The 121896-nt window shown below is 32.3% G+C and overlaps 4 protein-coding genes across 4 annotated transcripts; 2 read left to right on the top strand and 2 right to left on the bottom strand.

Annotated features, from left to right (window-relative positions):
- Positions 1-1013: 1013 nt before the first annotated feature.
- LOC129959414 (uncharacterized) lies at positions 1014-8042 on the top strand. The gene is made up of 3 exons (XM_056072236.1): positions 1014-2205; positions 2275-3868; positions 7976-8042. Exons 1-3 carry the CDS (start codon positions 1014-1016, stop codon positions 8040-8042), a joined length of 2853 nt encoding a protein of 950 aa, XP_055928211.1.
- An 8138-nt stretch (positions 8043-16180) lies between these two features.
- On the bottom strand, positions 16181-51791 carry LOC129959413 (uncharacterized). Its single transcript, XM_056072235.1, has 6 exons — positions 51454-51791; positions 51038-51138; positions 49602-50343; positions 47769-49547; positions 16956-17001; positions 16181-16329 (listed from the first exon to the last, which is right to left on the bottom strand). The coding sequence occupies exons 1-6, from the start codon at positions 51607-51609 to the stop codon at positions 16181-16183; spliced, it is 2973 nt and encodes a 990-aa protein (XP_055928210.1). The 5' UTR covers positions 51610-51791.
- LOC129959412 (uncharacterized protein K02A2.6-like) lies at positions 51715-55910 on the bottom strand. The gene is made up of 4 exons (XM_056072233.1): positions 54720-55910; positions 54066-54596; positions 51823-53937; positions 51715-51741 (listed from the first exon to the last, which is right to left on the bottom strand). The coding sequence occupies exons 1-4, from the start codon at positions 55818-55820 to the stop codon at positions 51715-51717; spliced, it is 3774 nt and encodes a 1257-aa protein (XP_055928208.1). The 5' UTR covers positions 55821-55910.
- Positions 55911-75946: 20036 nt separating this feature from the next.
- LOC129959411 (uncharacterized) lies at positions 75947-76576 on the top strand. Its single transcript, XM_056072232.1, has one exon. It carries the CDS (start codon positions 75947-75949, stop codon positions 76574-76576), a length of 630 nt encoding a protein of 209 aa, XP_055928207.1.
- Positions 76577-121896: the final 45320 nt, after the last annotated feature.

Genomic DNA, 121896 nt, shown 5'->3' with positions numbered 1-121896 from the left:
CAAAAGTTGTTAAAAGTTAATTTGTGTTACATTATAAAAAGTGCATAAACCATTTTATGTTTAATATTTTAAGAAATGTTTTCAAATAAAACAGAAATTGTTTGGAACATGTACTTGCATTTTAGATTGTTAAAGTAAGTTTTATGAATTTAAAAATTATCAAGATTAAATTGTTAGCAATTATTATTATTTTACTTTATTTTCATTTGAGTATTTTTTTTTCAATATTGTAAAGAGTATCTCCGCAGTAACAGAATTCTTGTTGCGCGTTTTTAAAACAACAACAAAAAAGTATTTGTATAATTTAAAAGAAACAGGGTAAATTTCTATTTTCGGGTCAGAATTATTATTTAATAATGGCGTTTTTGGCAAAGGGTATCAAGTGTGATCTTACAGTGTTGGCAACTGAAATGGGGGAGGAACCGAAATCGGATATGACAGTATATGGGCTAAAAACATTAATTACTGGCAGTCAGGTATATGAAGAAGAATTTGTCAAAACCTTACTAGAAACAATCATCTCTACAAGAAAGGAACAAGAATTGAAATTGCAGATGGAAGCAACAAAGAAAGAGAATGAGTTGAAATGGCAGATGGAAGCAACAGAGAAAGAGAATGAGTTGAAATTGCAGATGGAAGCAACAAAGAAAGAGAATGAGTTGAAATTGCAGATGGAGATGGACGCAAGAAAGCGAGAGATGGAATTTGAATTGGAAAAGAAAAAAAATAGAAGCAGGAATGGCTGCATCTATTGCTAGTTCAGCTAGTGGTGGACAATTTCATATCAATCCGCAGATTGAAATTTCCAAGTTCATGCCAAAATTCGACGAAAAAGAATGTGACATTGTCTTATATATGTCATTGTTTGAGAGACAAGTCAAGAGGTGTAAAATTGATGAGGAAAACTGGGTGTCATGTTTAATACCTCTTATGCCTGCAGAGATAGTGGAACTGATCGCAAGAATTCCAGAAGAAGAATTTTTTTTAATTTTGAACATGTGAAGGAAATCTTGATGAAGAAGTTTAAATTGAATGCTGAAGGTTTTCGACAGAAATTTGTTCAGCACCAAAGAAATCCAGAGAAAAGTTGGAAAGATTTCATTTATGAAGTTACAAATAACTTTCAAGGCTGGATAAGTGCTTTGAATGTCACAAATTTGGAGGGACTGAAAGATTTGATCATTACGGATCAAGTAAAGAAGAGAGTTCCAGAAGAGGTGCGTGACCATTTTGTTGACGTATGGGGGACATTAGTCAAACCCCCAGATTTAGCAGACAAGCTAGACGAGTACGAGTGTATTCGAAAAACTTATCGGAGACCGTCGAATCCAAATTCCAAGGCACATCAACAAGTAAATGTTAGAAATAACGCCTTTAGCCGTGATAACAGAGACTATAATAATAGTCCTAAACAGATGAAGCAAGATAAAGGTTTCACACGGAATAGATACGAACCGAAAAACCGTCCTAAGTTTACCTGCTATTTCTGTGGAGTGGATGGTCACGTAAAGAAGTTCTGTCCCAAACTTTTAAAGACGAACTCATATCAAGATAGTAGAAGAAAGGCAAATGTTCGCAGAACTGTCGTGGACCCAGAACCGGTAACTAAGGAAACGGCAGTAGTGACTAAAGTGATGTCTCACAGACGACCTTCTCTTGATAAAGGTCTTTGTAATCTAGAAAAGATACGTATAAGTGTGAATGGAAAGCCTGCATCAGCTTTAATTGCTTCTGGCACTGAAATAACTGTAGTCAGAAGAGATATACTGACTGATTTTCCTGTTGAAGATAAGGCTTCAATTTATATAATAGGCATTTTTGGTAAAGCAGAGAAATGTTCTCTTGTCAATATTCCAATGGGTGTCATCGTTGGCAAAGACGGGAACAAGATTCACCAAGAAGTGCTGTGTGCAGTTGCTCCTACTCTGGTGGATGATGTACTGTTGCCCCCAGAAATAAGGGACAAGTTGCAGGGTGTTCAAGAAAATTATTTCGTTGATATTTCCGAAAAGAACTCGGAACCGAAGACAATTAAAGATAGAGAAATCGTCGATGAAACAAGTGATGACAACCCAGTCTTGGGAAGTGAAGAAATAAGGGCATTATCTGTGGAAAATTCAGAAAAGAATGCTAAAGAACTATCAAGGTCGGACGAATTTCTTAAAGATAAAGTGGATTGTCCAGATTTGGAATATGCTAGAAAATGTGCAAATGAAAAGTCCGGAGGATATTATTTCCATAATAAATTTTTGTTTCACAAAGAAAAAGTTTTAGGGGAGTCCGTTGCTCAGCTAGTTTTGCCTAAGAAGCGTAGACTTGAAGTTCTAAATTTAGCTCACTGTTCGGTATTTGGAGGTCACATGGGCGCAAGAAAAACTGCTGAAAGAATAAGGTATTCTTTTTACCGGCATGTAATATCCAAAGATGTCAGAGCTTTTTGTCAACAGTGCAAAGAGTGTCAGTTGACAAGGCGAATAAATCAAAAGGACAGAGTACCAATTACGAATGTGGCAAGACCAGAATTGCCGTTCCAAGTTGTAAACATCGACATCATTGGACCTATAGATCCGCCGAGTGCAAAAGGTCACAGATTTATATTATGTCTAGTTGATCAACACACTAGATGGGCTGAGGCAGTACCACTGACCAGTTTAACTGCCAAAGCTACATGTGAAGCACTGTTAACCATCTTCATGCGGACAAGTGTGCCTAATATAATAGCATCAGACAATGGGACTAATTTCAATGCTAGTTTGACACAAGAGTTTGAAAAAAGAATGGGATTCAATCCAAGATTTTCGACACCATTGCATCCAGAGTCGAATGGGCTGGTAGAAATATTTAATCAGACGTTAAAGCACATGCTACATCATGTCATTTTGGAAGAGCCACGTACATGGCATACAAAAATACCATTCATTTTGTGGGCCTATCGAGAAGTCCCCAACAGCACGACCGGCGTAGCACCTTTTCAGTTCTTATATGGACGAAAACCAGAAGGACCCTTATCTATTCTGAGGAACACTTGGGTGGCAGATGAAGAGGGTTTGAAGTTGGATACTACTCCAGTACCTCTTTACATGGAAAAGCTTAAGAAGCAGCTAGAAGACGCAGCTGAGAAAGCAAAATTGATTTCAACAGTACAGCAAGAAAGAATGGCTCGTTATTACAATTTGAGATCTATGAAGAAAGTCTTTAATCCAGGAGACAAGGTAATTGTTCTATTACCTGATTCTAGAAACAAGCGTTTAGCTAGATGGCAAGGTCCATGTACCATCGAATCACGAAAGAATGAACATTCATTTTTAGTGAAGATGCCTGATGGTAGTCTGAGGCATGTGCATCAAAATAAAATGAGAGAATTTATTGCTAGCTCCGGAAGTGTGAACGTCATATTTGAAGGGGAAGAAGAATTTGGTGACATCGAAAATACTCCATTGAAAGAAGACTCCTTTTGGCAGGAAGTAAAATCCGTAGCCTCGCCTGACTTATCAACTACGCAGCAAGCAGAATTGGAGACATTATTAAAAGAATTTGAACCCTTATTCAAAAGACCAGTGCAACCAGTTGCAATCCTGGAGCACGTGATTGAACTTTTGCCCAATATTACTAGACGGAAACCGCATTCCTACAGTGTTCCAATGTCTTATAGAGCAGAGGTGGACAGACAAGTGAAAGAACTGTTGGACTTACACTTGATTGAACCTTCGAATGCAGACATTACATATCCTATAGTATGTGTGGCAAAGAAGGACGCATCCATTCGAATGCGTATTGACATTAGAGCCCTTAATGCTGTAACAAAAGTTCCTTATTACCCCATGAAAGATACACAAGAATTAGTTTTTACTGCGGGGATGGCTCAATGGTTATCTTGTCTAGATTTGCTAAAGGGATATTACCAAATTAAAATGAATGATGAGAACAAAATTTTAACAGCTTTTTCCACTCATAACGGAGTATATCAGTGGAAGGTTATGCCTTTTGGTCTATCGGGAGCATCGGGTACATTCCAAAAATAATGAATAGTGTTCTTCGAAACCATTCTAGTTATGCTCAAGCTTAGATTGACGATATAATAGTGTACTCCAAAACATGGAGCGAACATTTAATTCATCTGAGAAAGGTATTGCAGGAATTAGAAAAGACAGGGTTTTCTGTAAAATTTAAAAAATGCACTTTCGCGGCCCGAGAACTACAATATTTAGGCCATAAGATAGGAGGAGGTAAGCATGCACCAGACGAGGAAAAAATTGCGGCAATAAAACGACTAGAAAGGCCAAAGACCAAAAAGGAAGTAAGATCTGTGTTAGGACTAATGGGTTTTTATCGATCATATATTCCTAATTATGCGGAAATTGCAACTCCTCTAACTGAACTCACCAAAGGGAAAAAATCAGGAGATGTAAATAGGGGAAAAGGCGAAGAAGAATCGTTTTTTAGATTAAAGAAAGCTTTATGTGAGGCGACAGCGTTAAATGCCCCTGATTTTGGTAAACCTTTCGAAATTCACTCAGACGCTTCTGACTATGCAGTTGGTTGTTGTCTAACCCAAAAAGATGGAAAGGGAAATTATAAACCCATCGCATTTGTAAGCCAAAAATTTAACAAAACTCAAAAAAATTGGTCAACCATTAAAAAGGAAGCTTATGCCATTTTGTTTGTATTTAAAAAATTTGATAAATGGTTGCATGGAACTACGGTAGAAATCGTAACTGATCATAATCCATTAAAATACTTAATTGAAAAAACTCCAAAACGCCCTAAATTAACTAGGTGGGCATTGGCTTTGCAACGATGGAGTTACAAAATTACTCATCGTCCTGGAATCTTAAACAAAGACGCTGATGCTTTATCTCGTCTACAAACTAAACATTAGTTCTTTTTCTTGTTAAAATTAGTTCTCAATATCCATTGTGTTAATGTATGTTTTGTTCAGTTTTTATTTCAACATATGTACGCTATATTCTTATTGTGTTTAATTATTCTCAATATATGTATTCATTTTTATTTAATATATGTATGCTATGTTCATATTTCGTTTAATTATTTTTCATATATATATATTCGGAGCTTTCATTGTTATTTCAATATGTGGATGAGATGTTCTTATTTCGTTTAGTTATTTTTCCTTATATGTTATTAACTTTGTCCAAAGGAATCAGAGAAAAGCTTTTGCCGTTTGAAGACCAGTTTTTCTCTTAGTGGCGGCGTGTGAGGGCGCTGCGGATGATTAGAACCAGAAAACGAACTGAAGGGAAGAGTGTGGAGAAGTAGTACCGCGGGAAAGACGGTGCCGAGAGAAGAGAAAAGATGGATTTTCGGAGCTCTATGAGGTTCACGTACTAAATTTTGTAATAGTGTTCTTGTGTGTTATGTTTCTTCCTACGTCAATTAAATGTTGTCAAAAAATTTAAATTTGGTGCCATACCAATTATTTTCGTTTACATTTACTTACTAAAAGGGTAGTCTCTGCCTTATTAATTTTTCTGATGAGAAGTAAAAAAGCTCGGCACCGCCGACAGTGGTCTTTACGACTTTTTTATTTTCTAGATACATGTATTTTAGAAGATGGTTATTTTCTTAATTTCTGAATGAAAGCATTTGCGGTATTTAATTTGTTATTCAATTGCAATGTAGATTAAATATGTATTTTTTAATTATCTATGTAATGCTCGATTATTGTAATTCCGTGCTTGTTCCAAATAATATATAATCAAAACTCATATATTTAAAAAAATCATTTTGCTATTTTTTATAACTTTTAAATGTAAGAAGCTAAATCACTAACTTAATAAGTTTGAAGAATATAAATTATACAAATCCAAAAATAGTTCAAGTTTCATCAAAAAGGAGGGGGGGGCGAGTATTATGCGAATTATATTTTTTGAAAGGGGGTGTAGCTCAGGGTATCTGCCCTGAGTGTCATTTGATGCAGTTACGACGGAAATTTCTTGCCTGCAAATTCTTCCTTTTCATTTAACAAAAGTATTGCTACTATACATTATCATACATTCTCCCAATAATAAAACATCAAAAGGAACAAATTTAAAGGAGTATTTTTAATAACAGTGAATCCTAATATTCTGATGTTATTAATCGATCAATGCTATGTAAATAAACGTTTCTTAATTATTCTAACCACAAATTCTATTATGCATCAAAATTGTAAGGTTCATATTCAAATTGACTTCATGTGGCTTTAAAACATGAAAAAATATTAAACTAAACCAGACTTCTATTAATCTTAATTTATTGTTGAAGTATTAAGACACTAATTCTATGTTTGTAGTAATTCAAGACAGTTACACTAATTTCAAATAGTTCTTTTTCCTTGTAAACGATGGAGAGAAAATTTTAATTTAATACAGAAGAAAGCTTAAAATTTTGTTTGTATAGACAATAATTGCCCTATATGACTTCCTTCTGTCACTTGAATGACATCCGTATAGTAATCTATTTACGCTATGGCATAGCTGAGGTGGTGCAGGCAGGGCAAGTGCCCTGTGCATCATTACCAAGGCAAGCAAAACTGTTTAATAAATTAATCAAATTTAAGAAAAGGTGACTTTCTTTGCTCTTATTTCTCAAAATTAAAGTTTTTTTATTATTATTAATAATAAGCAAAAAGCAGATGAATCACCACAATTTAAACGAATCATGGAAGTAGTATTTGATAAAATAACTTAATGTAAAATCAAGTTTAGTATAAATAAGCTCAGAAAGTTGTATTTCAATTCACGAAAAACTATGAATCAGCAAAATAGCGATTAGTGTGTTGAAATAGCTAGGTTGTGGTAATATAACAATGTTTAAAATTGCTATAAATATTTCACTGAATCAGATATAAATACCATTAATAATAAAAGTGACTTAGTGTAAAAATTATCAGCAGCAAGTTCTTGGCTGTGATGAAAGGTGACATGGATCGAATAATGAATTATTAATCTGATATTTTTCCTATTTTTGAAGCTGGAATGAACATATTTTGTTGTAAATTCGTCTTGCTGAAAACGGACAATAACATAGCATTGCACTTGAAAATGAATTGTATCCTGGAGTTACAGCTCTGTTCAGTTTGAGAAACTCACAGAGCCAATAATAATTTAATTGCTGTAACGTATTTTGTATTGAATAGTTAAGCAAACTACTTCTGAACATAATCTCACTGAACTTCAGAGCAGAATTATGTTTAAAACTGTACGGTAGCGTTATATATATAATATTATATAACGCTAACGCATTTGGCTCAGAAATCGCTCTTATTAGTTATTGTCGAATGGCAATGTGCAAATATAAACAAATTCTCTTCCCATGGAATACCAGATATCTTGTAGTCGGATAACGATCCACAGTATAGATCACAAGCTTTTCATAAATTTGTACGCGAGTGGAAAATCAAGCGTCAAGCCCCCCCCCCCCCCCCTTATCTTAAATCAAATGGATTAGCTGGACGCTACGTACAAATAGTCAAATTGATTTTAAAACGATATAAGATCTAAAGAACTGATCTCAGAATGGCTCTTCTCAATTGGCTAAATACTCCACGTAAAGAATTACCTTTTCCATTTCAACGACTTTTTGGACGTTCTACTCGTACCTTAATTTCTCTACACTCATCCCAACGCGTATCTAGAATGTCATCAACTTGATCTTTACGAAAAATAACAATCGAGTTACAAGATCTTTTCAAACAAAAATTCTTCATTATTTGTAAAAACTTGACGTCATTAAACTATTAACAGCTCGTCAAAACTGGATTCCTGTTGATGTTTTTTCTACATTAGCTGCTCTCCACTCTTATTTTGTCTCTACATCTGATGGCGAAATTCAGAAGTTATCCACAGTACCAAAGCTGATTCCCCGCCCCCGATTGTGAATGTGTTGTTCATCCTGCCAAAGCCTGTTCTACTCAGAATCCTGCTAAGACTCCCTTGCAACAATTTAACTATCCTAATGATTCTTCTCCTTCCAGTTTTGTTGTAAATTCCTACCAAAATGCTTTGTCTCCTAATGCGATAACAACCCATTTCTGCACATGAGATTCCCACGCCAGAAAGACTAAAATATAACTATTTTTTATTCTTTCTTTATTTTAAATGCTTTTTTATTATTTAAAGTTTTATTCATTAAATTTTTAAAAGAGAATATGTAATAATATTTAAAATGAACTATGAGCCCTGCTATATACTTAACAGCATTTTATATCTATGTAAGTACATCTCGCAACAGCCATTTAGTTGCGTCTTTAATAATAAGAAAAAAAGTTAGTTCCTGATTGACATCTAACCTTATTTACCTTGCATTTAATCTTATGAAGTTATTGCATCTGAGAAGTAAGATTAACCAATGGTCTTTGAAGGTTGCATTTCTCTCTTTGAGATTTGTGAAGTGTGAAGTATTCTCATCAGAGAAAGAAGATCAGTCCGTGTTTATTGAAGTCAGAAATAATCATTGATGTACATAGATAAAAAAGAATTCTGGCAAAGCTTGAAAGGCATCATCTGGTCCTGTGGCCAACAAATTTTTGAACTCTACAGATATGCATTCTCCTCTTTGGAGACTTTTTTTTAAAAATGTGTGTATAGTAAATAAGTCAATAGTCAGGATTTAAATTATTCATATATTCTTATTGAATATGGTTGGCTGTAAATAAATATCCTAAAAGAAAAAATTTTGTTGAAGCTCATTTAAAATTGCTCAATCACGAATCACGGCGAACTTGGTCTTGACATTACAGTATTATCGTATTTATAATTGGTGGCAGAGGAAAGGACGAGTATCCATTATCTGTCCTGCATTCAGAAAATTGAATTTTAACTCGACTCATCAAAGGAACACCTTGACCCTTGAATTTAGAACACTGTTTTATCTTCATCCAAAAGTGACTTTGAATTTTCTCCAGATGAGCTTAATCTAGACGCAGCTCAATTTTATGCCCTCGATATCTAGTATCCGACATCCAGATAAAGTGGGATGCAACAACGTTTTAATTTAAATGCTAGTGGAAGTACAAGCTTCGAAAATGTGTGCGTTCAGAGGTGTTTGTGTGCGTAAATATGCACTTTAAACATGAAACTCTCCAGATTGCGCAAAAATCATTTGCAGTATTATGCTACAGTAAGTTTAATTTTTCTTTCTCTGGAGGTGTATTTTTGCATAATATTGAGTATACATTTTGAAATTTTGAATGTGTGCCAAATTAAATTGGATTTAAGCTTAAACACTTGAAGTATTTCTATAAACAGACATAATTTTGAAAATAATTGAGTTAAAGAATTCTATTTACCTTGCATAAATTTTAGAATAATATATTTCTCTGTATAAAAATTTCAAAGTTCGTGAGGCTAAAAATATCAATGGTATTTATTGCATCTGTTTGATGCTTATATGTTAAGCATTCAAATAGAAATTTATTTATTTTAGAATTTGGCATCAGTGCAATTTAAGTAAAAAGTTATTTTCTAATTTACTGATTTTTTATTGAGTATTTTTGCATTTTTGAAATCAGTTTCAAGTTTATTGCGTAGTTTGAATTACAGATTTATTGGCTAGAAACCATAAGGTAAATTTTTTAATGGCGTTAGCCTATGAAATGAAGAATGAAATTAGATTTACCGATAGTAGTAGACATTTGTAAAAAGTATTCAGGAATCCTCAGATTTTGAAGAGGAGTTGCTCGGAGTAACTTAGAGGTCGGCATTCAACAATGCGACACGGCATTCGCTGAATTAAAAGCACAGAATTAAAGCTGAATTAAAGTTATTAACATTATAACGAGAAGCTCGCGCTCTGAAAGAAAAGCGAGAGTATGAGATAGAATAGATGAAAATCGCGAGTGCTGTAGAATCTAGTAACGTAGGTTCGCCGTGGAACGAAATTGTGGGAAGTGCTGGCAGATCCCGTATCCTGTATGGCGCCATGTTGCGTCACGTCATTAATCACGTGATTCTTTCCCGCCATTATTGGCAGACGAGAGTTGGGCAGTGAGACTGCAAGACGTGCAGCTCACGCTCATGTATCTTTTATGTTCTATGTAGTAATGTTTTATCTTTTCTCCTTTAATCTTAATAAATATATCTCACATATTAATGCTGGTCGTTGCCTTTTCCCACATTTTTGGGGGCTCAGCCTTTCTCGTGAATACCCCTAGCAAATCCCGCCAAATTGTTGAAAAAGCTGTGGACGTTTGTACAATTTAAGACGTTAAATTGATGCTAAAAATTTTGATAAGAGTGGATTTTTGCCGTGGATATTTTACTGGACTGGTGAATGGACGTTAGTGCACGTTTTTGATGGATATGATTCAAGTGAAAACGTTAAAGGTTCAATTACTTCGTGTTCTTGCGCAACTGTGCTGACATATACTGGCTGCTTTAAAAAAAAGGAACATTTAAGAGTGAATAATTCGACTGCTCCCAACCAGGTAGGAGCAATTTTTTCCCAAATTTGTAATTTATAGTACGTTACTTTATTTCATTCTCCCTTTAAATTTTAATCCCGAGTGAATGTGCATTAGTTCTGTTTTAATTCATTACAATGTCTTTAAAACTAGGCGATATTCAATTAATCGCTAACTCCCTTAAATATGCAAAAACTAATTCAGTAAAATTGCTTAACTCTGTGTTAGGTTACAGTAATTTTGACCATTCTTCTCGAAAAAGAATGAGAAATTTTGAAAGATTTGAAAATTTAGATGTAGAAAAACATAAACAAGAGTTGTTGAATAATTTTTCTTTATCTGATTTTATCTCCGTTTCTGATTTATTACATTTAGAAGTAAACGAAAGTAACAAAGATGATTTGTGTGAAAATATTTTTAAAGCCCTAACAAATTTAAATGAATTTCAGAACTCGCTAGATACTTGTTTTTTATCGGAAACAGAAGAAAAACCTTTGTCTCCTCAAAAAGTTTCTAAAACCGAAAGTTCATCTAGTAATAACAGCTCTATGAGTAATACGGGTAATAATTCTTCCTTCCCCATCCCCGTAACTTCAGACGAAACATTAATAAATAACGGTCAGGCATTAATTACTGGCGCCAAAAGGGAATCACTCGAAAATGATCCCTCGAATAACCAAACGATGAATGAAATAAACCTTCAGTTTTGTTTTTTATTACGCGATCTCTGTGGTAGTTGTAGAAACTTCACAGGCAATGATTCCTATTCGATTAAAAGTTTTTTTTGCGATGTTGAAGAGAATTTTTCGCTTTTTCCTTCTTTAAGCGAACAACAAAAATTAATCTTTGTAAAGAGGTTAGTTTCCGGCGCAGCTAAATCTTTTTTATTCTCTCAAAGAAATCTAAATTCCTATCATGCTTTTAAAAGTGCATTAATTAATGAATTTTCCGATAAAGTAACTTCTATTGAAATACATAAACAACTAGAAAGACGTAACATGCGCTCGAATGAAACTTTTATGCAATATTTTATTGCCATGCGTGAAATTGCGAATCAGTCTGAAACCCTTATTGATGAATGTTCTGTTATTCAATACACAATAAATGGGATACAGGGTTCCCCTTCTGATAAAATTATTCTTTACGGTGCAAAATGTTATTCTGAGTTTAAAGAAAAATTACGAATTTTCGAAACTATCGTAAGTGCAATGAACGCAAATAATTCAAAGATGTCGTATTCTAGATATGCTAATGACGGCCAAAGATGTGATACAATACATAAAATCCCTGTCCAACAAAGAGAATCAAAATCGAATCTTAGTAATCCGACTAACAGTAACATGCGTTGTTTTAACTGTAACGATTTTGGACATATCGCAAAGTCTTGCCCTAATCGTAATCGTGGTCCTAAATGTCTTTCTTGTAATCTTTTCGGACATAAATCTTCCGATTGTCATCGTACTACTCGGAATGACAGTTCTACCCCACGTGATAATGTCAACACTTTACATTTATTGCATTCTCCGTCGAATATGCATAAAGAGGTTGTTATTCTTAATAATACACTTTCCGGATTAGTCGATACTGGTAGTTTTTCGACACTTCTCAAACATTCTGCATGGATTAAACTAGGATCGCCGCCGTTGACGAATAACAAGATAACACTAACTGGATTCGGTTTTTCCCAAACTAAAATAATAGGTTCCTTTGAATCTGAAATTATTATTGACAAACAAAGTTTTCCTGTTTTTATTTCTGTGGTACCTAATAATTGTACTACTTATGATCTAATAATAGGTTGCGACGTAATAAATCAGGCAAATTTGACAATTAAACCTGACAGTGTTGTATTTTCCAAAATTTCTAAATCTGATGATCCTGTTGAAACTGACAGTTTTATAATGCCTATTTCTGCCGAAACTCCCACGTTTGATATAGGTCCGAATATTTCTAAACAAACTCGCAATGAGGTTGAACAGATTTTGTTAGCCTATAAACCTAACAAAACTAAAACCGCGAACATCGCACTTGATATAACGCTTACTGACGATGAGCCAATTTTCCACACTCCTCGACGTTTACCCTTTGCCGAACGTCATATAGTAAATGCGCAGATAGACGAGTGGTTAAAAAATGGAATTATAGAACCATGTTCTTCACCCTATGCTAGTCAAGTTGTCGTAGTTCGTAAGAAAGATGGAAAACATAGAGTCTGTATAGATAATAGAAAATTAAGTCGTAAATTAGTTAAAGACCATTATCCACTACCATTAATTGATGACATTTTAGATCGTCTTCAAAATGCTAAAATTTTCAGTACTCTCGATTTGCGTAACGGATTTTTTCATGTGCCGGTAAAAGAAAAAAGTCGTTGTTACACCAGTTTCGTCACAAATACAGGTCAATTTCAATTCCGTTATATGCCATTTGGTTAAAGTTCATGTCCTCCTGTCTTTATGCGATACATAAATGCCGTTTTTCGTGATCTTATTGCAAAAGGCATTGTCCTCCCGTATATGGATGACATCGTCATTCCCGCAAATAATGAATCTGAGGTTCTCGAACGCCTTAACACTGTTCTAAAAGTAGCTCGCGATTATGGACTAGATATAAACTTTAAAAAATGTCAATTTTTGTATAGTCAGATTGAATGTTTGGGTCACGTAGTAGAACACGGCAAATTGCTCCCTTCACCCTCCAAAACTAAAGCCGTTCTTAATTATCCTGAGTTAAAAAATGCAAAAGATGTACAACGTTTTCTAGGTCTTACGGGATACTTTAGAAAATTTATCCCCTTATACTCTACTATAGCAAAACCACTTAGTGATCTTCTTCGTAAGGACAGCCCCTTTCTATTTCAAGCTCAGCAAAAAACTGCGTTTTTACGTTTAAAACAGTTACTTTCTGATAAACCCGTTTTAACTATTTTTAATCAAGGCAGTCCCATTGAAATTCATACAGACGCGTCAATTGACGGCTTGGGGGCAGTCATACTACAAAAATCGAGAGATGATAACATATTCCATCCAGTATATTATATGTCCAAGAAAACGTCTGACAACGAAAGAAAATACACCAGCTATGAGCTGGAGGTACTCGCCATTGTAGAAGCTCTTAAAAAATTTCGAATTTACATCCTCGGATCACACTTTAAAATTATCACTGACTGTAATACATTCGTCAAAACGTGAAATAAAAAAGAAATGAATACCCGCATTTCGCGATGGGCATTATACCTTCAGGATTTTGACTACGAAATAGAGCATCGAACCGGTTCAAAGATGACTCATGTCGACGCTCTTAGCCGAAGCCCATGCTGCATGATCATTCAAGACTGTGTCAATCTTCAAATTTTCAAAGCTCAACAGACAGATGAGCATATTACAGCTATAAACGCATTACTTCAAAATGCACCTTACGAGAACTACATAGTCAAGAACAACATTTTATATAAGAACTTAGACGGAATCGATTTATTTGTCGTACCTGATGATATGCAGGCCAACATTATTAAATTCTGTCATGAACGAGGCCATTTTGCAGTAAAACGCACGCAGGAAATGTTAAACAAAGAATTCTTTATTCCGAACTTGAAAGAGAAAATTGAACGATGTATACGCAACTGTGTAACATGCATTCTAAATAACAGTAAACGTGGCAAATTAGATGGCATTTTGCATCCACTTGACAAAGACGATACTCCCTTTCATACATACCATATTGATCATTTGGGTCCTCTTCCCAGCACTTCTAAGAAATATAAGCATATTCTGGCAATCATCGATTCCTTTACGAAGTTTGTGTGGCTTTACCCGACCAAGTCCACCGACACCGCTGAAGTTCTCAATAAGCTCGAATGCCAAAGATCAGTTTTCGGTAATCCTTCAAGGATTATTACGGACAGAGGTACCGCTTTCACATCTACGTCATTCAAAGAATATTGTGAACATCAGCATATCACCCATATTGCTATTACAGCTGGACTTCCTAGATCAAACGGTCAGGTAGGAAGACTTAATTCTACTATCATATCTGTACTCTCCAAGCTATCCATAGAAAACCCTGAGAAATGGTATAGCCATGTTGCTTCCGTTCAGCAAATTATTAATTCTACATTTCAACGAAGTATCAATTCTACTCCATTCGAAATTCTGTTTGGAACTAAAATGAAATCTGAGCATGATATAAAAATCCTCGAAATTGTCAACGAAGAGATCCAGTCTGCATTTCTCCAACAGCGTGATGAACTCCGTAAAGATGCAAAACAACAAATCCTCAAAATCCAAGAAGAAAATCGCCGCACCTACAATCTGCGTAGGAAACATGCTCAAAAATTTCAATTGAATGATCTCGTCGCAATCAAGCGCACTCAATTTGGCCCTGGTCTGAAATTGAAACAAAAATTTCTCGGACCATATAAAGTGATCAAAATTAAAGCAAACGACACATACGATGTTGAAAAGTGTGATTTCTTCGATGGGCCATCAAAAACTTCAACTTGTGCAGAATATTTGAAACCATGGTCCAGCAATATAGAACATATCACTTGAATTGTGTTTCAAAAGAAAACACTGAACACTACTTAAGGGGAAAAAGAACTATTTTCCTTCTTTTTGTGTGTGTATATTTGGACGATATAGACTTTGATTTTTATTCTATTTATTTTGTGTTATTGTATTTCTATATGCTGAACACTAATATTATTTTTATTTTTAGTTAGTTATTCGATATTTCCAGTGCACGCTATTGTATTGCTATATACTTATGCTGTCACGGATGGTATGACTATTTTATTTTTTTTATCTTGTGAATATTTCAATTTTACATATTATTATTTTCCTGTATTTGCTGTTTGTTTTATATATTTACTTCATTGTACTGTATACCATAAGGCGAGGTCGCCTATCCTGTCATGATGGCCGATGTGGGAAGTGCTGGATGATCCCGTATCCTGTATGGCGCCATGTTGGCCATGTTGCGTCACGTCATTAATCACGTGATTCTTTCCCGCCATTATTGGCAGATGAGAATTGGGCAGTGAGACTGCAAGACGTGCAGCTCACGCTCATGTATCTTTTATGTTCTATGTAGTAATGTTTTATCTTTTCTCCTTTAATCTTAATAAATATATTTTACATATTAATGCTGGTCGTTGCCTTTTCGCACAAAATTATTAGATTTCGACACTAACTTAATAAACATGATGCGATTATACGTCCACTTGGTTGAGTACGATGTTGAGTTGATAAATAACCAATCATTCTAAACCTTACCGCACATCGTAATACCATACTGAAATTTTAAAATAGGAAGTCAAACGCATGCTTGATTTGAAAATTAAAATGTTACTCAATCCGATTATGCCTTACCAATGATTTTAGTAGAAGCACTTGGTAAAGACTCACGACCCTGTATCGTTTACAGGCGACTGTATTCTGTCGTTAGCACAGAATATTTAGCTTTGCCAAACTTCTCAGGGGCACATCTTTTTTAGGTGTGACGGGCTTCTCGACCCCACCCCGAGGTACCCTAGTGATATGGTCTGCCCTCTAGATTCTCCTTCCCTCACTCTGCTGCTTTCTGCTGTCGTTCTTCCTTTTCTCGACGGCAAGCGAGGGAGCTCTCCATGAGAAGCTGTCGTCGTTCTGTTTGCTTCTTGCCTCCCATGGACAGCCATAAACCCCCACGTGTTGGCCGTGCTTGGCGACCCATTAGACGATAGTACACTGTGGTCCCCCGTGTATCAATCGGCTGATAGCCACCTGAGTGGTTGGTTTGCTAGGGATCAAGCATAGGGGTCATTGTCCCCAGGGGTGACTGAGCATATAGGTTCCGGTTAGCACTGAGGTAAACGCTGAGGTTGATAATATCCAGAGCCGGGGGATGCCTTCCCTTGTTGGACTTCGTGGTGGGTGATGCCGTCAAACCTGAATTATAAACAATGTCGTATGGGCAAACGTAAATCTGCTTCTTTAAGCGGGCTACAAATCGCATCTTTTACCCCTTCAGCAAAAGTAAATTTTCCAATCATTTTCTTTATTAAAAGATCTTCCACTACGAATGAAACATTTCATTCCGTATCGCCCTTTCTGGTTGAAAAAAACATTGCTAGCAATGTTGGCGAGGTGAAAAGTACTAAAAAACTGCGATCTGGTGATTTGCTGTCAAAAATACAATCTCGAAAACAATCGCAACAAATTGTGAAACTAAAATCTTTTGGAAACATACCAGTTAATGTCTCCCCTCATTCTTCACTGAATTCTTCCAAAGGAGTTATCTCTTGTGGAAAATTACTAAATGTTCCGTTAGAAGAAATTTCTAAAGAATTTCAAACGTAGTGAGTGAGCCATGTAAGTTGTATATCCATATGATGGGATGGCCACCCCATAAATACTAAGCATTTAATTCTAATCTTTGTTTCTCCAGTATTACCAGAATTTATTAAAGCGTGTTATATGCGCCTCTCTGTTAGACCATATATCCCCAATCCGCTTCGTGGTTTTAAATGTTAACATTTTGGGCATTCGGAAACGACTTGCCGCGGGATATATACCTGCGGCCTTTTTGCTGAAGTTGGTCATAAAAGTCTGAATGTACCTCTACAGAAAGATGCGTGAATTGTGAAGGAGAACACACGTCATTTTCTAGGAATTATTTAGCTTGGCAGTTTGAAAAAGGAGTAATTAGTGACAAAATAAAAGAAATAAAAAAAACAGCTGTTGTTTTGGTCCACGATAGCTCAGTTTTTTAGAAAACTCAATCACATATAAATGAAACACAAACTCTTGGACTGTATCTCTATTGCTTTTTTCTCAACACTCACAACACACACTGAAAGGTTATATCATTTCACCACTTGTTGGCACTACAAAATTAGTAGGTGAAGCGTTCTGCTGACTTATTAGCGCCAACAGCCGTCTTATACCGAAGCCCCGAAACTGATTAAATCCCAAACTCTCCTGCAAGCATTTCTGTCGCTCAAACTAATGTTAAACAACCAAACTCTACAAGCATACCAAAAGATATTACTATTTTAGAAAAACCTCTTACGAGCTCTAAAATACACACTTTTTCTAATTTGTCTGAACCATTGGAAACTCAAATTAAACAGACGCCTGTCTGAGTTTGTGGTGATGCTATAACTTCACATATTCGCCTGATTTTCAAGTTCTTAGAAAGAAAAAGAAATCCAAAAAGTGATCTAATTCTGTAACTGAACACCAGAGTCAAAGAGCAGACGTCTAAATTTTATGTAGCCTCGCCTTTACATGTTGCAATTTCGGCTGATATGAAGATTAATAAATCTTCTACAAATACGTTAAATCAACACCAACATACATGAAATCAGTTGGGCCCCAGTTTCTGTTGTTTCCAAACATGTACCAGTAGATGATTGTTCTAATGATATTGATAATGATATCGGGTCATCTATAGCGGAATATGTCATAGATTATGATCCGAATGAAACCATCGAAGACACCACAACGGTTGAACAGTAAAAGCCACCACCTCTGGCCTTTGCAAACCCCATATTTGTTGATAAACGTACCCTTAAGAAAAAATTAAAAGAGTCCAGTTCGATGGATTAATTTTAAAGCGTTTTATCCCACATTAAATACTCCTGTCCATGACAGATATTTAAAAAAGCATTATGTGAAAAGGTTGCAATAATTTTCTTATCCCTTTTATCTTTTCACATTATTTTTTCATTTGCATTTTGGACTTTTTAATGTTTTAAACCTTTGTTCGTTTATCTCATTCTTATTTTAACTACCTTGTAGTTGTCTAGAGATTTGACATCATGTCATTTATGATTGATATTAAATTTAAATATTTAAAATACATTGCAGTTTTACCATTTGATTGGCGGCGCAGTTTTGCCAAACCTGGCTGTTGCACCATTAAATCTCAACCAACCATTTATCCTTGCCAAACGGTGAAGAATGAGTCTTAGCTGCTAAATTTATCGCCACGGTTGATCTCATAAAAAGATGCCACTAAGTAAATGAGCACAGCGTTTAGCAGCAACTTGCCTTGGGACATATATCCCTTTTAAGAATGTCATTCAGGCTAGTCAATACCGTATTTTTTCAGCAAATTAATGGCCCAAGTCTTAGAAAACCGAGGATTACGCCATCCTCTATTTGGTCGATAAGGCCATTTACTCTAACAACTGAAATGATCATTTACAGCGCTATAGGGAATTTACTAAAAAGAATATTCAGGGTAAATTTAATTATCAAACACTGTAAGTTCAAAATTGTCCAGGATCACACAAAGTGTTTAGGGCACATTGGTCGTAGTAGAATAAGGACACTGCAGAAGTGAAATTCAAGACAGTAATAGATTTTCCTGACTCTATCACAAAGACCCAAATTAGAGCCTCCTTAGGTTCAGCAGGGTGTTATGGACATAACGTGAAAATATTTTGAAGTATCGCGGCTTCTTAAACAAACGTTTCAAAAAGAAAAATCATTCTATGCAGCAAATAATGCAACCAAGCATTCGTAGATCTAGAAAGGAAACTCAAAAGATTATGAACTGAACTCTGGCTAGTACTATCCAAATTATAAACTGAATTCATCATGCAGAAAGACACATCTGATATCGGAGTAGGAGTTGCAATGTCACGCCGCGATTCAAAGAATATAGAACATCTGATCCTTTACTTCGGTAAAATTTCTTGGAGACGGAACGAAAATACAGCACCACCGAAAGCGAGTGTGCATGTATAATCTGTGCTGTAAAAAAAAAAGTTGTAGTATTATTTAGAAGCTCAAAATTTCACAAGCGGGACTGACCATAATCCGTTAAAGTGGCTGAAAACAGATGCTGGACCCAATCCCCTGTTAATTAGATAGTCGTTCTCTCTTCAATCTTTGAAATATACGGTTGTCCACCTGGCAGAAAAGGATTATAAAAGTGTTGATTGCCTTTGCCGGTTTAAACTTTGAACAAATAGAACGATTCCTGCAGGGCTCAAGAGAAGCTTTCTCTTTCAATGTTTTTTCCTTGTCAATCTGTTCTATTAATAAAGATGAATATATGCGTGTGTTGGCACTCTATAGGCCAGACCATTTGACCTACAATTAAATCTGGCACATGTAAACCTTAGAAGGTAAAAATGTGTATCTCGGGGCGATTTTGAAATTTTCATTAAAAATTAAACAGAATTTCGGCGTTTCCCCCCGATAATTTCCGAAAATATTATTCCCCCAAAATAAGTTTTAAGCTGTTTTAAAATTTAAAATATTATTTTTTAACGATAACAATTTAATAATCGTGCCAATTCAGAATTTCAGCAATTTTTAAAAATATTTTCTTGCCTAATTTTCAACAATATATTTTATTTTTACCTTTCAATTCAAAAAGTTTCCATTGTTTCATCAAATACTTAATCACGCGATTTTCTTTCATTGTTGAAAGCTAAAGAAGAATTCCTTTGAATATTTGTATAATTTACACGACAAATTAAAAAAAAAAAGTTATATTACAATATCGCGAAATTTAGAAAATAAATGAATTAATATTTACGCTTTCAGTAGCATTGTAATGTTATGAAACTGTCTTCATTAGAAAAGTTCATGTACACGGTAAACAAAACTTAACTAAGACAATTTAAATAACACGAATTAAATGTTTGGCAAATTGGACTTAATCGTGAACATGGCATAATAATAAAAAAAATTATCTGAAGTCAAATATAACTAATATTCAGTGAATCAGCTGGTCATCGGAGGCAACTAGTATGACATGAAAATTCTCATCGCATGTAAATATTATCTGTGAACAAATATTTGTTCGTCTGTAGTTATTTCACGAAATTATGTTTTGCTGACTTATTTTATATGTTAGAAATATTTCCCTCTGCATGCAGTTTGTCTTGTGTATGAAAGGGAAAATTTTCCTTCTTTGCCTTCAGAAAAATTTGTTCCGAGGGAGTTGTTCCAAATTTGTTCCATTTGCCGGAGCTGTGATGAAATTATTCATTTCAGGAGCAGAAGGGAAAAAAATCCTTGACCAGCTTTGTTTCGAAACTTATGGTGTCCCGTTCAAAGACGGAGAAGCCCCGTTTTCAATTTTTTCAAAAGGGTAGATAGGCGATATCTTCTCGCTCCAGTGAGACCGAAACTCGTTCATGTCGGTGAAGCAATTTTTATCGTTGTTTTGCTGCCAAAATTTGTTAAAGAAAAATGGGATTTGAGGGGAGGAGAACACTTTGCCGTGATGGACGAATGTTTTTAAAAACATTTAGTCAGCGATCTTCCGTGGAAGGAATATTATAGATTTGTTTTATTTGCGTCATTGATTCTCGCGAAGGAAAGAAAGCCGGCCTGAGGTCTTGTTGAACCAAATTCTTCTGAGAAAGAATTACAACGGTTCTTCGGCTTGAATCCTCACCAGAGAAGTAAGACCATTCAGCAGTCTTTGAAGATAGCATTACACTCTTTGAAATTTGTGAAGTTTGAATTATTTTAAGCACAGAAAGATCAGTCAGTGATCATTGATGTCTGAAATTGTCAGTGTAGGTAGATAAAATCTAATTTTGGCAGAGTCATTATCCGATCATGTGACTTCAAATTTTTGAACTCTGCAAGTCTGCATTTTCTTTTGGAGACGTTTTCTCATCTGTATATTTTGTAAATAACAGTAGTGAAAATTTAAATTATTCTTGCAATGTTTTCTTTTAATCGGATATGATTATCTGAATATTTATTTTCAGCTAGACTATTTTTTTGTTCAAGCTGAATTAAACTGGGTCGTTATGTTACAGTTGCTTAATAGATTATTTCATTTTATATTTATTCCCTTTAATACATGCCGAAATTTTTCTCTTTAGCCCCAATTCTAGGTACTTTGTATCAGCTTCAGAAGTTACAGGAACATTTGTTTGTTTTCGTATGACGAGTCCTACCCTATAAAAGTTTATTCTGGGCATTCTCTACAAGCAAACACTGTAAGTGAGATTACCTTATTTTTCAATTCATAAAACTTAATCATCATACTACAGTGCATTTATTGCTGTTCATTGAAAATAAAATTTCTGGTATGTTTAAGCATGGTATGAATAATTTGGTGTGAGTTCACTTATTTCACTTTAATGCGATTGAACATGACGAATTTGAAGCTAACTAGACCGAAACAAAACAACATTGATTTATTGTCAGTATTATCAATTTTAATATAAATCAATAAATATCTAATAAGTGACTTGAATAAAGTAATAATTAGCCTTTAAAAATTTTAATAAATTTGATTCTTAATGAATAAACTGTTAAATGCAGTATTATAATGCAATAAAGATACAGTAAAATTTCAAAATAAATCGTATAATTAATATGTAACATGTTTTATTTTTTAAGAAAAGTTGGAAGATTTATTTATTATATACTATTGAATACATTTTACATTAGTGACGGCATTCAGTTACGATCGAGGACACAAGATGCTTTTGTGTGTAACGATTGAAAATAAGTTTTAACTTTGCCTTCATATTTACCGAAATAAAAATATAGAAACTATTTTAATATTAATAGATTTGGAGGCATTAGAGAAGAACATTCGAATTACCAAGGATGAAATTGTAATAATTGACTGAAAAAAGTTTTAACTTTGAAACTTAATTTGAAACAAGATGTATAATTTTTTAAATCCTTAGTAGAAAATTTCCCATTTTTAATAACAATTATGACATTAATATCTAACCATATAGGAATTGCAATAGTTCAATTCTAAAAAGACGAGACAGAAGAAAGAATTTAATGAAATTAAATTTCCTTAATGCTATATACAATGTCCACTAAAGTCATTCTATCCCACATTAACTTAAAAACGGCGACAACTATTGCCACACACTTAGTGTTTAGGTATTGTAAAGTGATCCGTGCTACATGATGATCAGTTGTAAGGCCAGATGTTGGGAAACATCAGAGTTAGCATTCCTATTTCAAAGACTGTATAAGATAGGAAGGGAAAAATTACAAATTATTTTGAGTCTTCATTTAGTACAAAAAAGCACATTGAACCCAATGTTATGAAAAAAAAAAAAAAAAAAACTTGTACAATGCACATTAATCTGTTTGATGTTTCCGACTCTCTTATGCCATTCAAGCAATAAAAATAAAATAGTATAATTGCTTATCGTGGGATACTTTTACCTTTGGTGTTCGTAATACTCTACTCCAGCGGATTGGTGTTTATTAATCAAAAGATTCTTTTCTCCTATTGTTACAAGTTTGGAAAATCACTGTCAAACAAATATGCATTTTACACAATTTGTTCTTAGAATTATTGTGCCAAAATGTCGTTTCATAAATTAAAGAAGCTTTGCAATTTTGTAATTGATTTTTTCCCCCACTTATCTTGTACCGTTTTCGAAATATTAACATTAACACCGTAGTTGGCCTCCAGGTGGCGCTGTAACCGCTCTCACTATGTAGGGCATGGTCATTTTACTATACCACAGAGTAATTAATACAGTAGAGTTTGTAGCAGTAGTTGCTGCCGTGCTCTACCTGATATGGGGTTGGTAGGTCTTTAATTGACAAGCTATAGATTTACCAATTATTTTCAAAAAATGCTTGAAATTTTTTCCCTTTCAAAAGTTGCGAAATTTTGGAGAAATGCCGCTTATGAAATCCATAATTATTGTTCATTTCAAAATCCTAATTTATACCATTTTTGGACGAGTAAGGTCATTTAATAGTGAATTAGAATAGCGCTTTTCAATTGTTCTTTGTTGGGCGTTTTTTACCTGCTGTTTTCTAAAATTGATTTTTTTTACATTGCATTATTTTGTTTCTTTAAAGTGTGTGTAATCTTAAAATAAATGAATCATTGTGACTAAATATGTTTCTGCTCCACATCTCCTTCTAAATAACTGGGCCGAATTTACTAACTGAGTGCATTTATTATTTTTTAGGACAAAATAAAGAATGTTGTCAACTTTTAAATGTTCTAAACTTAAATTGAACATTCATTTAATTAGAAACAAACTGAAACTTTGCCGTTTTTTGGCAGTACCTTTGGAACGAAGTATGTCTCAAGAAATATTTTTATGCTCCCTTGTAAAACTCAAATTTTCCCTTTCAATGATAATAATTCCATTTTCATGCATTCTTTTTTTTAAATAATTTTTTCAAAATTTTTGCATTTTGAATTTTTTTTTCAAAATTTAATGAATGCAGATGATTTTGAAATAGAGAAATTTATAAGTATTCTGCTATTGAGCAATGGCAAAATTGAACTATCTTTTATTTTTTCATGCTTTTTTTTATTTTTAGAAATATTTAACAATACTTTTTATTGATTTTAAAAAAAATTCTAAAGCTTATTTTATTTCATTTCATTTCATTAAAAAAATTACTTCCTTTCAACCTTCTGCTATCTTCTCTTGTGTCTTCTACAAAGTAATAAATAAATAAATAAGATTGTAATTGAGATAAATAAAATTAGTGACATGAAAGTATTTTATTCTTAAGTAATGTTGGTCATATCAGCTAGTTAATGTTTCTATTTGTTTCTTGGCAATACAAGAGTTCTTCTGTGTCACCCATTGCTGCTTTATTTGGATTAATCAAAACCGCCTGATGAATGGACAAAAGATCAGAGGTTTCTTTGTCTGGAAACAAATGGTATGGATGCTATATTGACACAATTTTTTTAGTCAGCTTAGTCACAATAACAATCAAAATTTCTTCCTAAATAGAGGGGCTAACTGAAGTTAAGAAATAACCTGTTGTGGGTTTAATCGTTTGAGTAACCAACTCTCCTCCTCTCCCCTCATAAATTTCAGACTTATCATAGCTAAATTTCTGTTAGTTTATGGGTTTCACATACTTGTAAAATGTCAAATTTTTGTGTTTATAAAATATTCCGTTCCCATGCTGCATAAATGAGAAAGAAGTAAATGATGGCAAGTTTGGTTTAAAAATTACATGGAAACTATATTTGTTGCAGAATTATTCTATCACAAACATATTCTATCAAAAATAAATTTTGATTAAATTTATTACTATATGAAGTTCAGAATTAGTGTAATTATATTAAATAATAGGGAGGATATATAAGCTCGTGACATCTATCTTACCAAAGCTCCTATTGGGTTACATATGCTTGTAAAATGACAATTTACTGTTTTATAGTCTTGATATTGCAATAATGACACGACATTGTATATTATTTGATTCATTACTAAATTTGATTTTGGTCCATAAATATTGTTACAATTCGGACGAATTCATGGATTGAATGGACTTCAATTAAGACGGCGCAGTTAGAAATTTATTTACAAATATTTACTGTTTATCTAACAAAATCAACCCAGTCTTCATTAAACTAGAACAGCAACGCACTAACTCATTCACAGAATCTGAGAAAAATTTGCGAATCTATGGTACAATCGACTTCGATTCTCAGCCAAAATCATCAGTTTCGTCGTAGTCAGAACATCGACAGTCACGCGCCAGTCTCCTCATTAAAAGCAGAATGCAACTTCTCAGCGATTGCTACAAAGTTTTTATATACCCTTGAAAGATTCACGAATCTTCTAAAAAAGATTAGAAATTTAACTACGTCAAATTAAATATGACTTGTGATCTGTCGCCAGATACTTACCAAGAAGCAAAAATGCTTTCACTTTAACGAATTGGCTACAATATTTATAATTGCATCCCTGTTAGAATGCATTTAAAACGAGATATATGTATTTGTGTTGACTTTCAGTAAACATGATAACTGTAGTGACTGCTGATATAATACATGTTACTATCACAAGTTGCTCATGACTGTGAATGTTACAGACTAGATTGTTTTGCTTTTTTTTTTTTAGTACAACCATGTTCAGCTGATTAAACAGGATCTTAAGTTTACATTAATTGAAAAAAGGGAAATACTTTTTATAGTATGTGTATTTTGAGAAATTATGAATGCCAATCAACTAACGGTGACATAAAAATTTTCTTCCTCTCATTTGATTTCTCTTCTATTATTTTTTCTATTTTGAAGAAAATTCTCCCCATATGGATAGCTTGCTAAACTGGCCCATAGCGAATGATCTACATTGGATCTTTGTTATGAGAAGTGCATAAGATGCTGCTTTTATCAGTTATTTATGAACATTATATAAGGGGAATGACTTCGTATACAATTTTTAATATTATTATAACTGTTTGAAAAGTTTTGTACGTTATAAGAATCTCAACTTCATTACATTTGAAATTGGAATCAGACGGAATAATGATTACCTCCACTTACATAATTAATTCAATATTAAAGAAATCTAATAAAAAAAATCCATAGATTTTAAATCTACAAGCATCTATTTCTTAACATCAGTAAATATCAATAGATAGCTTGACTGGTTGCCAAAGTTGAATTGTTTTAAGGCAGTTCTTCATCAGATGTTATCATGACAATTTTTTATTACAATCATTAAAAGCCATTTGTTTCCATTTATGGTAGTCATTCAAAAGGATGGACTTTTGATGAGTTTTTGAATGTGCTAAACATATATTAATCTTAAGTTTTAGTAATTGGAATTGCAACAAAAATTATAATCATTTCCTGATGAATCCTGTGTTGTTGTTGTTGTTTTAATAATTTCATATAATATTTTTAAAAATGATCTGAATTCATGAAATTTTGATAACCTCTTATATATGTTGATAAAATGGCAGAATCACAGATGTCTGACTGTGCATTTTATTCTTGATTTAGTGTATCTCATTTTTTTAACAGCGTGTTCGATTTCATCCAAACGGCGTTTACTTTGCATCTGCTTCTACTGATGGAAACGTGTTTCTTTTTAAAGTAACTGTTGACAGCTATCCTGTTCGAATGTTCCATAAACATAAAACTAGAGTGTATGCTCTCGCATTTTCGCCATGTGGAAGATGTCTAGCATCTACTGGTATGTATATATTTGTGTCTGTTTTAAAAACTTGTGTGGAAAAATTCAAGCCTTTTTTTACACTCTAATTTTATTATCATTTTAACATAAACTAGTACAAATAAGTGAATAACCTATATTGTGTTTCATAGGAAATAAAAATTATTATAACTTATGAAAATTTGAAGAGGTCAGTTTGGAACATTTGTCTGTTTTCCCTCCCCACTCTAAAATATTTGGGTAAAGTTGGATAAATAGGAAAACAATTTTAACAAAATTAAACTATTAAATGTTCAGTAATTGTCAATAATCAATATGCTTTTCTTGAAAATATGCTTTTTATATCCATCTTGATTTTTTTCAGGAAAATACTCCTAGAATGTGTACAAAATATATTTTTTTAAAGAAGGAACTAGAATAAATCTTACTGTTTTGATCATAAATATTTTTCTTTGATACTCGCTCTCTAGCATTCTCAAATTCAAATATCGATAGTGTTTTAGATATTTTTTTGTCAGTTTTTTCAATATATTATAGCAAGTGAATTTTACATTATGAGTATCAGAAAATAAATAAATGTACATTTTCTTTAATTTGAGTTATTTAACTACTAACAGTTAATCTCCCCCTTCCCAAACACACACACAATTTTCTTTATAAAAATTGGCCATATCAAATTCAACATTTTTTTTCATGTGAAATAATTTCAATTCACGGAACCGAATTCAGAAGCTGTAGTGATAAAAAAGATAAAACAAACATTGAAAGGAAATAAATATTAAACATTATTTTCTGCAAAATAGGTCTTTAAATTTGCATCCGCAAATCTAAAGGAACAAACAATATAGCTATTATATCGTTTTTTTATAACAAATAGAAATGTGGTCTAATCATTTTTTTTTAACTTTTTAATTGAGATCATAGTAATTTTATAGTGTTTTTTTTTTCCATTCCGAATTTTCATATAATAAAATCTAATACATAGAAAACTAAGTTTACTTGATCCTTGGTGATTTTTTCCATTTGGGAGACAGTTGATAATTGTTGATATCTTTCCTGTGTAACTTTTTGTTATATAGTGTCTTAAAGAAATATTCATTCCTGCCTGAAAAGCCACTGTAATGGTGTATAGGTGAATGGGTTTTGGACTTCTCAGTAAATTTTCCTATCAACTATATCAAAATCAAAATACACACAAAAGCAGCAAACCATTATTAAACTAGAACTCAGGTAGAGGTTGCTGCTCATCAAAACTACAAAGAGAAATTTTGCTCATATTAACTATTCACTCCCATATGTGCGTCTTTACTTATATATCTTCCATGACAGTATATGGAAGCTTCCGAAAATAACTTGTATCTTGGTTTCTAATCGTCATCACCAAAATTCAATCACTTTTGAGAGCCTTTATGTATGTCACAAAGGCTAGGATAGCTTTTAACTAGTATCCATTAAAATATTTATAAAACTTTGTTCTTTACTATGAGACTAAATAAGCAGGAAAGCAATATTACAGATTCATAACAATTTAAAATCATAATCTTGTGATTGTTTTTGAATTATATAATTATCAGATGCACGTCTGTCACATGACTTGATTACATTTTGGTAGCCTTTTTCTTAATATAAGTAGTTTGTTAAGTTCTGTGGGGAACTTCGTTCCTCCCTGTGAACTACCAAAAGTAGATAATTTAACTGGTTTTATTTATTACCTATATTAGCAGATTTTAAGTACGAAGAAACTAAAATAACAAAATATTTAATTGAAAATCATTTTTAAGAGGGTTGGTTTCCACATTTCACATCTAAAAAAATTCAGTGGTTTTACACAAAATGGTAAAAATAAAATTACAAAAACCTTTTTAACTCATTTCAAAAACATGAATACGAAGTTTTCCTAAGATATTGGTTTGTGAATCATTTTACAGACTGAAAAAAAATTTGAGGGGAAGGGGAAAAAAACTTTTGAAATATTTCTAAAATAATTTGGATATATTTGATTTTTTAAATCAAGTGAAAGCTAAATATTAGATTAGTCTGAAATTACAATAAAAATATCTCAAGGATCTGTAGCACTTACTAAAGCTATGGGGCCCTTAAGCAGTTTTATAAATGAATTTAATGTAACTATTTAATAAAATAAATTTAAAACGACTTCTGTAATAAATTTTTAAATTATAATAATTAGTTCAAAAATATTACATATTTATAATATTACCGCAGAATTGCTATTTTTGTGAATATATGTATTTTTCTAATGAGATTGCTTTTTTTAAAATATTGATGGCACTTTAATAACATGGGATATACTTAATTGTTCACCTTTCAAAATCATTTATTCAGGACAAGGAATTAGAGATATGTCCTATGATCTTAGTGGTAATTTCCTAATTGCCTTAATTTATTGTCAAGCTTGGAAGATATTCAACGTTGAAGGAGATGATAACAATTTAGTTTTTAAGTAAGCCATACATTCATTTCATTTTCTGTTGTATATTAAGCATATTTCCACTTCTGTTAAATAATTTATGCAATATAACTTAGAAATATAAGATTTTTTTCATTAAAAAAGCTTTAAAATTTGAACTGTTAATTTGCCTCTATGTTAAATTCATAAAAATATTCAGACATGTCTACATATATGTATTAATATATTGCATGATGGATTTTGCCTTGTTTAATTGTTTCGATTTCAAATTCATCAACAATTAATTTTGTGTTTTTTAGTATTTTGAATTTTTTTAGCATAGTATTAAAATATCATCAAAATTTGAAATTTCTTTTAGGTAATTCATAGTCAAAATTAAAAATTCTGAGAATTGTTTTCATTATTTAGATAAATTTTTACATTTCTACAGAAGTTTTATAGTACATTTTTTTCAAGATTTTCTATAATATTGATTTTTTTTACATTACTTTAAATGTAATTTTAATGACCTAATTATTATCACTTTATATGTTGTTTTTAATTGATTTATGTAGCTTGTTAAATATTAAAAATATTGACATTATCAGCTTAAAAATTTCATTAGCTCTTGCTCTCATTTTTAGGCCCGTTTTTACTTTCTATGTAATTGGAATTTTTATTTTTGCTTTAATTTACAACTTTCAATTATCCAGTTCCATTGTTCTTTTTTTATTTTGTACAAATTTGCGGTTTATGTTTTTCATATCAAAAACTTTCATTACTTATTTTAAGAAGAATTACTTATTTACTGCATGTTTTTTGATTGGTTAAAATTAATAGATTATTCAGAAGAAATTTTTATGTAGTATAAAATATTGACTTTACGTATAATTTAATGATTTTTTAAAAAGTAGTACCTTTTCTGTTATTTTGGAAATATGCTGTACATTCTGGGCTCATGTAGAATTTCAAGAATTTAGACTTGGCTGAATGATTTAGAATATCATCATTTTAGTTATAGAATAATAAAATGAGTCATTAAGAAACTTCATTCCGTTCAATTGTTCAAAAACCTGTTCCGATTCTTTGTTGTGAATTAGGGATGTGATTTTTTCGCGGATCAACGGTTTTCCGCTTTTTTGGATTTTTCATCTTTTTCTGCTTTTTTAACAATTTTTTCTTGCAGTTTATTATCCGGTAGAAATTTTCTACTGCGTAGAGGAAGTAGAAGTTCTTTGTTGCTTGCTGCAAGCCTCTCACACCCTGTCTTGCAAAACTTCCAAATTGCTAAGAAATATTTATCAGAAGAAATGAAGTCCCAGGTATCAAAATTTTTTTAATATGAAACTTCTACACAAAATGAAGCTACTTATTGTATTGATATGACTGATGTTCAAAAGCAAACTATGAAACATCAGTTGAGTCATGCCAATGAAAGACCTATAAAAAAATAAAAGGCCAGTAATATTTCCGAGATATGCCGCAAAGGTTCGTTGAGCATTAAAGAAATGTTTGCTAAAATATGCTAGTGGGACTTCATTTACAATAAAATATTGGCTTAACATTTATTAAGCAAAAGATTTTTGCACAAAAATTCACTGATAGGTGATGATATAATGCATGTCAAAACATTTACTATGCTTTATAAATGTCAAATTATAAACCCCTTCATTACATTCCCCTTTCATGTTTTATCGTGGAACCATATTTTCCTCATATGGTCGGTGTTAATCTGTCGGAATGTCAAAAACATGGTGTCAAATGCTTCCCCTCTAATCTGGTACAGATGCTGGCCTTTTGCGGTAGATATTGTACTTCTTGAAACCCCACCACTAAAAGTCGCAGGAGGTGATATCCGACAAATGAAGATGCCATGCTACTGGAAAATGATGGATGATCATCCGTAGATATGTGAAATGCTGGCTTAGCAATTGGTTTTTATGCCGATCAATGTGAGGAGGTGCGTTATCCTGATGGAAATGACGTCTTGAAGGCATCAACACTTGTCAGTTGTGGTATTTCAAAATCCCTCAGCATATGAAGTACCGTTGTCCTGTGACAAAAAAGGTTTGGATTCCATTTTCAGCAGATCTCTTTAAAAAAAAATACTGTCTAATGATAAAGGTAACCATAAAACCACACCATGCTATCACTTTTAAGCATACAAAGGTATTTCTATGCTTAAGGTAAAAGGTATACCATGTATACCAAACATGGCATACATTGTACACCTGGTATACCTAGTATACATGGTATACCTTAAAGGTATACCAAAGGTATTAAAGTTATACCATGAGAGTTTTCCACTGCCTTATTTGACAATTTTAGTATTCATTTACCCATTGAAGCAAAAATTGGGCTTTGTCACTCTGCAGAATGTTTCATGGCCAAGTGGCGTGAACCTCTATTCCAGTAAGAAACTGAAGTGCAAACGTTTTACGAACCCCGAATCTCCGTAGGTCTACAGACTTGATTTTGTAAGGACAAAAATTCAAAATTCATTGTAACTTATTTCTTGCTTAACCCTTACATTTAAATTAGTCCTGATAGTATGTTGTTTAAAGTTTCTTGGATAAAATTGTATACTGTTGATTTCTTACTTTCGTAAATATTTTCAAATGAATATAAAAATCAATTGGGCTGTAGTTTTGATAAATTTTTTTCTGTACATCAATTGTTTGATTCATACTTTTGCATGTTTTTCCTTAACACGTTGTTCTGTGTCACATTTTTCCATTTTCTCATTTTCGGCTTTTTGTTAATCATGCCCCTGATGAATTCCAGCATTCTGTAATCTATACTTATAATAAAGCTCAATGTGTGTGTGTGTGTGTGTGTGTGTGTTGGCGCTCTACAGGCCAGACCATTCAACCAACAGCTACCAAATTTGGCACGTGTATACCTTGGAGGCCGGGAATGTGCACCTGAGGGTTATTTTTTCGAATTTTTAATTAGAATTTTATTTATTTAAAAATTAAGCGAAATTTTGGCGTGTTTCTGCTATAACTTCTGAAAATATTACCGTACAAAAAAGATTTTTACATGACGTTAAAGATCAAAAATTTATCTTTTAAATGATACCAATGTTTTAACCTTAAAATTAAATTTCTATTTTTAATGAATTTTTAAATAAATATTTTAACTATATTTTTCAACAATTTTTTTCGTACAAAATAAAAATAAAATTTAAGCTGCACGAGCACGTTTCGCATTCATGGGAAAAAAATTAGCTTTTTTCAAAGTGTTGCCATCACATTGATTAAAGCTCCAATTAAAAATAAATTAAATCTTTTTGGAAATGAAATCTGCAAAAATATAATTTTCGGCACGTGTCTGTAGGAAATGAAACAAATATGAAATATTATTTTTTCTAAAAAATAAATTCATGAAAAATTATTTTATGATCTTTTACACTCTCTATATTATTAATCCAATAAATCAGCTTTATTTTAAGGCAAGTTTTGTTTAATATAAACAGGATATCCATTCAAATCAGGGCCACACAGCTAATTTATAAACCTTTAGTAAGACACAGATCTGCTAAAATGGTCTAAATGGAGAATGATTATATTTTATGTAACTTGATTCAATAAATGCTCTAATAAATAACGAATTTTTGATTTTACATAAAGCCTCTGTTGTGGAAATCACGATTAACAAAATGTTCTTGAAACACTAATATTTTAAATAAAAAGAGTTAATTTCCAATCAACTATATCAATCACCTAAACTGACTGATTTATGAAAGTTTGAATATCACTATTCAATAAAAAAAAGGATAATTTTAGACTTTCCATCGATCGTTTCAAAGAAAATACGCCAATCAGCGCGCAGATTTCTCAAGATTAATTGGCCTAAGATTATGAAAATGTTGAGTTTTTCTAAATTTTTAACATTCAAAACTTTATAAATAAGTCTTAGTTGATCGTAGAAAATAGAAACATTCATTCATTTATTTAAAATTTGGTGTTTCCAGAATATTTCTCAGAATATGATACCTTACTGCATTAAATTTAGACTTCATAATTTTTTAAATATATTTATAAGCCGGAACAAAATATTATTGATTTCATTTCAATCCTTTTGAAAGCAAAACTAAAAACTTAATTTTATGCTGAATCTGAGAAATTTTTGTTGAATTATTCTTTGAGATATTATATAAATTATGAAAAATATTTTGTAGTTCACATAAGACTTAAATAACGGGCAATTCTGTTTGCAATACTCATATTCAATAATAATAATAATAAATAAATAAAAATACAGATGATAAATAAAATAAAACGCTTGGTTTTATTAAAAAATATCTTTATAATAATTGCAATTTCATCATTTCCACTTTAAATTAAAGTTGAAGTTTTATCGGAAGTGACAACAAATTAGCAAAATATATATAGTAAATTGAACGAAACGATCTAAACAACAGTATAAGTTTGGTATGACTATCAAAATTTGAAGATTAAAAATGTTTTGTTTGAGAATCTATTAAGAGACCAGTTACTTAAAATATTTAATTGAAAATTGTAGCGAGCAGTAATACTGGCGAACCGGCTAGTCGCCAAAGGCGGCTAGTAATGAATAAATAAGAGGTATCTAAATCGAACTGTTTTCTGCATAGAATAGCTTTGGTCTTTCATTTGCCAAATTGCATAGAAAATGACTTCATGCACATTTCATTGGAAATGGTCTCGTGCACTTCAGATCCATTTTCTGAAGTTTCTTTTAATGAAAATAAAATACTATAAATTTTTTTAGAGTTGCTTTAATAATATAAAACTTTTTTTGCTGTTTTAAATATAAATATGGTTTATAAATTTGTTTCACTAATTTTTTTCATCCTCTCTAAGATTAAAAGAAATGATGTATTTTAATCTCTAATGTTAATTAATTTAAAACAATTTCCACTTAGATAGGTTTATTCTTTAAATGATTATGAGGATAACGTTCATATTTTTACTTTAATAAAGCACATTAGAAGTGAAAGATTTTGTATTTCTACAAATATTTTGAAGTGAAATGTTTCTGTTTATAAATAAATAAAATCTAAAAATTTATTTTAATGTAATTTAAATCTTAACTATTTATAGTTTAATGAACAAGCTGCAATTATTTAGAGTTGCATAATACCTGAAGAAATATTTTTGCTATTGTTATTTTTAAATATTTGTTTCAAATAATTGTTATTTCAAATACACTTTTGATAAATTATTATTATTAGTGATAAAAATTATTAATTGTAATTGATACTTAATTTATTAATTTAAGTAAAGTGCGATTGACTTTATTTATTTATTTAAGCTTAATTTAATTCTAATTTTTTATCAAAACCGTTTGTTTAATTTATTTATTGGAGTAAAATATTTTCTAAATAATTGATATAAAAAATATCATTTTATCTGAACTAAAAAGAAATATATAAATTTTCTTTTTAGTTATATATTCTATTGATAGACAGAACCTGTATAATGAATATACCAGTAAAAGGTCACTTCACCGGCATCTAAAAAATATCTTTCTGAGATACTGATATTGTCAATTATGTCGCGAGGGCGCCGATTTTGGAAAGTCAAGAAGTTACTAATACCATTAAGCAAACAGCGATTTCACATTTACATTTTTCTGTGAATAGACCCTATTACAGTGATATGCGGTTTCGAATGAATCCAATGTAATTCGAGTTCGAATCCAATGTAATTTGGATGATGCTGGAGGCATGGAAAATTATTGCATCATATGTAGAGAATCATTACTTTGATAAGACAATAGCTGTGCTCGCTACAAATTGATTTAACGATAATTCTGTATCTCATTGCCGAAGCATAACTAAGAATAAATGTCTTCAGGCAATTTTATTTTAAAAAATAATGCATTGTAAATAATTACATTATTATGAATTCGCATTTTTTTTTTGGAAGGAGCACATTTGTCTTATTATACATGGATTCCTAAGGAAAAAAAAAATGTTTCGCTTAACGTGTGTTTGGCATTAGGAATAAGATTCAGGAATGTATTATACTTGGTAAGCAAGATTTCGCAGTATATACATTTCCATAAATTCTTTTCATGTTTTTGTCTTTGGATTAGTTTTTGTATTTTTACTGTTACTAGACTCCTCCGATAATTGACTTTTTGCACTTCCTTTTTAATAGTATCAATTAGCTATGTAAGTCAGCATTGATGAACTAATAAGCAATGAGCAATCTAATTGATAAGCCTATGTTTGCAAAATGATGAAATTGATTGGCGAAATCAATCTAATTAATGTTGACACTGGGTTATTGCCTCATTTTGTGATTTTTCTTAAAAATGGAGGAAGGTGGGAAGTAAGTGACTATTGATCATGTATTAGCTTTAATTTCTACTAATAATAAAGATAAATGTGTATGTTAACACTTTATAGGCCAAGTCGCTTGACCTAGATCTACACAACTTGGCAGATATGTACTTTGTTGAGTAAAAATGTGTGCCTCGTTCCGATTTTTTTAAATTTCAATTAGAAAGTAAGCTGAATTTTGCCGTTTTTCCCACTGTAACTCCTCAATATAATACGTATCGAAAATTGATTTTCTCACTGTTTTAAGATTTAAAATATTGTCTTTTTATGGATACCATTTTACCAATTTTTTTTAAAAATTTTACTTGAATTTGATAATTTTTTAATCCAGTCATGGCCATTGACGAGATATCTCGTTCAAAGCCGCTGTAAATTTCTCTGGCTGTGAATGGGTTAAAATATCTTTCCTTTTTTCAAACATTAGATTACAATGTTGCCTTGAAATTCAAACCATTTTCATTGTTTCATTAAATATTAATCACGTGATTTTCTCCCATTATTGAAAGCCAAGGAAAAAGAATTTTGTTTAGTATCTATGTATTTTACATGAAGAATAAAAAAAAAAAAAAAATGGTTACAGTATTTCGAAAGCAAGGAGGTAAATGGACTAGACAGTTTTAACAGCATTATGATGTTATGGAAATGATTTTCATTGTACATAATGAACAGAACATATATAAGGCTATTAAAATAACATGGTTTTGATGTCTGATAATTTGAGGTTTTCTAGTAGCTTGTTGACAGAATAATGGCTGAGAGATTTAATTGAAATTAAATGTTAATATATAGCCAAGGAATCGGCTGGTCACCAAAGGTAACTAGTACGAAAAAAAAAAAAAAATGCCGAAATCGGACCACTGCTTGTAGCTGAAATACTGGTTATTTACTTTTGCTAATTACTTTAAATATATAGATATATTAACAAAAATTTGAAGCTTAAAATAAAAGTGTAAAAAAATGAATCTCTTATAGAAATTTACTTTAAATAATTTGGAATTCGAATGACGTTCATGACATTTTAAATTAATAGCGCTAAGACTCGTTTTTTTTTCTTAAGATATTCATTTTTTTTATTGTATTATTTTCGGCGCCTTGTATTTTTACGATTCTTATTTTGACTCTTTTAGATAAAAAAAATTACCTCCTTCGTAGTATTTAATAAAAGCATGTTCTTTGAAACTTTATTATTTCTATTTTTTAATCTCTTATTATATATAATAATACATTATTATTACGAAATTTTTGAATATATTTTTTTAATTCATTAACAAATGGCATTATTTGAAATCAAATCGTGATTTGTGATCTCTTTTGCCGATTTTAGCATATTTTTCAATTTATACTTAATGCATTTTTGTTTACTTTAATTTAGGGTCAAGACTCGTGGTGTTTTGAGATCCCTTCGTTTTTCAGCAGACAATACTATGTATATTATTCAGCATACTGAAACTCGTCCAGAACAATTTTCGAAAAAGGGCTTATTACAACAGTTGAATAGCAACAGGCGTAGTATAATGAAGAATCAATTGTTTTGTGAAGTTTTCTGTAATTACTTATTGTTTGTCATTTTCAAATTATAAAACGTTTTTAAATTGAACTTGTGAATAAATTGATTTTTTTTTTACTGTCCTTGTATTAATATATTATGTATGCAGTTCACTGAAAGGCATAGTTTTCTAAAAATATTTATGCATAATTGAATAATTAACTCAACTTTTGTTAATTCATATTGCTAATGAAATCAATTAAAATATGTTTTATGCAAAATTTATCCTGAAATTCGACTGAAAGTATGAGAAACATTTCAAATATGAAGATGTATCCTTTATTTATATATTTGTTTAGCAGGAAAAAAAAGAGATTATTTATACATATTTTTTTGTTTGTTTTACATTGCAATTATGAAAGGAACTTTTACTTGTTTAGATTATATTGTAAAAAATTAAACAAAAATGAATAGTCACAGAAAATGTAACTCAAGTATTCATTTATTATAGTAGAACGAGCACTGTTTTCCTCAAAACCAACACGGCCGGATTAAGTCTATAGCAACCCTTAGGTACGATATAAAAATTTAAAATTTGTTTGTCATTTTTTATAACTTTTTATGAAATATTTGAGGCATTTAAACTTGTATTTAATTGTAAAATCAAAAATTTATCAATTTATAAAGCAACATCTTTTTTTAGAATAATAAAAGTTATATAACTAGGAATATTTAATAATGTTGTCGAATTTAAATGAAAGGACAAAATGGAATTACTTTGAAAATACCGGAAAAGGTTCTAAAATATGGGGGGGGTGAGAATAGACTGTTGACTATTTAATAATACAGTCCTGACGAGAGGATAGTTTAGTTTTATTAACATCTCGTTTTTAAAGCAACACTTGGGCCTTTTGGAATGGACCTCGTAATTTTGAACCGCGATCAGATAACGAGTAAGACACGTCAGCTGACATGAATCAAAATTAAAATTATCATAAAAACTTTGAAAACAAATATTTTGATATTTTGTACAATTTATGACGATTATGTATGATAAAATAAAACACATTTGTTTTGGAAAAATGTTGAGAAACAAGCAATTTTAGATCACCTGTCTGTGATTAATAATTGCTTTCTATTACATATCTGGTTCCAGTTCATTAGGTAAATTTAGAACGAAATTTTGTATATATTTTATCCAGTAATTTATAGTTTTTAATAGCAGTTGTAATTATAGTTCTTATTTTTCATTATTATTTAACTATCTTAAAATTAAATTTTAGGATAATTCCCTTATTGTATGAGTGAACACCTATTTGATAAATAAGAATGATTAAACTTCTCATTCTTAAGATCTTTCGAGTTCAGGTACCTCAGAATAATGGAATGCCCAGTGTTTAAGAGCCTTAGCGCACTGGAATAAATATAAAGGACGAGCAAGCACAATCTTAATTTGCCCGCCAAAGTGGATGACGATCTCTCACAAAGTCAAAAATGCCCGTTGAAATATGTTCCTGGCAAATGAATCAATCATTTTCAATCGAATCGACGTCATCGCTGCAGCGGAAAATCGGATATAACCCGTCTCTTGAATTCAGATCTTAAACACACGCCAACCGCTATGTATGCAGAGCGGCGGCAGTGTTTTGCCGATTGAGAGGCAAGTGCAATTTCTGTAATTTGGCTTCAAAATAACTTATAATAATTAATTTTACATGTAATTAAAGAAAATTATTATTTAGCTTTTTATTCAGATGTTAGCCCTTTCTTTCATTGTTAAAAATTTACAAAGATATTTGTAAAAAAAATTTCTGAGTTTCTTTTTTACTGACCATCAAAAGCTTGTCAATGTTTGAGTCAATGACACTCTTGAGATTTAATTTATCTGAGATATATGTTTAGAAAAAACATGTTTCTATTTTATTCTAGATTGTAGTATATAAATAGAAACACAGATTGCGCGAGAATGGTGTGTCATACTAAATGAAAATCTGCATGATCTTATCATTTTTTATCAGAAGCTATATAAAATGAATGTTGAAACTAAATTCAAAAAGTTTTATAAAAAAAACTTTTTAAAAATCCAGAATAATTAAAAAAAATAACATTCCATATTTTCGCCAAAAGTCGATTTTTTAGCGTAGTTCCCTACCTAAAATAATTTTTAAATAAGGATTGAAACGAGTAGTAATTCTTATATATTTACGATTCCATACGATATATTTCGTATAAGTACACGTGATCAACAAAAATTTATTAGACTTCGGACGAACAATAGAGAATGCGGGAAAGATAGAATGATGTTGTTTCTTCAAAAGATTGAAGAAAATATCTTCTAAATATATGTACTATATTTTTTTTTCGTAAGATGTGAAAAATGGACTACTTAAACATTAGATTCCTCATTTATTTATCTTTCAGTGTATATTTAGGCTTAAAAAACAAATGCAATGCATTCTTCAAAAACCAATGGATGAAAAATTAGATTTTGAATATGAACTCTTCTATCTTCATTTTTAAGCACGCGTTCTTATGGTTACGTACTTTTTTTCCCCCTCTAAGCTATTGCAAGCTAATATTCCTCTCAAAAAGTGAATTTTATCCCCTTAGTTACATGCATTGGTTTTTCCTAACCTCTTCATATAATGGCGAGTCTGACTCGCGCATCGAATTGATAAATTTTTATTTTCTTGAAATTACCTCAAATGGCTTTGTAATATTCTAGTGATAAAAATAATAATAATTGTCCCAGATACATCTGCCATCTAATTAGGATGTTAAGTGAATTCGTATGTCAAGAAGTTAATATGTTATAAATATTCTTTGAAAGATTATTTTAATCATCCTTTTATCATGACATCTTTATCCAAAGTCTATTAAAAATTTAGAAGCACCAGTAATTATATATATTTTGCTCCAAAGATAATTGAAAGAAAAAGAATTAAAAAGAAAATTAAAAGATGCATTCCCCAATGACATTTACAATTCTGAATGCAGTATCTGAAGAATTTAAATAATAATTTATTTAATAAATTTTATGCATAAATTCTTTCATGTAATTGAAAAGCAACCACACCATACCTCACACACACACTCATATACAGGGTGTTGCCGAATTCGACAGACAAATTCAGAGGGGTGATAGTAGGCATCAAGAGGATAATCACCATATAACATGAAGTCCCAAACGTCGTTTAGGGGGTGAAAATCGCAAAAATATAGGGAGTCGGAGAACTGTTGGGAACTTTAAAAAATTAATAAAAAAATAACAAATGTTGTTTCAACTATGAATTTTTTTTAAGTGAAAGCACATTCTTAAAGGCTTTTTTTCATGTTAGTAACATGCCGATTTGATGAACCAGGGTGTCGTAAATTATTGAAAACGAAAAAAAGGTTTAGAACCCTTATCTGCAAAAATATTAAAACATTAAGAAAAATAAAAGCTTGAAAATATAAGGAATTTTATACTCTTTAATTTGATATAAGTCTGCAGTGTGAAAAATGAGGAGGTTTTAAGATATTCAAGAAAAACTAAAATGTTTGCCGAGAAACATCTCTGCAACATCGGCACCTATGTTTTCAGAGGGTGTTGCCAAATTCGAACGAAAAATTTAGAGAAGTGATAGTAGGCATTAAGGAGATGAAAAATTATCATAAAACATAGTGTAACAGGAGACGTTTATTCTGTGAAAATCACAAAAACAGATATCGAAGAAACAAATAGCTTGGCGAACAGAATGGCCCAATGAATGCGAGGATTTGGGACAAGGTAGTCGAGAAGAAGAAGCTTTCTCATATGTAAATTTTCCATGCGTTCTAGGAAGAAAAAGGCAGCGAGAATTGCAAAATTGATGGTTCGAGGAGTATAAAAGCAGCTTGTATTCATTAAGGAGCAGTGCAGAATTGATAGTCGATAAGTTTCATTCGCAAACACCATGTCAGATTTCATAAATGACGAATATGCGGATATACATTTAAGTTACGGCCGAGCGGATGGTAAAGGAAGCCTAGCACAAAGAATATACCAAGAGCAATATCCAAGTAGGCGTTGTCCACACCACAGAACCTTTGCACATATTGATTGACGGTTGCGGGAGACAGGATCCTTCAAAATAATTAGACTAAATGCTGGGCAAGAACGAAGTGTGCGAACACCTGAAACAGAAAACCGAGTTTTGCAGCGCTTTGCCGATATCCCATCAACAAGCACGCGATCATTTGAAGCTGAATTGGATATTCGGCACGAAATGGTGTGGAAAGGCATGCATGCTGAAAACATGTACTCCTTCCACTAGGTGGATTGGACGCGGCGAACCTGTTGATTGGCCTCCACGTTCCCCGGAGCTTAATCCCTTGGATTTCTTCTTCTGTGTCCACATGAAATCTCTTGTTTATCAGACACCTTTGGATACAATGGAAGACCTCGTAGCACGGATCGTCATCGCTGCTGGAGAAATCGCAGGTACACCTGGTATGTTTGAGCACGTCCGGCGGTCCTTTAAACATCGGTGTCGGTTGTGTAATGACCTTCGCGGCCGCAACACTGAGCAATTTTTATAAAAGTTTCTCATCGTCTCCTTTCTTATGTTAAAATGTCTGTGCTGTAAATGTATGCTGTATTTGTATTCCAGCAAATAAATTTTCATCGTCGTTTGCGACTTTATATTTCTTTGGAAATTCTTATCGCCTTGATGCTTACTATCACTCCTCAGAATTTTTCAGTAGAATTTTGCAATACCTTCTGTCAACATCGGTGCCGATATTACAGCAAACATTTTAGTTTTTTCTCTTTTTTTTAATATCTTATAACCTTCTCTGTTTTCACACTACAGACTTATATCAAATTAAAGAGTATAAAATCCCTTATATTTTCAAGCTTTTATTTTTCTTAAAGCTTTAATATTTTTGCAGATAAGGGTTCTAAGCTACTTTATCGTTTTCAATAATTTACGACACCCTGGTTCAACAAATTGGCATGTTACTTACATGAAAAATAGTCTTTCAAAATGTGCTTTCACTTAAAAAAAATTCATAGTTGAAACAACATCTGCTATTTTTTTATTAATTTTTTAGTTTCCAACAGTTCTCCGACTCCCTATATTTTTGCGATTTTCACCCCCCTAAACGACGCTTGGGACCCCATGTTGTATGGTGATTCTTTATCCTCTTGATGCCTACTATCACCCCTCTGAATTTGTCGGTCGAATTCGGCAACAACCTGTAATATATAAACTCTAATTTCAATTTAATTAGTTTCCAAGATTTTATCCTAATGTAGCCCATAGTAATTTCATTTTCTTATTTCATGATACAATTCCACTGTCTCTACTTAAATAATTCAAGAGAATCTTTATAAAATTGCTGAATCGACTAAACGCCGACGCTTTCACACGCTCAGCGCGAAGGAACAGAAAACTGTCCAGTAAGCACTTTCTTTTTAAAAGATCCCTGTGTTTCCTTACATGTGATTGACATGCGTCAGAAATCCCTATCAGAATCTTATTAATATATTAGCACTATGAAGAAATATTTTCCCTATCAAAATCTAAGGTTATAGAAGACGAGGGATAATTTATTTCTCTTTTTTCCCCCACTTCTGCTTTTTGTGTCGCGCTGTGGCGAACGCGCAATGTCCGCGTCTCTCCTTGTAAAATATTATGCTTTCCCGATGGATTAAAAAGAATTTAGAAATGAAATTTTTACCATCAATTGCACTCGGTAATATTTCTATAGTGTAATAATTGCAGCCTGATAAATTAGATTCCGAAAACAGATATTTTACTATCAAAGTAACTTAATTTGCAATTTTACAATTTACTTACTCCAGGAATTTAATGAATTCCCATAATTTGGCTACTGCAAAGTAACTCTTCTTAGCGTGCATATGCACAAGAGTATCGAAAGAAAAGAGGGCTTTATTAAATTTAGTTTAGACATTAACTGGATTTTAGTCAGATAATTCTCATTGTGAAATAAATAAAATAAATTTACCATTTCATTATCGAGGAGCTAAATATTAGATGAATAAGATGACGATTAATTTTAGAACTTGAATTTAAATGATAAGTTAAGAAAGCAACACTATCACCTTATTTATGTATAGTATAAAAGCTTTAATTTCTCTGATAATTCCATTGGCAAGTAAACGAAGTACTCGATGAAAACCATTCTTTTTTCTCCATAACCTATGATAACATCTTAGCTGAAAGATAAAAATTAGTTCGATAAAAATCCGATGTATTAATCACTTGCCAGTTTATTGATTATTCTCCTAAATATAGTATAAATTATAAGCTGAATGAATGACATTTAAATATGGTGACTGAAAATTTGCGGATTTAATGTCGTCGACATCCATCCCATTTAATTCTTAGTCGATGGATCAAAAATGTTAGGCAAAATACGACTTCTTATTCACATGTCTCCTTGTCGTTATGTTGTTAAAAGTAGAATAAATTAAATGCTTGATGAACAAATTTGAATCGCATGTCTGAGAATCTGTGGATATAGTATTTGACATTCATCGCATTGAGTTCATAGTCGGCTGTCCAAAAATTTTCGGCAGATTGCGACATCTTATTCACCTTGTCGGGTATATTACCAAAAGTAGTGCTAATTAAAAGCATTTCAATCAAATGTCTGAAAATCTGCAGGCTTAACATTTTCGGCACTCATCGCATTGAGTTTATAGTCGGCCGACCAAAATTTGTCCACAAAATAAGCCTATCACATTAACGATATCTTATTCATTTATTACCTTGTCGGTTATATTGCCAAAAGTAGCGCAAATTATAAGCTGAATGGACGACATTTGAATCAGATGCCTGAAAATCTGCGAACTTAATGTCTTCGACATCAGTTGCATTTAGTTCTTAGTCGGTCTATCAAAAATTGTTTGCAAAATGCTGCATCTTATTGACCTGGCATCCTATCGATTATTTTGCCGAATATGGTCAAAACGCTTTAACGTTACTTAGATATTTAGACAGTTTACAATATATTAACTTTAAGATGGTTTTTAAGTAATCATGTTCGGCTCTTTATAACCATCCTGAAGTGGTGAAGAATTTTGCCGATGAAAGTCAATCTTTCGCCGACGGGGAGGGGGGGGGGCAAGCAGTTGCCGACAAGGGGGGGCAATTGCCCCGTGATACCGCCGCCTATGTATGTATGGTCATTGTGAAAGAGTCAGTGATCCATCAAGACTTAATTGTATTAAAGGAAATTTATTTAAATGTATTTTTAAGCGATAAAGTTTGCAGCATTCATTTAGTTTCCGACAGTTATTACTTATTAAATTACAGTTGCCTTTTCTATTTTATATATATTTTTAGTATGTCATTTGAAAGAACTCATTCAGCTTTTTGAAACATGGCGGTTTCATTCCTGAACCTTTTATTTTATAGTTAAATATTTATGCAAGGTCGTTTCGTTTTTAATCCATTTATGAAGAAAGGACATTTTCAAAGCATGATCACTCCTGTGAACTACATTATAAAAGCATTTTGTATATTTCAGATACTTACTAAAAGAACAAATCCTCCATAAAGATACATCAGAAGAACGTGTTAATTGTGACACACACTCGAAAAAAAAATGTATTGAATAAATTTGCTGAATTTGTCAGGTATTTTTATACTTCTCACAAAAAATATTTCGTACTAAAGAGTAATTGAGAATAATATTTTGATACATATGAAAAAAAAAAATAGTTAAAAAATTAAAATTCTCTATTTTGTCATTATCCTAATAGCTTTATGTTATTTATTTAAATCTTAACTGTTAGGTTTGCTTCTAAAGGTTAAAAAAATTCATATTAAATAATGAAACTTTGATTAATTCGATACAATTAAAAACATTTTATATTATGTATTAGAAAACTAGAAAATATAGTGGTACTAAATATGTACCACTTCTTAAAAAGTAAAGCAAAAATGTTTTTGTCTAAATTTTAAATGTTGAAATTTGCTCTGAGTGTAAAAACAATGTTTTCGTCAAATGTAACAAATTTTTATTTGTGTCCAATGATGTCATTATTTTTGCATAAATTCTTATGTCTGAAGGAATTAACAAAGAAAAAGATGTTTGAGTAAAAATTCTAGCTGTATAATTCTTAAAAAATTATACAAATAAAAAAAAACAACAATTTTAACTACAAAAAGTGTAGATTATTCAGCCAACAAACTGAAACATATTACTGAACGTAAAAATTGTTTCAATAGTGTTACATATTTTTTTCAAACTACAAAGGTAACTATTAATTCAAAAATGCTAAAGATGAAAATGGTCTATTCCAAAGTTGTGTAAAGAAAAATATTGACACAATATAAAATATATTATCAAGGCATAAAACAAGAGAAAATAATATAAAAGATATAAATGAATGAGGTATGCTGTTTATTACAAAGAATCAACAACAATCTTCATTACATGTATTAACAGACACAAAAAAATAATAGACAAAGGATAACAGACATAAAATAAATACTGATTTTACAAACTAACATCTATTATCATATTTAATTAAAATGATATGAACACATATCTTCTTGTCATAGCATCAACACTATTGAAATAGGTATAGAATATCTTTCTAACAATTTTTTTCTTAAATGAGCTAGTATTTGATTTAAAATGTGGGAGAAAAAGTTGCAAACCAAAATCGTAAGTGAAAATAAAAGATCTACAAAAATGCGAAAGCACAAAAAAAAAAGAAAAAAAAAAGGAAAAATCGTTTAAGAAGCAGCAAAAAATAATCATAAAGACCCTTTCCTTTTAGGGTTAGTAGATTGAATATTGCTATCCTCATCTTTTGCGTCATCACGTCATCTCCGTCATATCATATGAAAAATTGCTCACCTGCATAATTTCCCCTTGTTTGAATTGCACCAAAGGTAACAACCAAAATTTTTCGTGAAGAAATTCAAGAAATTTCTTTGTGATATTCGGATGTCTCGGGCGCCGCCGTAGTTTCGTTGAAAGGGCGTTTGGGGCCTTTCAGTATTGATAAAATTAATATTTTAATAAAAAAATATTTGTAAATTGTTAATTTAATTTTGAATTATTAATTTCAGAAATTAATAATAAAATGCTTGCAGGATCGAGTTTTCAGGGTAATATGTTACCACACATGCTTCGCCGCTGACAAAGATACTTTACTAATATATAAACTATGCCAAAAGTTTTAAGGTTATTCACTGGTTATTGAACTTAAATATTTTAATAAGTGAATAGTTTAATTTCATCCCGAAGGTATATTACTAGTCTAATCCCGAACAAAATTTCCCAATCCGTGCTCTCAGCTTGTTTTTTCCATCCTCTCGTTTGCTATGACAAGTGATTGAAAAATAATCAGTTGCGACCTTGATATGGTATAACACTCTCCCCTCGCATCATTTACCTCTTTTTATTACCTTAGTGATTTTTTTATATGGTATGCATCACTATCTTTACTACACTCATGTCCAAAATTAAGGTCACAAAGATGTTTTTCAAAGTAATTCTAAATGGCTACTAGTAAAATTTAAACAAATTATATTTTATATATTGTGAAGGATGGCTAACACGATATTAACCTTTGTTGTGGGAAAAAAATGTTGTTTAGCATTAGTTTTTGGGGAGCTACTGAAATTAGACCGTTTAGGCATTTGGGATTTTTGCCTGTAATTTTGTGAATATTGCATTAAAACAAAAAATTGAACCTGTTTCCTGTAAGAATGAGTTCTCATAATCGTTTAGATTGAGATGGAGAACTGTTGTGCCTTGAGATGGAGAACTGTTGGCAAGCTTGAAGCTGGGCAGTCTCAAGCGGAGGTGGCTCGATGGTTACAAGTGGTCCCGAAAGTGGTATCCAGGTTGTGGAATCAATTCCAAACAAGTGGTACTGTAATCAGTGTCATGTATGCTAGGTAGACCGAGAGACGAGACGATTCGTTTTACATACACGCAAAGAACATTTATTAGTATTAAGATGCACAGGCACGAACGAGCATAACAACAACTACACCGAACAAGTACAAAACTAAGAACTACGGAACTCAAAAAGGCAAGAAAGCAGGCGCGCGTCACACAGCCTGGAAAGTTCTTTTATAATCTGGCTGTTGCCAGATACATAACAGTTCCTTTCTCTAATCTGGCTGTTGCCAGATACATAACAGTTCCTCCCCGACAAAATATAGAGTCACAGGACCAGTCCACGACCTCCGTAATACAAGGCCTCACAACTAGTTTGTGACGTCACACAATGAGGATGATTGCCTGCCGTGAGCAGAATCCTGCTTTCTTCCTTGATGTGTAGGTATATTTTAAATTCACTTAAAAATAACTTACTTTCCTAATATTAAGACATGAATCTTGCATAAAATTCAAGATTTATTTTTTCCCGTGTGAATAAAAGAAACGGCATGATAGAAAATCTTAAAAGTCCTCTATAGCGTATTGACCATTTTATAACATTCAAACTTTCGAAGATGTGAATTTATTAGATATATACATTGAGGTATTGTTAGTTTTCTTGTTTTAATAGTTTTATTTTATTAAAAGCTGTTAAAAATCGTTTTATTTTTTCCTTGAAAATATTTTTTAAAGCTTGAAATTAAATTAATCATTAAGACTTTTTAAAGCTTTTGATGATTTTTTTTATTGTAGTGACAGGTAATACATGTATTTTATAAACTAACATATAATTGTTTACTTCTCAAATTACTTATGAACTTTCAAATAAAACATTAATGTATTTAATATCAGATTTAAATTTTACACCAACTAATTCTGTTGATAAAAAAGAATTACTTTCACACCTTGTTTTTTCACATTAAGAATTGTTTTCATTTAATATATTAGTAATTCATACAATTTAATAAACTAGCTTTTATTACATCTGATTTCACATTTCAATGCACTTATACTTAATCTGAAGTAACAGTAAAGGACAACACAAAAAATCACACACTATTTGATTCATAACATTTTATTTTCAGAGACAATAACAAAATACATTTTGTTTCTTTATACTTTATTATAAATTTCACACAGACAAATGAAAATAATTATAATATTAAATAAAGTTAAAATACAAATTTATAAATAAAAGTTAATAACAATATTAAAAGAAACAATTGTGATAAAAGTCAATTAACAATTTATACTGATATTACTTGTTATGCTTGAAAATTTAATATTAAATATTTTTATCATCCCTCCTCTTTTTCAAGTTAGTAATTTTTAATTTTTTTCCTTTCTTTTTTCTGCTTTCTTTACAGCTAGGTTTTTTTTCTGAGCTAAAGCTTTAGCTAAATTATCATTTTTTTTCTTAACATAATTATTTAAAAATATATTTGTGGAGCACCAAACAACTTTCCAGATAATGGAATTAAACTGATGACCTTCATCACATGCTCCACTATCACAGAATTCATTTTCTTCAAGAATAGAATATGTAAGGCAAGAAACTATTTTTCTTTGATCGCGAAGTTTTAGGAATTCAGACTCATATTCGTCGCATATTTTTTTAAATACTGTAAAATTATAGAGCACTGCATTTAAAATATGTTCTTGCGGGAAAGAAAGTTTGCCCCTATCCAAATTTTTTAAATATTCATGTTCTGGGGATAATTCTATCTCTTTATCTAACTGATGTAAATATTTGCAGGCAGTACACTTAGATTTTTTTAAAACAGAAAAAATACAATACCCTGCAAGATACATCAAAACAGGAAGGCTTTCTTGCAAATTCAAAATGTCTGTTGGTTCTACTTTAAGGTCGATGAAAGCAATTGAAGAGCTTGGATCATAATCCGGAAAGATATCATCTGTTTCAAAATTTGTAATTTTAAAGGTGCCGAAAGATTTGCTGGGAACGGACAGTTTCAACAAAGACTGAATTCTTAATTTTTTTTCACATTCAAAGAGTTGCTGTGTTGAAATATTGTATTGGCAACCTGCTAATCTGCGATAACAGCCAAACCTACTTTCCAAGTCATCTGTTTGAAGCTTGCCAGGGAGAATATAACTCATTTTAAAATTATCTTTACAATAAGATGAAATTTCTATTAAAGCTTTGGTAGTTAAAACTAAAGCAGTCCTTGTTTCTTTTGTAAATGTCCCAGTATTAAATTTCATGTCTTCCCAATTATCAAGCCATTTTAAAAATTTCTCTAAAAATAATATCTTAATGTCCTTTTTATCAAAAGTGAATGGCTCCTGATACCTATTGTTTAAGCGTTTACCTTTATTCGGTGTTTTAACATTAACAATTTGCCACCATGTAATAATGATTTTTAAAAACTCAGACGTATCCTTAGAATAGATTAAATTTTTCCTTTCTCCTAATTCAACAAGAGCTTCTGCAACATGTTCATTAAAAATACTCAAAACCAACTGAACGTTTTGCCTTTCCATGTTTGATGGAGCAAGTGCTTTAAGACTTAATTTAAAACCATATTTAACTAAGCTATCCGATTCTAAGTTGTACAAATCTCTTATAGTTGAAAATCGAGCTGTTTTAAAGTTAGCTATATCTTTTACCTCAGGAACCAAATCAAAATTAGGATAGAAGAAACATTTCCCATCATTTTTTTGATTTAACCAATTGTTTCTCATACACTTGAACAAATGAACAGGGTCTACAACATAGAACAGTGGTCTTTGTTTATTAACTGGATGAGAATAACAATAAGATAATTCTGGCGGATCAATAAAAAGTCCAACAGCTTTCCTATTAACTGAATTATTGTCAGTAATAATACCAATAACTGTAAACCCAATACCTTCCAATCCAATAATGATTTTCTTAATAAATTCATGCAAAATTTCCCCTGATATGGAATGCACTGGCAGAACATGAACAACATCTTTATACTGGGATGCAATGCTTTTGACCATAAAAACTTGGGCACTAGAAGCAGAAGCTTCAGAATCACACGACATGCCCGTTACACAACCCCCTTTATACTCAAAATATTCTTTTATGTGAACTTCATCTAGCAATAAAGTCACAATTTTATCTTTCTCCTGCAAATATTTAAATTTCTGTTTTATGTACAACAAAAAATATGAATCTAGTTGTTCTAATTGTGGGCTTACATTATACTTTGAACACAGATGATTTATAGTATTTGGATGAGGCAGAACCAAATATCCACTTTGTCTTAGGAATTTATATGCAGATGGTGCTATAGTATACAGTAAAGATGAAAATATCATTATATCAGATGAATATCTGCGTGCATATTTATTATTTATAAGAAAAGAAACTTGCTCCATCAAAAAATTAATTGCTTGCGAGCTAACTTCAGAATTTTCCGAAAGGGCCTTTAATAAGTTGCATATTAACTGGACTGTATCTTTTACTTCAATTTTCCCTTTTAACTCATACATAAAATTTTCTAAATGATCTAGAATTTCTATAATTGTACCTGATTTACTTATGACTAATGGAAAAGAAAAATTGCCTAAACTTCTAACCTCATGATCTGCAACATATGCATGGGCTTCTAATTTGGAAGAAATTAATAAAGAATGACTTACCTTAGGAGCTTGAGAAGTGTCTAGACAAATAAAAATTATTTCGTTTGCTTTTTGAATTACACTCCATATATTTGATTCAAAGTTTTTAAATTTTAAAATTAAATCAGAAAAAGTGTTGATTTTTTCTAACTCCTCTTTTTTTGCTATGTCCTGGAGACTGCTATTTAAAGCTGCTTTTAAGTTCTCCATATCCTTACGTGTTGCCCTATCCATTGGAGTTTCTCTTCTTGCTTTTGATTCCGAGGAAAAATATGAGGGTAAATTAGGGAAAATGGAAGGTACAGCACCAGGTACAAGCCTAGAAAAAAAAAAGTGGAATTCATTAGATAAAAAAAAATTAGTAATTTTATAATGCATAAACTGAAAGCTAACGTATATTGGACAGTATTAAATAAAATCATACTATTAAATAATAAAATTTAAAATCAACAGAAACATTTATTCATCCAAAATAAATAGTTCAATATTGTGTTGGAATGTCTAAAATAATTATTTATTATTACTACCATTCAAGCAATACAATATTCTACATGAATTAATCAATTGATTTTACACAATATGAAAAATTGATTTAAAAACAGTTAACTTTTCATTACTTTTTTTAAAAAGTTTAAGATATTTTGTAAAAGTTGCATTCATTTATAATTAAAGATTGTATATAACTAATGATATTTAAAAATAATAAATATTAATTATTTTATATATAATCTGATGATTTATAGATAAACAAAAACTACATTTTCTAAACCTATATGAGCATGCAATTCATATTGTTTTACAACTATATCTAACTTTTTTACATAATATTTTAGAACAAAATATAAATTTAATTTGCTACAATCTATAGTCATGATATATATAATAAAAAATTAAGTTTTATTATTCATTAGAAGATTTTAAACTTTTTTTATAAGAGTATAATAACAGTAAATCACTTAAGTACTTTGTAAGATTTTGGTGATAATTATTACATATTTCTAAAAAAAACTTACCTTTTATACTCCATTGGTACTTGAATAAGTTCTCCTGTACTGGTATTAAACGCTTCTCTAACAGTTAAAAACTGATTTTCTGGAAAATGTTTAGCACAGACCTACATATATGAAACAAATATTAGGCTTAAGTCAAATTTTAAAAATATATATATGAAGTATAATTAAAAAGATACAGAAACAAAACATTTTAAATATTAAGAACAAATTAAAAAAAAAAGACTATGAGAAGTAACAATAAAACAAAGAAATTTTTTATTTAGCTCAAGCAAACAATACCAAAGTAATTGGAAGCATAAGCAACTAAATGTAGAGAAAACAAAATGACAGAAATGGAAGTTATACATAATTTTAAATGTTTCACAGTTCGAGAGAATTAATTAACTAAAAATTGTACAAAAAAGAATCAAACTTACCTTACTATATTTAGTTGGCACGAAATTGTCCCGCTTTATTGCAGAGATCCATGCTCTTCTAGTGTTTTCATCTTTTGGAAACGAAAATACTGAAATATTGGGGCTATTTTTCGTGTAATTACTTTTACAATTAGGAACACAGCACGCACTAGGCATCTTTATTACAATAAATTAAAATTAATATGAAAAAAAGATCAGAAAAGTTTTAAATAAAACCAGTAACACATTACCCGCACTTCGCTACGCCAACATCTACCGTGACTAACCGCACTCTTTTACACCAGCTGCCTTTAGAATTTTCCTGAAAATTCATCCTAACTCGTGACGTCACGGGCTGAACGCGTTGGGAGTTGTGAGGCCTTGTATTACGAAGGTCGTGACCAGTCTCTCTGGAGGTCTCCTGATTCGGTTTGAGCGTCGGAGTGGCACATCAGTTTTCGGCTTTCCGGAAGCATCTGGTACAGGCCCAGGTGGCATCTCATCACTTGGAGTGGCAGATACAGGTACATCCTTAGGTTCAGGGACAACTTCAGGTTCAGGTGCAGGCGGTTCCGATTCAGCAACATCATCGGATACTGGCTCATCTGGAAAATTCAATTCTTTATCGTAAATTGGAATTTCAGTATCAGCTTGGGATAATTCAATCGACTTCCCACATTTCCTTATTTGATCTACGTGTCTCTTCCAAATTTCATTTCCAACTTGTATGCTATAACTCAAAGTTCCATCTCGGTTTATAATTGTTCCAATTTTCCATTTGTTAGGTCCGGAATAATTTCTTACGGCTACTTTCTCCCCTTCCTGAAACTCACGCAAGATAGATTCTGTGTTAAGTCTCGAACTCTGTTTCTGAACAACTTTGTCTCTCAAATTTGGTTTAAAAAGATCAAGCCTAGTGCGAATACATCTCTTCAAAAACAAGGCACTCGGAGTTTCTCCCGTGAGTGAATGTGGAGTTATTCTATACTGTAATAAAAATCTTTGTAATTTCACATTTAGATCTCCAGAATCACCTCTACTGGATTTCAACGAAGCTTTGAACAACTGCACTATTCTTTCTGCCTGTCCGTTCGAAGCAGGATGGTAAGGTGCTGAAGTTATATGTTTAATATTATTCAGTTTCAAAAAATGTCGAAATTCGTAACTAGTAAAACTTGCGCCGTTATCACTAACCAAAGTTAAGGGAATTCCATAATGAGCAAAAAGAATACGAAGATGATGAATTGTAAAACTAGCTGTAATATTTTTCATCGGAATGACTTCTATCCACTTCGAATATGCATCAGAGACTACAAAAAACATTTTACCCATAAAAGGACCAGCGTAGTCAACGTGTATCCTTTGCCAAGGTCCATTTGGCCATTCCCACGGATGTCGATTTATCCTTGCTGGTTCGTTCCTCGTTGCGATACAAGCTGAACAGTTCTGAACAAAATTGGCTATACTGGCATCCATACCTTGCCAATAGCAGTAGCTTCTAGCTAAGGCCTTCATTTTGACAATTCCAGGATGTCCAACATGAAGTTCTTCCAAAACTTGATTCTGGTACTTTTCAGGAATGCATACTCTATGACCATACATTATGCAACCATTTTGCAATGAAAATTCAGATTCTCTACCTTTCCAAGGCACAGGTAATTCAGTTCCAGATTTTAAACTTTCATACAGTTCGAACAATTTCCTATCAGTTTTAGTAGCTCTAGCTATGTCGGTTGCTGTAACAGGCATTAATTCAACTTGCGAAATATTTGTCACGTCTGCTTCAGTCAAGTACTCACAGTCCTTGTCAACTGTTAGTGGTAACCGTGAAAGTGCATCGGCATTGCCATGATTCTTTGTGTTTCGATACTTGATTGTATAACTGAATGCTTGGAGAAAAAGTGCATAATGAACCATTCGTGTTGCTGATAGACATGGTAAACTACGATTAGGTGCGAAAATTGATACTAGGGGTTTATGATCGGTTACGAGATCAAAATGTCGACCAAATAAATATTGATAAAATCTCTTTACTCCCCATACGATACTCAATGCTTCCTTGTCTATCTGCGAATAATTACGTTCCGTTTTAGTCAATGACCTTGATGCAAACATTGCTGGTTTTTCTGAACCATCTGGCATAATGTGACTTAAAACTGCTCCTATTCCAACTGGTGATGCATCAGTTTGTAATACAAGAGGTAACTTAGGATCATAATGGCATAAAATTCGGTCTGAAGCAATTTCTTGTTTCAATGCCTTGAAAGCTTTTTCACATTCTGCAGTCCACAAAAATTTAGTATCTTTCTGCAGTAAATTATTGAAAGGAGCGACACGAGTAGATAAGTTGGGAATAAATTTTCCGTAGTAATTGACTAAACCCAAAAAACTCTTCAAATCAGATACAGTTTTTGGAACTGGTACCTTCGTAATTGCATAGATTTTTTCTTGTGTTTTGTGGAGGCCGAATTTATCAATTGTATGACCACAATAATTCACAGATTTCTTAAAAAATTCACTTTTCCGCTTATTTACTCTGAGATCATATTCTTCTAGTCTCTGTAGTACTAATTCTAACCTTTCAAAATGCTCTTGATCATTCTCCCCGTTACGGTAATATCGTCTAAAAATACGTGTACCCCCGCGATGCCTGATAAAACTTGTTCAATGGCTCTCTGCCACACTGCCGGAGCTAAGGCTATACCGTAATTCATTCTCTTGTAACGGAACAAACCCTTGTGAGTATTGATCGTCAATAGATGTCGGTCCCGCTCATCAACTAACATTTGAAGGTATGCCTCAGATAAGTCAATTTTAGTAAAGAACTCTCCTCCTGACAGTTCAGCAAAAATGTCCTCGATACGGGGTAAAGGATACTGCTCAATTTTTAGTCCCGGGGTGATAGTCACCTTATAATCACCACAGATTCGTAGGTTCCCATTCTGCTTGATAACAGGAACAATTGGTGTAGCCCACTCACTATATGTCACCGGCTCAATGATGTCTTCTGCAACTAACCTCTTAAGTTCAGCTTCTATTCTTTCTTTTAAAGCAAATGGTACTGGTCGAGGTTTAAAAAATACCGGTTTGTAATTAGGTTTCATTTGAAGACGGCAACAAAACTTTTCCAGTTTCCCGATACCCGGAGAAAAAATTTTCTCATACTTTTGAAGCAAGATATTTAATTTATTGGTTCGAGAATTACAATTTCCAACCCGAACTGCTTTAATTGAGCTCCAGTCTAATTGGAAATTTCTCAACCATTCACGACCAAAAACTGCATTTACTTTTGCATGTACCAAATAAATAGTTTCTGTATTAATTTGATCTTTGTATTGAATTTGCACCACTGCTTGGCCAGCTGCTGTTATCATAGAATTATCGAAATTCCTAAGCAATAATTTGGTAGGCTTAATGGCTACATCCGGACAAAGTTTCTTAAATTCATTCACATTCATACAACTAATAGCAGCACCAGTATCTAATTCAAATAAACACTTATTCCCTTCAACAAAAATTTCTAATAAAATCTTATCCCTTGCATGTTGTGGTGATTTAACGCTATTAACTGGTACAGTTTCAGAACAAGATTCTATTTGTTTAACTGTTTCGTTAAGTTTTGAGCGGCAGACTTTTGCCAAATGCCCGTTCTTTAAGCAATTCCTACACTGAGTGTTCTTGTGCTTACATTCGTGAGCTAAATGTTGAGTACTATCACATCTGTAACATTTCCGAGATTTATCAAACTTCTTTGTAGGTTCAGATTTCTTAAATTTAGAAAAATCTTTTTTGATAGTTTTATCTTGCGAACTATGTAATTTTTTTATCGATACCATTTGATTCTGAATTTCACACACATTTCTCTGAGCAGATTCCATTGCGAATGCAATGCTCTTAGCTTTTTCGTATGTTAACTTATCCTCTGCTAACAGCTTTTTCTGTATATTTTCGTTTTTGAGACCCATCACCAATTTATCACGAAGCATCGTACTTAAATTGTTCCCAAAGTTACAGTGTATCGACAGTTTTTGAAATTCGGCACAATAATTTGCAATGGACTCACCTTCAAATTGCTTCCTCTTGTAGAAACGAAACCGTTCTGTCATCTCCAGTGGTTTAGGATTCAAATGTTCCGAAAGTAATTTTACGATATCTTGATAAGTCAATTCAGAAGGAATGTTGGGAGTGGCTAGATTCTTTAACAATTTATACGTTGTTGCTCCCATAAGGCTTAAAATAGCAGGGACTTTCATTTTATCTTCGATCCCATTAACAACGAAGTAAGATTCTAAACGTTCCACATAACTGGACCAGTCTTCCACAGACGCATCATAAGATTCAAAACTAATGTTCGAAGATCCCATCCTCGTCGCCAACTCTTTTGTCATGTATGCTAGGTAGACCGAGAGACGATACGATTCGTTTTACATACACGCAAAGAACATTTATTAGTATTAAGATGCACAGGCACGAACGAGCATAACAACAACTACACCGAACAAGTACAAAACTAAGAACTACGGAACTCAAAAAGGCAAAAAAGCAGGCGCGCGTCACACAGCCTGGAAGGTTCTTTTATAATCTGGCTGTTGCCAGATACATAACAGTTCCTTTCTCTAATCTGGCTGTTGCCAGATACATAACAATCAGGAAGACCGGCCAAGGACGTCACAGAGCAATGACGCCTGCACAGGATCGCTATTTAGCATTAAGCGCACGATGGCATAGGCTGACAACGGCTCCTAAACATGCTCGTGACCTTGCTGCTGCGTCTGGGATAAGAATTTCCAGACAAAAAGTATACAGACGTCTAGCAGAGAGGGCTCTTTATGCCCGGCGATCAGTTGAGCGCGTCCCTTTGACTGCATCCAACAGAAAAGTCCGGCTGTTGTGGTGCCTAACATATCAGTCTTGGGCCCAGCAAGAATGGGGGCGTGTTTTTTTCAGTGACGAGTCGAGATTTACCACACAGAGTGACACTCGTCGAATCTTCATCTGGAGAGAGCGAGGAGCTCGTTATCATCCCTCCTACGTAAAAGAAATCGACCGATTTGGTGGCAGAGGAATCCTTATCTGGGGTGGCATAATGTTGGGCAGTCTCACACCACTGCACGTCTTCGATGCGGGTACTGTCAATGCACATCGCTATAGGGATGAGATCCTTGAAACCTATGTAGGTTGTTACGGGGTGCTTTTGGTCCAGACTTCATGTTTATAGATAAAAACGCGCTTCCACACAGAGCCCAGATCGTTGAGGATTTTCTTGAGGAAAAGGATATTCGACGTATGGACTGGCCCTCGAGGACTCCGGATCACAATCCTATTGAACATGTTTGGGATGGTCTCGGAAGAGCCATTGCACAGCGTAACCCCCCTCCTAATACCCTCCAAGAATTAAAAGCCGCGCTTTTGGAAGAATGGGCTTTGTTGCTGCAAGTATTTATTGACACCCTCATAAATTGTATGAAAGCTCGTTGTGAAGCCTGAATAGCAGTGCACGGTGGTCACATTCCATATTAGACAGGCTTTTTCCGAGATAAATGCTTTATCTCTGATTCATAATGTAACACTTTTTGATATATCCTGTTTCTTAATTCCCAATTAAAATCTTTTCCATGTTGTTATGTGTCTATGTTCTTTCTTCCATTGTAGTGTACCTCTGTGCTAAATTTTGGGGCAACACAGTGAATAGTTTTTCATTTTTCGCAGATTTTATGTTTGTGACCTTAATTTTGGACACGAGTGTAGTAATAAAGATGAAAGTGTATGCCTGTTGGCACTCTACAGGCCATACCATTAGACCTAGAGCTATCAAACTTGGCACATGTATATTTTGGGGGGTAAAAAAGTACCTCAGAGATTTTTAAAAAAATATTAGAATTTTAATTAATTAAATTAAAGGCTTTAAAATTAGACTATATGGTGAAATCAGAGATAAGAAATTAAATCTAAAAGATTTATATGAAATCAAATATGACCAATATTCTTGGCGAACTAGCAGGTCGCTTGAGGTGACTAGTCGATACTAATCTAAACAAACAATAAAGAAAAATGTGGATACGTGTTGGCGCTCTACAGACCAGATCGTTTGACCTACAGCTTCCAAATTTGGTTCATGTATACCTTGGAGAGTGGGAATGTGCACCTCGGATCGATTTTTTTAAAACTTTTATTACTTAAAAATTAAGCTGAATTTTGATATTTTTCTGCGATATTTTCCGAAAATATTACTGTACGAAAAGGAGTTTTATACCATTTTAAAATATAAAAAAAATTGTTTTTCATGATACCAATCTAATAATAGTGGGATTTAATAAGAATTCACTAGAAAAGGAAAGAGATTCTTATCAATATTCATAGTTGGGAAAACAATAAAAGCTGATGTGGTTTTTTTTAAAGCGTCATATTTAACGGAACTTCAAAAAGTTTTTCTTTTATTTCCTTATTGCTTTAAATTTATTTGATTTGTTTTGAAAAAGTAATTTATTTAAATCATAATTGTTATTTCATAGCGAACTTCGGAATTTGAAAAAGTTTTGACTTCTGGAGGTATTTAAATATTATATTTATTTAATTAATAGTGTTTAAATAATTCGTCGAAAGATAAACATAGGCCATATTTTAATTTATTTCTGTGCTTTTATTGGTTATTTATATATTTGCCTCCAAGATATTCAACACCCTGTGATGGACAAAGCAATCGATTGCACTTTTGCCGAGTTTTCTTTCTCTCATTAAAACTGGGATAAATATAAGATCAAGAATCATTTAAAGAAAGTAGAAAACCAAAATAAAGGAATTTTATTTAAAATATTTGCGGCCCGGAACTATGATCCAGAATTGTTTTTCAATATTTCTTTAAAAAAAATGGAACTGTTCAAGAATATTATCTATAACGAGTTTTGAGTAAATATTTTCAGGATTAGTATTTCTTTATTTCCTGTCGATTCACTTAATTATTTATTTTTTGTATCATTTTCGAATCTAGCAGCATAATTGAAAGTACGATAATTTATTTTACTCATACTTATTAAACAGGGTATGTGATTATTCTAAATATTGTTTTCTTTTGAGAAATACTGTGAGCTAGTTGCAACCTAGGAACAACAAGAGAAAATAAATAAAACTTCGTTTTTATTTTTATCAACCAAAACGAAAAAAAAAAAAATATATTTTCGAGTTTCGAATATTTAAAGCATTTCATTGTTATATTATGACGCTTATAAAGCTTTCAGATTTATAAAATGTTGGTTATTGTAACCTAAGAAATATCGAAAAACTGAAATATATCGCCATCCTCTTATTATTGTTGAAGGAAAGTCATTCTTTAACGATAGTAACTAGACTTAGGCATTTAAGAAATCCACTTGACATTAATTCATATATGAGCCGTTTATTTTGAAAGTGGGGCAAGTCCATTTTTGAAAAAAATGGAGATAATGGCAGTTATAGATAAAACTTGTTATAATCTTTTTATGTGTAAAAAATTTATAGTAAAAAAATATTTAGATTCTAGTATTTTGGAGATGGAATTTTATTCTCTTAACAGTATTGCAAATCTGTTTATTTTGAAAGTAGTGCAAATCCATCTTAGATTGAAATTATATTTGACCGAATATATTACGGCAAAATTTAACTCTGGTTGCTTTATGGTGAAGGAAATGTGGCCGCTTGACATCGTGTTTGAAATCTAAGGTGTTTCTATTTTATCTATTTTTAATATTGAAAATTGGTGATTGTACAGTATTTTATAAATAATAAAATGCGTATTTTAATTTTGTGTGTCGATAATAATGTTTACTTCCATCACCGATTATTCAGTCCAGTGAAAAGGAAATAAATATCATTGATCACAAATTTTGTATTGTCAGGACATTCATTTCTACCGAACGATCGTGATTTTGGAGTGGAACTATCCAGTAACTATTCAATCCAGAACCAGTTCCTTGCATATTCCCCAGGATTACTATAAAGTAATACAAAATTGTCGAAAACATAATAAATTTTTAGTACATGAAATTAAACATGGAAATTTATTTTCAACCCAACCTCTGAAAAAAGCGGTTTTAAAAAGAAAGAAAAATACCGATGGAGAAACCATGAATTGATTAACTATATGCTGGATCAGATTTACAAGGGATGCACCATACAAAATGTACGACAAAGAGAGAACGAGATTTTGAATTTAACATTATCGATTTGTCAACACAATGAGGAAGGTAAATAATTCCAAGTAATTTCAGATATATAAAATTAACTTTTATGTAAGAAAAAAAGGAGATTTATTACATCTGAAAAATACAAGGATATGATGGATTTATTACCATATATACCTCCCGTTCATCACGAATTTTTTAAAATGTTAAATCTTGAATAAAATTCAAATTGATTATACCTACGTATAAACTGAAATATATAATTTCATTGAAATTCTTAATAAAATTGAATTGTTTGTTGTTATGTTATATTTTCTACTATAATATTCTTGGTTTTGTTTTCATTTTTATCAAATGAATAAATATTTATAAAAATTTGAATAGTATTTTGTTTTTATTTTTAAAAAAAGACTGATGAAACTGAAATATTATTTCCCAATTAAATGAATGATTGCAATAATTCTTTAATTTTGAAAGTGAGGCAAGTTCATTTAGTTATAATGGAACTCTTTTTTTTTTTTTTTAGTCAGTACTGTAAACACAATTGGATTATAAACCTACATTATCTGGTACCACAAAATACAAAAAATATATCTATTAATACTTACCAATATTTTTAAGTTTATTGAAACGCAAATCTTTAAATAACTCGCAATAACAAAAAATGGATTTTCCCCATTTTCAAAATAAACGGCTCATATTCATTTAGTAGAGCAGAATTTTGCTATAAATTTTTTCTGTTTAAATAATATGGATTTGAATGTTTACGATCTTTAAATAAATATGGGATCCTGTGTTAGATATGATTTATGATGAATTTGGTGTGTCTCTAATGAATTCATGAATAATTTAAAATCCTGTAAAAGAAACATCTTGTTTAGAAAATGTGTTTTTTTAGTTCCCAACGTGCTTCTTAGTAATTTCTTTTATTAATTTTTTTTATCCAAGTTCTAGCACTTGAATTTATTGTGAAATAAAAAATAAAAATAGAAGCTAAATACAGTGTTTCCCAGAATGGAAAAATGAACTGAACTGAACTGATTGATTAACTGAATCTTTTTTCTGAATCTAGCTATTAGTAAATGTCCTAAATCTTACATTTTGGGAAATATTTCTTAAATAGTGCTGCAATATAGAGAAACAGTTAATCAATGATGTTCTAAAACTGGTGCTGTTTCATACTCATGCGGGAAAAAAAAAAAAAAAAAAAAAAAAAAATGAAAAATTTGTTCTCAAAATATTTTTCCCCCTAATACGCCAGCTTTATAGTTAGCATATGTTAGGAAATAAAATAATAATAATATTAATCAAATTAATTTTTTTTAAATATTTATTTTTTATTCCAGAAAATAATCGCAATATTATTAGTTAATATTTAGATGAAAATATATCTTAAAACAAAATTCGTTGAAATTATGTGTAAAGAAATTTTTATTTTTAGCATTGTATTATATATTATATGAGAAAATTTATTCTCACTGTTTTTCCGGCCCTAATCACTGTCTTAATTTTCATTTCATCATGCATTTAATTTTGAAGACTATTTTATTACAAAAACATAAGATAGTATGGTTAATCGTAAATAACGGATGCTTCCAGATCGTTTTTGATTTTAAATTAATCATGTACGTTCACATTTCCGTCTCTAAATAATCTAAAGTACATTAAAAATATTTAAACAACAATCATATTTGAAATTAATCGAAAAAAAAAATAAGTTCAAAGCAATTCTTCAGTTGTCAAAAAATAACGGACCTACCCATCTCGCTCTTAAGGATAGGCGTAATAAGCTAAAACTACTATTCTGAAGATTTTCCCCTTGCAACTTTTTCCCTTCATTTTCCCTCGGAGAAGCCCCTATAAGCTTCTATCCAACTTTTCTCTCATTTCATCGCCGGACGAGACGCAGTTAAAGCCAGAAACAGTTGGGTCAGAAATCAGCAGAATGGGACGCAGTTTCCCATTCTGCTTGGACCGTAGGTCGCCGCATGATTTGCGGTGGGTATTTCATTGAACCATCAACTGAACTCATGTAGATCGCTTGAAAGTAAAATGCTAGTCTTGATGTATCAGAATCTAAATGTGTTTGTCTTCCGTCTATTTTAGTGCTGTGTTTGTGTCGTAAAATAAACTGTAATTATTTTAAAACTGCAAACCTCCTCAGAAACCCTAATATAATTGATATCCTCTAATATAACCTCCCAGCCTCTAATATAATTGAGGTAATTCTTGACTCCTCCTTGCTCAAGAGCCACCAGTGAGGACCGAACCATCTTCTGGATGGTAATATTTTGAATTTTATTCTAAGTATTAATTTGAGGAACGAAACGTGACGAATGACCTAGGATGATTAGAAAAGAAACCTACTGCTGTATGTAGAAGAGCCACTACAGTTGTAAGCGTCATACCAGATGCAACTCAACTCCACTCCAGTGTAATTAATTCAGATTTCGTTTTCTCGATGAAAATATGCTTTCGAAACTTTCTATGTAAAGAATCGCAAATAAAGTGTTTTCTCATATCACATCCATAGTAATTATTAAAGATATTTTACAAATTGGCGTCAGTGACAGGACTATGGATTATCTAAAACGGGAGAGAACATAACTCAGGCGATTATTTACCAAATTTTTGAAAGAAGTTGAAAATGCTGTGAAAACGGAACTGGTAAGTAAAATTGAATTGATACCGGTATTGAATATTTTAAGTGCTAAAGCTGAAAGGTTATTTGAATTAGATGAAAAAAGTAGAGTAAAATGGTCCGAAATGGAAAATATTGAAGAAGAATAATTTTCTAATGACCTTGACATAGCGGAAAATTATCGCGATCAGTGGATTGCTATGAAAACGAAAGTCGATTATGTTTTGGCTACGAAAGAAGAAAATAGCGATACTTCCGGTGTATTAAATGAAACAAAACGAACTTTTCGCCTTCCCAAGTTGGAATTAAAACGTTTTGACGGCGATATAAAGAACTGGCTCGGATTTTGGGGACAATTCAAAAAAATTCACGATGATGATAGTATTGATTCGGATGATAAATTTCATTTTCTTTTGCAGGCGACGGAAATTGGGTCATCGGCAAGAAATTTAGTCGAAAGTTTTCCGCCGTCGGGCGCGAATTATAATAAAGCTATTGAACAATTGAAATCGCGTTTTTGCTAAAGATGAGTAGTTGATCCAAATTTATGTTCGTGAACTTTTGAATCTTGTTTTTTAATGCAAACAAAGAATGGAGAAAATTTCACTTTAAGTGCTCTTTATGATAAATTAGAAACCCAGTTAAGAGCATTAAAGACATTAGGAGTGACATCTGAAAAGTACGAAGCAATGCTGTATCCATTAGTAAAGTCAGCTCTTCTCTCTCCTGGAAGAGCTGACAGAAGGAGGAAAAGAGCGGTAACGAACGCTTAGCAGAGTTGAAAATAAAGTCAAGCCGAATATTTTGGGAAACTTGTTAGAATTTCTTCGATTGGAAGTCGAGAGTGATGAGAGATTACAACTTTCTCGATCCGGTTTTGCGAAGGATCAAGAGTTTCAAAGAATTAAATCGAAGCATAAATTTCCTGCGGCAGCTTGCATTGTATCTAGTGAAAAGAAAAGAGCTGAAAAAAATGACAAACAATGCATATTTTGTAATAAGACATTTCATAATACAACAGAATGCTTTAAAGCTCCTGATATGTCACTGGAAGAGAAAAAAGAAACATTAAAGAAGAAAGGAGCGTGCCTTATTTGTTTGAAACCAGGTCATAATTCAAAGATTTGCAGGGCCTACTTAAAGTGCATCATATTGAAGAAAAAAACATCATAGTATTATGTGTCCAAATATAAATCAAACAAAACAAATTCCAACACCTGAATTAGGTGCCAAGATTCTCTTGTCACCAAGGAATTCATCTACATTATTGTTAACGGTATTGGTGAAAATCAGAAATGAAGACAGACCTTTAATTATCCGAGGATTATTCGATACCGGTGCTCAAAGATCTTTCATAAAAAAGGATATTGTGGATAAACTAGGATTGGAACCAGTAGATCAAGAAACGTTAAGTCATGGACTTTTGGGGGCAGTGAAACTAAACAAAAGTCCCATAATGTGTATAAGATGACATTGCAAAGCATGTGTTCAAATTTCAGGCACAACATTTCCGTCTTATATGAAAAGAAAATATGTGGTGCTATTCCTCGTGTAAGTAATCCTAAAATTTTCCCCATTTTGAAGAGAAAAAATATAGAATTAAGTGATACAGGGGAAGACACTCCTAAAATAGATTTATTAATGGGGTCAATTCATGTGACGTAAAAGTCACATGTCATGAACTTTTGCGCATGGCATTTAAGTTTCATCCACACCGCTTTCGTCGACTAGTCTGCCATTAACATTCTCCGCCAAGTATGAAGCGGATTTTTTGTTTACATTTGAAGTTATAATTTTTGAGTCATTTTCTTTCCTCTTATTATGTGTTAAAAGACGAAATACTGGTGTGCTCATGGATGCTTTAATGCGAAACACAAGAGTGACTGTCATGATAAATGTTTCAAATATATATATATATATATATATATATATATGTAGGACTCAGAAATCACTACTATTTTAGAACGCACATTTAATTACATTTAGGACATTTAGGATATATATACATTAACATAAAAGAATTGAACATTCAGTAGATTTCGTCGAATACGTCGCGTCTCGTCTTTACTCTCGTCCAGATCTGTCTGATCTGACACGTCTTCACTCTCGTCCAGATCCGTCTGATCTGACACGTCTTTACTCTCGTCCAGATCCGTCTGATCTGACACGTCTTTACTCTCGTCCAGATCCGTCTGATCTGCTCTTCGTCTAACCAGCGTCAACTCCGTCTAACAACCAGCAGATGGCGCTCGCCAACAGGCGCTCGTCACTACATTCGGCGATCCTGACGTCTCTTTCGTCCTCGAAAGTTAAAGTAGAAAAATCTGAAAGAATAAAAAAAAGAAAACAGTATCTGGATAAAACAATAAACATTTTTTTTTCTTTTAGTCTGAAGACCATGCTTTCATGAAATCGGCTGCTGTGGAAGTTGTATTTGGTCCGTCATGACATCCAACTTTTTCAACGTCATACCGATCCTTAGGTTTAACCTTGACAATCCGATACGGTCCATGAAACTTTGGTCTTAGTTTGAGTCCAGTTCCAAACTGCGTCCGTTGTATGGCCACTAATTCACCAAGTTTGTAGATGCGCGCCACTTTTCTTCGTTTGTTGAAACTTTTCCGATTCTCTTCTTGCATCTTCAAAATGTTTTCCCTTGCTTCTTCTCTCATATTATTTCGATCTTCCATCATTGCTTTTGTGTATTCTTCTTCCAATATTTCCTTTAAATGTAAATCAGTTGTATCTTTTAATTTTACACCAGTTAAAAGCTCAAACGGGGTAAACTTTGTACTCCTCGAAACAGTACTATTGATTATTTTTTGCACTGATGCAACATGTTTATACCATTTGGTAGGGTCTGTTATTGAGAGTTTTGATAGAATGGGTATTAAAATTTTATGCATTATTTCAATTTGCCCATTTCCGCGAGGAATTCCAGTGCTAATTTTGAAATGTTCAATATTTTCATCTTGACAGTATGTTTCAAATTCTTTTGAGGTAAAAGCTGAACCTCTGTCTGTTATTATTCTCGTCGGATTTCCAAAAGTAGATTGTTGAAGCTTAAGTTTAGTTATTACATCTTGAGTAGATGTTGATTTAACCGGGTACAACCAGACAAATTTTGTAAAAGCGTCGACTATTGAAAAAATATGCTGATAGTTCTTATTTGTAGAAGGCATAGGGCCAATGAAATCTATGTGATATGTACTTAAAGGCAAATTTTCTTTTGGGATGGGGTTAAGGAAACCTTCACCTTTCCCACGTTTCTTATTACAAAGAATACACTCCACGCAATTGGCAATCACACTTTCTATTTTTGACCTCAACTTTGGTATGTAAAATTCCTGTTTTAAAATTTCTTCCGTCTTAGCCACAGCGTAATGTCCTTTATTGTGAATTTCTCGAATAATTTCTCTTTGTAATGCTTCTGGGACTATGAGCAATTCTCTACCATTATCGTATTTGTATAAAACTCCATTTCTCACAATGTGTTCACCGTCTTCTTGCTTATCTATCAAAGCTTTTAATTTCTTAAGGAATTCGTCCTGATTTTGAGCATTGGCTATTTTAGTGGTCACTTCACTGTATGAACGAGTAACAACAAGTACTGCGTTTCGACTAAGAGAATCTACGTGTGCCATTTGTTTTCCTGATCTGTGAACAATTTGGTAATCAAATTCCTCTAACTGTAAAGCCCATCTTGCAACTTTTGGTGTAAGATCTCTTTTACTCATAGTTTGTTGAAAAGCGAAACAATCAGTCTTAGAACCCAGTAAATAATGTCTAAATTTTTTTAACGCTTCGATTACAGCCAAAACTTCTAATTCATAGCTACTATATTTTTCTTGTTGTGGGGATGTTTTTCGACTAAAATAATGAATAGGATAAAACTTATTGTCGGTTCCCTGTTGCAGCAGCACTGCTCCGAATCCCTGACTGCTAGCATCTGTATGGAGTTCTAAAACTGATCCCTGTTGATAGAGATGCAAAATTGGCTCCTGAGTTAAAATATCTTTGAGTTTTTGAAAAGCTTCCTTTTGTTCAGATTCAAACTTAAATGCAATGTCTTTTCTTAGTAGATCACTAAGCGGTTTTGCGATTTTTGAATAGTGGGGTATGAATTTCCGAAAATAGCTAGTAAGGCCTAAAAAGCTTTGTACTTGTTTAACAGTTTGTGGTTGTGGAAATTTTTGTACAGCTACCGTTTTAGATACAGAGGGCTGTATAGTTCCGTTTTGGATTCTATAGCCTAAAAATTCTATTTGTGATTTTAAAAACTGACACTTCTTAAAATTAAACTCCAAACCGTACTCTGATGCAACCTTTAGAACACGTTGTAATTTTTCTAGCCCTTCTTCCTCGGTTTTGGATGGAATAATAATGTCATCCATATAAATCAGTACAGTTCCATATAGCATCAAATTCCTGAATATCACATTAATATAACGCTGAAATACACTCGGACTATTGGAAAGTCCAAATGGTACTTTAAGAAATTCCCACTGGCCATGATGTGTTACAAAAGACGTAAATTTTGTGCTATCTTTCTCTACGTCTACATGAAAAAATCCGTTTTTCAAGTCCAAAGTAGTAAATATTTTTGATTGCTCAAGTTTGTCGAGCAAATCTTCTATGAGGGGTAAAGGGTACCGATCTTTAATCATCTTTTTATTTAGCTTATGATAATCAATGCATAACCTATAACTGTCATCCTTCTTCTTACACAAAACCACAGGTGAAGAAAAATTTGAACTACTGGGTTTTATTATCCCTTCCTGTAACCATTTATCAATCTGAGTTTCAACGAATTTTTGTTCTTTAAAAGGCAGCCTTCGAGGGTTAGGACTAATCGGAATATCATCGCTCAATATTATTTTCATTTGCAAATCCGTACTTTTTGTTTTGTTTGGCGAATACTTATTTAATAGACGATTTATTTCCTGTCTCAACGGTTTTTTTACATGACTCATGTCGATTTCATCATAGTTTATCGAATTCGCTAAATGAATGAAGTATGGGAGAGGATGTGTATTTATTTTATTGCAAGTCTCAGCAAAAATAGGTGCCTGACTGTCTCTTTTCAGCTCCGAGGAACGTAGTGATACGACCTTGACCTCGTTTCTCACCAGCCGGGTGTAATTTATTTGGGCTCTTTTTTCATGAATGATAATTTTATTTTCTTGGAATGAAAAGCTTAGATTATTTAATACGTCCATGCCAATGATTATTTCGTTCGGCATTATTTCTAACACATACACATTAGTTGATATTACATATTCATCAATTAATATATCACAATAAAAAAAACCTAGAGGAGTAATGCTATCTCCACTTATACCAGCTAATTTCACATTATCAGTCATTAAATTAGGTTTACCAATTTTCAAATAAAAATCATAATTAATCATAGTAATATCACTTCCAGTATCAATTAATGCATCACAATTTACACCATTTATTTCAACATTTTAACTAAGCTTATTTACAGTTTTTGGAGAGTTACGAGTATATACTTTATTAGAGAGAGACACTTTAAAATCTCTTTGAGGGCAGTTACTGGCTTTGTGGCCAAAGTTACCACATTGGAAACATTTCAATCCTTTGTTTTTAAACTTGCAATTAGTTGATTTATGGCCAGTCTCATTGCAATTAAAACATTTATTATTACTCTTGTTATAGTAATTATCATCAGCATAATTCTTTTGAGCACGAACGAACGGCAATGGTGAATTTTTAGCTTCTTTCGCGATATCAAATTTACTTCTGTTTTCGGAAACACGCCAATTTCTGTTTGTTTCCTTTTTAAGGTGACTTCGTGCAGCTTCATATTCGTCCAGTTTATTAACCAAATCTTCTACTTTCTTTATTTTGGGCAAATCGTCGAGAAAATGATCGCGTACGTCATTTGCTATTTTACTCTTTAACTGGTCAACGACCATTAGCTGCTTTAAATCTTCAAAATCGGTTATTTCTAAACCATTTATCCATTCCTCAAAAAAGTTATTCAGTTCAAAACCGAAATCCCGCCATGATGAAGAAGAATCTCGTTTGTGAGTAAAGAATTTCTGCCTGAGTTGTTCGGAAGTTAATTTAAATCTTTTAAGCAACAGTTTTTTAATGTAATCATAGTCATTAGCTGATGGATCAGGTTCGCGAGCAATTAAATTGACTATGTCCAATGGTAATAACCCGAGTAAATAAGAAATCCAGTTTTCTTTTGCAATGTTAGCCCTACTTATTTGTTTCTCAAATAACGAAAGGTAAACACTTATGTCTCCGCTATTATCATAATTCTTTAGCAATTTTAATATATCAGTCTTAGGCATATCTGATGCAGTTAAAGTATTTTCTCTACTTTTTAACTCAAGTTCTAACTTTTTTAAAGTATATTCACGCTCTATCTTTTCGGCTTCGGCTTTTTCAGCATCTAACCTTTCGCGCTCCTGAGTGATAGTTAAAAGTAAGTTTTTTACGAACTCTTCGTCATAGTCTTTCGACTCTGTTATCATTGTAACTAACTGTCGCACTTTGGCATCCTGTGGTGCCGTTAGTTCTAATTCGTCTACTAAAGTTAGTAAGTCGCTCTTTCGTGCTCGTGTAAGAAATGCCATACTTGAGAATAAATCAAAATTGTACTCACAATTTCTTCAACGTCGATCCACACTGCGTCAATCCACAAGTAGTTGATATCCAAAAGGTTTATTGTAGCACGTCAAATTTCACTCCTGTTTGGCTCTTCTTTCGTCTATGTGCCGGTCTTCATTAATATCCCGGCCGAACCCCCATATTTGTAGGACTCAGAAATCACTACTATTTTAGAACGCACATTTAATTACATTTAGGACATTTAGGATATATATACATTAACATAAAAGAATTGAACATTCAGTAGATTTCGTCGAATACGTCGCGTCTCGTCTTTACTCTCGTCCAGATCTGTCTGATCTGACACGTCTTCACTCTCGTCCAGATCCGTCTGATCTGACACGTCTTTACTCTCGTCCAGATCCGTCTGATCTGCTCTTCGTCTAACCAGCGTCAACTCCGTCTAACAACCAGCAGATGGCGCTCGCCAACAGGCGCTCGTCACTACATATATATATATATATATATATATATATATATATATATATATATATATATATATATATATATATATATATATATATATATATATATATATATATATATATTTGAAAACACATGTCATTTAGTTAAGCATATAAATGCAGGAGAATTGATTACTAAGCAAAACTATATGAATTCTGATTTCAGTGGAATGTACTCTGCTTCTTCCCAGACTATTATTTTTTCTGAAATAATCAACAGGATCAGCAATTTGCAAAATGAACTACAAGAACTTAAGGAAGAAAGAGATTCATTCCAGAAAATATTGCTGATGATATGAAAATGAGGGTATTGACAGAATTCTCTAAAGAAAGGTTTTTCTCTATATATGTTCTTTTTTTGAATTCTGAAGTAGATCTTCAAAAACTAAATTTGTTGAAGCATCCATTTGATTCATATGTTATGTTCTTTGTAAAATTAAAGAAAGGAATTTCAAATGAATTTTTATATGTTTTGTTTGAAATTTCAGATTCTACAGTTTCAAGGTATCTTAATTTTGTAACACCAGTTTTTTTTTTAATGAAAAGTTGAAATTGTTACTTATATTTCCTCCAAAGTTATTAGTTATTTAAACCATGACAAAACAGTTTGGTTCTGAAAATAAAGACTCCAGAGTCATTATTGATTGCACTGAATTTCCGATATAGAAACCTAGTAATCCAGTAAAACAGCAAATGACTTTAAATTTTTATAAGAAAACAAATACTTTAAAAGATATGATAGTCGTAATGCCTTCAGGAGCCATCAGCTTCATTTCACCATTATACTGTAGTAGCATATCTGACAAGGAGCTCTTTGTTAAAAGCAATCTGATGGATGTATTAGAAACGAATGATGTTGTAATTGCAGATAAAGGCTTCCAAATTGAATAAGAACTACAAAAAATAGGATATAAATTGAAATGTCCTAAATTTTTAAAGGACTGCATTCAGTTTAATATTACTGAAAGAATCGATAACTGCAGGATATCTAATGCAAGAGTTACAGTAGAAAGAGCTATTTCAAGAATTAAAATGTACAAATATTTTCCAGGGGCTCTCCCATTATACATGTTGATACAATGTCACTTCTGAATTTTTTATTACTTGCATGTTGTGTAACTTTCAAAAACCATTAATTAATGTCAAATAATTTTTGAATTTGATTTTTAGTTTTTGGCATTATAATAAAATGCATTATGATGTTTTACTTTTTTTATTACGAACCTTAAAGTTTTCTTTATCCTTTAGTAATTCATGTTATTCAGTTATTGCTGGGTAATCATGTCTAATAACAAAAGAGCAAAATGGATGGCTCTAGAAAGCATTATTACTAGTTTTCTAATTACATTTGCAGATTTGTGATGTATTCAAATCGAATTTATATCAAACAACTTTTCTATTGTTAAAAATGAAATGTCAATAGTTTATTGTATTTAAACTGAAATTGACTGTTATCATAATATCATGTTATACCATTGTGCACCTCAGTGATTTCTATTTTAAGAAAAAGAGGTCTTTTCATTGAAAATCAATTTCCATATTAGCATTTATTATATAATTTTTATTCGCAACTTCATTGCTACATGCATGTTTCACTCTTTTTTTTTCTCTTTATTTCTTCAATATTTCTTTAACACATGAATTTTGAATTATAAAATTCCGTAAAAGCATAAAAGTGTTTCTTCCAACTCCTCTTTATATCCTATTTAACTTCTCTCTCTCTCTCTCTATAATGATCTTATTCTTGTTTATTAAATTTACTGTATTGTATGTTTTTGTTTTATTTTATGATACTCATTCAATGTGATTTTTATCAATGTAACTTTAGCATTTTAAAAAAAAAATTCATAAATGTTCTGCTTTAAAAGTATATTGTTCAACATTATGTTTTTATTGGTGATTAAAAAAAACAGTTGTTTAGTATCTAGGATGTTTCTGTTGAATAAAATTGATTTCATCATTTACATTAACATTCTTGTCATACTGTGTTTATATTCTGTCTAAGTGTCTACAAAAATAAATGTTGATAAATAGTAAATAATTTTTTAGTTTTTTGAATTAGTGAGTACATTGAAACATCCATTTGATCATTTTTTTTTTGTAATGTGTAAATAAAAATTATAAAAGTGTGATTTTGTTTGTTTTCCTTTAATGATTTTTACAAATTAAAATGAAATAACTGATTCATAAGTTGCATAGATTTAAAAAAAATGTATCTATACTTTTTATATTTCATAATTTGAAATTGTAAACATAATTTATTTAATATATACAAATTTGAGTTTCATGTTCTTTCCTCTGAGCAAACTGAAAGCATCAAAATCTCAATATTAATAAAAATCATTACATAAGAAAAAAATGTAATAATTTTATTAGTAAGTTTATTTAAAATATTAACTTATCTAAGAGTAATAATTATTTTTAAAAAGAACTATATTCCTAAGATTCAACATTCAATAATATTTAGATAATATATAGAAAAGAACATATGTAATTTTTCAAAAACACTGCCATAGTCATTTGTCAAAATGTATCCTTTGGATAAAAAAAGGGGAGGATATGGGAAAGTAAAGAATGAAGCACCACCAAAGAATTAAAAAGCGATGTTAATTAGTTATGCAAAAACAATAATTCCATTGAAAATACTAATTAAAATTTTAATATAATAAATAAAATTATATAACTACAAAAATTTGGAGAAAATATTTCAAAATAATATCTTTTATTTTTTTTTTTAATTCAGAAGTTTTTAATAATTGATCGGCTAGCGTAGCATATACTAAACAATGGTTTCATGAACGTTATCGGCAGACATCCCGACATGCGCAGAACGGTTGAAAATTGAACAGAAGCGACTTGTTTGGTACCTGATACGTGACCGTGAATTGACTCCATAGGAGCAGATTACTTTGGTGTATTGCTGACGGGATCAATTGAACACATTGATAAAAATTTAGTAGGCATAAAAACAAAACTCGGATGGACACTTCAAGGTAAACAAACGAAACAGTCAAAATCTTTGGAGAATATTATTTATGCTACCAATTTAGATTTGACGGAATTATGGAGCCTAGAGGCGATCGGTATACGAGATCCTGTAGAAATTAAATCAAGGCAGGTAGCCGATGAAGAAATAGTTGAATTTTTCCGAAAAACTATTAAGAGAAATGAAGACAAGAGATATGAAGTATGTTTGCCGTGGAAACGTGGATATCCAGAGTTAGAAAGCAACAAAAAAATAGCCACTAAGTCAGTTACAAAAAATCTTATTCGATCAGGACATTTAAGCGAATATGATGATGTGTTTAATGATTGGATTCGAAAGGGAATTATCGAAATTGTAGATGAAGATAAGAATAAAGGACACTATTTACCTCCTCATCCTGTAATATAGACTGGAGATACAACTACAAAGATTTGTCCAGTTTTCGATGCTTAAACAAAAGACCAGGGTTTATACAAAAACCGACTTTTTGAAAAACCGGTTTTCGAATTCGATATTTCCAAAAAAAACCGGTTTTAGCCGGTTTTCGAATTTTTGTCAAAAAAAAAATCAATAGGGAAACATAAAATATTTTTCCCTATTCTATTCTATTTTATTTTATTTTAATTTATATAAAATAACAAAAAACGAAATCAATATCAAAGCAAAATATCAAAAACAAAATTAAAGATTACATATACATATTACTTACACAAAATAACAAAAACTCAAAAAAAAAAAATCAAATAATATTTATATTATTTTCACAAATTTTAATTTCTCCTAAGAAAATAGGATTTTAAAAAACATAAAATATCCACTGAACGGTGGCTGAGTCTCGTTCTTATTTTAGACACAATATTGCCTGAAATTGAAAATACTCGCTCACTCGTTACTGAGTTTGGTATCAAATTACAAATCTAAGTTTTTTGTTCTTTTATTCGTTTGTTCAAATAATGAAAATTCAGCTTTCAGTGTCTTTGGATTTGTAAGTTTTTCTTCAGGGTCTTCAAGAAACTAAACAATTACATTATTTCTGACAGTTATTTTATGAACTGCTTTCAAATTATTATGTAGATTGCTCGTAGGTGATCCTTTGCAGCTCAACGTTTTATTACAATGATTTCAGATTGCCTTGTCTATTCCGAACTTTTTGAAACTATCCCAAACTTCCGACTTACTCATTTTTATCTAAAAATGAAATTAAAGTTATTGAATACATATTTTTGACGTTTATTTTACAATTTTATTATTTTAAGTATATTAATCCAATTTAAAATAATCTAATCTACACATTTTCAAGGAATTTTGAAAAAAAAAAACACTTCTTAATCTAATTCCGATACTTGCTAAAGACATAATTTATGTTAAAAAGTTGCGAAAGAAAATATGGAATATTTTAACACCCTGTATTTTATTTAAAATTCCATTGAACAGAAGCCAAAACTTTTTATTTTACACTAATTTTTGATAGAAGTAATTTATATAATAAAATTTAAATTTTAAAACGTAAAATAGAAAATATAAACATAAAAATTAAACATACTTAATACTTACGTTATTTTTACCAAATATAACAACTTTATATTTTTTTTTCCCAGTTTTCACCTTCACAATAGTAAGCAAACCTGTCGTGACTCGAGATGGATCGGATTCTGAGACCACATTTCCCCAATTCCATTTCATTAAGGGGTGAGACGCGGAACGATGAGCACATTTGACCTTGGATTTCTCGCATTAGATACTTTTTAGTTCTATTTTTTTTCACGTGTATGTGAGTGTTATGTCATTTCTGACAGCATTTTATTTTAACTGAATATTTCGTATTGATATGGCTAGTTCAAGTGTTGTAAAAAAGCTTTCAGGAGTAGTACGAAGAAAATTTTATATGATATCATTATCATGTGTGATCAAGAAGATATGTGATCAAGAAGCAGAAAACGGGAATTATTTATTCCTTTCACACGTTCTTCGAAACGAACCAGTCAAATTGCTGGTTCGTTATTAGCACCGACTTCATACCGATAGACAAAATATCCGACGAGAAGCAAGAGATGAACTTTATCAAACTTTTGTTTCACCTAGAAAAAAAAGTGAAAAGGGATGTTCATGAAAAACATAAATTGACGAATTCGAGGCGCAATTGTGCAGTGCACAAGCACTGGCCAACGCAACTTGCAACGTTGAAAAAATGTGTTTGCTGCCCGTTGCATAGAATGAATAGCAAATCAAATAAGTTCAAAATTAATTTTTACATAATAATATGAATTCTTAAAACCGATTTTCTTAATTTAAAAACCGGTTTTCGAATGCGACAAATTTACTTTAAAAAACCGGTTTTTTAAAACCGGGTTTGAAATCCGTCAAACCCTACAAGACTCTAAAGGAAATTGCTTGAATAATTGTTTAGAAAAGGGTCCAAATTTATTAGAATTAGTACCAAAATTTTTAAGGCAATTTCGTAAAAATACTATTGGAATAACATCAGATATTAAAAAGGCCTTCTCACAATTCAGCCTGAATCCAAAGGATAGAGATTATTTTAAATTTTTATAGTGGAAAGATTTTTCAAGACGAGAAGAATTGATCATCCTGAGACATTGCCGACTGGTATTTGATGCTTCTCCTAGCTCATTTTTACTTGAGGCAACGACAGCTCATCATCTAGAGAATTTTCCAGATGTTAGGAAGGAAACAGCTCGTCAACTTCAAAAATCTTTTTATGTAGATAATTGCATAACTAGATTAGAAACTGGAGAAGAGGCAGTCAAATTTATTTCTGAAGCTAAAGAATTGATGTCTGCAGCCAAATTTGATTTACGAGGTTGGGTTACTTCTGAAAAAATTGTAGAAGAAACACAAAAGAGATATATTCCAATACTAGGACTTTCCTGGGATACTGAAAATGATGAACTTTCTTGTAACAGTGCTATTAAAATTTCAGAAGAAAATATAACCAAACGAACATTATTATCTATTGCTCAACGAATTTACGACCCAATAGGATTTAAGAGTCCAACTACTCTAATTCCAAAGATCATTCTACAAAAAACATGGAAAAGAAAATTTAATTGGGATGATGCGCTTCCACCAGATATATGTAACGAACTTTTAGCCTGGTACAAATATGTAAATCTGCTAAAAGATTGCAAAATTCCAAGAAGACTAATTTCAAATCCTTTTAAAGATTGTCAGATAAGTCTTCACTGTTTCAGTGACGCCAGTGAAGTCTGTTATGCCTCATGTATTTTTAAACGTGCTGAATATAACGGAAAAGTTTGAGTTCAATTAGTAGCAAGTAAATCGAGTGTCACCAACAAAGGAAATTACAATTCCTCAATTAGAACTGTTGGGAGCTCTTGTATTATCCCGATTATATTGCCAGGTGCCAGATGGACTTGAGGTAAAATTTAATGAAGTATACTTTTGGACTGACTGGACTGTTGTCTTAACTTGGATTAAACGGATAGTTTTTGGAATGCTGGCTTGGATACTACGTTTTATTAAAAACTGTCGTCTTAAAGAAAAATGTAAGGAAACCGAACTAACCTATGAAGAAGTCCAATCATCTGAAAACTATTTGCTAAAGCCAATTCAAAAGGAAAGTTTTGCAGGACGCAAGATGAAAGCATTGAAAAATATGCAAACTTTCAAAGACGATTCCAACATTCTTAAAGTTAGAACTAAGCTCATACTGGGACATGAAGAAGAGAATTTTAAGTGCCCAATATTGTTGCCGGGTAACCATGAAATAATTCGTCGATTGATACATCTGAAACATTGTGAGTTGCAACATGCCGGTCTTCGAACTCTCATTTCCAATTTGAGGGAAAATTACTGGATTATTTCTGTCAATAAAATAGCAAAACGAGTAAGCTCTCATTGTATTACTTGCAAAAGCTTTAAAGCCAAACCTACGGAGCCACCTTTAGCACCTCTTACTAAAGATAGAATAAAAGTTGCTGCAGCATTTGAAGTCACAGGGATTGATTTGACAGGCCCATTGTTTTTGAGTTCTGGAGAAAAGACATGGATTGTCCTTTTTACATGTTCTATTTATAGGGCTGTTCATCTTGAGTTAGTCAATTCCTTGTCCACGGAAGCCTTTATAATGGCTTTAAGAAGATTTTTGGCTAGGAGAGGTCGAGTTAACATGATCTACACTGATAACGGCACCAACTTCGTTGGTTCAAGTAATGCTTTGAAAAATAAAGATTGTGAGAAGATCATGTCGTTTTCCACTATCAAGTAAATTAAATGGAATTTCAACCCTCCAACTGCTGCATGGTGGGGTGGATGGTGGGAACGGATGATCCGCATGCTAAAAGAAATGCTAAGGGGAATTTTGGGCCAAAAGAGTATTGATTATGAAGAATTGGAAACTCTTATATGTGACTGTGACGCTACAATAAATATCCAGGCCATTCCACATGTATTGAAGATAATTCAGAAGGTCTAAGGCCATTGACAGCTGCTTGTTTCTTGAAAAGCATTCCTAGTAGTGATACAACTGATTTAAGCGAAATCGACAATAAGTCTAAATAGAAGATTACGTTTTATTCAAAAACTACGATAAAAAGTTGTAGTCAAAATTAAATAATTTCATTCGTAAGTAAATTTATCTGAGTTAACAAACTGTGTACTTCACAGTTCGTAATTTTCAAAATCTAGTCTAAATTCTAAAAAAAAAAAAAAAAAAAAAAAAAAAATATGTTACTCGAAATTTTATGAAAATTATTTATTAATGATATTCATAATAATTGGGGAAATTGGAATATTTTCTTTTACCTACTTTAAAATTTATAAGATTTACTGAACTCTTTACAGAGAGTAATTTAAAAATAATAATAATAAATTAAAAAACTATAAATATAATAGTAAGATTAAAATAAGTAATAATTCTTTGAGTGTGATTTTCACAACACTTCTCATAAATAACGCTTGAAGAATTTGAAGGTCCGCATTTAGGTGTTATAGCATTTTACAAAAATTCTGAGATCTGCTATCTCTGTACTTACTAATAATAAATGTGATTTTTGTGTCCTTTGGCGGTCTATAGGCCAGATCGTTTGATCTAGAGCTATTTAACTCGGCACGTATGTAGTTTTGAGGGGGAGGAATGCGCACTTCAATGCGATTTTTTTATATTTTGATTAAAATTTAATTTATTAAAAACAAGCGAAATTTTAGTATTTTTCCGCTATAACTCCTGAAACTATTTTGATAAAAAAAAAATTTCATCATTTTAAAATCCAAAACATTATCTTTTTAATTATATGAATTTTTTTGCTATATAATATTTTCTATTCTAAACCAATTAAGAAAAATATCTTAAAGTGTATTTTGCAGCAATAAATATCATTGTTAAAGTGAAATTCAAATCGTTTTCATTGTTGTTACTAATATTTCATCCTGGCTTTTTCCCATTGTTTTTGAACAAGATAGGAGAATATGACTTATTTTTCCATATTCAGTAGTTTTCAGTATGAAACATAGTTTTAATAAAATCTTGTTTTCCTCTAATTAAGGTTTTAACTTCAGAATCAAGCAATGGTGACTGCTGTCTTTTCTTGTTATATAATTGGATGTATAAATTCATAGGTAGAAAATTAAGAAAATACATAAGGTAATGAGCTGACTGACGTAAGGCTTCTAAAATAGTATGTTAAATATGTATCAATGCTTGAAGATATTCCTGAGAAAACCATTAAGAGATCGTTACATATAACAAAAGTCTTAAATGAAATTTTTAACAACCATTAACTTTTGTGAAACAGTAAATAGATAAAGATAGCTAATATTTCATGAAAAAAAAAGGAGGAAGGAGTTGCTGGTTATTTCACTCTCAGGTAGTTTCGTTTATAATTTATATATGAACAGAGGAATTCCTTAACAATTACCTAGATAGAAGCTTAGTTTAGTTTTAGTTTAGTTTAGTTATATTAACGTCCCGTTTAAAGCAACACTAGGGCTATTTTGGGACGGACCTCGTAATTTTGAATCTCGGTCAGATGACGAGGACGACACCTGAGCTAGCACCCCCCTCTCCACACCACGCCACGCCACACCAGCGGGAGGACGTTTGGTCATGACGAAATTAACGTGCAACAGACCCCTTACACGACGATTCTTCGGTGGAATCGGGACACTCTGAAACACTTCGGTTCCGAAGCCGAGACCTTACCACCAGGCCACCGCGGCCTACCTAGATAGTAAGATATTGAATTAACACTCAGAAAAATTTTAATTCTCTAAACAGCTTTTGCAGTAAAAAATAGTGAACACTTAAGTAAAATTTATCCTAAGTAATAAATAAAAATTAACCAGTTAAAATTAGGGATTGCAATACCGGACCAAAATTTCAATACCGGTATTCGGTATTTTTCAGATCTTAATACCGGAATACCGGTTTTAATACCGGTATTAGAAATTTTAGAAAAATAAAGAAAACACAGTTGTTTCTTTGTTTTATTTGCCAGTTTCATTAGAGAGTGTAAATGTTACAAAAAATAATTTGTAACTTATAAAATATAACAGTATATAAAGAGTCGCAAAAAAGTAAAGGAACACCTTATTTATTTAAATCATAAAAAAAAATGTAAATATCACTATTCAGTCTGTGGTAGTATTAAAATTTTTTGAAATTTGATAATAAAAAACATAATGCATCAATTGTACTATCATTAAGCCTGAAAAGTAATTTTGTGCAAAAATGACCAGCTGTCGAAAACGCTCTTTAGGCATCTACGCTAGTTGGTGGTACTGTTAGGAATGAGCGATATACTTTTTCCAAGTATTTACCTCTAAATCCCTCATCTTTAAATAAATCAATTTCTCGTCGGGTGGTTTTTGATATAGCTGATTTCTGTATTGTAGTTTGGTTTTTTTGAATTTTTTTTTATCTATCGCTAATTCTAATTTTTGTTCAAGAGACAATTCATTTTCACTATCGACATTGATGTCATCATAATCTTCGATAAGTGAACCGTATTCTTCTGAATGTGTATAGGTTTGTGGATAAAAACATTTAAGAAAATGTACTCTAAACTTAATCAGATTTGAATTGGTTATTTTCTTTTCTTCTTTTTCATTTTCATTTTTAAAATCATTATAATTATGTAAATACCATAAGACATTTTCTATTTCGGTATGCCTTTCTTCTGTGCGATTTTTCAATGTAATATATAATTCTTCAGATAGTGATGTGTGCTGTTCTTTCAGTGACTGCAACATGAAATTTATTGTTGTATTAGCTGTTAATAAATTAGAATCTCTCTGACATAATTCCTCAACAGTCAGTTTTATTGGAAGAAGAGCTGATGCAGTTCTGGATATTGAGTCGAATTCACTATCTGAAAAATTAATTTACGAGTTGAAGTCGATTATTGCTTTTTGAATTGGATTTCTCAGTTTCAAAAATCGTTCCATCATTAGGAGTAAACTGTTTCAACGTGTTTTAGAATCTAATATTAACATATATTCTGTTTTATTTTCAGTTAGTATATATTTTAATAATATGTCATTTTTTATAGGGGAACGTTTAAATATCTTAACAATTTTTTGAACCTTATAAATTATAGGAAGCAATTCGTGATTGGTTAATATTTCATCATCATTAGAAATATCTTCCTCAGCAATGAGATTGTCATTATTTTCATTGTCAATATCACTCACTCTCACTCTTACTCTCTTCAAAGTTGGAATTCGAAGTTTCTATATCCACAGTATTTGGATTCTTCTGTTCTTTATTTTTTTATATCTATTATTCCTAATTGAATTCCATCAGCACAACACAATTGCTGATTTGCACCAATCAACTTTCTAACTTTGTTCATAGCTGTTGCTCCATCAGTCGTTATGGATACAATATTTTCTTTCAGGGATAATCCATGTTTCGCTAATTTAGATTTAAGTTTATCTCCCTAATGGACGAAATTAATTAAGCCATTAATTTCGTCCATTAGGGAGATATAAAAGCAAAAACGTATACTATTTTGCTATGTTGGCGATTCCTGAATGTTCACTAGACAATTTTAAAAATTTCTAGTAAATACCGAAAAACCGGTATTTAAACTTGTGAATACCGGTATTACAAAATCGTACAAATAGCTCAAAATACCGGTATTCGGTATCCCGGTATACCGGTATTGCAATCCCTAGTTAAAATATATATTTTTTTAAAAAGTACTTATTTTTTTTAAAAAAAATTAATTTATCTGATCTCTTAATAGGAATTCATTAAAATAAAAATTTATTATGCAAGATGTATTTTTTAAAAATCAGATCTATTTCCGATATTTTTCCCCGTTTTTTTAAAAAAAATCATAGGTCAGAAAATGAATTGGAAATTCCAAATTGAATTTGAAACATCTTATCGACTCTCTCAAATCAGGGTGTGTACAAGGAGCCTTTTTTCACACCATTTAAAGCAGGAAGCAGGGTCCTAAACATTCCACCCCTCCTTTTTCCATTGAAGGAGAGAGTTTGTCGTCTCAATAGATACACGAAGGGTGTAATCAATCAGTGCCATTATTTGGCGAGAAAATAATTGAAAGCCAGCTTCTATCAGCATGAGATCATCAAATCGGTGGTAGTGTTAATTATTTAGGCCTACATTAAATTTGGAAAGATTTGATTAAATTGGAATTAAATGCCGTTTTTTTTTTATTATTATTTATTTAAAAGGAAAACAGTTTAGGGAAAAATATTTACTACATTTTGTTTTTTAGAAAAAATTTCTGAAAATTCTACTGTCCAACTTTTTTTCCTACGTAGAATATAATCATCGATTTGGTCGGACAAAATTAGATAATTCCTTCATCTAATCGATTTATTATTTTGTTTCCCTGATTCGGAAGGAAGTATTTTAAAGGCTGTGTAATGTCCTTGTGCAACATCAGAAGTTGAGCGAGAGAAAAATATTTAAATTCATCAATCCTTCAGTGTATTTTCAGTACTGTTTATTATTTTTCTAAATAAATTGCATACTGCATTAACTTCTTTTAAAGATATTTCCAGGATCTATTGATGTAAATGGAATGAAAAAAGTTTCTAAGGATTTCCTCATTTTTCAGTACAGAATTACGAAATGATTTTCTTAATAAAATGAACTCTTCAAATTTAAACCTTACACTAACTAGGACGATTTAAACATCAACTATGCGTCCTATAATATTTAAACCTAAGTCTTTGACAAGATAAATATTTACACTTTAAACTGGCATATAAGATACTTTTTTCACAATAATTATTTCAGAAAGTTCCAAGGTGAAATAAATTTAAAATCGAACAAAATATTAAATTTTACATATATTTTGATCATTTAATTAGATGTTTTAAGAAATAATTAATAAAGAGCAGAAATATACAGCTAACAAGAAATGGACCTCAGAATAGCATGTGCATATTTCATGTCGTAGATGTTTAGTAATGCAAAATTATTTTGTTGAGGAAATCATTAAGACATAGTTTCACAAAATATTTAATTTATAGCAATCATATTATCCAGCCATACCATACCACCAAACCAGCTGGTCGCCAAATGCGCTAGTAAGACATAAGAATTCATTCATTATGAGAAGTTCTAGAAGTAAAATTTATTTAGTCTTAGTATTTCATTGAAAATTTTTTTTTATTTAGACATTTTTGTTTTTCTAAATCGTTAAGCCGTACTTTTTTCATTCTTCAAACTTTTCAGAAAATAACTAATTTATACTAATTCCTATTTTTTTTTTCTCCAAAAAATACAGAAAGCAACCAAACATAAAATTCCTTTATATTTCAAAACTCATGGTTATAAAACAATGCTTTATGCATTTTAGAATTCATCGATTAAAATTAAATCAAATAAGATAATACATAAAATTAATGTTAATTAGGATGATTCCATGGTTTCAAATGTCATTTCTTTCTCATCTTTCTTTTCAACAGTCTGCAAATGTTATTATTCAATAAACAGGACAAGAATTCTTTTTTTTTTTAATTTTTTATTAGAATGTATGATGTAAAAGCATATGTATTGTTTAGATGATCTCGATATTGAACTTTGCATAGTTAAATACAAAATCCTGTTAATAGAAAGTTAAACATATACAATTTTTGAAGGTGTACTGTAATTTAAAAGGTGTCATTATTTCTTTTTATCAATCTTCAAGCAACAGTGTCGTGGTTTGAAAATAACAGTTAAATGAAATAATTATTTAAATTCTTTTGTAAAACAATGATTTTTATTCATTTCAGTTAGTTATAGAAAAACCTAAAAATAGCTACAACTTATAATTTATAAAGCTATATTACTAATATATAAGTTTCAAAGTTATATTATTACTATGCAAAGAAAGTATTTCCTATAAGAGCAAAAAAAAAAAAGAGCTTCAACATTCAAATACATAAATATTTTTATCAAGTTTTTCAAATTGTATAAAACAATTTTACATCTTATATCTGTCTATCTTTTTGCCTTCTACAATTCTACTTAAAAGAATAATGCAAATAATAAACCGAAATATCAATAGCTTTTTAAAGTTAGGAAGCTGGAAATATCAGTAAGAAGTTTTTTCCTCAGTTATGTGTTTCCAAGTCATGTAATTACTCATCTTTTTGAATGATAATAATATAGATAAGTCTAAAATTTACTATAGACTGCTATACACAGCTTCTTATACACTCCCCTGAGAAAAAAAATGGAAAAAAAATCCCACTTGTATAAAATACTTTTGTATCAACAATTTTTAAAAAGCTTTGACAATCATCATTTTAACAAAAACTACCGCATTTTAGAATTCCAAATATTCTGAAAGTTATATTATTAAAGAAGTTATTGATTTCTTTGTCATAATATGATTATTTCTTTAACTATCAATGTGAAAATACTATAATATCTAATTTAAGTAATACCACTGATTCCTTTGAGGAATGGCTTTGATATGAATTAGTGAAATTATAATCTCATCTTTTATAAAGAAAAAGTTATATATTTATAATTGTATTAAAAATGATTTTAATACACAAGCTGTAACCTCAAGGAAGAGTTTTATTTCAAATAAGAGGATCAATAATTCAGTTTAAAATTATACCAATATAGAATGGTTAAGAATTTCTACAAGAAATTCACTTGAAAATATTATTTGTTTAAAATTTGCCCAGAGCTTTATCTGGATATTTGAAAAGGCCAGGTTAGTTCATTAGTGTAATTTATAATACAAATATTTTTGCACATACACATATTGATTATTTATAAAATGAACATAAGTATAGAAACTTTATATCAATATAGAATGTTTGTTTCAAGACAACATAGATCATCAGCCAATTCAGCTACAAACAAGAAATGACATGAAATGAATTCTTCAGTATTTTCAAAATTAGTCACTAGAAAAATTCTAGAATTCTACAGAAAATTAATCAATAGAAGCAATAACATTATATCTATATAGAATATTATGAATTATTATAGTACACACCCTTCATTTGAACTGATAAAAAATAAACTTTATGCATTAATTTTATTAATATACATATTGGAAATAAAAGAAACAAAAAGAAAGCGCAAGGTTTATTTCTATTCTGATTTAATACTACAAGCAGTATTCTACACAAATCATAATTATTGTGATATTATTTTCAAATATATATATACATATAGTAATTTTCTTTTATGGATAGTGCGTAATTTCGTTTTTGATCATTGTTCAAATGATTATTTAGTAAGATAACTTATAAAAGCATTATTTTTAATGCAACTGACATATTTCAGTAACTTTCATAGTAATAAAATATTATTATATAAAAATAAATAAAATATTCAGAAATAATTTCTTCTATCAGAAAATCATTGTTGAAAAATTTTTCAAAATACTGAGGAAAAAACTAAACACTCAATATATGAATGCACTCTCAACTGAATTTTATGAAAAAAGATCCCCTTTTTAAAAATTCAGTTTAATAATAATTATGTCCTGTAGTGCATACACTAACTTCATTATGGAGCAAAATTAAAAAATAATAAATACGTTAAACAGTTAAGATATTTATATAAATTTTAGTTAATTCTTTTAATGATTGGTATGAAACAGGAACTATTATTTCTATATTCTACAGATCAATATTTATTTCATGAGAATTTTGAATATTTAGAAGACACGGCAATTATTTTCTCTTTTTGTTCGCTGAATTTCTTTTCTGTTTTAATAATTTTAAAATTAAAAATCTTTTAAAAATTATTAAAAACAAAAATTCAATGTTTTTTTTTGTTAGCATTAATTTAAATTATTTATCGATTGTAAGTTAAACTATTATTAATGAATATATCAATTCTACACTAAAATTAGATGAACATTAATTGAAATAAAATAAAAAATACATAAAACCATGAGTGTTAATGAAAAAGAAGTTAAGAGAATTAATTACAGTGAACTGTTTGTAAAAAAAAATCCATAAATTAAATAACTCTTTAAAACAGGCACAAATTTAATAGAAAAAATTCTTAATTACTACATAGTATTAATTATTACTTAATGAATAATTGTAATTTTTTTCTTAAAACCTTTTTGAAAGCTAGGAATACAATAGCATTCATAACTTATTCTGAACTTACTGTTACTTATATTACTGAAAGATTTCTAAAAATGTTAAAGACAATATGAAAATAATTAAAAAAAAATTTTTTTCATGTCTCATCTCAAACTTGTATAGATAAGCAGTAATTTAACTATACAAATTCCCCTCTTTATTTTCGAACTATAATGTAAATAAACACGTAATCCTCTAACCAATCACAATCCAGGAAGCAACGAACCACATAGACGGAAAAGGAAAGCCTATGATTGGACTCAAAAAGGTTGACACATATAGAGTCGCTCTCTAGATTATATTTCGTTCTAGAATCGTCACATGTCATAATTACGTTGCTAAATGAACCTCAAGAATTCACCGCATTTTGACAGTTGACTATTCTGCAAAAGCGATATTGAAATTATCGAAAATCCTCTAAAATAATGATATTTAATTTGGTCAGTCTTAGTCGAGGAAGTGCAGAACTTTCTTTGCTTCAATTGCTGATGCGTCACAAATATTTTACTAAATACGAGTAATAACTTCGGGATAGTGTATAAGAACTTATATTTGAAATATATTTTTTTAAATATTACGCAATAATTTTTGATTCACATAGCACAGAATAAAATTTTTTATCCCATTTTTAGCTTCTTTTTTTTTTTTTTGATTTAAAGTAAATGCCTATTTCTAAAGATATAGAAATTAGCCACTGGGCCAGAAATTCGGAGGATACCGTGAAAGGAACTACTTTACCCCTTTTAACTCTCATATTTCATACACAAGAAAAGAAATCTCTAATCCACAGATAATCTTCAAATGCGTAACGATGCATTTACTACCTCATTAGATCTTGCAAACCCTACTTTACTAAAAGGAAAGAGTAGATGGAGTAAGAATTCTGAAACCAATCCGATGGCATTATGTATACATTTATCACACTGCTCAAAGTGCAAGCAGAACAATATCCCCAACCCAAGCCTGAATGTCAACTCACTCACCTGAAGACTTAGAGCATGTAATGGATGGCGGAGAAATTAAAGGAATCTTGTATAACCTGATCATGACTGATGCAAAGGCCTCTAATAAATTAAACTTTTGGAATGCATTAATTGCTTTATCCTTGATTGAAACCCAAAAATAATACTCTGTTATTCCAAATCGCATATGATATTCAACAATAACTAAAGTGGCAACTGTTCTGACTTTACAGAAAAGCATTTATAAAGATAACACAATCATGTGTAACTAACATAGTTAAAAAGTAGAATAATTTATTAAAAATTTTTTTTGAGGTTGATGAAATGGAACGTGTTGCAAATGTTCACTCCCGTATTAATAAACTAACAAATAAGGAAGGTAAGCCTTCCTTAAAACTCACTAAATCCTTGTGGTGAAACCAATCTCTCCGTGCGGCTGCTTACCTTTACACATGCGCAAGTAATAGAGTCACCAGGCGAGAGCGGATGTCTGAGGGATTTCCTGCTTGAGGAGAGCACGCTCAGACGATGTAAGACGCGAGGTGTAAATAAAGTGTGTTAATCGTAATGATTCCTTGGTGTTTATTTCTGAAGATAGAATTTTAACAACCTTCTGGTAACAGCAATTTATTACCCATAATGGTGACTTGGACAAAAACTTGATAAAAAAAAATCTTCGCTACTACCGCTTTCGTTTTCCCAGCATGGCTGAAATAAGCGCTGTAAGAATTCCTACCTACAATTTTAGCGATCCACATTTGTGGTTTGCTATGTGTGAAAGAACTTTTGAGCTTGGTGTACCGAAACCAGTGACAGAAAGTGTTATGAAATTCAACCACATAGTATCGAATTTATCGCCAGAAGCCGCTGCTATAATACGAGATATCATCATAAGCCCCGATGCAGTCGATCCATATACTGCAATTAAAACGCAACTTATTTGTAGATACGGCGAGTCTTCGCAACAAGAAATACGAAAATTGATATCTGGTGAAGAATTAGGAGATAGAAAACCTTCAGAATTATTAAGAACTATGAATCGTCATGCCGCTTCATACGACTTCCGAAAGAACTTTTGCTAGAACTTTTCTTACAACAAATGCCAATTTCTGTTCAAACTATTTTGGTATGAATTACACCAATAACTGTGGAAAAAGCCACGGAAATTGCTGATCGAATCCTCGAAGTGAACTCTTCAAATGTATCCCTGTCAGCTAATGCAATATCTTCAGCTGGTGAAAATCGGATTCTTCGGGAAATCGAAAGACTTAATAGGAGAATCCACGAACTTTCGATTAAATACAAAAAAGCAAGATTACAGAAGTCGCTCTCGTCCACTCAACCGTTCATCTTCCCGTCCTAGAGACTCAAGTGGGTTGGTACTATAGGAAATTCCAAGAAGCAGAATTGGAAATGCATTCCTCCATGCAATTTTTCAAAAAATTCCTCCAGCGAGGAATAAACGCGACTACCTCCTCGTTGCCTCATGTTTCGCGTCGCTTATTCATCAAGGACAGATCGACAAACATTTTTTTTCTCATCGATACATGATCTCATGTTAGTATACTCCCTGCGTCATTTGCCAAGAAAAAGAAACAGAATTGTATACAGAAACTGTCGGCCGCAAACACATCTCCCATCAATGTATACGTTGACTATGACTATGACTTTTGATTCTAGATTTGAATTTAAGAAGAGTATTTAAATGGCCGCTTCTAATTGCATCTGTTTCGATGCCTATAATAGGAGCTGATTGTTTATATTATTTTATTATTTCTCCCGATCTTCGTGACAGGAAATGAATTGATAATGCGACAAAATTAAATACTCGTTGCAAGCTCGTACCATCTGAAGTTCATCCCATTAAGCTTATTTCAGGCGAGAGTATTTTTCCCGATGTTTTAAGAGAGTTTCCTGAAATGGTTACACCTCCTTACTTTTCTAAAGAAATCAAACACAATGTAAAACATTATATCGAAACTTCTGGTCCATCTGTTTTTTCCAAGCCTAGACGATTAGCTCCTGATCGGTAAAAAATCAGAAATCGATTCGGATCAGAATTTCAGCATACACTTAATTTGGGCCATATTAGACCTTCTAAAAGCAACTATGCATCTCCTTTACATATTGTACCTAAGAGAGATAGTAATGATTGGAGACCAGTTGGAGATTATCGTACCTTGAATGCTCATATTAAAAAGGACAAGTACTCTATTCCTAACATTTTAGATTTTACTTCAGAGCTACATGGCAAAACAATTTTCTTACATATTGATTTAATAAAAGTTTATCATCAAATACCTATTCACGAAGATGATATTCATAAAACTGCCATAACCACTCCATTTGGATTGTATGAAAGTATTAGAATGCAGTTCGGCCTTTGCAACGCCGCCTCTACTTTTCAACATTTTGTTGATGAATCTCTGAGAGGTTTAAATTTTGTGTATGCTTTCATCGATGATATTTTGATTGCGTCATCTAAGGAAGAACATGTACAACATCTGTGATTACTGTTTGAGTATTTGGATCAGTACGGATTGTCTATAAATCCTTCTAAGTGTACAATAGGAGTACGCACATTAGAATTTTTAGGACTTCAAGTATGTAAGGCTGGAATAAAACCTTTACCAGATAGAGTAGATACTATTTTAAAATTTCCTAGACCAACCACTATCACATAGTTACGTCGTTTTCTTGGCATGTTAAACTACTATAGACGCTCCATTAGACAAGCTGCCCATATACACTCCCTTGGTAAAATTCCTCGATGGGCATAAAGAATAAAAAGCGATCAAAGTTAAGACCAAACCAGAAGAAGTTATTTCATGGGAAAATTATTCACAGCTTTTGAACAGTATTTGGGTTGAGGCTTCACATTTTGCTGTTGGTGGTGCACTAACGCAATATAGTGATAATATCTGGCAGCAGCTGGCATTCTTGTCAATGAAACTGACTTCTTCCCAAAAAAATGGTCTTCGTACGATAGAGAACTATTAACCATCTATACGATGATCAAACGATTTCGGCACATGTTGGAAGGAAGAGACTTTGGGATTTATACCGATCAAAAGACATTTTATTTGTGCCTTTCAGTAGAAAGTTGACAAATGCAGTTCACGTCAACTGAGACACTTGGATTTTATTTCGCAATTCTCTACAGATATTCGGCATGTTCCGGGTACAGAAAATTTGCTAGTTGACGCCTAACCTCGGATCGAAATCGACTCAATTCCTCTAAAAAGATCTCTCAATTACAAGGACATTGCATGAGCTCAGTTAGTAGATGATGAACTCAAACAACTTCCTCAATCAAACTCATCATCTTTACTATTGAAGCAGCAATATTTTCCTTTAGAAGATATCGCGCTTACATGCGATGTCTCCACAAATGTTCGTCGTCCTTTCATCCCCAATGATTACTACAGACAGGTTTTCAAACACCTGCATAGTTTCTCTCATCCTGGTATTTCTTCCTCAACAAAAATGATTACTCAACGTTTTGTGTGGCCTAATATCAAGAGAGATATTAAAATGTGGGTGAAATCCTGTCAACACTGCCAAAGATCAAAGATTCATCGACATACAAAATCACCAAATGGTACGTTTGCCTTACCTGATGCCAGATTTTCACACATACATATCGATTTCATAGGTTCTTTTCCTCCGTCGAATAGTAAAAATTATTGTCTCACAATAACTGACCGCTTTACAAGATGAATGGAAATAATCCCTACAACGGACATGACTGCTGAAACGATTTGTCGATCTCTTTTATCTAGTTGGATATCTCGTTTTGGTTACCCTGCAGTCATAACAACAGACCAAGGTAGGAACTTTGAATTGAATGTTTTAAAAGAACTGAATAATCTCCTTGGAACTAATCGAATTCATTGCTGTCCCTATCTCCCAAAGGCCAATGGGCTTGTCGAAAGAATGCATCGTCACCTCAAGAGTGCAATTAAGGCTTGTGAGACATCTAGGTGGTATGATATCATATCAATTGTTCTTCTTGGCATGTGTTCAGCTGTTAAGAATGACATACAGGCTACATACGCAGAATTGGTGTATGGAACGACGCTTCGCTGCCATCTGATATCTGCTCATCTGAGAAGATTTCCTCAACATGTAATCCAACATACGTCTCAATGCTACGGGATAAAATGAGGTCTTTACAACCAGTGTCAACTGCTACTCATAGAAGAAATTCTGTATTTGTTCCAATGGCATTAAAAAAAAACTGTTAACATGTGTTTCTGAGAATTGATAGCTTTCAACTACCACGCTCACAATCTTACACTGATCCTCATGCAGTCCTCAGGCGAAGTAAAGAAGTTTTCATAATTCTTGTGAATGAAAAAAAGGAATCTGTGTCGATAGATCAAGTCAAACCAGCCTTTTGTTTGGACGACGACAACGATGTTTCTTCTGTTCCTCAAGTGTCTAAACCAGAGCAGGATAAAACGGAAATAAAGGTATCGCATCCCGATAAACAAATTTGTAAAACTTTTCCTCAAATTAAATCTGGAGGACGTGTCAGATTTCCGAAAGCTTTGGAACAATTCATAACAATATTTTTTATTTAAAAACTAATTTTATCTGTATATATATATTGACAAAATTTTGTATTTCATGTTCTATTATGAGTATTAATTTGAATTTTGTGTATGAATGCATCTTTTAATTATAGTTAATTAGGCAATTTTTTAATATTAACTGCATCATTTACTTTTGTATATATTGCATGTCATCATATTATTTTTGTTGTGCTATAGTTTAATATATTTTCATAATGTAATATCGTTCGCCAACTCACTGAGGGGATATTCTGTGGTGAAACCAATCTCTCTGTGTGGCTGCTTACCTTTGCGCATGCGCAAGTAATAGAGTCGCCAGGTGAAAGCGGATGTCTGAGAGATTTCCTGTTTGAGGAGAGTACGCTCAGACGACGTAAGACGCGAAGTGTAAATAAAGTGTATGGATTTTAATTGGAGTGATTCCTTGGTGTTTATTTCTGAAGATAGAATTTTAACAACCTTCTGGTAACAGTAATTTATTACCCATAAGATATCTTCATGATAATGTCTAGAATTCAGAATCTCAAATAACATAGTGGAAATATCTTACACTAACTTGTGTTAATAAAAATGTAGAGCTAAAAACTTATGAAATTCCCATATTCAATGACCAGAGATAGATTTATTATTTTTTGAATAAATCTATTATTTTCTACATAAACACATATATAGTTTTCTACATAATAGCACCACAATATTGTATAAAATTTCGGAAATATTGAACAATATTGTGAATACCGAGGTATACCGAATACCGTATCAACAATATTATACAATATCAAATAATATTAAAGGTGGAATGAAATTTTAAATTAGTGTAAACTTAAAATTTCAGACTTTATATATTTATTTTTGCTTAATAATTCAGTTTATTTCATATTTTATTTCAAGAAATTCACTGGGCCAATTTTTTATTAAGAAGCTGAATATTGTATAACATTGTACAATATTGTGTAAACAAAATTGTAAATAAAATATTTAGCAATGTTAAAGTATTTTACAAAAACCATACTGTTAATTCTACGTAAAACAACATTGATCAACGTTGTGATGATAGTATGTTTAACTTTGTATTTAATATGATACAACTTATTATTTTTTAATATGTTTTCAAATGACCAGACAATTTGGATATCTTGGTGCACTTCTTGGCTTGGTTTTTTTTTCTCCCTAATTTAAAACAAATATCTTCTTTTATTAATAAAAGGATTTATATTGCCTTGTGTACTGAAAATAAAATAAATTAATGTTAATTTTGAAGGAACTAAATAGGTGTAGTTATTTATATAATATTGAAAAACTATGTATTTCATTTTTTGAACATGCCAAATTTTTGTCTCATCTGGCCAATGCTTGTGATAAAATACATAGTCTAATCGAATTCTGATTTGACCTGGAACAAATACAGAAATGCAATTTGGTTGCTTTAAGCTGCTGTGTTGGACTCCAAAACAAGAAATTTAAAATTCCCTGTTTTCATATTTTCATAGTTTGTCAAAAAATAGTTGAGGTATATCCTCTTCTATAAAAGGACAAAGACAAAAATTGTGAGGTTTCATCATTAAGATTTTAAATTTTCGCCTTTCAGCACAATATAAAACAGTTCAACACTAGAAAAGACTGTTCTAAGGAGATTTCCAACAGAAGATCGCCATATCTGACTAACTTGGCGATGTAGGTGTGTTGGCAACATAGTGAGGTCGCTAACGGTTTTTACTACACGCTAAAATGTGCAGTGGAAGCTGAGAAATAAAGATTTGTTCATAGGGAACGTTGGAGAAATTTCCACACTTGCCTGGAACGTCCGCGCAGTTTCTGCGTTTGCCGCGCCCACTTTAGAGGGACGCAAAATAAGGTGCGGATTGGGATGAACAAAAAGGCAGTTCAGAGAGAGAGAGCTGAGATAGTTGAGTTGGCTTGAGCGAACGTCTTTTCTTTTTGGCTTGCGTTCTAACAAGAGCTTTGTTGTTACCCGTAATTAGCTGATTGAATAGTATTAATTCGCCGTGTATTTATAATTAGTGTTGTGTGTATTTAATACACGTTTCGTAGACAATAAAGTCTGCATTTTATCTGCATCTTCGCATCGTTCTTGAGAGAATTTTCGTAACAATATATATGCTTATATATATATATATATATATATATATATATATATATATATATATATATATATATATATATATATATATTCTGACGCATGTCAATCACAAGTAAAGGAAATACAGGGATCTTTTAAAAAAGAATGTGCTTATTGGACATTTTTCTAGCCCTTCACACGGAGCGTGAGAATGTGTCGGCGTTTAGCCGATTCAGCAATTACAAAGCTCTCTTGAATTAATTAAGTAGAGAAAGTGGAATTGGATCACGAAATAAGAGAATATTTTAGAATGAAGTTACTATGGGATAAATTAAGATAAAACCTTGGAAATTAATTAAATTGAAATTAGAGTTTAAAATATCATTACATGTGTGTGTGTGTGTTACATTACTTAAAAAACTTACTTCAAGACATTTTTTCCCCTTTCCTTCCTAAGTGACTATATTGCACTGCTACATTTTGATTCATCAGTTTCTTACATATGGTAAGTAAGAAAGCAATGGAAGTAGTATAAAGGTAACGAGCCTTAAGTGAAACAAAAGAAAATATATTTTAAACTATTTTTTAAATTAATTTATTTAAGATTTTGATATTTTAAGGAAAAAATTGTAATATGCACTAAAATAAATTCAATAATGGTCCAGTCTGAAATTGAAAGGATGCAATTTTACTTATTCTAAATGAAGGATGTTTGATCAAATGAGATTTTCCAAGTATATAGTTTTAAATGAAACAAACATTAAGACATTTCCTTAAAGATAGTTTATGTATAAATATAATATTTTATCTATTTTTAAAATTAATTTATTTAATATTACGATATTTTATAGCAAAAAATTTCAATATGAAGTTCATTAAAGTAAATTCAGTAATGGTCAAGTTTGGAACTGAATGGATGCAATTTTACTTCTTATAAATGATGGATGCTGGATCATATGAGATTTTCCAAGTACAGAGTTTTAAATTAAATAAACATTAAAACATTTTCTTAAAGATAATAAATGTAACTTTCTCTTACCAAAGAGGCAGTCAAATTTTTATCTTCAATAAGACGCATGTTCACTTCTATCAGCTCATTATCATTTTCAACTGGTAAAGAAATACCAGCTGGTAATGCAGAAATGTTTTTTATGTTATTGTTAAATAACTTGATTGTTTTTGTTATGATTGTTAAATACTATTAAAATCAGTTCAATTCGAAATAAATTATTATGCAACCTCCACAAATAAGTATACTTTTTTCGAAATAAAATGCAATATTTAATACATCATTATTGGTAATATTTTATAAATTTTGAATCGAAATTAAGAAGCTTGTTCTTTCAGATGCAAAATTATAGAAAATTTGGCTGCATTTTTTGAAATAGAATTTCCGTAAATTTAAGAGCTCTTAGAATTGTTTTCCTGGATTTGTAAGAGAAAAAAAATCATGAGAAAAAATGATTTCGTTTCCTCGATTAAGAAGTGCAAAAATTAGCAAATTAAATATACATATTTAATGTTACACATTTATTTATTTATTTAAAAATGAAAAAGTAACAAATTAAATATGCATGCGTATTACACATTTAATTTAAAAAAAAAAACGCTGAAAATACTTTGCTTTAAAGTGACAAATCACTATTTACATTTAAAATTTGTCTTAGAGTTATCATTTTATCAGCAAAAAATGAAGAAAAAATCTAATTCAAATAAGGTAATAAGGCTTACCTTATATTTCAGGACCGCCACTATAGATGAGTAATAATATCACTTTTGCACAAATAATTTACATTCTTTGAGACTAAACATTTATTCACACTTCACGCGCATAAATAAACATAAATAACACTTAGAATTAAAGGCATCTTCAATTTCAGTTTGCAATCTAACACGAAGACCATGTGTTGATGCTTTCAGTAGGTCTCGGTATCAACTGATTCGAATACAGCGGCACTGTTGTCGGATTCCAAAATGCAAGATGGGAGAAGTTTGTGACACTCTCCCACCTTTGGATTCGAAGTTGTACAAGAATCCAAACAGCAGTCACAAAGGTAAGAAAAGGTACCCTTCTGAAAAAAAAACTAATATAAAAGCACATTAAAATAATAATTATAAAAAGCAATACAAATGTGAATTCATATCAAAGAGTCCAAAATTCAAATTATCGAAATGGCTTAAAAGTTTTGACTAACAAGCTGAATAATACCAAACAAGAAAGTAGCTACAAGTCCCTTGTGAGGGATCGTGACCTTCGGAAGGACAGGGCCACCGCGATGAAATACATCCTATGGGCCTGGCACATCCGAAAAGAGAGAAAGATGGTTGCTTTTCACTTATTATGTTTACATTTTTTCTCGTGCCGTTGTTTTAAAACTAGACAGTATAAATTTCAATTTATGATTAACAATATTGACTACTTATTTTATAATTTTAATGATTTAATCATTTTACATAGATTTCAAAAAATAATATTTTTTCCAAAATAAATTTGAAGCATTTACATTTACAGAAAATGTTGATTCCGCAAAATAATTTCAAGACTATTCACGTTATAAGAATTCTCTAAGTATTTGAAAACTTGATACAAAATTGAAATATTTTAAAATTTGTTTAATATCTTCATTTGCAAATGACACTTCTAAATATCAAGTAAAGATTTCTTTGCCACAAAACTCGTTATTTCCAATATTAATGTTTTGGGGATGAGATATTAATTCTGTACACTGCATCGAAACTTCAGTTTATGAAGGGTACATCCAGAAAGGCAAAATGACATGGGTATTAAATCTTTCGTAAAGCCCATATTATTTTGAATGTAACTTCAGTCAGTTATTAGGGTTTTCTTTTTCCTGATTCTATTCAATAGAAATACAGTAGTTGCTACCACAAAATTATCATTATCTTCCAAATTTTCCTCCCATGAGATCAAATTATTATTTTTCTTTTAAAATTTAACTATCCTAGCAAGATTTATTAATGAATAATTGAATCTTTTTTTAAAATTAATAAGAACATTAGTTTTAAAAATGATTTTTAAAAACTATTATATGTTCAAATAAACAAAATATTTCTGAAGTGTATTTTTCCACGTTATATTTTGACCTGGAATTGCATGCTTGTTTTTCTATTTGTATATCCAATGAATAACCTCCCCCCCCAAATAAAAGGGGGGGGGGGAGATTGCCATCAGAAAAATTAATATGAATTAAAATGACATAAAATATTTTTAATATATAAGAAATGTTTTAAATTCTAATTTTAATAATTAATCATTAATAGATATAATATTTAAGAAATTGTTCAGTTAAATGCAATTGAGTTTCCTCGATTAAATGCAACTGAGAATTTTGAAGACACACATACTAATTAAAAACAATTGCGTTCATTTTATTTAATAATCGAATAACTCTTTCTTATATTAATAATCAATCGCGTTTATGAAAAATTGTTGAATGAAATTTTTTATACAATTCTTTTCAAAAGACAGAAGCTGATAAAGTGATATTCGGATGATTTCTAAACATGGAATTTAATATGAGAACGTGCATAAATGAGTCTCAAGGCAAAATAATGAATTAAATTGTAAAATGCATAGATTCTTTTATAATCTCCTGGTTTTTGAAATTTTTAAATCCTTCATTAAATGATTATTTCTAAATTTATTTTGATTTTACTAATTTTTGGGATTTTGGCAATGCTACCATTCATCTGTTTAGCCAGGATTTCGTATTGCGTTTTATATTGTCATTATTACACAAATGCTAATACACATTAGAAAACATTATTTCTTTGTCGTATAAGAAAAGATATTCATGAAAGCGGCGACCCACTTAGTTCATTTTTATATTTATTTCCGGATTTATGATTGCTAAAATTTATTTAGCATGTTCTTGATCGCTTACTCAAAAGACCCTATTCAAACTTCACATTCGATAGACATGTAACACTTACTATTATTTTAAAAATCTAATACCATTCCGTTTATTGTCAATGTCATTTTCAGGCATCTAAAATGGGAACTTGAAAAACGGAAGTATTTAAGCTTCAACTAATACAAAAACTTTCTTGAACAACAGAAAATAGAATCGTTCAGCACTGTTTATGTGTTATTATAGAATACTGTTATTATAGAATATATTCTTATCTAATATTAATTCATTTTATTAACATTCATTCTTATCTTATACCTCTTCTTCTAATATTCCTTAATATATTCTTATACATCCAATTATTTATTACGTTAAAGATTAACAGGGTTTAGGAATGGACGCACTTTATAAAAATTTTACTGCTGCATATTTAATGAAGTTAAACCTTAATTGGAAGTATAAGTTTCAAAAAGTATATTAAAAGCATATTTTAAAAAGAAGTCTATCTATTCATGCAAAAACAAACTCTTTCTTCTTAATTTTATCATCAAAAAAGGACAAAAAGCCCAGATGAAATATTAATAACAACAATAAAAGCGATTTGAGTTTTAGTTCAGCCATTAAATACTTTGTTGTAAAATACGTTTCAAATGTTTTTTAAACAAAGATTAAAAATAAAAAAAAAATTGCGGCAAAAAATGATATTATTAAAAAGATCATTCTTTGAATTGAAAGACCTTTTTTGTGCTCGAACACTTTCAGAAATGATCATGGAAAACACCAAAATTTCATTAATATTTAATTAATTCAAATGAAAATTTTAAAATGAGAGAAAGTGCTTCTTTCCATCTTCCAAAGTAGTTCTAGGTTAAACGTAGAGCGCCAACTTCTCCTTTTATTAGAGAGAGAATGCTCTTCCCGAAACTTGCTAGCATACTTTCGAACGAAGATCCATTTATGTTTAAGACGTGTTTTTTTTCCCAGCCAAATGAAACCGACATTTTACCCAGAATGACAATTGTACTCACAAAATCACTTACCAAATTTGATATGTTTAAGTCATTTCATTTTTGAGTTCTCGCATTTACATCCTTCTCAAAGTAGAACCCGACAGAAAGACCTCATTTTGAATTTGGCTCAAAATTTAATAGATGTCTACATAATAGAAGGTCTATACACCGAATTTTATCCATCTAGCTCTCTTCGTTTTATAGTTATCATGTTAACTTATAATAGAAGAGCAAACAAATTTCCTCTAAACGAATTTTAGTCAAAATTTGGTAGAGATCTTCAAATTTGGTGTAATGACCATATACCAAATTTCATATGTCTAGCTTAAAGCATTTTAGAAGTATTTTGTTCGTAGACAGATATAATTTCAAAAATGTGTTTTTCGAACTCAAGGAGGTCAAAAACGAGGAGAGTTTCAAAATCTCCAGATCGAATTTTTTTCGATTATGGTACTTTCGCTATACTTCATATACGAGAAAATAATAATATTCATCTATTCGAAGATATAGAAATACGATAGTTAATTAAGCCTGTTTACAAGATTATATACACACAGTTATATAAACAATATAAACAAATGTTATATAAACAAAGCGTTCACAAAAAGAACGCAAACGAATTAGCTTCAATGAATGAACTTAAAAAAAAAAGACAATATGGTATTTGAACTCTTTTAAGATGGAGAATTAATAAAAACCGCTGACACTCCTTTTTAAGTATATCAGAAAATCTCACACATTCATCTCAAAATTAAACTTGTTTTGAATCATATGAAAAAGTTGCAATTATTATTTGAAAAATTACCCTAAATTCGGAATGAATTTTTACAATTAATAGAATATGGTGCATTTATTCAAAGTTCTCTTAAGAGACCAAAAACTATACAATCAAGTCTTCAGGAATTTTCCAGCTTTCAAAACATCTGAGCACAATTGATGCGAATCTCGACTCAGTTATAATTCGAACCTACGCACGTATAAACTGCTACACTAAGCAAATTGTCGTGGATTCTGTAATCCTTAAATTACACTCATTCTGAAAATGTTTACTCTAGTGTATTCATTTATCTAGGTATACGGTACTGCATCTTCAAAAACCTCCACATCAGAAATTTCTGTGAAATTTCTGCTTTTCGGTAGTTAAAATTTTTATCAAAGGCTAATATTTTGTTGAGCAAACACCTCTCTCTTTAGAAATTTCGAATTTGTTTTCCGATTTAATAATTGCTTAAACGAAAAAGACAGTTGAAAATTAAAAGTAGAGATGTATTTTGACACTTTACACCTTGTAGAACTCCGACAACCGTTATGTTCCTCTCTCCTCAACAAACTGCTTGTTGTTCCGTAGTTGTTTTTTCTAATGCTGCAGTTTCAGCATCGAACAGCTGAAGAGAAATTAGGAGTTACTGACGCTTTTGATGAAATTCCTGTTACGATCGTATAATCTTTTTGTTTTCGAACTTCTTTTACGATCCATATAATATTAAACTATTTCAGTAAAGAACACTTTTTCCTTCTGAAATACAGGGTGATTATAATTAAAGTTACGATTTCAAAAATCGATAATTTTAAAACTACTGGTCGGAATGACTTGATATAGAACAATCGTGAGACAATGGACTTTTGTTTGGCGAAAGAAAAAAAAATAGTTCCAAAATATGCCGATAGATGGCACTGTCGGGGTTCACATTGTCTGGAGATATGCGAATTACTAATTACGTGACATGTGCACCACAGACATAGTGGCCATAAAAATGCAAAGCACCAACTCTTTGCCTGAATGCTTCCTCATGACTCTGACTATAAAGGATCGCGTTCTGCTCTTGAAGCTTTTTTATAAGAACGACTGTGCAATTACAGCTATCAGGAAGTTTCGAACATTAAAATCCATACAATCGGGTAGTCCAACAATCACAAATGGTCTGAGAAAAATGACTGCTAAATTCGAAGAGACCGGTGGAGAGGTTCAACAATGATGACGGACCTTTTTATAATTTTAAAAATTTTATTGTTTTTCCGCTTTCGGAAGTTCCTTTTAGCTTTGCCTTTCGGTGTTGCTGCTACATCGATGAGTTTATAACACTGATGGTTTTTCACATATACCGCTTGAGGGCGTCACAAGTGAGAGGCGGGGCAATATGCTTACGTAACATACTCCCGCCTTGAAATTGCACAATTTCCATATTCAGATAGTATATGAATTTCACACATCACAATAAATTCGACAGAATTATTACAAATAAATAAATAAATATAAAAAAGAAATAAAAAATACTGAAATAATTCTTATATATACAAATTTACCCAAAAAATACTGAAATAATTTTTATATATACAAATTTACACAAAAAATACTGAAATAATTCTTATATATACAAATGAGTTAAAGTCTCTATATATTATTTACAATCATATACACATATAAATCCAATTTTTGGGAGTAAACATATTTGACTAATACCTCTTTCAATAACACCATTAAAAACTCTTATTACAACAACTCTGACCAAGCCATCTGAACTTTTTATTAATTCTTGAATTCTACCCAGTCTCCATTTATATGGTGACAAATCTGGATCTTTGATTTCAACCATATCATTAAGATTTACATTATTCATAGCAAACTGCCATTTGTTTCTAAGATGTAAATTATTCAAATAATCACGTTTCCAATTTTTCTAAACTTGTTGTACTAATTTAGTTAATTTTTTGCAATTTTGACAAATAATTATCTGATTTTTCAATTAATTGTGGTTCAGTAATTGAAGTTATTGGACGGCCAATGAAGAAATGTCCCGGAGTCAAAGCTGTATAATCATTAGGATCTGTAGATAAAGGTACAATAGGTCTACTATTTAGAATACCTTCGATTTCTGCAATTAATGTTAAAAATTCTTCAAATATACGTTTTATAGAACTTACTGCTCTCTTTAAATGAAATTTAAAAGATTTGACTACTGATTCCCACAAGTCTCCAAAATTAGGAGACCTTGGGGGAATAAATTTCCAATCAATACTTTCTGTAGTTAGATAACCATTTAAAGTATCATTAGGATTACTCATTAATTTTTTCAATCTTTTAAATTCTGAATTTGTTCCAACAAAATTTCCTGCGTTATCCGAAACAATCATGCACATTTACTGCGTCGAGCAAAGAAGCGTTTTAAAGTTGCACTTAAAGCATGAGATGTTAAATCGGTAACTATTTCCAAATGTATTGCTTTAGTTGAAAAACAAATGAAGATTGCAATATAAATCCGTTGAAAAACACCTTTGCGTTGGCCTTTATATTTAATTAAGAATGGTCCACAAAAATCGATACCACAATTTAAAAATGGTGGGCTGAGAGTTACTCTTTCCTAATAACTGATTACAACTTACTGGTTTATTTTTGGAGCAAACAATGCATTCATTAACTATTTTTCTAACCAAATTTCTTCATCCAACTGGACAAAATTCCTGTCTAACAAGATGAAGACAAGGTTTAGGGACCTATATGTAAATACCTTTTGTGAAAAGATTCCATAATTATTTTTGTAAGTCTATGATGAGCAGGAAGAAGCTTAGGATGCTTTTCATTTTGAGTTAATTTATCCTTTTGCAAACGACCACCTAGACGAAGAATATTATCCTCATCTAGAAATGGTGCTAAATGGTTTTTAATCTTACTTTGTTTAATATCAATAACTTTTGACAAATCTCTAATTTCCTAAGAAAATTCAGAAGATTGCACCTTGCCTGCCATGAAGTTGGATGCTGCTTGAATTTCCTTTATTGTTAACTTACCTTTTTTACGTTCAAAAGAACACTTCAAGTTATTAATAAATCTGAAAAGATAACTTACAATTTATCTTTTTAGTATAGTTTTACTATACTAAAATTTTAGTATAGTTGTTACTCAATTTTAGAATATCACAAATAAAATCATTAGAAATATTAGATAGTAAAACCAATTCACAAGGAGTTTTAATTTCTTTCAGAAAGTCATTATTTGTATTAAAATCTACAGCATCCCTTTTATGGGGAATTTCTGACTGTAGAAATTGTGACTCATTGAACCAAATTTGACTATTTATCAAACTGGTTGCTGAAGTTCCCCTGGAGATTAAGTCTGCTGGATTGTCTATAGATTTAATATGTCTCTAGTCATAATTGGGACACAACTGTTAACTTTTTTAACACGGTTATAAACAAATGTCTTCAAATTTTATGGGGAAGTTTTTATCCAAGCTAATTTAATTGTGGAATCTGATCACATATAGATGTGATTTAATGTGGTCAGTGAACTGGTAAAATCGAAATCACTTTTGAGGTAAGTTCGTGCTAAAAGTAGTGCTGCTGACAGCTCCAGACGAGGTGTTGTTGATTCCTTGATTGGACACACTCGCGATTTGCTGCACAAAAGACTTATTTTCACTGCACCGGATTTATTTTTTGAGCACACATAGATGATTGCACCATAGGCATTATTTGAGGCATCAGAGAAGCAATGTAGGTCTATGGTGGTGAAATTTTCGATGATAACACATCTTTCGAATTTTTAACTGGTTCATTGCCGGTAAGTATTTTAAGAATTTTAACCAGTCATTCAAATCGTTTGGTGGAATTGTGTCATTCCAATTTAGCCTTTGTTGCCAAAGTCTCTGAAGAAACATCTTAGCGCTAGTTATAATTGGGCTGATAAGACCCAAAGGATCAAACATTCTTCTATGACTGTAAGAACTTCCCGCTTTGAGTAATTGTTATTCAAATTGACCATTACTTCAAACGTGAAAATGTCTGATTTGAGAAGCCACTGCATTCCAAGCATTTTAACTGTTGTTGAGTCTGGAAATTCAAAATTTAAGTTTTGATTATTACCTAATAATACAAGATGGTTTGAAACCCATTTGTGAAGTTGCATGCCACCTTTCCTTAAAGTTCTATTAACTGCTGTTGTAAAGCTTTGGTTTCTGGTAAGCTTTTTGAACCAATTAAAATGTCGTCAACATAAACATCAGTAAGAAGTGTTGCAGATGCTTGGGGAAATTCACCTTTTTCTTTCTCAGCTAATGCCTTGAGTGTTCTGGTGGCTAAAAATGGAGCACATTTTGTTCCACATGTCACAGTCCGTAGTCTGTATGTTTCCACAGGATCAAATCTATTAGGTTTACACAGAATTTTTTTTGCAGGTCTTTATCTGTTTCTGCGACCAAAATTTGGCGATACATTTTCTTTATATCTGCACTAAATGCAAACTATGTTCAAAATCTCGAAATGATGCAAAATAGTTCCTATTGAATGGTTCCGCCTTTCAATAAAATTGAATTAAGTGAAACTCCATTGATAGAAATTGCAGATGCATCAAAAACGACACGCAAGGCTGTTGATGTACTTTCTGGGCGAAATACGACATAATGAGGAATATAATATTCACTACTGGCAATTTCAGCAGAATCTAAAATTCTTTCCATATGATTAAGCTGGTAATATTCATCCATAAAAGCCTTGTATTGTATTGCCATTGTTTTATTTTTATCTAATATTTTCCAAAGTAAATTTAAACGCATTTCTTTTGAATCGCCTATTGTAGAACGTTTTTCTTCAATTATTGGTAATTTAACAACATACCTTCCGGTACTATCCCTCTTGTGAGTGGAAAGAAAATGTTCCTCACAGTAAGTTTGTCCATATGTTTTTGATTCGACTGGATCATCTGTATTATCACCAGGAAAAGATTCTAAGTCAAAGAAATTTTTAATAGAATTCTCCAGATTATCATTTTCAAAAATTAATCCAGAAAAGAAATGAGAATTTCTGCCTTTGGTTGTTCCTGTTACTAAATATCCGAACACACTATTTTGTGACAATGTGAATTATCATATGATCTAAATTTTTCTGCCTTCAGTAAATCAAAGAACAACTCACATCCGAGTAATGCATTAATTTTACTAGGAATATGAAAAGTCTCATTAGCAAGTTTTATCTCACTTGGGAAGTTAACTTTTGAGATATCAATTTCATTAGAAGGAGTTAAATGCGTTATTTTAGGCATAATTAAAAACGATACAGTTCTTTAAAAATCATTGCTTTCATTAAAAATGATAGCGGTTATTTTATTTTTAACGAAGAATTCTCTTCCGTTAATGTCAGAGATGGATGCATTTACCTTTTCCGCTTCAAATCTAAACAATTGGACAAATCTTCAGTTTTTATGTTTACCGAACTCCCAAAATCCAACAGCGCTTTTATTTGTATTTTTCGACTAAAGGCATCTTCAATGAATAATTGCGCGATGCATAGAATATTTGAAGATAGTTTTGAATGACTTGTAAGCGTTGATGCAGCATCAGTGGTTTGCTTTTGTGGCGACCTTGACGAGCCAGATTACTTACATTAAATTGCTCCACGCCGCTTAGAAGGCGCGTACTTCTGGGTTTAGAATCGAAATGGATCAAAGAATTATGGCCTGATTTTTGACAGTTTCGGTAGACAAATGTGGATTTGCAGGCTGGCTTATGCAATTTCAAACAGTTATTACATTTTTCTAAAAGCTCGATTCTTTTAGAAACACTCAATTTTAAAAATTCAGGGCATCTTTGCAAAGGATGTAGAGCTGGTTGTGTGTATTTAAGCCAAGGAAAGATGCTTTCTTGTCCTTTCTTATTTATTTTGCACACACACACATATAACAACACATGGACGATGACTTCACATATATAAGGTAACACATAATACTATATACAATTAAAGTAGAAATTGCCGCTAACAAAGAGCGAACGAATACTTCTTTTTGCCGCTAACAAAAGAGCGAGCGGTGCCTACTTGCACCAGTTTCACACCAACTCTCAGGGAGAAGTGTTTACAAAAAAAAACTTAAGTGCGCCTCCCCCACATTCCAAACATACATATGGGTTAGCGCATATTGCGCCATCTATGTTCAGTATTAATCTTTACTGTATGAATAAATATACAAAGAATAAAAAATACAAATAAAGTAATTAAATAAAAACAAAATATTATAAATAATAAAATCACATAAACATACTCCCACCCATCAAGAAGTCATTCTTGATGCACAGGTAAGATACACAGTTTAACTATAGGCCTTTTAAAAAGCCCTTTCAAAATTTTTAATGTAACTACTCTTATGGCCCCATCCTTGCCAGGATGTATAGCTACAACCTTACCAAGAGGCCATGTTGCTGGGGTAATATTGTCTTCTTTAATAATTGCAATATCACCGATTTTAATGTTTGGATAACAATTTTTTCCATTTTCTCCTGTTTTGTTTTGACATATTACTTCAAAATCTACAACATACAACACAATTTAATACACATTTTTTAACTATTCTTTTAACATTTAATTTCTAAAATGTTTGGCGTAAAATACCCATTAACAAATTACCACATGCATGCAAATTTAAAATATGAAAATATTGTACAATCAGAATACTTAATTTATGCTGGTTAGGTAATATGATAGGATGTTTTGCATTATATTGCAAAGATGCATTTTGAAGACGCCCTCCCACTCTGAGCAACCCGTCCTTATCAATGAATGGACAAAGTGCTGATAGTGGGCTTTTCTTTGGCATTGGTTGGTTTGACCTTATACAATTGATTTCAGCATCAAAAAATACAGTTTGAACATATTTTACAATAATATTACGAGCAAAAATTCTTTCCTTTGAAGTTATAGGTCCAATTATACCTGTAGAATTATTAACTTTACCAGTTTTACAATTATTTATAAATCTAATACAAAAACATAATACATTAATTAACTTAGTATATGACGAGTATTTTTCAATTAATGAATCTATTAAATCATTTTTCAAAATTGCAGCAAATACACATGCAGTTTTTTTCTTTTCCTTAAGGACAGAGTCATTGTTTTTGAATACTGGTTGCTTTGGCCAGTCAGCCTCTGATGATGTTAGGAAAGTAGGGCCCTCCCACCATAGACGACAGTCTGGCAGATCCTTAGGAGACAAACCTCTGGATCCTATATCTGCTGGATTTTCCTTTGACGGCACATACCTCCATCTATTTTGAGGGATGAGGTCCAAGATCTCTGAAGTCCTGTTGGCTACAAAGGGCTTCCAATTTCGAGGAGGTGAAGACAACCAGGAAAGAACAACTTGAGAATCTGTCCAAGCATATATATTAATAACATGATCATTAAAAGTTTTAATTAGAACAGATAATAATCGGGCTAACAGGAGAGCTCCATTTAACTCCAGCCGTGGAATGGATACAGGCTTTAGCGGAGCTACCTTGCTTTTAGCTGCTAAAATAGTGACTTTCGTAACACCATTATCAGTTCTTTGAACCGCATAAATTACACAGGCATATGCTGATTCCGATGCATCCGAAAATCCATGAAGAGTAATTTCCTTTTCTGTAGTTAGAAGCCATCTCGGAATAGAAATGTGACATATTTGCTGAAATTCCTTTTTGAATTTACGCCACTTAACTGCAAAATGTTCCGGTAAGGCACTGTCCCAATCAAGTTTCAGCAACCATAACTGCTGATAAAAGATTTTTATTAATATTGTGCAGGGTGAAAGAAAACCCAAAGGATCAAATAGCCTTGCTGATTGTGACAGAAAAGATCTTTTGGTGATTTCATTCTCAAAATTAAAGTCAATTTTAAAAACAAAGCAATCAGTAGAAGAGTTCCAAATAAGTCCCAGAGTTTTAGAACAGTTTTCGGGATGAATTTCCACATTAGATTCATTAGCACTCAGGCATTCAGCTAAATTATTTAAGACATGTGGAGAATTAGAACGCCACTTTCTTAAGTGAAATCCTCGGACATCTAGAATTTCCGACAATTTTTGAATTAACGCGATTGCTTCTTCATTAGATTTTGCTCCAGCCATCAAGTCATCCATATAAAAGGAATTTTGAATTATTTTAGATATTTCAGAATTTATAATTTGAGAATCCAAGCCTATTTGATGTAAACATCTAGTAGCTAAAAATGGAGCGGATGAAGTTCCATAAGTTACAGTAGAAAGTTGGTATTCCTTAATAGTGGAATCAGGTGAATTTCTCCACACTATTTTTTGCAAATTTTGATCTTCTGAATCAATTAAAATTTGTCTATACATTTGCTTTATATCGGAAGTGAAAGCAACTTTATTTAGTCTGAATCTGACAAGAATAGTAAATATATCTGGTTGCAATAATTTTCCTACCCCCAAAACTGAATTCAACGAATTAAAGTTAGGCGGTTTGCAGGATCCATCAAACACAACTCGAAATTTGGTTGTAATGCTGTCTTTCTTTTGCACAGCATGATGAGGAAGAAAGTAATCCGGTTTAGAAAAATCAAAATCTTTATTAGGTGACATATGCCCCAATTCTTCATATTCACTCATAAAACTCTTGTATTCCATTTCAAATTCTGAGTCAAATTTAAACTTCCTTTCCATAGCTAGAAGCCTAGAAATAGCCATTCCCTTTGTATCTCCTAACTGATTAATGTCCTTATAAACAGGTAATCTTACAACAAATCGACCCTGATCATTTATTCTGTAAGTCGATTTAAAATGATTTTCACAAAATTCTTCTTCATCTGACATAAGAAACTTTTTATCCGGCAACTCTTCCATTTGCCAAAATTTTTGCAAAACAGAATCAATGTTACAATCACTTTCAACGGAAATCAGATGCGATTGTGTGTACGATGACGAAATAGAATCTCTTCGAATCTGACCTGCGACAACCCATCCAAATATTGTGCTTTGCGCAATTGGTTGTCCTTCAAACCCACTAATTTTTCCATTACGAAGGATTGAGAAAAAGCAATCAGAACCTAAAATTATATCACATACTGATGGCCTTGAAAAATCTTCATCTGACAGAGTGATGCCCTTCAAATAATCTAATTCTTTAATGTTAATATTCTCAACTGGGATTTGAGAAGTAACCTTATTTAAAATAAAAGCATTAACTGTCACACATTCTTCACTAAATCTTGACCCAATTTTTAAATTAACTGAGCCACGTGTGGTTCCTGCTTGAACCCCACTTATCCCACTTAGAGACACTCTAGCATTCTTTCTTTTTAGTCCTAAAATATTTATTACATTTTCACTGACAAAACTGGACTCCGAACCACTATCTAGTAAAGCTCTGAATAAGAAAGAATCACCCCCACTATTATACAGTAAAACCTTTGCCGTGGGGAGGAAGGTTATAAATTTGGAGTTGTTTAGACATGTGCTAGAACTAACAGGCCTTTTAGGTTCCACTGATTTATTGCGTTGCGTTTCTCCCCCTGGGCGGATGTCGTCTTCGGAGGGGTGTTTTGGGGTTAGATCGTTAGGTTCGGGTTCGGATTCTGAAACACGTGCACTATTTACTACCCTTTTAACATCTTCATGCAAGAGTGAATTATGGTTTCCTTTACATATGGTACACTTTAAATGGCAATTAGTGCAATCCTTAATTTTATGAGAATTCAAACATAAAAAGCAAAGATAGTTTCGCTTTACAAAATTCTTCCGAGCATTCAAATCCATATTTCTAAATTTAATACATTTAAACAATTTATGCATTCCCGAACATTTCAAACAATTTTTATCACTTTTATTTCTTTGAATATTTTCACATGCAACAAAATTAGACTTAGTAGGAATTTTAGTATCAGATTCATTATAAACCATTAATTCAAGAGATGAACATCTGGTATTTAAAAATTCCAAGAATTCTTCCCACGTAGGAAATTCTATTTCTGAAGTTTTCACGGACCAAAGTCTTCTTGTTTCAGGATCTAATTTTTGCAATAACAAATGAATTAGCCATGGATCTCTGCTAGATGCCTCTTCTCCTAAAGATTTTAACCCTCTCAACACCTCATCACTCGTGTCAACTATATTTCGCAAATTCGTTGAATTGGCTTGAGAGATGCCTTTTTGTTCTAAAAATGTTTTGATTAATGCATTAATTATTTTCTTCTTCTTATCATACCTGTCCATTAATTTTCCCCATGCTTCTTCATAGGAATCATTGGACAGCGGTATGTGCTTAATTAAAGAAGCGGGTTCATCAGACAACAAACCCTTTAGATATTGAAATTTTTGGCTATTGCTTAGTGAAATCTGCGAATGAACTGTGGATACAAATAAATCCTTAAAGTTCATCCAATCTTCAAATTTACCAGAAAACACTGGAATAGTAAGTTTTGGCAAACGAAAATTCGAAATAGATTGAACTGATGAATTTTGTGTTACAACAGAAGTAAATTGTGATGTATTAAAAACATCAATTTTATTTTGAAACTTTAATTTCAAGGAAAAATATCTATTTTCGAATTCCTCTATTTCAGAATCCTCAATAGTTAATTCTGAATCTAATCTTTCGAATTCTTTCAAAAGTTCTTCTAATCTCTGCAAACGAATCACTATTTCATTTTTCGATTCTAATTCATTTGCAGAGTTTTCTAATCTAGTCAAGGAGGCCTTAACCTTGCCTCTTGCAACTTTAATTTGCGTTATGTGTTCCTTATATCTTTTCGGATCGTCCATGTTGAAAAGAAATTATATAACAAATCGTTTGCGAAACGGAACCGAAACTAAAGCAAATTATGTTCGCTCGCAATTCGAGAACTTCTTATTAACTCTTCAGATGTTCTTCTCTTTAAAAACATCAAACTAATAATCAATAATAATAAGAAACAAATGAAAGAAACTTATCTGTTTCTCATGCTGACATCTCGCCGGTGCCTCCATTTTTTATGTAGAGCTGGTTGTGTGTATTTAAGCCAAGGAAAGATGCTTTCTTGTCCTTTCTTATTTATTTTGCACACACACACATATAACAACACATGGACGATGACTTCACATATATAAGGTAACACATAATACTATATACAATTAAAGTAGAAATTGCCGCTAACAAAGAGCGAACGAATACTTCTTTTTGCCGCTAACAAAAGAGCGAGCGGTGCCTACTTGCACCAGTTTCACACCAACTCTCAGGGAGAAGTGTTTACAAAAAAAAACTTAAGTGCGCCTCCCCCACATCCCAAACATACATATGGGTTAGCGCATACTGCGCCATCTATGTTCAGTATTAATCTTTACTGTATGAATAAATATACAAAGAATAAAAAATACAAATAAAGTAATTAAATAAAAACAAAATATTATAAATAATAAAATCACATAAAACAAAGGATGTTCAATTCTACTTAAAATACATGGTTTTACATTACTTAGTTTATTCGAATTAAGAAGAAAGTTTTCTGCCTTATTTATTGCGCTTTGAAATTCTTTGTGGAATTTATTATTTGTAGGGTTTTTCCTTAATTGATCGAGTACCATCGCTCTTGATTCTTCAGACCCTTCATGAAGGTATTTCTTTTGAGTGTATGGACAATTCATATGCCTTTCTACTTTCTTTGTCATGTCTTTCTAATGTTATATTTACTAATATAGCATTTGTTAAGTTATTGCATTCTAAATTCAAACTTTTTAAAGCTCTAAGATTTTTGTTTATTGTTTCTGTGATATTTCGTAAGCCTTTTGCAGACTCAAAATTTGATTTTTCTAGTTTTAGCATATTTCGAATGTGAATATCAACAACTGCTCGCTTATTGTCAAAGCGTTCTTCGAGAGCAGCAAACAGCGACTGAAATGTATCGCCACTTGTTTCTATAGATTTAGCTTCACCACGGAGGGCAGCTTTTAAATAAAATAACTTTTGATCATTCGTTGATTCGGTATTATCGTTTATTAGACACATGAATTGAGTTCTGAAATTATCTAATTCTTCCATTTTTCCGTAAAATAGCGGTAAGGGAATTTCCAGAAGTTTCGATTTTAATTCAATATGATCGATATAAGCTTTAAAATTTGAATTTTGATCATTTTTATTATGAATTACATTTTCCTTAACATTAGAATTAGATATTAAGCATTTCAAAATTACCTCTATTTCGTTTCTTTCTTCGATATCCAACATTTCTTGATTGCACTTCTGGATTAGTGTTTCATCTTCATCGATTTCTAAATAATCTTTGAATAAAATTTCTAATTCATTTTTTATTTCTGCCACACTTGCTAGCTTTTGTTGACAGCTGAATATAAATTTATTTTCTTCTTCGTCCGTTGAACTACTTTCAACAAACTTTTTAATACTTGTTAGTTTGGCCTTTATTCTTCCACGGATTCTATTGGCTTTTTGAACTTTATTTTTATTCATATTTTCGCTAATCCGTCTTCGGGTCGGTAGGACCACAACGGAGATGTTTAACAATAATGATGGACCTTTTTAGAGTTTTAAAAATTTTATTGCTTTTCCGCTTTCGGGAGTTCCTTTGAACTTTGCCTTTCGGCGTTGCCGCTACATCGATGAGTTTATAAGACTGATGGTTTTTCACATACACTGCTTGAGGGCGTTACGAGTGAGAGGCGGGGCAGTATGCTTACGTAACAACCGGTTCATTTGATGTGAAATGGGGTAGAGGAAGGAAACTAGTTTCTGCTGCTTCAGTGGAAGATGTGGCTACAGCATTACAGAACAGAATAACAGTGATGCTGAAGTAAGCAGTGCACGGGGAGTTGGCCGAATGCTGGATATGCCTATCAGCAGGTTGCGTAAAGTCCTACGGAACATCTCGCACTGTTATCCGTACAAGATAGCTCATGTGCAACAATTGGTACCTGCTGTCTGACCTGTAAGCACGTGAATCTTTTGAACTACAATTTCTTGCCCGAATGGGATAACGGATGTCTGTGGAACATTCTGTGGTTTGACGAAGCCCACTTCCATTTTCACGGTTCTGTAAATACGCAAAATTGCAGGATATGGGCGACCGAGAATCTGTTCCAACTACAGCCATTACCTATTCAGTCTAAAAAGGTCACTGTGTGGTGCGGAATAACGGCAGCGTTTATCGTCGGTCTGTTTTTCTTCGAGGAGATAATACCTTCGGGTCCCGTTACCTACACCGTTACTGGCAAGCGGTATAAAGCACTTTTGCGTAACCATGTCCTTCCGACATTTCAGCAGCGTCAGTGTGTGGATCGTACAATATTCATGCACGATGGCGCTCCTAAGCATATCAATACTCCTGTGAAGCAGTTGCTGAGTGCTCATTTCGGAGATGATAGGCCATTTCAGCAACCATTGCCATTCATTGCCATTTTCCAGCAACATGACCACCACGCTCCCCCGACTTAAACCCGTGTGATTTCTGGCTTGGGGGGTACCTGAAAAACGTTGTTTACAGCGGACGGATTGAGAATCTAGCAGACTTGAAAGCAAGCATCACACACCACATCCATTGTATCAATACAGATACCTTCCGATCTGTTGTGGAGCATGCCGTTTTGAGCTTCCAATTAGTAACGGAACACGGCGAAGGGCATATCGAACAATTTATGCCTTAACCACCCATCAGTAAGGTGTTTGTTCCACAAAGATTTTTTTTTATCATTATCATTGTTGTCGCTATAAATATGTATTGTTGTCTTATCGCTAATAAATTTTTAGTAAACCCCTGAACTTTATTGCCTCCTTTTGGCTAACAATACTCCTGCATTTAACGAATCCGTTTTGACCTTTCTCCTGATAGCTGCATCTATCGGCACATTTCAGAAATATTTTTTTTCCTTCTCCAAACCAAATTTTATTGCCTCACGATTGTTCTGCTAATATATCAAGTCATTCTGACCAGTAGTTTTAAAATTATCGATTTTTGAAATCGTAACTTTAATTATAATCACCTTGAATATTACTACAAAGTGGTAAAACGTATCCCTGACATGCCAATCTTGACGGCATAAGTTGGCGACTTGGCGAGAAATTTGGTGATCTTGGCGACAAAAAGAATCTTCTAGAAGAATCCAGATGGTCTGAACATTATATCAACCGATACCAGTTTTTCCCTGAAGCTTGGAGAAAGTTCTGGAACTTTCCCAAGATTACATCACTTCCTGTGGAGAGACTATAAAAAAAGCAAGCACTCAAGACTGAGTGAATTGTTTGGGGTCATGCCGCAAAATCAAACTTAAAAATCGTTCAACAACAACATAATCAAATCATCACATCAATATGTAAAGCTAGGCGCTTCATGAGAACTGCTGATATCTGCAACGCAATAAAATATAAAACTTTCACTGAAACCATTAAACAACTATCAATTAAATTCTACAATAATATGGACAACAATAAAATTGAAGCAATAGCCGAAATCAGTAAATACACCCCTGATATTAAAATTAAAAGACCCCGCAATGTGCTACTTCTCCAATAACCCAACCTAAACTGATGCTCAGAGTTCTCATGTCGCGATCCACCCACAACGTCAAGAAACGATTCTGATTCGCCCTCCAGGGACAGTAGCCTAGCCTCAGAAAAATACAACTCAACTGGCAAAAATCAACACTCTCTTGGGTTTCACTGCTCCATAGACTGACTCCGCCCCCTTCCTGAAGAACTGTCTACCATTGGATGCAACGGCTCTCTCCCGCTCCTACACCCCTGACTCTGGAACCGGCAACGATCACTTCCACACTCCTTGCCATTAGGCCCAAAAGATCAGGGCAACTTACGACGCCAGGACTAAAAATACAAGGATCTTGGAGATAGCCTTGCTGCGCAAAGCGGGTGCTCCGCAAACGTTACCATCTCCGAGACTGAGTGAATTGGAGTTTTAGACAGCAAGCAAGCTGCAGAGCTAGTGATTAAATGCGCTTTGTTATTGCGATTGATTGGCGATATTTTTTGATATATATATTTCTGTTGCTTCGTGTTACTTTAGAGTTTTTCTGTTAGACCGCGTTAAAATAAAGAGCTTTATTTTTGTAAGATCCTGTTTATTGGATTGCCTCCAAATACACCCACAAGGAAAAATTTTGTAACATTTGGTGTCAGGAGTGGGGTTAGTCGGATTTTCCTGTGTATGCCTTGGACTAGAGGAATGGATGAAAAATTCGCAAAGCTACTTGCCATGATGGCAGAGATGAAGAAAGAATTAGAGGAGATGAAAGTAGGATTAGAAAAGAAAATGGAAGCTGGACAGGACGAAATGAGGAAAGGCCAAAAGGAATTGAAGAATCAGATTCAGGTGCACGTCGAAAGTCAAGTCAAGGGAATTAAGGATCACGTTAACAGTCGCATAGAGAAGATAGAAGAAGATGTCTAAAGTATCGAGAGGGAGATTGGAGAAGTGAGGGGCGAGGTTAGAACCAAGACCGAAGCAGTTCATGAGAGGATCAACAATCTCGAGAAGAGACTTCGTGAACTTGAGGACAGACCAAACAACTTCCTACCAAGTCCAGAATACTCGTATACCAGACCGACAGTCAAGCCTTTGACATTTGAAGGACAGACATCGTGGACTGCTTTTAAAACCCAATTTGATGTTGTCAGTTCTACAAACGGATGGACAGATGTTGTAAAAGCCAGCCAACTTGTAGCGTCTCTCCGAGGATCAGCGGCGGAGGTTCTTCAACGAATTCCATCTGAAAAGCTGACGGACCTAATGACAACTGAAAAAGCTCTGGAATCCAGATTTGGGGACAGCCATCAAACCCAATTTTACAGAACAGAGCTGAAGACAAGACGACAGAAGGCAGGAGAAAGCCTTCAAGTTTTGGCCGCGGATGTGGAGCGATTAATGAGCCTGGCTTACGCCGAATGCCCTAGGGATGTTCGGGAAAACCTAGCAGTGAAGTATTTCGTTGATGCCATCAGAGACGAAGACACGCAGCTTGCAACGAGACTAATGGATGAAAAAAAGATCTAAAATCAGTTCTAGCTTATAGCATGAAGTATGAGGCTGCAAAAACTGTTTCCAGGAGTCCCAGACATGTCAGACCCATTGAGATTCAGAATGATACCGGCAGGAAAAGTGATGACAAATTTGAATCACTCTGCAATATGCTGGAAAAATTATTGAACAACCGTGATGGTGAAAAGAACATCCCTCGCCGAAACCCGAATGTGACTTGCTGGAGGTGCAACAAGAAGGGGCACATACAGAGATAGTGCTCGGTGGTTAGTTTTCAACCAGGGAAACTAATTCAAGGCCGGTTTGCGGGACGAAGGCTGCCTTTTCTGAATGAAGCCCCTGAAGAAGGACTGAAAGTTTCCGCTCTTAGTGGAAATAAAAATGGGCTCTACTTAGAAGGACTTATTTACGGTATCCAGTGTATGATGTTGGTAGATACGGAAGCAAATGTCACACTTTTAAGAACAGACTTGGCCCAGAAACTAAAACAATAATTTTATTACACGGCTCCTAATATTTCTTTAAAGACTGCTACAGATGAAAATGCGAAAATACATGGCAAATTAGATGCACTCATTGAATTGAGATCAAGAAAATTTCATCATAAGAGCTACATAGCTGATATCACCGATCCCTGTATTCTAGGTCTGAATTTCCTTCAAAAATTTAATTTTACCGTAGACCTTAAAAGAAACGAGATACGGATAGCAGGGGAAGAAATTCCTCTGTTTACAGCGGAAGTACAGAATTCAAAGTCATGTTATGCATTGGCCAAGGAGAGAACTTTAATACCGCCAAGATCTGATTGTCTTCTCCAGGGGGTTCCTGAAGTTTCTGCACAGTTCAGATACGCCGTAACGGACTTTCCTAGTCAAGTCTCCGAAAAAGGTGTGCTTGTGGCGGTCTCACAGGTTAGTTTGAAAACGGAAGCCATCCCCGTTCGAGTATTGAATCTGAACAATAAACCCAAGATCGTGAACAAAGGAACTGTTATTGCGTCGTGTGACCCAGTGGTGGATATCGTCGCTCTTCCTCAAGAGTTTTCTGGAGCACATTCTCCGACTATTTTGGAGAATCTTGAAGAACTTGATGAACAGCAATAGAGAAATGTAAGAAAATTACTTAACGAATTTCAAACCTTGTTTTCGACCTGTGACTCTGATATTGGCCGGTGCAATATGGCACAACATCGAATCGATACAAGTAACCATCCACCAATTAAACAATATCCCAGACGATTGGCGCTTGCGAAGAAGAAAGAAACAGATAAACTAATTTAAGAAATGGTTGACAACGAAATAATTGAGGAAACGTCAAGCCCTTGGGCTTCGCCTATTGCTCTTGTCAAAAAGACGGATCAACAAGATTCTGTGTAGACTACAGGAAATTGAACGAAATTACTAAAAAAGACAGTTATCTTCTACCGCGAATAGACGATACCCTAGATGCTTTGAACGGAAGCCAATGGTTCACGACGCTGCATTTGAAAAGTGGATATTAGTAGGTAGAGATCCGACCTGAAGATAGAGAAAATACAGCCTTTACCACCGGGCAAGGCCTTTGGCAATTCAAAATAATGCCTTTCGGACTTTGTAATGTCCCTGCAACATTCGAAAGACTAATGGGGACAGTATTACGTGCACTATCGTCTAAAGCCTGTTTAGTGTATTTAGATAACATCATAGTAGTAGGATGGACATTTGAATATATTTGAATAACATTCGGAACGTATTCCGAATGTTTGCAAGAAATTTTTCTACAATAGCAAGCAAGACCTTCACACAAATGAATTGAAGCTAAATCTAAATTTAATTGTACCGAAGAATGCGATAAATCTTTCAACAGTTTAAAGCAGGATTTAACAACTTCCCCTGTCTTGACTTACATTCGAACTGACAAAGATTTTATATTGGATACGGATGCTAGTAATGAAGGAATAGGGGCAGTGCTATTCCAGAAGATTGGAAATGAAGAACGTGTCATCGCTTACTTCAACAAGAGCCTGTGTAAGCCAGAAAGAAATTATTGTGTCACACGTAAAGAATTACTATTCATTGTAAAGTCTATAGAGCATTTCCATCACTATCTCTATGGACGGAAATTTCTTCTCCGGACTGATTATGCTTCTTTCAGATGGCTTTTAAATTTTAAAGAACCTGAAGATCAGATAGCTCGCTGGATTCAAAGACTTCAGGAGTATGAATTCGAGATCCAGCATCGCAAAGGGATCTCTCACGGAAACGCAGATGCCCTCTCTCGAAGACCCTGTAGGGAAAGCTGCAAACATTGCTCGAATGCGGAAAAAAAGTTCGGAATGGAAACGGATATTTCCGTGAAAGTTTTAACAAAAACAACGGTGGATACCTGGTCTTTAAGTAAGATACAAAAAGCACAATTGGAAAATCCCGCTATTAAGCCAATTTTGGAGAAGAAACTAAATTCGGCGGATCGATCATCTTGGCAAGAAATGTCTCCGGAAAGTCCGGCAACGAAACGATACTGGGCTCTTTGGGACTCCTTACATCTGAAAGACAGTATTTTATACCGCAAGTGGGAGAGTAATGATGGAACCTCCTGCCGATGGCAATTAATTCTCCCAAAGAGTAGAAGTTCTGCGAGAGACTCATGACAGCCCAAGTGGAGGGCATTTTGAAGTCATGAAAAGCTTGAGTAAAACAAGAGAACGATTTTATTGGGATCGACTTCGCGCTGACGTTGAAAATTGGTGCAGGGAATGCCATGCTTGCGGAGTCCGAAAAGGACCTAAAACAAGAACGAAGTGTCATTTGCAACGCTATAATGTGGGAGCACCATTTGAAAGTGTAGCTTTGGATATCCAAGGACCTATTCCTGTAACGACAAAGGGCAATAAGTATGCCCTAGTGTTAATGGACTATCTTACCAAGTGACCCGAAGCAATTCCCATTCCAGATCAGGAGGCCCCGACTGTAGCTGGAGAATTCGTTCGAAGCTGGATCTCATGTTATGGCATGCTTATGGTTCTGCATTTTGATCAAGGAACAAAGTTTAATTCCGCGCTCTTTACTGAACTTTGTAAACTTTTGGGGATTGAGAAGACTCGAACGACAGCGTTGCATCCCGAGTCCGATGGAATGGTCGAAAGGTTTACTCGAACAATTTTAAATAACCTGTCTTTATTTGTTTCAAAAGATCAGACTGATTTGGGATGCACATCAGCCACTCTTTCTCTTGGCCTATAGGAGCGCAGAACATGAGGTGACCAGACTGATCCCAGCAGAAATGCTTTTAGGTCGAACGCTGTTTTGCCCTGTTATATTCTCTTTGGACGACCGAGTGAAACGCCTTCCTCGCCGAATAAGCACATGAAAAATTTAGAAGTGCGTTTGGAAAGCATACATGCTTTTGCTAGAGTGCGTATTAAACAGGCCAGCGAGCGAATGAAAACTCGTTACGACTCCAGAACGACCGATCACCAATTTAAGGAGGGTGATCTAGCCTGGATGTATAACCAGAAGCGGCGGAGAGGTCTGAGTCCGAAGTGACAACAGAACTGGGAAGGACCTTATATTATTGTCAAGAGATTGTCGTCTACAGAGTACGGAGGTCGTCGAATGCCAAGCCAAAAGTCATCCACATATCGGGCCACTGATCATAGTTCAATGTAATGAGACTGCCCGGGTCGTGCAGTCTTTGAAGTGGGGAGCAGTATTACAAAGTGGTAAAACGTATCCCTGACATGCCAATCTTGGCGATAAAAACTGACGACTTGGCGAGAAATTTGGCAACCTTGGCGACAAAAGGAATCGTCTAACAGATGGTCTGGACGTTATATCAACAGAGACCAGTTTTTCCCTGAAGGTTGGAGAAAGTTCTGGAAATTTCCCAAGATTACATCACTTCCTATGGAGAGACTATAAAAAAAGCAAGCACTCAAGACCGAGTAAATTGGAGTATTAGACAGCAAGCAAGCTGCAGAGCTAGTGATTAAATGCGCTGTGTTATTGCGATTGATTGGCGATATTTGTTGATATTGATGTTTCTGTTGCTTTGTGTTACTTTAGAGTTTTCCTGTCAGAATGCGTTAAAATGAAGAGCTTTATTTTTGTAAGATCCTGCTTATTGGATTGCCTCCAAATACACCCACAAGGAAAATTTTGTAACAATATTTAGGGAATAATTGTATTATTGTGATGAAATGGAGTCAAGTTACAACTACACAAATATGCACAAACAAATATTGTTAGCAATTATATACCCTAACTTCCACCACGATTTAACAAATTTATTATACTGGAATCAACAAGATGAAATATTTATTCTTTACTTATTATTTATTTCGATGTTGAAAATTTTTATTAAAAGGCTGAGTAAGAAAAATAATTTAAGTACAAGTGTACATAAAAGCAAGGAAATAAAATTAGCAGGGAATAAGTGTCGTTTCTCATGATGCAGGAGCACTCGTAGAAACACGAATACATTATGAGTGTCCACACAGCTAGACAGCTCCAAACAAAACATAAATAAAAAGGAATAACTTACAGTGAGGAAGATTTTACAATGTAGTGAAGACCAGACTACTAATTGGCACAATCAATCGGAGATTAGTGGGAGGGTTTACTGCTTATTCCTCCACGAAATAGGCAGAGTTAAAGGATTATGAGGGAATATGAATAATATTTTTTAAATAATATGACCAAAATTCAGCTTTTATACACTTTTTTTACTTTCTTGTATACGTAGTATAGAGAAAGTATAGTAATCATCTAAGAATGCGAGATTTTGAGACGAATCTCCAAGCTTTAGACCTCCTACAGTTTGAAAAATAGATTTTTGGATTATGTCTGTCTGTCTGTGACAAAGATAACACAAAACTGTTTTTATCTAGACGCTTGAACTTTGGTATATGGTCTTTATACCAAATTTCTAGATTTCTATCAAATTTTGAGCAAAACCCGTTCAGAGGCAGTCTGTTCGAATATAATTTAACACGATGAATACAAAACGAAACGAAGAGAGCTAGATAGATAAAGTTCGATACACAGGATTTACATCTGTATTCTAGACGCCTATCTAATTTTGAACCACATCCAACAAGGGATGGCCGTCTGTCAGTCTGTACTTTAGAAGCATGTAAACGCAGTGACTTTAATATATCAGATTGAGTATGGGATTGTGTTACTACAATTATAGATCTGTGTCAAATTTTTGATTCAATCAGTTGGGGAAAGCGAGTTTAAAACACAAATTCGACTTTCGGATTCTATTAACCGCATGTCAGTGATTAATCGCCAAATAAGTCTCCAGGAGTGACACAGTAGATTCACAAAAATGCTAAACTCACATCAAAGGTTAATATTTTGCAACTACTGTACGCTAATGCTATGCAAGGTGTTTTCTAGGTTAACACCTTTATTAGAGTGTATGCGAGAAAGTTTTGGGCAGGCCATTTTCGCTAGTTTAAAAAAAATTACTGTATACATCGGAAAGAATATATCAAAACGGATGTTTTCGCCTTGCTATTTTTATTTCACTCATGATAAAACATTTTTTAGTATTGTTTCAATGATGAAATTCAAGATTTGAGACTTTTAATAAATATTTAAAAATGAGAAGTTCGAAAAAAATATGCCACCATTAAACATTACGTTATTACGTAATAATTAACATTTAGTTAAACACTACGCCCATAGGATAACATAACATTATGTTCCAAAACTGTAAGTGGCGTATACACGAACGGCACCCTTGAAAGGCTGCCGTGTACATTCCACTTACAATTTCGAAACTTAATGTTATCCCATGGAGAAAAATACTTTTGAGCTTTTCTCGTTTGTTATTACTTTTTTTTAATGCAATCTAGTGTAATCTATAGATGGAATAAAAACATAGGTTCACTCTAACAGAATTTTTTTCGACTTCTTAAAGCATTTGTAAATATTTGTCAAATATCATAAAACTTTAATTTCAGCATTTAAACAATTTTAGAAAAAATTCTATAATATATAAAATAAAAACTGCATGGTTGGTACTTTCCTTTTAAAACCTTCTTTCTGATGCATATTTTAAATTTCTATAAAAAAATTTATAAAAACCCTATTTTGGTCCTCTTATTTAAAAATCATTCTGCACTTTCCCTCAAAGTCCTTCAACCCCGCGCATTTGGTGGAGAAATACGCAGTAAACCCTCCCTGTGATTGTGCCAATTAGTAGTCTGGTCTTCACTACACTGTAAAATCTTCCCCACATCAAGTTATTCTATTTTATTTATGTTTTGTTTGGTATCATAACTGTGGTAATCTGAAGACTCATAATTAAGGATGGACGATGGTCGAACTTCATCATCGCGATATATTCTCCAACACATATCGATATTTTTCGTTATATTATTTATTTATAGCTATTATCATTTCTTAAATATTGACTTATCAGAACGACTCCAAATAAAAGGAAGTTTCAATTTATTCATAAAAATATTCGTTTTCTTTTGAATTTCATAAAAAGCGTCAGTAACTCCTAATTTCTCTTCAGCTGTTCGATGCATGCTGAAGCTGCAGCATTAGAAAAAGCAACCACTGAACAACAAGCAGTTCGTTGAGGAGAGAGGAACATAACGGTTGTCGGAGATTCGCAAGGTGTAAAGTGTCCCAAGCTATCATAACTGTTCACAGAAACGGAATTCAATTTTGGTTTATGGCATTTTGAGGTATGAGCTCAAGAATCATGAAAAACTACAATTAAACAGTTACAGTTACAGAATTTCAAATGGCAACAATTATCTTTTTTTATTGAAATGTGATCTCCATAGTGAAAAACAACAAACAGCACTGGAATGGCACCAGCAGCACGAAAATCACCGATGCGCAGATTTCATGGTTCAGTATAATAAACCGTCATGACTGGCGTGGTTGCACTACATGAAAGAAGTGCGAAATGCGTGCCATATATCTTGCACTCTGAATAGCATTCCATGTACAGGGAAACAAAATGGAAAAATGCATGAAATAAATGGACAAACTGCCACGAAGGCATTGCATGTCTACCGTAGAAATTATAGGCTAAGTCGAGGTCCGTATACTGTTAAAGCTGTGCAAAAATTGATGCGCAAATTTGAAGTGACTGACAGGGCATGCGATCTGTTTCGACAAGGACAATCTTTCGTTTCAACCGAGTGTATTGCTGAAGTGTAGGAGAAGCTAGGATTTGTCTTCCAAGTGTAAGCGGTTTCCCAACGATCTGCATTTGCCGAGTTCTACAGTCCGCAAAATTCTGCGCCCACATATTTCCATATCGGTTCCAGAGTGTCCAGATGTTACAAGTTGGTGATAAGAAAATACGGCGAGATTTTGCTAATTAATTCTTTATCCGGTATGACGATAACAGCAGGCCTTTACATATTCTATGGACGGACGAAGTTAATTTCTCTTACTGGTAAAGTTAATTCAAAGAACTGCGCGCAGTGGGAGGCAATAATCTCTATGATGCGGTTGTACCTCCGTTACATGAAAACAACAACTGTGTGGTATGGTAGAACTTCATCCTCGGCCCCTCCTTTGGAAGAGATTGTTGCTGAAGGTCTACAAACGTATAAGGTAACGAATGCTCGCTATCTAAAAAAGTAAATTAATTACGAAAATCACGATTTGCTGCAGAAAATGCTCCATTTGACATCGTGTGGATTCAAAATGGCATTCTCCCATATGTGGGGGTCTTCTGTTATACGTTTCTTAACATAACAGTTTGATGACAGAGTTATCTTCCGCCATTTCACGTTTTTGTGGCCGTTAA

The sequence above is a fragment of the Argiope bruennichi genome, chromosome X1, assembly GCF_947563725.1.
Source record: "Argiope bruennichi chromosome X1, qqArgBrue1.1, whole genome shotgun sequence".
Classification (NCBI taxonomy): Eukaryota; Metazoa; Arthropoda; class Arachnida; order Araneae; family Araneidae; genus Argiope; species Argiope bruennichi.
This window is presented reverse-complemented; position numbering and strand designations above follow the sequence as displayed.

What these genes read in the sequence shown, in the direction of transcription:
- LOC129959414 (XM_056072236.1), top strand. Translation starts at nt 1,014, where the DNA reads ATGAAGAAGTTTAAATTGAATGCTGAAGGTTTTCGACAGAAATTTGTT. An exon ending in TTTGGAATATGCTAGAAAAT is followed by an intron (nt 2,206 to 2,274) that starts GTGCAAATGAAA and finishes AAAAAGTTTTAG; the next exon opens with GGGAGTCCGTTGCTCAGCTA. An exon ending in ACTGCGGGGATGGCTCAATG is followed by an intron (nt 3,869 to 7,975) that starts GTTATCTTGTCT and finishes TTCTCCTTCCAG; the next exon opens with TTTTGTTGTAAATTCCTACC.
- LOC129959413 (XM_056072235.1), bottom strand. Translation starts at nt 51,609, where the DNA reads ATGCCTAGTGCGTGCTGTGTTCCTAATTGTAAAAGTAATTACACGAAA. An exon ending in ATCTGTGTTCAAAGTATAAT is followed by an intron (nt 49,548 to 49,601) that starts GTAAGCCCACAA and finishes TACATAAAACAG; the next exon opens with AAATTTAAATATTTGCAGGA. An exon ending in CTTCAGCAAAAAGGCCGCAG is followed by an intron (nt 16,330 to 16,955) that starts GTATATATCCCG and finishes TTTATAATTCAG; the next exon opens with GTTTGACGGCATCACCCACC.
- LOC129959412 (XM_056072233.1), bottom strand. Translation starts at nt 55,820, where the DNA reads ATGACAAAAGAGTTGGCGACGAGGATGGGATCTTCGAACATTAGTTTT. An exon ending in TTTATTTGGTACATGCAAAA is followed by an intron (nt 54,597 to 54,719) that starts GTAAATGCAGTT and finishes TTGCTTCAAAAG; the next exon opens with TATGAGAAAATTTTTTCTCC. An exon ending in AGAGACTGGTCACGACCTTC is followed by an intron (nt 51,742 to 51,822) that starts GTAATACAAGGC and finishes AAAATTCTAAAG; the next exon opens with GCAGCTGGTGTAAAAGAGTG.
- LOC129959411 (XM_056072232.1), top strand. Translation starts at nt 75,947, where the DNA reads ATGAAAGCATTGAAAAATATGCAAACTTTCAAAGACGATTCCAACATT.